The sequence below is a fragment of the Hemitrygon akajei genome, chromosome 21, assembly GCF_048418815.1.
Source record: "Hemitrygon akajei chromosome 21, sHemAka1.3, whole genome shotgun sequence".
Lineage (NCBI taxonomy): Eukaryota > Metazoa > Chordata > Chondrichthyes > Myliobatiformes > Dasyatidae > Hemitrygon > Hemitrygon akajei.
This window is the reverse complement of record NC_133144.1, coordinates 31,639,453-31,761,348: the sequence shown is the minus strand read 5'-3', so window position 1 is coordinate 31,761,348 and position 121,896 is coordinate 31,639,453. Positions and strand designations below refer to the sequence as shown.

Here is a 121,896-nt window from a genome sequence, read left to right as displayed (position 1 = left end):
TATTGTTTATATTTCAATATTTCCTTTTTTTTAGAACATAGAAAAGATGGTAAAAATGGCACCAATGAACGATTCCTCAGGTGACATCTTTCAGATAGCCAATCTCTTCAGTTATTTCACTTTTTCTATGCCTTCTGCTTGTTCTTTTTGACTTGACTGTGTTTTGGAGACTGTTGGAGCCTGAGATGTGTAGTTTGGAATTTGATTGAATGATTTGGTGCTCTGCTGTCCCCATTGAGAATGGCAGGCATGGGCTGCCTCGTGCAGAAGACCAGAGATGGGGCGCGAGTCCATGATTGACTCTATTTCGAAGTGTCGAGGAAGATTGAAGCATTGAGGCAAATATGGAGGAGGTCAGTGGTTGCCCTCCGTGGAGGTCGTGGGTTGATGCGGTTCAGAAGGCCGCAGGTCAGTGCACGGTGGTCGTTCTTTGCGGAATGACTAAGATTGAGCGGCCGCTCTTCTTGCTTCTGGTGGGAGGGTGTTTCGAAATTCTGATATTTATGTGATTATTGAACTGCAGTTTATATTGCTCTCGTTCAGTTTTCTGTGTTTTCTTTCTTGTTGCCGATTATCGGGCTGGGTGTTCCGATGTGCAATGTGTTGATTTTTCTACGAGGGAGGGGTTGGGATTTGGGAGTCTGATGTTCTTATTGTTTTATTTCTGTGTGGGTGACCTGTTCATTTTTGTGTGTGGGAGAGGGGGTTAGAGTTTGGTGCTGTCTGTGCTTTTTTTGCTGGGAGGGGTTGGGGGTTTGATGTTGTCACTATTTTTGTGACTGAGCAGGTTGGGGGTTTGGTGGTTTTGATTTTTTGGTTGCCTCTTCCGGATGGGCGATCTGTTGGTTTTTTTGTGTGAGGAGGTGGGAGGTTTGGTGTTAGTGTGTTTTAAGAATGTTGGATTTAAACATGTATCGATGAAAATAAATCAACTGTGTTTTAAACTACTTTGTTAGCTGGAAGTATCTTCTCTGTAGGGAGAGGGGACTCACCCTCTGAATAGTGGATATTGGCAGCTGAACTCATCATGGGGAATAAACAGGGAAGTGAACAAGTCTTAGAAGATTGTGTAATTACAGTATAATCTCTCTTTAGTGAGAGCAGCCATGGCTATTTATATCCAATGGCACTTAAGGTCATCATTTGAGTTTAGAACTTCACAGTCAGCAAACCCAATACCATCACAGATGGAGCTGGCTGAATCTACAAGCTCTGTAGAAGTTAAGAGGCACACCTTTTGTAGGTGATTAAGGGGAACTCATTGTATTTGATAGCAATGTACAGTTTGTTTTTTTTCTTCAGCCAACAAGAAATTGTTAATACCTAGTCATGGTCAAAGAAAATTTGTTGAAAAATTGGCGCCATGTTGTAACTTACTCTAAGACTCATTTCATCAGCCTGCAGTTCAGGAATGCCTCAGTTTCATGGTCTTTCCCTTTTGTTCCTGGTCCACTAAAATATCTAGTTCCTTTAATCCCAGAGACCTGGCACTCAACGTCAGTAAGATGAAAGTGCTGATTGTGGACTTCAGGAAGAGTAAGATGAAGGACCACAAACCAATCCTCATAGAGGGATCAGAAGTGGAGAGAGTGAGGAGCTTCAAGTCCCTGGGTGTCAAGATCTCTGAGGATCTTACCTGGTCCCAACATATTGATGTTGTCATAAAGAAGGCAAGACAGTGGCTATACTTTATTAGGTGTTTGAAGAGATGTCAACAAATACACTCAAAAACTTCTATAGTTGTACTGTGGAGAGCATTCTGACAGGCTGCATCACTGTCTGGTATGGAGGGTCTACTACACAGGACCGAAAGAAGCTGCAGAGGTTGTAAATCTACTCAGCTCCATCTTGGGCACTAGCCTACAAAGTATCCAGGACATCTTTAGGGAGCGGTGTCTCAGAAAAGCAGGTCCTCCAGCACCCAGGGCATGCCCTTTTCTCACTGTCACCATGATACAGAAAGAGATACAGAAGTCTGAAGGGACACACTCAGCGATTCAGGAACAGTTTCTTCCCCTCTGCCATCTGATTCCTAAATGGACGTTGAAGCTTTGAACACTACCTCATTTTTTTAAATATACAGTATTTCCATTTTAGCACATTTTTAAAACTATTCAATATGTGTAACTGATTTAGTTGTTTATTATTATGTTTTATTTTATTTATTATTTTTTTCTCTCTCCACTGGATTATGTATTGCATTGAACTGCTACTGCTAAGTTAACAAATTTCATGTTACATGCCGATGATAATAAACCTGATTCTGATTCTGATATATTGCTGAATTTAATTGCACCTCATCACTAGAGGCTGTGATGGGAAATAAGTAAAACTGCAGATGTTGGAAGAACTCAGCTGGACGAGCAGTGACTTTTGGACGACATTCTAACTTGGATCCATTCAGTCATAATCAGAGCAGGTAATTTCAGGCCATTTGTTCCTTAGCCAAGTACATTGTGAGCCTGCAGCTTTCTAGTACTGAGCAGAAATGTTAACTGTTTTCTCTTTCTGCAAATGCTGTTTGATTGGCTGAGTCCTAGCACTTTCTGTACTTACTATTTGAGGTTGTGACTTCAACCACCAAGACACAGGGGTCTGTTGAAAATGCTTCCCTCAGAAATTACTAACTCGTTAAGAATGTATGTCCATGTATTTAGCTCAGTGTTTAATGCACAGAGTGGTCAAAATTGCCACGAGTCCAGCCTACGGAATTCCCCTCCCTGCACATTTCTTCTCTTCCCAATCTGAAGCCACTCGCTAAAATAATACTAGTTCTTTGCTCAAAGTTTTACTCATCTGATCTGCTTATTTGGCTTAGCAATGGTTACTGCTTTGATAATTTAAAAAAAAAACGAAAATGCTTGGAACAGCCGGTCAGACAGCAGCCGCAGAAAGAGAAATAGTCATCATATTGACCTGCTGAATTTTCCCAGCAGTTTCTGGCTTTGTTTCAGATTTCCAGCATCTGCATCGTTTTATTTTCAGCTTCCTATTTTCGTTTACTGATTTGATTATAGTTTTGCTTTGAAATGACCTTTGCAGTACAGTAGTTGCTACGTTTTGGGCAGATGTACTTTGTCTTCAAACTTAGAAGTTGGAAGTGGGGTAGGTTCGGCTGTAACGGTTATTGTGGGTGACTTGACCAATGACAGTTAGGCACTAAATCTCCTGGGAATAACATCTATTTCACTTTTTGCTTGGCTATGTTATCTTTTAAAATTTTAAGAAATGTCATGTTTTGTTTAAAATTTCCGTAAATAAGTAAACGTGATCCCCCAAAGACCAAAGGCGTTGATAACTCAGCAAGTGATTGATTTTATTTGCCACTAATTTGTCCAATCATGGAAATCCCCCTGATGAAGTCCCGGCCCGAAAAGTCGACTGCTAATTCTGCTCCAGAGATGCTACCTGAATTGCTGAGTTCCTCCAGCACGTTGTGTGTTATGATCAAGATTACCAGCTTCTAGTGTCATGTCCCAGGAAGTTGCCCAAGTTCCTCTTCAGAGGTGCAAGATATTTACCGAGCAATTCTAGTGACTGCATGAGGACATTGCCAAAATATGTATTGTTTTGGGAAATTCCATCTTTCACCGAGATTGTGGGGCGAGTGGATGAGAAAACAGGTGTCTGTCCCTTTAAATTTCTGGCCGTTTGCAGTATGGGGATTGGATAGATTTGCATCCTTGTGCATCATCGACCAATGAAGCGGCGACTTGTCTCCGAGCAACCAATGCGCTTTCGCGCTGACCGTGATGGACGTCATGGGAAATCCCCGGTCTCCAACACGCGCTGCAAATAGCAACTGGGACTTTCCGCCGCGAGAGGCCGTGAGAGAGGGGCGAGGGTTGGCACGGAGAGAGCGCGGAGCGGCGGCGGCAGCGGCAGCGTACCACCGCACCTGGGACGCAGCCGAGCGGGCACTGAGAGCCAACATCCAGGGACCCGAGCGGCGGGTCTGGGGCGAGGGAGAGTTCAAGCGGCGCCCTGGGCGTGGGGCGAGCGGTTGGGTGACATTCGGTAGGGCCCGAGTGCGCGGAGCAGTAGTGGCCGGAGTTTGGAACCGAAGCACCGTTCTGTCAGGTAGGGAGAGCGCCAGCTCGGAGCATCTAACGCCGGGCCAATATCCAGGTACCTGGTCATTGGGGGTGGGGGGGGTGGGGGCGGCAGGTCAGCTGGAGTCGCGGCACTCAGTTAGGTCTCCTCCCATCCACACGGCCCGACTGGTTGCCATCGAACCGAGTCCCCGAATGAACGACGTGGACCAGACCTAGGTTACCGGGAGAACGTCCCGTCCCAGATCACGAACAGAATCGATTCTGCAGATGCTGGAAACCTTAATAGAAGGGGCGGTCGCCTTCAGTTGTCCCGGACAGTTTGACGGGTACAGCTAAGGAAGTGGGTCGGGGAGAGGGTGAGCTCTCGTTGCGCTATGATTCAGTCTTTGTAACGGCGCTGAAATTGTTATCGTGTGTACGCTATGAAGCTGGAAACTCTTTAATCTAATCGGTTGATCCAGGGCGGTGTGAGTGGTGGAAGCAGGAACTGGGTTAGCAGCGGAGGTCCATTCCTTACTATCTTCTCAAGTCTGTTTGGAATGAAAGGTAGCAGCCTTCGAATAAAACGTTGCTGTAATGTTATTACAAGTTAAGGCGTTTCTGCTGCAGTTAATCTACTGGTGGAGTCTCAGGTTCCACCAGGTTCAGGAGCTCTTGAACCAGAGAGGATAACTGCCCTCCACCTCATCACTTGAAATCACTTGTGAATCCACAACCCCTGGATTCACTTTCAAGGACTCTTTATCTCATATTCTCCATATTTATTGCTCACTTATTCCTTATTATTTGTTTTTCTTTATATCTGTTTGCACAGTTTGTTGCCTTTTGCACATTGGTTGTTTGTCTTGTGCTTTTATTTTTCATTGATTCTATTGTGGTTCTTTGTGTTTACTGTGATTGTTTGCAAGAGGTGAATCTCAGAGTGGTGTATGGTGACGGACGTATGTATTTTGACAATAAATTTGCCCTGAACTTTAGATCTTGCTTCAGGATAGGCTTAATCTTAAACACACACATTTCTCCCTGTAGGTCTTGAAGTATTTCCTTTCTACATCCAGGAACAAACTACTGGGGGAGGTCAGTATGTTGAGTAGTGTCAGTGGTGGGAAATGGACAGTTGATGTTTTAGGTGGGGACCTTTCACCTACACTGGAATCTTGACCCAAAATCCATTCTCAACACAACCACCATCACAGATGCTGCCTAACCTGTTGAGTTCCACCAACAGTTTTTTTTTACTCCAGGTTTCAGCATCTGCAGATGCTTGCAGCTTTGCTAATTTTGTCATTATTGTTGTGCTCGCTGACCATATTGTTTCTTGGTTTGAGAATTTTTTTTTGAAAGAAATCTACCACCATGTGATGTTTGGCCTTGTGTCCATGTGAGTTTATGTGACGGCTAATATTTTGTTAATGGATTAAGAAAAAGCCTTTATTGAGTAATGAAAGTTCATCTTGAGAGTGGCAGGGTGACTAAGCTTTTGCTGACTAAGATGTTTTAAGGATGATAAGTGGTGATTTCAGGATCCTGCCTCATGCACATCAAGAGTTGGAGTCAGTGGGGCTGGGGAATAGCCGTGGGAATGTGCACTGCTGAGGCAAACACATGGGGCTTTAATAGTGACAGGAGGTTTACTTTAGCTTCATGGTTATAGTGTTGGCTAAGTCAGAAGATTTGGGGTCAAAGTGAGAATGTGATGAAGCTCGAGCCATTGCCTCCCTTTTGGAATAGTGTGTTCCCATTAGCATACTGTTTTGAAGAACAGGAGCTTGAAAATTTATTGCCCTGTGTGTCATTAAAGGGAATCACTGATTTTATAAATGCCTTGGATTAGGAAAAAATGGGTATGTTTTTCCTTTGAGATGGTAGGGTGCCGTTGAGTGAAGTAAATTCGTGATTGTGTTGTAGTTAGCAGATCTGGTACTCCAGGAGTGAAAACCTCCACATTTGGCCACCAGTGCGAAATGGGAATGTTTCTCTGAACGTGACTGTTATATATCATCACCCAAAACCTAAACAACTTTTACATTAATGTTTGATCGTACAGTGTAGGGAGACCTTTTACTGTTTAACTTGAAGCAAAAAAGAAAATGCTGGACAAACTCAGTCAGACAGTATTTTTGGAAATAATTAATGTACCAAAAATGAGTTTTTAGAGCAGCAGATTTCACTCTTACTACAATTTTTAAAAAGTAGTCTGTTCTATAGTTAATGTAGACAGCCATCCTTGTGCTTACTTGATCACAGCACTTTATTACAGAGCTACCTTCAGCTTTAAGGATGTGATTCATGAAAAATACTGTAACTTCTGATTCGGTGCTGTGTCATTCTCTGGTGGTTAAGCTGAGAAGGAAGTATCTGTGGGAAATTCCTGGGTCATTTTCCCGAGAAAGGAACGATGATGAAGCTGTTACTATGAGAATTAGACTAAAAAAAAAGCTGAAACTGGCCAACAGATACCTGTAGTCAGTCAGTCAGTCAGTAATACAGTACCAGACACCCAAAACATGGGCCTTCCCAGACATGAGATGCACCCACAATCCTGCTCTGCAAGGGAAGCATCCACATGGCCAACTTGGCCCTCCCCAAACAATGGATATTTGTGAAAATGTACTGAACAATACACTTTAGGTTACTAATGCATTGTGTAAGGTAAAGATTATTTGTGCAACCTTATATTTGGTTATTGTTGATATTGCATGGTGAAGGGTTACATTTGTGTCTCATGTTAGTTGTGGCTTTGTTAGTGGCACTGATTTTAAGTTCAAAGTAAGTTTTATTATCCAAGTGTGTGTTTGTTCCCAAATGCTAACCGGAGATACCCTTTCTTGCTGGTATCTAATAGAGTCAATGAAAACTCAAATGAAGACTGACAAACAACCAACGTGCAAAAGAAGACAAACTGTTGAAATAGAATAAATACGTAGCTAATACTGAGAACATCTGGTGTAGAGTTGTTGAGAGTCTGTAAGTTATGGAATCAGTTCAGAGATGAGGTGGGTGAAGTTACCCACATTGGTTCAGGAGCCTGATGGCTGTTTGGGTAATAATTGTTCCTGAATCTGGTGGTGTGGAACCTAAAGCTCCTGTATCTCCTTCCCAGGAGCTTCCCAGCTTCCTACTCCAGAGAATGGAGCTCAGAAATCCGGGCTGACATTGCTGCAGTGTCGACAGGTGCAGAAGTGCTGGAGGTAGCTTTTGGATGAGGTGTTAAACGCTGCACATTCTTGCAGGTGTGTGTGACACGCTGACATTATTTTGAAGGAGGGGGATGATCTTTCTGGTGCCCTGGCCAATGTTTATCACTCAATATCAATAGAACACAGATGATTTGAACATTATCACACTATAGTTAATAGGAGGTTGCTTGACCATTAGATTTCCAGCTTGCCACACAGACAACTTGGAATGTTGAACAGTATACCAGGATACAAACTGAACCGATCTTGGATAGAAAATAGACTTGGTGGAAGGAGACAAAGGGTGGTAATGGCAGATTGTTATTCAGATTGGACTCCTGTGACCAATGATGTGCCACAGGAATCAGTGCAGGGTCCATTGTTGTTTGTCATCTATGTTTATGAATTGCATGGTAATGGTGGTTATTAAATTTGCAGATGGCACCAAAATTGGTGGTGATGTAGACAGTGAAGAAAGTAATCTAAGATTACAACAGGAACTAGATGAACTGGGGAAGCTGGAGAGGAAGTATTGTATTTTGACGTTAAACTAGGGCCTTCTCACACAGAAGGGCCCTGGTGAGTGTGGTACAACAGAGAGACCTACATAGTTCCCTGAAAGTGACCCAGATAGACTGGGTGGTGAGGGTGTTCAGTGTGCTTGCTCCCACCTGTCAGGAGGCTGAGTACAGTACAGCAGTTGGGATGTCATGGTACATTTATACAGGTCATTGGTGAGATGATACTTGGAATATTGTGCTCAGTTATGGTCACCCAGTTATAGGAAGGATATCATTAAACTGAAAAGGGTGCAGAGAAGATTCCAGGGATGTTAGCTGGCTGGAGTTCTTGAGTCCTCAGGAGAGGCTGGGTTGGCTGGGACCTTGGGGTGTTGGATCCTGAAAGATGTCCTTGTGGAGGTGCATAAAATAAAGGGCCTAGATAAGATGGATGAGTTGAGGAATCTAAAATTAGAGGACATAAAGTGTAAATTAAGAAGGGAAATATTTAATAGAGACCTGAGGGGTAACTTTATCCCACAAAAGATGATGAGTGTATGGAATATGGTCCCAGATGAAATGGTAGAAGTGGGTGCAGTCACAACATTTTTTTAAAAAAAAACCATTTGGACAACTACATGGAGAGAAAGGCTTTGCAGAGATGTGCACTAAACACAGGTGAGTGGGATTAGCTCAGGTAGCTTGGTCTGCATGGATGATTTGGGCTGAAGGGCCAGTTTCTGTGCTGTATAACACTAATTCTACAACATGGAAGCAGGCTTTGTGGCCTAGTATGTCTGTGCTGGTCACGATGGCAGACTAAACTAATCTCTTCTGCCTGCTTGAGGACTGTGTGAGTTTCTCCTGAATTATTTTGAACATCTGCCAGTTCCTGGTAACGGGCAACTACGCACCACTTGGCAATCTTCAAACCTGCTGAGATCCCAGCTGGTTGACTCCTGGCATCTTTGTGACTGGTAAGGCAAGCCAACATTGACTGCTTCCCTTCCTTTGGCATCACACCCTCCCCCCCCCCCCCCCCCCCCCCACTTCCCATTGGTTTATGGGTTTTTATCCTGGGAGCTCTGGGTGACAGAATTTCTCTTTGTCCTTTATTGGCATGAGGGGTTGTCTGATGTCTGTCTCACTAACCTGGCTTCAACTCCCTCCCCACCGTCAACCCTGAGGAGGCCCTGGCTGATCTGGATATTCTGTATATGGCCAGGTCTCACTTGGTTGGAGATCTCCTGCCACTGGAGGGTCCAGCTGCCCTTGAACATCTTTAAAGCTTAATTCCTAAATGGCGTCAGGATGGACTAATCCTCTTTGAAAGCAGGAGTTCAGAAAGTGGCCAACTTGGCGATCAGCCAGGCTTGCTGTCCATCTGGCCACCAGTTGCCAAATTTGTTGGAATCAAGTCGATCATTTTGATTGCTTTGTAGCTTAATTGAGCAATACCATCAGAAACAGACGATAATTTGCATGCTGACTCCCCAGTACCCATCTATCCCAGTCCAATTTACCATTTCACTGTGCTTCTTCTTGCACCCCGATGATTAAAGTGTTCATCTAGGTAATTAAATGTTGTGAGTGTACCTGCCTTCACCAGTTTATCAAGTGCTAGGTTTCAGATTGGAACCAGCCATCGATGAAAAGGCTTTCTCAGATCCACTCAAACTCTTGTACTTCCCACCTTAAGCCCACACCCTGCGGTTTCAGATATCTCCATTATGCAGAAAGCTTTCTCACTATCCATCCTATCCAGGCCCCTCAAAGCTCTGTTTTTAAAGTCTCTTATCAGGATCCCCATCGCTCCACTCCAAGGGAAACAAGCCCAGCCTATCCAGTTTCTCCTCCATCCCAGACATCAACCTCCTAAGTCGTCTGCAGTGCAAATGGCATACAAGACAATTTTTCACTATCTCATACATGTGACAATGATGAGCCAGTGTTCTATGCACCAGCTGTAGCATTTTATGAAGTTGTACAATGACCTCATTCTTGTAGTTCTTCTTGAAGTTCTTGTAGTCTGTGCCCCAGCTAATAAGGCCACTAGCTTGTCTATCTGTTCTGCCAGCTTTGGGGATTTATGGACTTGTCTAACATGGGCCCTCCATTCCTCTTGCTCTTTCAGGCCCTGCCATTCTTGGTGTATGTCCTATATATGTACAGAATCCATATGTTCAATTTAATTTCCCAAAGTGTACCACCTCAGTTTATAAAGATTAAATTCAACTTGCCTTGGATCCCATGGGCTCCAACTTTTCGGGCCAGTCTCGCACGTATGAAATAGACTGAAGCCTTCTTGGAGTCCATATCAATTGTAGTGCTCTTATCAATATATTTAGTTACTTCAAGCAACAACTTGGTCCAATTGATCTGAGAGTATCTCCCAATGTAGATAAATGCTTATGAATAATTTTCATTTGAAAATTAGAAAAAAAACTTGGAACATGTGTAATTAAAAAAAAACAAACAACTGATAACAAAGCTCTACACACAAAATGCTGGAGGAACTTAGCAGGCCTGGCAGCATCTATGGAAAAGAATAAACAGTCAATGTTATGGCCAAGACCTTTCTTCAGACCTGCAGAGTTCCTCCAGCATTTTGCATGTTATTGCTTTGGATTTCCAGTATCTGCAGATTTGTGTTTATTATCATAAAGCTCTCTCTGAGTAGGAGTTACTAATGTTGCCTTCGTACATGTGAGAATTATGTGGTTAATTACTGGAATCAGTATCTTGAATTTAAGCAAATTGGGGAGCAATTTATCTGTGAGGTGTCTGAGGTGTAACTTAGGTTAGAAGTGATGGAAGATAAACACAGAAAATGTTTACAGTTTATGATTCTTGCAATTAGTCCTTGAAGTTCTAATGGAAGAAGTTTAACAATAGCTAATTGAAGGTGTTGATATCAAAATATTTTTTAAAGCCTAGAAGGTGTCAAAAATAGTAAACCTCAGGAGTTCATAAGTTAATAAAAAAAACAAGCAAGTAGATGAACAAAATGTTGGAAAAAGTACTAAACTGGCCAAGAAATGAAAATGTAAGAGTTGATTTTTCACAGTAGCAAAGGCGGCAATGATTGCAATATGAAATAAGGAAATAATGATCAAATCTTTATTATCTTTGTTTTCACTTGCTGCCAGTAAAACCTACACCAGGCATAATGGAAACTGAAGTGCAAAGGAGTGAAGAACGTTCAAATTAATATTGGTTGAGAAAATTTTAGAAATTGCTCTAACGAAATAATCCCAGGGCTTTAAAACAGGAACCAGTGGATATGATAGAAGTAATAGTTTTGACTTTCTAATGTTGCGCTAGGTTCTTAAAAATCATCGGTTGTATGATTGCCAATTTAGCCTTGCTACTTGAGAAAGGAAGGAGTAAGGGAATGTGAAAATTGTATGCTGTGATATCAGTAATGAGGGAAACTCCTTGTTAAAGATATAACAGCTTTGAAAATCACACCTGTCAATTGTAATTGCAGTTTAGGGAAAGGGAATCTTGAAGATCTACATTTTGAGGATGTAAGTGGCAGGTCTAGGTGAGAGCATGTGTTTGAGTTTATAGAAATGATTTGAACTAATGTGCAAGATTAGGACTCATGGGTCTGTAGTTAATATTAGCATGAATTCATTATCAAGTAGAAAATGCAGAAGGAACAAATGGGTATTTTCTTTAGTGTGGATTGCCGCAGGGACCAGTGTTGTGACCTCAGCTGTTGATGGCTTTGATGAGTACATTGACCTTTCTACAACAGCATGCTAAATGGAGAAATAAACTCTGAGGAGGACGCATGGAATTTTCTTGGACGCAGATGGAGTATGAAGTGGGCAAGTGTTCTTTCTGCTGGTGTTTCTCTTGTGTGGAGGGCGCAGGCTAAAATCACCAGTGGAGTACTCAGAGGGGATTTCAGGGAGATGAGTACTGGGGTCAATGACTTGCTGTACTGGGGAGGTATGGTGATTATATTTAAAACTTAAATCAATTTAAACTTTTGATGCCATGGGAATTGTGTAATGAGAGTTGATTGTGAACATAGGTTTGCTACAGATGTTTGACAATGGTCTTAGTGAATGGTGTGCGTTAATCAGAGAAATCTTGCCAGGGTAGATGTTGCATTGTTTAGAGGCAGGATGGGGATTCCTCTTGATGTTGGAAGCTTCAACTTCTAGTCAACAATGTATATGAAGATCACAGGTCATTTATATTCACAAGGAAATAACTTTGGGAAGCACTGAGAGTCTGGCCGCTCCCCACATACACTGAAACAACAACAGGTTGGAGAGGATGGGAACAGCAAACCAGAGAGTGCTTTCCTCACACTGCTGGACCTCCATGTTCCAGAGAGGAAATGATAAAAAGAGAGGTTTGTCTGTGTGTGTCTCTGAGTCTCTGTGTGTGTGTGTGTGTGTGTGTGTGTGTCTGTGTGTCTGTCTGTCTCTCTCTGTGACTCTCCCTCGGTCTCCACCCCCTGCCCTCTCCGTCTCTCGCCCCCTCTCTGTCTCCTCCCCCTCTCTCTCTACCTCTCCCTCTCTCTCTCTCTCTGCATCTCCCTCTGTATCTGTGTGTGTCTTGCTCTCTCTCTCTGACCCTCTCTGTCCCTCTCTGACAGGGCCTAGAAGGTCGGCCCTCCCACTATTGCCTTTTCATCCCAGAGTTGTGCTGAGAGCAAGCTGCCAGTGAGATCATTTGGGCCAGTTGGGTAATGTAGCCAGAGGTGAGGAGAGAAGGGAAGTACAGAGATTGGAGCCTTGGCGTATGAAGCTAGTTTTGGTATCTCACAAACTTCATTGTGCCTCTAAGCTCATTTGTCCAAGTTATTAGCATGTATCAGAGAAGGCGAGCTTTGTGGCAGTGAGTTCACACAAACTGCACTGCACACAGCCCCCAGCGCTAAAACTCTCTCCGACTGACAGCTGGCGTTCTCTCGCTAAGTGACCTTGCAATTTGTCACTTTGTTTTGAATCCCGTGATCAATCCACTTTTTGGGTCTTTAAAATCTATGTCCATTACATAAACCTAAAATGCAAATGATGAATCTGGAAACATCCAGCACATCTGGAGAGGGGGAGATGGGGTAAGGGGTTCAGGTGACCTCTGTTTAAATTCAACTGCTTGTGAAGGTGGTTCATTTCCCTGAAGTGTTAACTCTTTCCATCTTCACAGATGCTGTCTGATTGGTTGATGTTTTCGGCATTTTCTATTTTTATTTCTAATTTCCAACACCTATATGTTTTTGTTTTTCATCCCATATCAGACATCACTGTCACCTCCTCAAAAAAAAAACAATTTTGCTTTTAGTCAGAGATGAATCTATAATGTCTGCCCTAATTGGTGCCTTTTTAAAGGCTATTTTATCCTGTCCCTAAAAATGTTACAATCATTTGGCTGGGGAATGTTGTACCACTTAAATAACAACAGCACATCAAGAGGCAGTCAGAGCTGAAAGAACGTGGGTTCTCTGTGATGATGGGCTGAGTGAATTTCGAAATGGAGTATGGCACTGTGGGCATTTAAAAACGAAGAAAGTACTTGTAAGCTTGGGCCACAGATCAATTTCAGTGAACGGTTGGATAAAGTGAACAGTGTGAATTATTACAAGCAGCAGAGCTTTGTATGACCTTGTGTACGAGGTACCACTCGGAGTTGAGTGAGATGAAAAGGAATCGGGGAGGGTTTCAACTGCAGGTGAGCTTTGGGGGTGTAGCAGTCTGCTACTCAGGTGGGACGAAGCAATTAAGTTGACTGTGATTTGAAGCACGCGGATTGTGTGTAAGACATTGCAGCTTGTCAGAGCTGGAGCTGATGGCATTTGTGGCAGGAAGGGAACTGTCTACTGAGTGGCAATGTCTTCAACACGGATCCTGTGTTAGGTGAGAAATGCAACATGAGAAATGATGGCTGGATTGAGTGAGGAGGAGCTGAGTTTTATTGGTTTATGCGGATGAAACTTCTTCCATATTTTTGGATAATGTCTCCAAGGGCACCACATGAATGTGAAATGAATTGGGACAAATCCTCAGAGAACAAGAGAGCTAAAAGCACAGGGAAAGGAGTGATGGATTGAATTATGTGATCCAGAATCAGATTTCACGTCACTGGTATATGTCCTGAAATTTGTTGATAATGTGGCAGTAGTACATTGCAATACAGAATAAAAACTAAATTGCAGTAAGTATATATTAAAAAATAAGTAGTGCTAAAAGATCTATTGTGAGGACTGGAAAAGAGGAAGAGGAGAGGGAGGGAAAGAAGACATCTTTCTTGAGAAGGATGGGATGAGATGTCAGTGTTGTCCCAATCAAGCTGGATGACCCCCATGACTTTATCAGTGTGGAAGCGGGGGCCTGATTCGAGTAAGGAATCTGAGTAGCTGGGGGGGGTGGTGAGGGATGAATTTAGGGATGGTGTTATATTCAAGAATCTGAAATAAAGAGAGGAAATGATTTTGGGTGGATGGATTAGGCTGCTCTTCGGAGGAGTGATGACGAGGGCTTCAGAAGCCGGGGCAGTGCAGAGCTGCTGCCTCCCAGCCCTGGCCTCCAGTGCTGTCTGTGTGGAATTTGGACATTCTTACTGATTGGTGTCCTCCCATTTCACAAAGACGTGCGGGTTGGCAAGTTAAGTGGCAACTGTGTTTTCACCTGGAGGTAGGTGAGTGGTAGAATCTGTAGGTTGAGAACATGGGGAAAATAGTTTTTTTTTAAAAAAAAGGATTAATTGTAGGGATTAATGAAAATAGGTCAGTATAGATACAGTGGGCTGAATGGCTGTATCTCTGACTGTGAGAATTGTTAACAATGCTAGTTACCGTGGGAACCAGGGTTGGGTTTTTATCTCTCACTTTTGTATTCTGATGAAATCTCCCGACTGAGCCTCTCTCCACTCCTCAGCCAGACCTGCTGAGCTTTTCTAATTTTGATTTCTTCATTTGTACATTTGACTGTTTCAGACCTGCTGTCAGGTGATCACACACATCCCAAAATTAATTCCTTTTTCTTTATTCTTTCTCCCCCACCTGCAAGCCTCTGATCGTATTTTCTATGATAATTAAAGAGGGATTGTCCTTAATCAAAAGCCACTCCTTCCTGTGTATAGTCTTCACTACGGACAAACCCCTGTGTTCATTTACCCTCTGTTCTCTTTCCCACTGGTTTCATCTTTTACTTCGGTCTTTCTGTCCTTTGCCCACCTCGCTAACTGTAAGCTGGCCTTATCCCCCCCCAACATTAAATAACAGCTTCGCCCACTGCCAGCAATGACTGTCTGTTCTTCCCTACCCCTCAACCTCACCCCCCCCCCCCGCTCTCTGTCCTTGCCCCCAGCACTGGGTCCCCCCACCCACCCCAGGCTGATCTGCCCACATCAGCATCGGTGACGAAAACAGCTGTGTGTTTGAAGCCAAGAATCTGATTAATCCACCGCCCACGCAAGTGAAAACAGTTCTGAAATGGGAAATTTCTGAAGTTCTGTTATTCTGAACCCCAAGTTGTTCCAGGAAAAGTGCTGACGCCAAATATCCCATCTGACGGCAGCATTAGATAATTTTTGCAGCCTGCCTGTGCGTGGATTGAAAGTGCTGTTATGATGGAAGGAGTTCTGGGTTTAGTAACCTCAGTGTTAATGGGAAAGGGGAAAACATTTTTTTTTTGTGGTAAGTGTAGTTTATCACTGACTCTTCCTGTGGGAGTGAACTGGCTGTGCACTGAAAACGGCTCCTGAGTGAAGTTCCTAGGTCAAGCCCAGACCTGTATCTTTGGTCCTGTGTCTTTTCTCCTGTTCCCTCAGACACTGTTAGAAGGGCTATCTCAGATATGAATGCTGGTTAAAACTATGCCTGTTCTCCAAGAATGTAGGCTCTTACATCCCTCAGTAAGCACGGTCTCTCTTAAAGTTTTGTTCTACACTTTTTCCACTCAGTCCTATCGACATCCCTGCATTGTCCTCCATCTTCCACACAGCCCCTGGACTTCCAGGTCTGACAACCCAACTTCTGAGCTTGATGATTACCTTGTTCCCACTTATTTCTTTTTATTTTTCTCTTGTCTCTCAATGTGTCTCCTTCCTCACGCCTTCTGAAAGTCACAGTCAGAACGTTGGGGTTGCATGAGGCGTTGTGTAGCTTCAGTTTGTGATGAGGGTAGAAATTTTCTGCCTATTAAGAGTGGAGGTCAAGGTGTCTTGTTGCTGACATTGGGGAATGTGGTTTCACAGATTGGGTCATCTGGAAGGGTTTGGAAGGATTCTCACTGTGGAACTAGAATCTCATTGCTGGAGTACTGAAAATAAGTACAAGTCCTTCAAAATGGGCTGATCCAGAAGATTAAGGTGCATGGGACTTGGTGGGCTGTGTTCAAAATCGGTTTGCCCATAGTGTTCAGGGTGTGGTGGTAGGGTGTTACTCTCACTGGAGGTTTGTGACCAATGATCCATTGGGGCTACTTATGATTATATGTTAATGATTTGTACAAAGTTAGATCTGGGCTGGTTTGTAAATTTGCAGATGACAAAAATTATTGGAGCTGCAGTGAAGAAGGGTTGTCAAAGGATACAACAATATGTCAGTTGCAGATATAGACATAGAAAGAGCAGATGGGGCTTAATCCCAGCAAGTGTGAGGTGGAAAGTCAGAGGCATGGTGGGCTGAAGGGCCTTTTCCTTTTCCAGGTGAGGCGACACTTCACCTGTGAGTCGGCTGGTGTGGTATACTGCGTCCAGTGCTCCCGGTGTGGCCTTTTACATATTGGTGAGACCCGACGCAGACTGGGAGACCATTTTCGCTGAACACCTACGCTCTGTCTGCCAGAGAAAGCAGGATCTCCCAGTGGCCACACATTTTAGTTTCATGTCCCATTCCCATTCTGATATGTCTATCCATGGCCTCCTCTACTGTCAAGATGAAGCCACACTCAGGTTGGAGGAACAACACCTTATATACCGGCTGGGTAGCCTCCAACCTGATGGCATGAACATTGACTTCTCTAACTTCCATTAATGCCTCTCCTCCCCTTCTTACCCCATCCCTGACATATTTAGTTGTTTGTTTTTTTTCTCTCTCTGCCCATCACTCTGCCTGTTCTCCATCTCCCTCTGGTGCTCCCCTTCCCCTTTCTTTCTCCCTAGGCCTCCCGTCCCATGATCCTTTCCCTTCTCCAGCTCTGTATCCCTTTTGCCAATCACCTTTCCAGCTCTTAGCTTCATCCCACCCACGGTCTTCAATCATTTTGCATTTCCCCCTCCCCCTCCTATTTTCAAATCTCTTAGTATCTTCCCTTTCAGTTAGTCCTGACGAAGGGTCTCGGCCCAAAATGTCGACAGCGCTTCTCCCTATAGATGCTGCCTGGCCTGCTGCGTTCCACCAGCATTTTGTGTGTGTTGTTCGAATTTCCAGCATCTGCAGATTTCCTTGTGTTTTCCTGAGATGTAGTGTTCTGTGTTCCAATTGCCTAGCCCTAACCCTAATGCATGGGCATAGACAAGGGGAAGAAATTTATTCCTGGAGTACGTTCAGCAGTTTGGAATTTTACACTGGGAATAAAGGAAAGGGAAGATTCGTGTACAGACCAGTTCTTGATCATTTTCAGAGATCAAGGCTTCAGCAAGGAGGTGCATAGGCCGTAGGTAGTTTTTTTTTGTTACTTATTTTTTCTTTATTGCACATTGAGAGCAGTGGTGATGCCAGGCAGGTTAGTTGAATGTTCCTCTTGCGGGATGTGGGAAGGCAGGGAGACCTCCGTTGTCCCTGATGACTACATCTGTGAGAAGCACATCGACCTCTAGCTTCTAACAGACCCTGTTAAGGAATTGGAGCTGGATCCAGATGAACTCCGCGTCATTTGGAAGGCTGAGGGATTGATGGACAGGACGCACAGGGATGTAGTTACACAAAAGGTGCAGGACACGGGCAACTTGGAGACCATCAGGAGGGAGAAAGGGACTATGCGACCTGTGCAGAGTACCCCTGTGGCTGTTCCCCTCAACAACAGGTATACTGCTTTGGATACCGTTGAGGGATATAACCTTGCAGAGGAACACCAGGGGTGTCAGGTCTCTGGCACTGAGTCTGGTTCTGTGGCTCAGAACAGAAGGAAGGAGAAGAAGTGATCTGTAGTGATGGGGGATTTGTTTAGGGGAACAGAAAGGAGATACTGAAGATAAGATTGAGATTCCTGGTTTTCTCTTTAGTGCCAGGATCAAGGACATCTTGGATAGAGTCCACAGCATTCTTAAGTGTAGGGGGGGAGGGGGGGAGCAGCCATAGGTCTTGGTCCATGTCCGTACCAATGACATGGATAGGATGGGTGACAATGTCCTGCAAAGTGACTTCAAGGAGTTAGCTGCTAAGTTAAAGGACAGGACCTGCTGTGTATTGAGCTCAGGATTACAAGGAACATAGGTGTGATAGATGATTTTAACATTCCACGTATTGACTGGGACTCCCATACTGTAAAAGGATTGGATGGGAAAGAGTTTGTCAAATGTGTTCAGGAAGGCTTCCTTAATCAGTGCATAGAACTAGAGGGAGTACGATACTAGATCTATTAAGAAATGAGACTGGGCAGGTGACAGAAGTTTGTGTAGGGGAGCACTTTGCCCATCTGGTGATCATAATACCATTAGTTTCAAAGTAAGTATGCAAAAAAGATAGGCCTGGTCCACTGGTTGAGATTCTAAGTTGGAGGAAGGCCAATTTTCTCAGAAAGGATCTAGCAAGTGTGGACTGGGACAGGTTGTTTTTCTGGTAAAGGTGTACTTAGTACGTGGGAGGCCTTGAAAAGTAAGTATCTTGTATGTTCCTGTCAGAATAAAAAGCAAGGTTAACAGGTTTAGAGAACCTTGGTTCTCAAGAGATATTGAGGCCCTGATTAAGAAAAAGGAGGTGCATAGCAGGTAAGGGTAGGTGGGAACAAATGAGGTACTTGAGTATAAGAAATGCAAGGGAGTACATAAGAGGGGAATCAGGAGGGCTAAAAGAAGGCACGACGCTGCTCTCGCAGAAGTAATACTCTGTACCTTGTAAAAGTATTCAGCTCCCACCCTTTGTTCAGAACAGGGGATTTTGATTAACTTAACTACGAATTTTTATGTGTGAATCTTGTGCATCCTCTTTTTACAGTGGAGCCCCCAAAAAACAGGGAAAATTGTAAAGCATGAAAAACTTTCAAAGTCACTAATTGAAATGTCAGCAGTTCAAAAGTATTCACCCCCACCCCCACCTTTTTGCTCAGTACTTAGTTGAACCACCTTTTGCCGCCAGTACCTCCAGTCGTCTTTTTGGATAAGTCTCTAATAGCTTTTCACAACACGCTGGAGCAAGATTTGCCCATTCCTTTTTGGAAAATTGCTCAAGCTGTGCCAGGTGAGTTAGGGAGAGGCAGTGGACAGCAATCTTGAGGTCTTGCCAGAAATATTCAGTTGGAATAAAGCCATGATTCAGCTTGGGCTGCTCAAGGGCATCAATTTTCTTCTTTTGAAGCTATTTCAGTGTTACGTTAGGGTTGCTTTGGGTCATTGTCCTGCTGCAAGATGAACTTCTTCCCCAGTTTAGGCTTTCTGGCAGAGACTTGCATATTTTTATTCAAGATCTCTCTGTATTTAGCAGCATTCATCTTCCCATCAATTCTGACCAGTTTTCCAGTCTTTGCTGCTGAAAAGTATCTGCGTAGCATGATGCTACCTCCACCATACTTTACAGTAAGAATGTTGTTACCTGGCTGATGTGCAGTATTAGATTTACGCCACACTTGCTGCTAATTGTTGAGGCCAAAAAGTTCCACCTAAGTCTTATCCGACCACAAAACCTTATTCATCATCTTCTAAGTGATGCTTTGCATTGTTTTTACAAGCAAGGATATGTTTTTTTCAAGCCAGGGCTCCTTCCTTGCCACTCTTCCATTAAAAACCCTTTATGTGCAAGACTTTGGAGATTCTGGACCTAGGCAATATGGCAGTAGTTTCATATTTTTCCACTTTTTTGTGATGGATTGCACTGAGCTCTGAGGCATGTTCAGTGTCTTTGAGATGGTCTAGTACCCTTCCCCAGATTTGTGCTTCTCTATTATTTCCCTGGCTTGCCTTGAATGCACTTTTGTCTTCATTTTGATTTGATTGAAAATCTACCATGCTGTTGGAATTTAGAGCGAGGTTGGGGGGGGGGGGGGGTTGCTATTTGGGCAGTCCTCCATTTTCCTACATCAACAATTTGGGTGAGTTGGTAAGATAATATACAGTATTGCACCTGAGGAAAGGTTGTGTAGTAATTACAAATGAGATAAATACATTTTCAGCCTCACAATTTTGGTTTTTAATTTTTAGTTAATTGTTGACATATTTTTGAATTTTTTTATTTGACACGTACAATGTTTTGTAGCTTAGCTCAAAATATCCTTATTTAAATTTAGCAAATGAGACAGTAAAATATGAAGATACTTAAGGGGGTTGAATAATTTTTCAAGGCACTGTCATAAGAGCAAAAGGGTAGCAAGGGTGAAAATTGGTCCTCTGGAAGTGATGTACCATCAATAACTCTCGGAGACGGGAGGCGAACGATGGCCTTTTATTAGCGGCAGAAGTGACCACAACATCTTGGAGACTGAGGCAGGAGCAGTGCCTCCAATCGCCTTTATACAGGGGTCTGTGGGAGGAGCCACAGGAGCAGTCAACAGAGGGGCATGTCCAGACAGGTATACACATAGTTTACCACATTCACCACCCCCTTTGTTTTAAAAGAGAGTCCCCACGGGGCGAAGTTTCTTACAAGTATATTTACAGGTTAAGTCTATCAGGTGGTCGAATCTGTTGCTGTGATCTACGTAACACCGGTGACGGTGGTTGTGCTGGCTCCGGCCTGACTTGAAGTGCCAGCCCGTTAGGCATCAGTAACCCCTCATGCGTGTGCGTGGCGCCCGGTATGGGAGTGTCGTGAGGAGTCTGTGTAGGGCTTGGTGTGCGCGATGTCTCGGTATATACATTGGTGGGTACGGGGTTCATAGTCACCGTGGAGTGTTAGGAGTAGGGGTCTGATGCTCCTGTAGGTGCCAGGTCGCGGATGGAGACCGTGTCCTCCCGCCCATCAGGTAAGACCATGTAGGCATATGGGAACGTGGCCTTCAGTTGGCACTGGTCAACCATCTGGTCCATTTCCCTCTGAAAGGCAGAGACACCATTCGAGACACCGAAGGAGACGCACAGGAAGTGATAGAGCCTGCGGCCTGCCTCAAAGATGGTGTAGGGGCGGTCCTCCGGGCGGATGGGGAGCTGATGGTAAGCGGATTTCAGGTCTATGATCGAGTACACCTTGTACTGAGCAATCTGATTGACCATATCCGCGATGTGGGGTAGGGGGTACGTGTCAAGCTGCGTGAACCTATTGATGGTCTGGCTATAGTCCACGACCATCCTATTTTTCTGCCCGGTCTGAACAACGACCACCTGGGCCCTCCAGGGACTTTTGCTTGGCTCAATGATTCCCTCCCTGAGCAGCCGCTGCACCTCCGACTTAATGAAGACCCTGTCCCCTGCGCTGTACCTCCTGCTTTTAGTTGCCACAGGTTTACAGTCGGGGGTCAGGTTGGCGAACAGCGGTGGGGGAGGGATCTTGAGGGTGGAGAGGCTGCAAGTGGTGTCTGTAGCGCGGCTGTTGGCATGGTGCTGGGTGGGATGTGCGGGTCGGTGTGTGTGTGTGGTCAGTAGCAGGGTATATGATGAAGTCCCACAAAACTGAGGATTTCTGAAAGTGATTGATGGGAGGGGCCCGTCATACTCCATTGTCACACTTTTCAGGTGGCTCTGGAAGTCGAGCCCCAATAGCACAGGGGCACACAGTTGAGGCATGACCAGTAACACAAAGTTCCGATATTCTGTGCCCTGCACCACCAATGTTGCTACACAACCCCCCCCCGGATGTCTGTGGAATGCGATCCAGAAGCCATGGTGACCTTCTGGCTTACCGGCTGTGTCACGTGTCCGCAGCGTTGCAATGTGTCCAGGTGAATAGAACTCTCAGTGCTGCCCGTGTCAAACAGGCAGCTAGTCCTGTGCCCCTCTACCAGGATGTCCATCATTGACCTTGCGAGCTGGTGTGGAGCGCTTTGGTTGAGGGTCACGGAGGCTAGAGTTGCATCGCCGTCTAGGTGCCCGGTAAGCACCCGTGGGTCGGAGGCGGGGCGAGGTGGCGCCAACAAAGATGGCCGCCCCCATGCCTCGCACATGGCGGGCAGGCAAGATGACGGTGACCAAGATGGCCGCCCCCATGCCTCGCATGCAGCGCTGCTCAACCCCGCTCGTGGTTTGGACTTACAGGCCTTGGCAAAGTGGCCCTTCTTTCCGCAGCTGGAGCAGGTCGCTTCTCGGGCTGGGCAGCGTTTTCGGGGGTGCTTTTCGAGTCCACAGAAGTAACACTGCGTGGACTCGCAACTGGCAGCAGCTGAGGTCGATTCGCTGGCGGGTTGCGGGGTCTGCAGCGTTCACAGGGCCGGCGGGAGATCGCACACCTGGAGAGCGTCAGCGTTGTGCAGAGCGGCCTCCAGTGTGTCGGCCAGCTCAATTGCCGAATGTAAGGTAAGATCGGCGTGTTCCAGCAGCCACTGGCGCACGTACACTGACCTGATCCCCGTAATGAAGGCGTCTCTTACCAGCAGCTCTGCATGCTGTTCTGCTGTCAGTCCCCTGCAGTCGCAGGTCCGCACGAGTGTCTGTAGGGCTCGGACAAACTCAGCGCTCGACTCTCCGGCCCGCTACTGTCGTGTTGCTAAGCGATGTCTTGCGTAGACTGTGTTCACCGGCCGCTGGTACTGTCTTTTGAGGGCATCCAGTGCCCCTTGGTAGGTTAGCAGGTTCCTCATCAGGGAGTAGACCCGTGGACTGACCCTGGAGAGGAGAATTTTGTGCATCGTTGCAGGCTCGGTCACACGAATCTCCTCCAGGTACGATTGGAAGCATGCAAGCCAGAGTTCAAAAGCGATGCTGGCTTCCGGAGATTGAGGGTCAGTATCCAATCTGTCCGGTCGTAAAATGCTCTCCATGTTTCAAAATTGCTGCTAATAAAATTGATGCACCATCAGTAACTCTCAGAGACGGGAGGCGAATGATAGGCTTTTATTAGCAGCAAGTGACCACAACATCTTGAAGACTGAGGCAGGAGCAGTGCCTCCAATCACCTTTATACAGGGGTCTGTGGGAGGAGCCACAGGAGCAGTCAGCAGGGGGGCATGGCCAGACAGGTATACACATAGTTTACCACAGAAAGATCAGAGTGCAAATCTATACGTGCAGCTGAAGGAGATGGGGGAGATCTTAAATTAATTTTTTGCATCTATTTACTCAGGAAACTGACAGAGTCGATAGAAATGAGGCAGTGCAGCGGCAAGGTCATGAACCCTATACAGATTACAGAGAGGAGTGAGTGGTTTGCTGTTTTGAGGAAAATCCCCAGGGCCTGACAAGATGTACTTTTGAACCCTGGAGGTTAATGCAGTAATTACAGGGGCCCTAGTAGAGATCCTTAGCCATGGGTGAGGATTGAAGACTGGCTGATGTTGTTGCTTTATTTAAGATAAGAATAAGGCAGGAAATTATAGCCCCATGAGCCTGACATCAGAAGTGGGAAAGTTATTGAAAGGTATTTGAAGGTCTGGACTCTAGCTTCACGGGAGAAGCCAGAGAGTGGTAGCTTGACTCCCTGACTGGAGGCCTGTGACTAGTGGTGTGTTGCAGGGAATTGGTGCTGGGTCCATCGTTGTTTATCATTCAGGTCGTTGATGTAGATGATAATGTGGTAAACTGGATCTGCAGATTTGCAGATGACACTGAGATTGGGCGTGTAATGGACAGTGAGAAAGACTTTCAAAGCTTGCAGCACAATGTTGACCCAGCTGGAAGAATGAACTGAAAAATGGGAGATCGAATTTAATGCAGGTAAATGTGAGGTGTTGCACTTTGGGAGAACAAATCACGATGAGTGGTTGGCACTAAGAAGTGCAGTGGAACAGAGGGATCTGGGAATACAGATCCATAATTCCTTGAAAGTGGTATCACAGGTAGATAGGGTCATAAAGAAAGCTTTTGGCACATTGGCCTTCATAAATCAAAGTATTGAGTACAGGAGTTGGGTTGTTAAGTTAAAATTGTGTTGAGTTGTTGTTGAGGTTTAATTTGGAGTATTGTGTCCAGTTTGGGTCACCTACCTATAGGAAAGATGTATATAAGATTGGAAGAGTGCAGAAAAGATTGACAACGATGTTGCTGGGACCTGAGGACCTGAGTTATAGGGAAAGGATGAATAGGTTAGAACTTTATACCCAAGAACTTAGAAGATTGAGGGGAGATTTGGTAAGGTGTACAGAATTATTAGGGATATAGAAAGGGTAAATACAAGCTGGCTTTTTCTACTGAGATTGGGTGAGATTACAACGAGAGGTCATGGGTTAAGGGTGAAAGGTGAAATGCTTAAGGGGAGCATAAGGGGGAACTTCTTCACTCAAAAGGTGGTGAAATTGTGGAATGAGCTGCTAGCACAAGTGGTGGATGCAGATTCGATTTCAATGTTTAAGATAAATTTAGATAGGAGCATGGATGGGAGGGATATGGAGGGCTGTGGTCCGGGTGTAGGTCAATGGAGTAGGCAGTTTAAATGGTTCAGCATTGACGAGATGGGCCGAAGGACTTGCTTCTGTGCTGTAGTTTTCTATGACGTTATCTGAACTTTACCGCTGATTTCCTTCCTTATTGTCCATCTATAACTACATTGGAGAAGGAGGTGGGCTCTGCTTCCTTGGACCACTGCGGTACCAGTGGAGGGACAGTGCAGACGGAGTGATACATTCCCAGTATGGGGTGTGTGCTGTGCCTCTCCTTGTTGGGGGAGAAGTTGTAGGTTTGCGAGGTACTGTTGATGGCTGAAAAGCTGTAGGATTGGGGATTTGGTGTTTTTAAAAAAAAAATGAAGCCAGGTTTGATGGTAGAAAGTTACGCAGACGTAGTTTCTTGCGTACATGCTGTTGGGCTGAGCTGTACAGCAAGGAGAAGCAGACTGTGGGTTGATATGAACACATCCTGTTGCAGTGCTGGTATTGTTGGGGCTTTTCCTTCCTGTCTCAGCATTATTCTGTCTCAGTTTCAAAGTAGCTTGTGGAATCAATTCCTCTTCCTGTTATGGGTTCCTTTCTCTCCATCACACCTTCTGTTATTGGAATTGGTTTATTATTGCAAGGCAAGAGTTCTGCTCCTATACCGTCCAGGCTGATCATGTCGAGCACAAGTATGTAGAAGTTGCAAGGACAATATTGAATAAAGTGCATCATCAACAATTCAGTCCAGGTGTGCAGCCTTTCGTTGATTCTATTATGGTTATTATTTTATTAAGAATGTCCGTTAAGGAAATGAATGTCAGGGTTGTATATGGTGACATGTATGTACTTGGATAATAAATTTACTTTGAAGAGGTCCATTTGAGAGTGTGGTGAATGCAGGATAGATCTGTCATTGCACTTAGTGTTATGTGCTTTCAGCTTCAGTGTCTCACCTGGCTCCTCCTTCCCTTTCTCCTACAGTCCACTCTCCTCTCCTGTCAAGTTCCTTCCTCTCCAGCCTTTTACCTTTCCTCTACCTGCCTGGCTTCACCTAGCTAGTCCTCCTTCACCTCCCACCTCCCCCACCTTCTTAACCTGATGTCTTCTCCATTCCTAAAGAAGGTTCTCTGCCCAAAGCGTCGACTGTTTATTCTTTTCCATACATGCTGACTGACCTGCTGAGTTCCTCCAGCATTTTGTGTGTTGCTTAGTATTTAATGCCTAACTTGGAGGCCTGTCAGCTGAAGGCACCACTGGTAGGGCCTGTTCTTGTGCTGTGCTGTTCTACATCAGAATCAGGTTTATTGTCACTGACTTGTGTCGTGAAATATGTTGCTTTCCAGTAGCAGTACTGTGCAAGATGTATGGTAAAAGTCCATACATTACAAAAATAAATAGAGCTAAAAAGGAGATAAGATAATGTTAATGGGTTGATGAACCATTCAGAACTTGATGGGGATGTGAGGAATGAGGGGAGAGTGGGGCATGGTTGTCACAACTGGCAAGGCGAAAGCTCCACAAGTTTCTGTGTAACCAAGTCCTGTGGTCAGGAGTGAGTGGCTCTCCTCTTCTGAAACTAATATATTAGTATGTACATGGTTGGTCTAAAGTGATAACTTTTGATTTCTTCTAGGATGGAGGATGCCTATAACCTTGGGACACGAGATGTGAGTATGATGTGGTGTTGGGGGATTATTCGATCTGGCCCTGCCTCTGCTCAGCCTGTTGACTGCTGTGTCCTTCCCCCAGGCTGACAGTGACTTTGGGCAGCTGGACCTGAATGTGTTAACTGGCTCGGAGGCTTCCCTTGTCCCCAGTAAGTGCAATGACGGGCTGCGGGTGGAGTAGGGAGCTGACATAAGTGATCTGTGTACTGAGGGAGAGTGTGGGAGTGGCTGAGGGATGTCTGGAGCTGTGTGTCCCCTTGAACAGGGATGCAGGCGAGTATGGCTTTGAGCAAGGTAGTCTGAAGGCCTGGGTTGGTTGTTAGGGTGTGGGATGAGTATGGGAGGTACAGAGATTCCTGATGGGGAAGCAGAGTTTGGGTGAAGGGGTGCCAATCTGAGATGTAGGGCTGTGTAGGTCTGGCTGAGTCTTGGGAGGGATTTGGGTCATGGGCTGGGCTTTGCCTCTGGTAGAGTGGTGGGCTGTGGTGGGCCTAGGACAGGGGTTTCCAACCTTTTGTATGCTATTGGCTAATGCCATTAAGTAAGGTATCTGTGAACCCCAGTTTGGGAACCCCTGACCTAGGAGAAGCTATGATGCCCTCTTGGTGCAACTCTGACCAATTCTTGTCTTCCTATCGCAGCTGGTGGTCCGTATATTGACATCTGTGAACAGCCAAAGCAGGTAAATCCTACTCCATGAGGGAATAAAGGGATAATTTGTGACGGTAATTGGTTCCAGATGAATTAGCAGACTGTAGAACAGCAGTAGAGTGTGCTGAGTGGCAAGAAACAATGGAGGGATGGATGTCTTGGAAACTGGCGGGGGAGGTGTTCATGGAATTCCCCAGCATTAGTAAATTAATAACTTGGGTGTTGTATATTCTATATGACGCAACACTTGGCAGTGTGTTAGATGTAGTCAGGGTGAAGAAATGGTTGTAGCTTGATGCTACAAAATGCAGCAAGTTAATATTTAACTAGAAGGACAGGGTGAGGCAATGGTTCTGGAAAAGAGAACAGTGGGTGTATGTGGTGGGGTATGTCACTGAAAGTGGCAGGGCAGGTTAAGGAAATGGTGAACTGAAGAGTGAAGGATCTGAGCTTTGTAAATGGAGGCGGAGAGCAAAAGAGCCAAGTGGATGCAAGAAGATTTATGAGCATGTTCCTGGGACCAGAGAGCTTGGGTCATAAGGAGAGACTGGATAGGCAAGGGTTTAATCCCGAGAGTGTCAGAGACTGAGAGGTGACCTAATAACGGGCCATAGGTAAAGTGAATGGTCAGTCTTTGTCCCAGGGCAAGGTAGTCCAGAACTAGAGGGCATAGATTTAGTGAGGGTAAAAATTTATAAGAAACCTGAGGGGTAACATTTTCAGAGGATGACAAGTATATGGAACGAGCTAGTAGAGGAAGTGATATAGGTGGATAGAATTATAATATTTAAACTGCATTTGTACAGATACATGGCTAAGATGGCTAGAGGGATATAGGCCAAGTGTGGGGAAGTAGGACCAGCTGAGATGGGCATCCCAATCGGTATGGACCTGGGTCAGAGGGCTTGTTTGTGTGCTGTAGTGCTCTGACTCCCATGATGACCTTTATAAAACAATGGTTTGGCAGCAACTTGAAGACAGTCCTGCTCGAGGAAATGCACATCAGAAAATTTGTGAAGGCTTTGAAGAGTGTGCAGAATGATTTGCCAAAATCATTCCAGAGTGAGAGGACCATAGTTGCATGTGTGGACTGGAGGTTAGGTCGTTTTTCCTGGAACATGTTGAATTGACTTTCTTACCTCCTTCACGTACATGAGAAGTAAAAATCTTTGTTACGTCTGTATGTGCAATGTGCAAATTATAGTAACTTGTAATAAGTAGTATGTACAATAAGATAAAACAGAACAGTTAGAATGAGCTAAATTGATATTATTTGTACTAAAACACTGGAAGCATTTGTCTTACCATTAATACAGTTCAATTCATTACAACAGGGAATTGAAGGCATACAAGAGCAGCAATAAGAGAATGCAGTGTAACAGCTACAAGTAAAGTGTAGTGCAAGTAGGTAGAGTACAAGGGAACCTGATGGGGTTGTTTAAACAGTAGACTGAGAACTGTTCCCATGGATGGAGCAGTTGACAGCCACAGGAAGAAGATTTGAGGGAGAAATTTTAATGCAGTGAGTGGCGGGGTATGAAATGTCTGGCCAAAGGGGGGAGTATTGGAGGTAAATTTAATAATATAATGGTTGGAGCAAGTGGAAATAATTGAATGATTGTTTGTGGAGCTGAGAGTGTGCTGGGCATAGAGTTACAATAGTCCTCTAAGCTACAACATTTTTGGGTGGCTGTGATTTTTTAAGAAAAGTATAGTTTTGCTCGGAACACGATGTACTGTGTGGAGTACGTTGCTCTAGATCTCTGGGAATGGCTCTGAGAAATCCCACATGCAGGTAACAGTGGGAGGCTGAAAGTCATTGGGATGAGAGGGTGTTGAGCACTGAACTGATGGTCCTAGGAAGCTGGGTACCAGAGATGGAACCTCTCCTAATGACCACACTGTTATCAATCTGCTGCAGACTGCAGTCAGCTGGAAGCTGAAAGGTGAAAAGCCACAGTGGGGATTTTAGTGATGGCTCACTGGATGCTTTTGGAATGGTCTGTGAGTTCACATTTCTACTGTGGCAGAGTGGAAGTTGTCTCACCCTGACTGTTTCCTGTGGGAGCAGGATCCCTTCACCACCATTACACCACTCCATAGTCTGTATCCATGCTGGGGACAGTTACCTCTGGAGAAAGATGATGGAATAGATGGCCTTGTTGCCAAGCTTGTAGAGAATACGAAGATTGGTGGAGGGGCAGGTAGTGTTGAGGAAACGGGTAGGCTCCAGAAGGATTTGGGCAGATTAGGAGAATAGGCAAGAGAGTGGCAAATGAAATACAATGTTGGAAAATGCATGGTCATGCACTTAAGTAGAATAAATAAATGTGCAGACTATTTCATAAATGGGAAGGAAGTCCAAAAATCTGAGATGCAGAGGGACTTGAGTCCTTGTGCAGAACACCCTAAAAGTTAACTCGTAGGTCGAGTTGCTAGTGAGGAAGGCAAATGCAATGTTGGCATTCATTTCAAGAGGACTAGAATACAAGAGCAGGGATGTGATGCTGAGGATTTATAAGGCACTGGTGAGGCCTCACCTTGAGTGTTGTGTACATTTTTGTACTCCTAAGAAAAGATGTGCCGGCATTGGAGAGGGTTCAGGGGAGGTTCACAAGGATGATTCTGGGTATGAAAGGGTTATTGTATGAGGAATGTTTGAAGGCTCTGGGTCTATACTCGCTGAAATTTAGAATGATGGGGGGGGGGGGGGGAAATCTCATTAAAATCTTTCAAATGTTGAAAGGCCTAGACTGTAGATGTGGAAAGGATGTTTCCCATGGTGGGAGAGTCTAGGACAAAGGGGCACAGCCTCAGGATAGAGGGGTGTCCATTTAAACAGATGTGGAGAAATTTCTTTAGCTGGAGGGTGGTGAATTTGTTATCACAGGCAGCTATGGAGACCAGGTCATTTGGTGTATTTAAGGCAGAGCTTGATAGGTTCTCGATTGGCCACAGCATCAAAGGAAATGGGGAGAAGGCCGTGGAGCGGGTTGAGGCGGCGAGAAAACGATCAGCAATGATTGAATGGCAAAGTAGACTCGATGGGCCAAATGGCCTAGTTCTGCTTCTATGTCTTGTGGTCTATTGTCTAAAAGCTGGCTCAAGAGCAAGGTGAAGACAGCACCTTCTGGGGGTATAGACTGGAAGAGCGGCGCAGTCTTCACGGAACAAGAATCACCATTGACAGCTGTCTGTGCTGGCATTTTACTCACTAGTCCTGCAGAGATGCTCAATATTTCCTGATCTCCACTCATCAGCAAGACTGAATCAGATTGTTGTAACCCCAATAACTCGGAATGGGAGTTCAGTGTACCCTCCCTCCTACCAACTACTGCCAGCAACCATCTGAGTGACAGATTGCCCACCAAGACTTGCGCAGATGATCACCATATCTGCTGGAGAAATTTAGCATGTCAAGCAGCATCTTTTAGAGTAAAGGAATCATCAATGGTTCATGTCAAAGTCCTGTAAGAGTCAAAAATTCCTTTCCTCCCTCAGATGCTTCTCAACCCACTGATTTCCTCCAGTAGAGGAAATCAGTTGCTTCAGATTCCAGCTTCTGCAGTTTCCAGTGTTTCCACTGCACTGGTGACTGCTGGTCTGGCTGCTACATAATCTGGTGCATTACCTGCATCAAGAGCATTGGACCGATGCTGAAGCTCTCGAGCATTTTGGACAAAGGCAGCAGCTTGCATACAGAGTGTCTACAGCCGGCAGCTGTGATGTGTCCTCAGCTTCTGGGCATTCCCAAAGTCTGACATAATTGGGCCATGCAGAAGGACTGTTGGGTTCTCTACTGAAAAGAATGAGGGTAGCCAAGAGTTTGGATTGGAAGCTCCATCAAAGGAAGGGTGGAAAAACTGCTCCACCAGCACGTGAAGGTCAAGGACCTGTAGAAAACCCCTGGGCTGTTGAACGGATTGTGGATAGGAAGAGTAGATGAGGTCCAAATCCTGTAGAATGGAGGCCACGTAATCAATTGCAGAGAAGCTGTCTTGCAACTTGGCCTCTGAACAAATACAAGTGCATGCATCATCCACAACTCCTGAGATTCTGGAACCCTTGGATCTGGACAGTGCTTCTTCTATGATAAACCATTTCACATAAGTTCTCAAGGCCACGCCCATAGCTGGGTTTGTTTTAGATACAGTTGGCTGCGTTGGCAGGTCGCGTTGATCATCTGGCTGATCACAGTCTTCTGGATTCAACTCCTTTCCAAACTCTGTTGCTGGAGAAGATTACCAAGCAGACAGGAACAAAACTGCAAAGATGTGAAAGGCATAGATAAAGTAGACAGCTAGCATCTTTTTCCTAGAATTGAAAAATCTAATACAAAAGGGCATACATTTAAAGTGAGTGGGGTAAGTTCAAAGGAGATGTTCAGTGGTGCCTGAAATGCACTGTCGGGTGGTGATGGAGTTAGATACAACAGAGGTGTTTTAGATGATTTTGTGCACGTGAATATGCAGAGATGAATGGATATGGACAAAAGGAATGAACTTAGATAAGCATTTAATTGTTACTTCCATTAGTTCAGCACAACATCATGTTTCTGCTCGATGCCACGGGTGCAGAAAAGTGAAACGTGTCCTCTCACTCCTGGGATTTCCTAGCTCATTATAGCTCAAAATGGGGAAGTGTTTGGGGGTGGTATTGAAAGTCTCATCCACATGTTGGGAGTACAATGAAGCCCCCTGTGTGGTAGAAGCAGAGCATCTTGCATATAAAACTACCCACTGCCCTCCTGACAACTTCCTACCACTCCAACCTGAGGCTGATTGGAATCAAGTTGCCCACTAAAGAAGATTTTAAGTCCTAGAACTGAACCATACTTGGGCTTGGCCCTAACTGACAGCTTAAAGCAGATTACTGTAACCCAGGAGTTCCCAACCTTGAGTCTACTGACCCATTGCTTAATGGTAGTGATCCATGGCATGGAAAAGGTTGGGAGCCCCTGCAGTATTCTATTTGTGTACTTTTATTTAAGTGATTTAAAGATTTGTCCTACTGTCCTGTGTATCTGGACTCTCTGTCTCTCTTTTGTTCCCTTGCACAGCACTACCTCAGATCTCCCATTGCATTATATTACTTCGCGCCCCTTTGTTAAGATTAATCTGCTCCATGCCTGTCAACTGTTTGTATCTCTGCCCTGTCTATCATAGTCCATTATAACGTTAGTGTGTCCTTGCAGAGAGGATTCCGGTTCCGCTATGGGTGTGAGGGCCCTTCACACGGGGGCCTACCTGGAGCTTCCAGTGAAAAAAACCGCAAGACGTACCCAAGTGTCAAGGTGAGTGAACGCGAGAGCAAAGTTTGGCAGAGAGCAAATGTCACAGAGCGAGTACTAATTGACTTGTTTGAATTTTTCTCCAGATCTGCAATTACACGGGTAACGCAAAGGTTGTAGTGCAGCTGGTGACGGCCAAAGACCCACCCAGACTGCATGCACACAGCCTGGTTGGGAAACAATGCACCGATGACGGTGTTTGCATTGTGCAAGTTGGACCAAAGGACATGACAGCACAGTGAGTTCACAATTCTTGCATTTTGCCTTGATTCATGGCATAATTCCCATGCAGAGACCCCATGTTGTAGGAACTCTCCTGCACCCACCAATCCAGCACGATGGAGAAAGGAATTTGCATTTGCATCGTTCCAAGTTCAAAGTGACCCAGAGCACACCAGTCCTGGGGTCAAGAGTAGTCTCTGCTGTGGGAAACGTGACAGCCAAAAAGCACAGAGCAAATTTCCATAAGACGCAATTTTGCAATCACCCGCAAATCTCTTGAGTGCTGTTGCTGAGGGATCAGTGTTGGGAACACGAGTAAGCAAATCATTTGAGCCTGTTTCCCTGGTAGAAACTGGTCAGAGAAAAATGCCAAACTAATATAACTGTGTTTCTGGTCACCAGGTTTACTAACCTGGGCATTCTACATGTCACAAAGAAGAACGTTCCAGAGGTGCTGCTGGACAGGATATTTAATGAGAGATACCACAAGAATCCCTTGAATCCAAATTTTATTAGCAAGTCTTTGCTATCAGGTGAGATCTTTGGGTGTCTGTATACGTATTTCAGTTTGCTCTGTCTCTCCTGTCTGGAGAAATGTCTTGTTTGGCAGTTTGCATGTATGTAGTTACAGAGTTGCTAAATGTTTGTGAACCCCAAGTTCTAAAACTAAATAAAGAGAACCCAATTACAAATAAAAAATACAAAAAGCATTTACTTTTTGAGAAAAATGGTCCAATATTACATGTATTTGTTGGAAATGTATGTAAACCTTGGTTTTCAGTAATTGGTGTGATCCTCTTGATCAGCAATAACTTCAACCAAACATTTCTGATAACTGTTGATCAGTCCTGGCACATTGGTTTGGAGGAATTTTAGGCCATTCCTCCTTACAAAACTGCTTCAACTCTGGGATGTTGGTCAGCTTCCTTGCATGAATTGCTTGCTTCAGGTCTTTCCACAACATTTCTATAGGATTAAGGTCAGTATTTTGACTTGGCCATTCCAAAACACAAAGTTTATTTTTTTTTAAACCGTTCTGTTGTTGATTATTATTGTCTTGTTGCATTATCCAGCTTTTATTAAGCTTCAGGTGACAGGCTGCTACCCTGGCATTCTCCTGTAATCATTTTGAAATCATTGTTCTTGCAACAATTGTAAGCTGTCCAGGTCCTGAGGCAGCAAAGCAGCCCCAAGCCATGATGCTTCTTCCACCATGCTTCACAGTTGGGATGAGGTTTTGGTGTTGGTGTGCAGTGCCCTTTTTCCTCCAAACATAGCAATGTGCATTTCTGCCGAAAAGTTCCACTTTTGTCTCATCTGTCCACAGAACATTGACCCAGAACTGTTGTAGAACATCCAGGTGGTCTTGAAAACTTGAGACGTGCAGCAATTTCTTTTTTTTGGGGGGAGAGCAGTGGTTTCCTCTGTGATGTCCTTCCATGAACAACATTCTTGTTCGGAGTTTTTCTTAGAGTGGACATGTGAACAGAGACCTTAGCAAGTTCTAGAGATTTCTGCAGGTCTTTTGCTGTTACTCTTGAGTTCTTTTACACCTCCTTCAGCACTGCATGTTGTGCTCTTGGTATGATCTTTGCAGAATGCCCACTCCTGAGGACTGATGAGCGCTCAGGTCTTTAGAAATGCTTTTATAGCCTTTCCAGCCTCATGCACCTCTACATTTCTTCTGAAGTCCTCTGAAAGTTGTTTTGATTGAGGTGTGGTGCACATAAACAGATTTCTCTTGAGAAGAACAGGCTGTCAGTAACCTAACTTAGTGTGTCTTTTTTATAGGGCAGGGCACCTCTACAACCCACACCTCCAATCTCATCTCATTGATTCCCTATCTCCCTATAGCTTTTGTAGAAGGCATTATCCCAGAGGTTCACATATTTTTTCCAACAAATACGTGTAATATTTTCTCAATAAATAAATGAAGTATAATGTTTTTGTTAATTATTTAATTACATTCTCTTTATCTAATTTTAGGACTTGTGTGAAGATCAGATCACATTTTGGGTCATATTTATGCAGAAATAGAGCAAATTCTACAGGGTTCACAAACTTTTTAGCACTTAACAATAAACCTGACTTTATTGAGGGTTTACTTTTATTTAAGAATTTTTTTTAGGGTAAGAAGGAGTTAGTGCCAGCAGTGGGGGTTGCATCCAGTCGCAGTGTTCTACAAACCAGGACCAACAGTCCTGTGGGCATTGAGATGTGAGGAAATAGGTTAGAATAGTGCAAAGTTATAAATACTCTGAATTCTTCTGAATTTGGACACAGGATTATTATTGGGGCAGGGTGAGCTTACTTGAGGATCTGAGACAAGAATGGCTTCCAAATCAGTTGCAACGCAGTCCCCATGTGTTCTACAGACACTGTCCATGATGGCATTTATTCTGGAATGGAGCAAATTGTTTATCAAATGTGTCCATCCTGATCAATCAACCCTTCATCCATTCTGTTCGTTCACTGGCCAGTCCAGTACTGGTTCCTGTAAAACCCTAGTAATTAGCATGAAGTTTAGAAGTTGTGAGTGTGAGAATACATGATTTTTTTTATTGTGGATTAAGCCCTTTGAGCAACGTCGCCCAGTAATCCCTCAATTAAATCCTAGCCTAATCGGGGAACAACTTTCAATGAGCAATTAACCTACTACGTCTTTGGACTGTGGGAGGAAACCAGAGTACCCGGAGCAAGCCCATGCGGTCACAGGGAGAATGTGCAGACTCCTTACGGGCACTGGTGGGAGTTGAATCCATGTCCCTGGTATGATTTAGCATTGTGCTAACCGCACTCTACCATTTATTTATTTATTTGGTCCTTGGTCAAGTTCTACAGGAAAGATCTGTAAAGTTGAGGGTCCTTTGCAACAAAAATCTGAATTTGTCAATCAAGAAGTCAAATGGGTAGAAAACTAGGCCAAGATCAGCCCAGCTGAATTATAAATACATGGGACACTTGGGGTACATGCGACAAATAGCAATGTGGGCGTTGGTAGCTCCTGTCCATTTATTAGCTGACCTGTATTTATTGCCTTGCAAAGACCATTGGAATTATCTGTTTGGCCATTCAGAAATGAAGCCCATGGTTTCCCAGTCTTATGCAGAGCTACCCAGATGTAGTATTTCATTTTGTGTGGGAGCACTGTGAAGTTTACTTCCTGGATGGGTGGTTAGTGCATGGTATTTTTTTTATTCCTGGCTTACTGAAGGTTCACCGAGCACACTGTGAGAATTGATCTGTGTACATCAGTAATCAATATTGACTCTCTCTCAACCAACGTTCACAGCACAAGAGCTCCAGCACCTCAGACAAGAGTCCGAACAATTGGCCAAGGAAATGGACCTGAGTGTTGTGAGGCTGCAGTTCACAGCGTATCTCCCTGATGGCGAGGGCATGTACACATTGCCTCTCGAACCGGTTATCTCCAATCCCATCTTTGACAGCAGTAAGTATTAGAACGTGAAGCAGTAAAAGTGTGGATGGGACCAGAGGTGCAGCAACAGATGCTTGCAGGTTGCTCTGACTGTATTTAAGAAATATCTGTGCAACTACTTAATCACCAGTAAGGCCTCAGACCAGGTGCTGGTAGGTGAAATTAGTCTGGTTGAGTATTTGACTGTTGGTGTGGACATGATGTATTGAAGAGTCTATTCCTGTGCTTTGTCCCTGTTGAAATAGAACAAATTGGCAAACAAATAACACAGGGATGAAACAAAAAAGTGCATTCATTTATCATCTTTGAGGTAATAAAAAACATCCCAAAGTTACTTTGTGTTCATCCTTCGATTGTGAGGTACAGGATCAAGGACTTTGTTCTCAATCCCTTGCCGTAGTTCAGTCAGAAATTTGCATCACAGTTAATGTCAAAGCTAAAGACATGACAGTGGGCCACGGTAGTGCTGTAAATGTGGAGGTGCTGAACTGGTCCAGGCAAGGTCACACAGCACTTGCAGGTGTGAATTCACTGGTGGGCCAGTTAGAACTGACGTGTAGGTGAAGCTTCAATGAAATAGCCCATTCAAAAGAGTGAGACACAAGGGGTTGCTGGTTCTGGGATCTGCAGCAACAAGCAATCTGCTGGAAGAACATAGTCAAGCAGCCTCTGTTGGGGTGGGGGGGGGGGGTAAGGAATTGTTAATGTTTTGTGTGTCTAAACTGAGTAGAGAGGAGAGATTGTCATTATAAAGAGAAGAGGGGGAAGGGTGAATTAGCAGCCTGAGGTGATTGGTCGACTGAGAAGGAGTGAAGAGTGATGGGCAGATGGAGCTCAGTGGGGGAAGGGGGAGGTGGAGTTGGGAGACATGCAGGTCCCCCACTGGAGAATTGCCATCAATGGAGGAAGGAGAGCTGCTGAAGGGTGATTGGCAAGGACACAAAAGCTACCAGTGCTGAAGGCTGATGTGTAAAAGTGGTGAGAATAGGAACCATCAGGAGAGGAGGGTTGAGGGGCAGATGGAACCAAAATTAGATGGGCACAGGTGGGAGAGAGAGTTTGAGGTTTGAAGTAGGCAGCCCATCTAGGTGAGGCAGAGATTTTCATACACCTCCTGCAACCCTCACCTGGTGCTCTCGGCGTGGCCTCCACATCAGAGAGACCAAGCGCAGACTGTGTGACCGTTTTGCAGATGACCTTGTGCTCTGTCTGCCATTTCAATTCCTCTTCCCACACCAATTTGTCCATCCTCCACGACCAAGCTGAGAGAGGAACAGAGCCTCGTATTTGTTCTGGGTGGTCTACAAGCCAATGGCACGAGCATTGTCTTCCAATATTGGGTCTCTTTCATGCTCCTTCCAATCCCCCATTTATGCCTCTCTCACCTGTCTTTGTAATCCAACACTAACTACACATTCCACCTTGCAGTCCATCCCTATCAGCTGCAGTTTCCATCTGTCACTCGGCTCCTACCCCACAGTGTTTGTTGAGTTTTCTATCCGGGTTGGAGAATATTAATTCCTTTTATAATAAAGCTGGGTAAGGAATGTAAGAACATAAGAAATAGGAGCAGGAGTAGGCCATCTGGCCCGTCGAACCTGCTCCGCCATTCAGTAAGATCATGGCTGATCTGGCCATAGACCCATTTCCTTGCCTTTTTCCCCATAACCCTTAATTCCCCTACTATGCAAAAATTGATCCAACCTTGTCTTAAATATATCTACTGAGGTAGCCTCCACTGCTTCATTGGGCAGAGAATTACACAGATTCACCACTCTCTGGGAAAAGCAGTTCCTCTTCTCCTAAATCAACTTCCCTGAGCCATGAGGTTCTGTCCCCTAGTTTCCTGCCTCTATCTTGTGTATCCCTTTCATCATTTTTTATGTAGCAGATGAGCAGACACCCAATCTCATGCTTTGCTGCTGAAGAGAAGGACACTATTTTGGTTAAGAGTTTGAACACGAGTCAACAGAGTTTCATGTGTTTGAGCTCTGTCCTGGGCAAGGATCTGAGTTGGTGTGGGATGGCTGTGACTGACTGATACTAGGATTAACAAACTGAGGTAAAATTTGTCATTTGTCTGTTCAGAAGGCAACGGTCATGACTCACTGAAAATTCCCACTGCAGTTCTTGGGTTTTTCAATTGACGTTTGTACCTAGTATTGGAATTGGTCAGACTTAGTCAATGGGAGAAACCAAGGCCAGTGAGATGGTGGCTGAGCTAGAAAATAATTTGTCTACTACCACTGTCCTACGACCTCATTCAACCGATGTTTGGTAAAGAATGGGATTGGAATGATTATTGTTGCAATGTTACCAATCTGAGCAAGTTCCTTATTGTGGAAATGTTGTGGATTTATTTAGAACTCCCTGGGATCCTAACATGCTGATGTTGGGTTAACTGAACAGTGAGGGTAGCAGACAGGGATGGTGATTGTTTGCTGAAGCTGCAAGGTGTCAGCAGGATTCCTAAAACTTAATTCAACAAGGTAGGAAATCGGTTGCAGATGCTGGTCCACATCACAGCTTTGCTGTTGGTGCAAGTCAGAACACAACACCAGACCCTCAGACTGCCCCACCATTCAAGATGACCATGGTTGATCTATGCTGGCCTCAACTCCTCTTCTCTGCACATTTTATTCAGCTCCCAACACCAGGATCTGATGCTGAAGCGCTCAGTTTTACTCTCGAGTCACTGTGGGACATGGGTATATATTTGGATATCTGCCTGCTTGATCTCTGTGGTGTTAGAGTTCCTGGGCATGATGTAGTATGTTCTTCAGACAGGCTGTGAGACTGAGGAACAAGACAGGGTGGCTTCACTGAGGCAGAATGAAGTGGGGTTTGTGGTGGTACGTTAGACAGGGAATGACTGACTGCAGAGCCAACCTACTGTTGAGTATCTTCGAGGCCATTTCAAGCTATGATGGACACTTCTCTGCCAGAGGACTGTAACTGGTTGAAATAAGTAAACGTATTCAGACTGTTAGAAAAAGAAGTGTAAGTAGCACATTGGGACAGTTCTTCCATTGATCTGGATCACTACTGAACTTTTACTTCACCTCCGTTTTCCAGCATCACCATACCCCTACATTCACTCAATAATGGGAAATCTATTGATGTTTTCTTTGAAAGGACACAGTGGCTGAGTGTTTCCAACCATGAGATCAAGTTATAAAATATTCACCACCTTTATCTCATCTCAGTCCAAAACTATCTACTCCTTATGCAGAAGTTGTGCCCTTAGGCTCCAGACCCCTCAGCTGGGTAGACGTCCTACCTGAGTCCAGCCTGTTGAGCCGAGCGATTTAAAAAAAAAAAAAAATAAAAAAAAAAAAAAAACCCCACAAAATCTAAGTTTCACTGAGACCTCCTTTCATTATGGAGAATAGTTTGATCAATATCGAAACCCAATTTCCCTCGGGATCAATAAAGTCTGTCTGTCTGTCAATATTTCCAATGGCAAACCACATCCCCATTTCCAATGTAACTAATCTTCACCGTGCTCCTTATAGAATGTACACCACCTTCGGGTAAAGAGACCAGCAGTACTCTTACAGAATTGTACAGCACTGAAACAGGCCCTTCAGCCCACCATGTCCATGCTATCCTTTGTACCCACCTACACTAATCCCATTTACCTTCATTAGGTTCATAGTCTTTGATGCTTTGGTAATTCAAGTCCTTGACTAGAAGCTTGGATGTTATGAAAAAGTCTCTGCCTCTACCACCTCTCCAGAAAGAGAGAGAGAGAGCTTCAGTGTTTCATTTGATGAATATCCTTAAACTGTGCATTTGTAAGTTGTATTTTAGCTAATAAGATAATTTATAATTTCAGAAACATGCTTTTTGAAGTGATGAGGTGTTCTTAGCCAAAATCCTTCAGCTCTGATCACAACTATAAACGTCAGTGAGGAAAATCTGTCATGTAACCTGCTGCTGGAAGATGTTTCTGGGAGAATAGACTGGGAACAAATGGATCCATTAAAGGGTCTGAACTTACTTTGAGTGGTTGGCGGAAGGGCTTTAGTTGTCGCTGATCCCCTTTCCAGCTGGTTAACAATTGTGTGTGTTTGTCTTGGATCCCATGCACCTTGTGAATTTTTTTTGTTAGCTTCTACCTTTTGCTGTCCAGCAGAAGCCTCTTGTGAGCCAGCAACCACCTAATAAGTATCAGAATGAGGGAAGGTAACTGGGGCATCTTTCAAGGCATTGACAAAGATGACTGAAAGTTGAGCAACAAGACAGTGCCACCATAGAAACTACAGATCTTCCTTTGGACCCCTAACCATTTGCGACCTGATTTCTCTATTTGATTTTAGACTTTTTTTTGTCATAGTCGGGGGTGGTAGTGGGGATAAGCTCCCACTAACTATAAAGTGCTCCAAATGGCATGTGTCTCTGACAACCAAATCCAACTCTAGGCCTTCACTGTAGCCACTAGGCCCAGTGAAACTGTTTATACTGACAAGAGAACAGGCAAAGGCAGACCACTGGCACCTCAAAACCAGTTGCTTCGGACAGGTGGGGCTCAACAGCAATGGACAGCAGCCCGCCTGGGAGAAGGAAAACCCTGATAATTTTTTCTTAAACCTCTGCTGCCTTGCGGCCATATCCACCCACGGGAAAGGCTTCGGGAGCAAACTCTGAGGAAGAAGTTCAGAGCACCGGTGTCCCTAAGGCAGTTTGATGTTGTTTACAACTTCACTCTGGCAATCTCTCCGACACTGGTGCCAGGCTGTATCGGTGCTTGCTCTTCCCTTGGACTACGTCAGTTACATGGAGGGGGAGAACCCGCTGCTTGGGCAACAGACAGTTCTTCAAATCCTCCCACCCAGGCTTGCACCCAGGAGAAGACAGTCTACCAGAGGTGCAAACCCATGATGCCCTGGGATCGATGGCTACCTACGACTTATTTTTTTTCCAATGAAGTATAGAACAGCACATGATCTGTCTTAACTTGATGAGAGACTTGGGTAATGTTAATTGAAAGAAGAATCTTGAGTAAAACCATTGGCTGGTGTGATTGAACCTCTTGAGAACTAAGTCTTTGAATTATACATGGGCCTGAAGGTAGCGAAGACAGGAAAATAATGAAATGGTGTGAGAGCACCATAGCTTACAAGGTAGCAATGTGTATTAACTTCTGTAGGGGCACATGGTTTGATTTAAATTGCTGGAGTTTGGTAAGGTTAGAAACAGTGACTGCAGGAAGTACTACTGGAGAGGAGTGAGACACAAGGTACCTGTATACTTTATCCATTTTTTTAAAATTGCTATTAATCACAGGTTCTGCCTGTGGACTTTCTGAGGTATTTCCAACCAATTCATCTTAAGACATCAAGGATGTAGAACGGGAAATTCCCTGCAGTTGTTTTTACGATTACTTTTGAAATTATACGTGTATAACTCTTTCCCATTGGTCATTTTCTCAAGTAGAAACTGGCAGACATTTCAGGGAATGGAAGGATGAAATTTGGGTTTCTTTGCTCAAGAGCTGCTTTAGGGACCTGGTTAGGATCTTCATTGTTTACATGTGAGACATTTTATGCACTTCACTGCATTCCTAGTTTAAATTTTGCTGTTAATATTTTAATGTTTCTGACCTTCTGTTTGGCAGAGGCTCCAAATGCTTCCAACTTGAAGATTGTAAGGATGGATAAAACATCTGGCTGTGTGCTCGGTGGAGATGAGATTTACCTCCTGTGTGACAAGGTTCAAAAAGGTGAGTTGGGGAGGTCAGAGAAAGAAAAGTCTGGTGCAGGTCACTGTTCATTTTAGGCTCTAGCTCGTGCTTCAGGTGGGATGCAGATCCACGGTGTTCGTGTCTCCTTGCAACCAGGTCTTCGCTGTGAATCCACTGTTTCTGTCGGTGTTGTGAAAGGACTAGATACAGTGGATGTGGAGAGTATGTTTCCTATGGTGGGGGTTTTCAGAACTAGAGGGCACAGCCTCAAAATTGAGGGGAGACCCTTTAGAACAGGGGTAGGAGGAATATTTTTAGCCAGAGAGGAGTAAATCTGTGGAATGCTCTGCTGCTGCCTGCAGTGGAAGCTAAGTCCGTGCGTATATTTAAGGCAGAATTTGATCATTTCCTGATTAGTCAGGGCATCAAAGGATATGGCAAGAAGGCAGGTTTATGGGGTTGAGTGGGATCTGGGATCAACCATGAAGGAATGGCAGAGCAGACTCGATGGACTGAATGGCTTAATTCAGCTTCTGTGTCTTATGGGAAGCTATGAGAGTGGAAGTGTACTGTAGCTGGTACATTTGGCTGGCTTCATCTTCCAGCGGGCAAATTCACCTTGACAGTAACTGGGAGGTGGAATTGGCTGGAAGTGAAGATCAGTTGTTGAGATAATTCTGCAATTCTTTGTTAAAGAGGGGATTACAGACACATGATTACGAAAGGTTAACATGGTTAGGCACACCCTGCAGTGGCCATATCTGCTCAGTGTTCCTCAGATCAACAACTTCATGCCAGGATTAAATGTAGTGAGTCCAATGAAAGTACATCCTGCTTGAAAGAACAGTGCCACCGCTCCCTTAGGAAGCTGTACTTTAGCCCAGCATTCCCTTTGCAGTAAAGACTGCATAAATGTCACTGTCTGTGATTTGTGAGCGAGATGGACACTAAAGTGCAATCAACATATGATCTAAATAGACGAGTGTGTGATGACCAACACCTTCTCAGGTGGCTAAAGGACTTATTTCTGTGATCTTGTGAGCGGTTGGTGTTTGATATTTTAATCCCCTGTTCAAGTGGTTGGTCACAGATAGGATACACAGGATATGGATAAACAGGACATTTCATTAATCAGGCTTGGAGCCAGAGTACTGGGTGCTGGGGCCTGGCTATTTATATCTACAGGAATGGTGTGGGTGAAAGAACTGGGTATTTTCATTCCAGTTGACAGCAGGTGGGGAAGGTCAGAGAGGCGACCAAAAAAGTCATGGAAGACTAAGTGAATGGAGGAAAACCGTGTGGTATGGAGAAACATGAAGTTATATACCTTGATGGAAAGGTTACTGAAGCATAATATTTACACGGTGCAGAAAATGTTCATGTTTGGAGAGCAAATGCTTGTTACAAGAGGAGTGATATAAAAGCAAGTCAGTCCTGCTGGAGATGTACCAGGCTTTGATGGGACAACACATGGTGAGCTTGGTAGAATTTTGGTCTCCGTATTTAAGGAAAGATGTATTTGGAGGAAACAAAAGAGATGAGAAACTGTAGATACTGGAATCTGGAGTAATAAAGCAAACCGCTGCAAGAATTCGGCAGGCTGAGCAGCATCTGTGACGGTAAAGGGACAGATGGGGTTGTCACCCTACTAGGTAGCGAAAGTTGGCTCTTTTGTGAGGGTCCTTCAAGGAGGTCCCATTCTGATCACACTCTACAGTGTTTAGAAGATTGAAATGAGTGTGCATGATTCCATTCAGGGGAGGAAGTTGGGGGGACCTGAAACTTTACTGTTCTTGTTTAGAACATGTGGGCATAGTTTCAGAGAAAGGGGCTGCCTGCATTAGTCAAGGCTGGGAAGAATCTGGATTTCTCAAACTCCAGAAAACTGGAGGCCAAGCTATTGCAAAAGATGATGAACAGCTATTTGGAGGGTAGGTAAGCTGGTTATGGTAAAGAACAGTAAAGTGGAAGTGAGACAAAGGACAGATCAGCTGTAATTTCAGTGAGTGATGGCTGGCATGAGGCTGAGCAGCTGCCAAGTGTTCAATAACACAAGGTGGATGCTATGAGTGTTTCACCTAATCAGGAGAGTATGAACCTAGAGGATATTCTCAAAGGAGTGAGCCACTTGATACAATTACAGAGCAGCTCAAGTACAGGCCCTTTGGCCCATAATGTTTGTGCTGTCTGTATTGCCAAGTGAAACGAAATGTAATGAATAAACTCTCCTCAGGCTTCCAGCCGGGTACAGGTATCAATTATAAATGACATTTCGATTACAAACTCTGCCATCCCCAATGAAGATGTCAGAGTTTGTCATCGAAGTGTCAGATATAATCAAAATGTGTACCCGGCTGGAAGCCCGGGAAGAGTTTATTTGTCATATATGCCGGGAAAGCACTAGATCCTTTTTTTAAATAAAAAAGCACTAACTATATCTGCCTGCCATGATCCGTATCCCTCTATTCCCTGCATCAGGATTGATGAAGGGTCCTGGTCCGAAAAGTCAACTGTTTATTCATTTCCATAAATGCAGTCTCACTTGCTGAGTTCCCTTGGCATTTTATGTTTTTTGCTTTGGATTTACGGCATGCACAGGATCTTTTGTGCCCTCTCACCTTCAAGCTCTTTCCTCTAATATTTGATATTTCTTTCTGACTATCTACCCCACCTTTCCGATCTTGTATTTTGTATTATTGGAGCTACCCTGTCAGGTCTCCCCTCAGCCTCAGATGACCCAGGGAAAGCAATCCAAGTTTGTCCAACCTCTCCTTGTAGCTAATGCTCTCAAATCCAGGCAGCATCCTGGTGAGCCTCTTGCGCACCTTCTCCAAAGAACTTCACGCGCTTCCTGTAATGCAACAACCAGAGCTGCACACAACACTCCAAATGTGGCTGAACCAAAGTTTTATACAGTTGCAGCATGACATCCCAACTGCTATACTCAACTGATGAAGAACAAGTATTCCTTCTTTACTTGTGATGCCACTTCTAAAAGCTATTGACTTGGACACCAGAGGTATCAAGACGGTTAAGGGTGCTGCCATTAACTGTAAACTTTCCACTTGCTCTTGACCTCTCTCTTGCCCTGATTATACTCTGCCGTTTCTCTGCCCATAAACGTAACGTTGAACCGTGACAATAGAGCAGCCCAACCCAGGATCAGGCCCTTCTGCCCACTGTTGTGCTGAACAAATTAAACTAGTAATTAAACATCTAACTAAACTAATGCTTTCTGCCTACAAATTGTCCACATCCCTCCGTTCTCTCCGAACTTCCTTCACTTTCAACAACTCTGCTTGCTTCGGTGTCACCTGCAAACTTATTAAGCAGCTGTCTACATTTTCATGCAAGTCATTTTTATAAACAAGTTCCCAGCACTGTTCCATACAGAACATCACTGTTCTGTCAGAATAATACCCCTTTTCCGCTATCATCTTTAGTCTTCAAAGTTCAGAGTGTATTTCTTAATCGGAGTATGTCTGCTAAATACAACCAAGAGATTTGCAGCAACCTTAAAGCTAAGAAAGAATAGAATCCATTCAAAATAAAATCCCACACAACAGATTGTCAAACACCCAGTGTGCGGGAGGGGGGCGGGGGGGAGAACAAATCGTGCAAACATTAAAAATGTAAACAATTAATACATGGAGCATGAACTACAGAGTCCCCAAAAGTGAGATTCAGTGCTGCGGCAAGTAAACCTCACAGAGCAGTGAACAGCAGTTTGTCTTTCACCCTCAGCCTTGACGCCTTATTATTTTTAATGTGGTTCAGTGCTTAAATCGGACAAAGATTGATTCGTTTTTCACCCTCGGCCCTAGGTCCCACCATTTCAATCAGCCCCAAGTCTTTTCCATAAATGGCTGCTGTAACCGTACCTGCGTTAATGAGAGTCCAGTTTGCTGAATCCTTCAGGATACCACAAAAATGTCAAGTCATACAGATGGTTCAAAAACATGACTCTTAAAGGGAAATTACAGACTGTGGATTACAGTGATTGTAATCCAGAAAAAGTTTATTAATAGAATAGTTAGTTTTGCTTGCTGCCTGTAAAACATTGCCATGTCTTGCCAGTGCCATCTTTACCAGAAGGCCAAAGGTCATATAATGACTAAACAAAGTTTGAGTCCAATTTACCAACTCTCCATGTTCCTTAATCTCTGGATCAGCCTACAATTAAGGACCTTGTTAAATGTCAGATATTTTGTTTGATTGCTGTGAATCTTCAGCATTGTCCGACAGTGCGGTGTATGCTGAGCCATCATGCTTCATCAAGACTTAGAATTTTAGTTAATGAGAGACTCAAGCTTTATGGAGCTGAGGTCAGAAATAACTGGCTATCCTTCAGCACTTAAAAATTTGCTGTTATTCAGCTTATGTCAATTTGTATACAGTTTAAGATAGCACTAAAGATGGGTGACAGCTTACTGATGGTTCATAAAGCAAAAAGTGTATGTATACTTTGATAATAAGTATACTTTGAACTTTGATATCCAAATGAAAGCCATTCTGCTGCATGTTCATCTAATCTCTATTTAAGTGTTCTGCTACTTGTTTACAGAGTCAATCACTTCTATTGGAATCATAAATTTTTCTCATCTTTACCATCTACACATTTCTGATTATAGCCTCACTCATTGTTGAAGTTTTCACCTGTTACTCCCCCTCTGTCATTTATCCATTTTTCTCCAATGCTCATAACCTCCAATATTAAGTTTACAATCGTAGCCCAGTGCTTGACACGTTATGCCCTGCAAGTTGAATTTGTACCTGAGATGTGTTGTTTTATTCTCCATGCAGTGAATTTTTATAAATGGGGCCATATTCTAACATCTTGCTCTAATGTTTTATTCAAACATTTGATTATTTTGTGTCTTCTAGCTTTTCCTGAAGTTTGAATGCTGAGTACTATTGCTGACTACTTTTCTACCTTCCTGACTAGTTTAAAGGTCTTATGGCCCTATTCTTATCTCTGTCCATGTGGCTCATTCTGTTTCTGTGCAAGATGTGGCTCAATACTAAGAGAAAGAATGCTACATTTTCCCCACCCTCATTACTGATTTTACTCTACTTGTCCTCATTCTCTACCTTACTCCACCCTCAGTCTGCATAGTTTCCATTAAAGCTGGTCCTTCATAAGAAACAGGTAGTTTATACCTGCTGAACTACATTTTTCCTGGTTTTTGTATTCACTCTTGAGTGTTACCCTCACAGTAACACTAGTCACACAGTCTATTCTCTGTATGCCCCCTACCAGCAGTGACTGGGGACTGGTGTAAATTGCCCAGATGTCAAGGCAACACTAGCCTCTACCCCCTTGTTAACTTGCAGCAGGAGGGATCTAAGCATAGATCCTGTAAGTAGATCATTTACAGGTGTCCCCCACTTTACGAATGTTTGCTTTATGCCACTTCGCTTTTACAAAAGACCTACGTTAGTAAACACGAGGAAATCTGCAGATGCTGGAAATTCAAGCAACACACACTTTTGCTTTTACGAAAATTTTCCACATATAAATTAATGGTTCTTTGCTTTTCACCATTTCGGCTTAAGAAAGGTTTCATAGGAACGCTCTACCTTTGTGGGGGGGGGGGGGGGGGGGAACGGACTCCTGTACTGTCAACACTCAGCCTGCCACACCTGAGACTTCGTTCATTCACTTTTGCCACTGTTTAATTCTCAATAACTTTCAACAAGTGCCGGTCACAATTTTGATTTGTCATTGCACAGATTACGTCAAATACTGGGCAAAAAGCAGTTGGTGACAAATTCTATAAAGATAGATTAGTTTTATTTGTCACATGTACGTGCAGGAAATGCGTTGTTTGCATCAAATCAAATCAGCGAGGTCTGTGCTGGGGGCAGCCTGTAAGTGTCATCACACTTCCAGTGCAAACAAAGCGTGCCCATTATTCACTAAACTAATCATGTGTCTTTGGAATGTGGGAGGAAACTGGAGCACTCAGAGGAAACCCACATGGTCACGGGGAGAACATGGAAACTCCTTACAGACAGCGGTAGGAATCAAACCCCGATCTTACAGCTGACGCTGCGAAGTGCTTGCACTAATCCCTATGCTATTGTGCCACCTCCTTACACCAGTTGTACTCTGGTTCTGCCCAACTGAGTGAGTTCTCCAATCCAAGCTGCAGTCCACACACAGTTACCAGAGAATTCAATCTGTGGGTTGTGGATCTGAGTAGAAATCACATTAGAATAGGACCAATAATTGCACTGAAACAGGGCACTGAAGTGCAATGAGAAACTTGTCTTGCATACTGTTCATACAGATCCATTCATTACAACAGTGCATTGAGGTAGTACAAAGTCCAACAACAGCAAATGCAGAATAGTGTTACAACACAGAGTGCACTGCAGGGAGCCGGTAAGGTGCAAGGTCACATCAAGGTAGATGGTGAAGTCAACAGTCCATCTTATCATACTAGGGAAGCATACGGTAGTTTTATAACAGTGGGGTAGAAGTTCACCTGAGCCTGGTGGTACTTGCTCTCAGGCTTTTGTATCTTTTGCTGAGTGGGAGGTGTGCAATGAGCGAATATCCGGGGTGGGTGCGGCTTTTGATGATGCTGACTGCGCAAGAAGTCCATGGAGGGGAGGCTGGTTTCTGAGATTATGCAGAGCTGTATCCATCATCCTCTGTGGTTTCTTGCAGTTAGAACATGAGGCATAGGAGTAGAATTTGGCTGTTCAGCCTATCGAGTCTGCTCTGCCATTTCATCATGGCCGATCCATTTCCCTTTTAACTCCGTTCTCCTGCCTTCTCATAACCTTGCATACCCTGACTTACCAAGAATCTATCAATCACTGCATTTAATACACCTGATGACTTGACCTCCATGGCCACGGGTGGCAACTAGTTCCACAGATTCACCGTCCTCTGGCTGAAGAAATTCCCTCTCATCTACAGTCTAAATGGACGTCCCTCTATTCTGAGGCTGTGTCTAGTCCTAGACTCCCCCACTATAGTATATATCCTCTCCACATCCACTTTATCTAGGCCTTTCATAGTTCCATAGGTTTCAATGAGATTCCCCCCCACCCCATATTCTTCTCAATTTCAGTGAGTACGGGCCCAGAGCCATCAAAAGCTTCACGTACCCGGAATTTCAGCCCAAAATTTACGACCTTTTATTCCCAGAATCATTTTCATGAACATCTTTGAACCATCTCCAATGTCAGCACATCCTTTCTTAGATAAGGGGCCTAAAACTGTTCAGGATACTCCAAGTGAGGCCTCACCTGTGCTTTTAAAAGCCTCAGCATCACATCCTTATTTTTATATCGTAGTCCTCTCGAAATGAATGCTGACATTGCATTTCCTTCCTCACCACTGATTCAATCTTGCATGAGCTCTCCCAAGTCCCCTTGCACCTCAGGTTTTTTGAATTTTCTCCCTATCTAGAAAATAGTTTATGCTTTTGTTCCTTCTACCAAAGTGCATGATCATACACTTCCTGACTGTATATTCCATTTCTTTGCCCATTCTCCTAATCTGTCCTTTTACAAACTCCCCTCATCCTCAACAGTTCTGCCATTCCACCTATCTTCATATTGTCCACAAAGCTATCAATTCTGTCATCCAAATCATTGACATAGAATGTAAAAGGAATCTGTCCCAACACCAATCCCTGTGGAACACTGCTAGTCATTGGTAGCCAATCAGAAAAGGCTCCTTTTATTCCCCACTTTGCCTTTTGCCAATCTGCTAATGTTCTAGCCATGCTAGTTATCTTTCCTGGGTTCTTATCTTGCTAAGCAGCCTCGTGTGGCAGTGTTAAAGGCCTTCTGAAAATTCAAGTACACAACATCCACCAACTCTTTGTCTATCCTGCTTGTTATTTCTTCAAAGAATTCCAACAGATCTATCAGTTTTTTGAGCAAAAGGAATAAAAGTTTGGCATGGACTAGATGGACTGAAGGGCCTGTTTCTATGCTGTAGGACTCCATGACTATATTATTCCCTTGTGATAGCTGATAATTCCTCCCCATAGTCCTGTTTTCCTTCACTTTCTCCCATGACGAGAGAAGTGAAGCCAAATTCCATGCCATCCAAGTGACAAGAAGGATGGCAGTGCATCGGCTGCTCTGAGAATGGAAAAGTGGGCAGAGAATTCTGCCCTTGGTTGTTCATGGTAGGGGTTGGGATGATTTGAAGTGCAGCAGGTGTGCGTCAATCTCCAATGGAGGAAGTAGCAGCTCTTGTTGCTTTGCAGATGACATCCAGATCCGTTTCTATGAGGATGACGAAAACGGCTGGGAAGCGTATGGAGATTTTGGTCCCACGGATGTTCATAGACAGGTAAACAATTGTTATTTAACTCCATCTACACTGCACATTGGGTATGTGTGTGGTTCTGCCCTGTCATACCCACAAATGTAAATGTAAACAACAAACATCGCTGAGTCAAGAGCTGGAAGGAAGCCATTGGTTGTGCTGTGATGTCGCTTTGAAAGGTTTTAGATCCCCATTCTGGAGCTCCCTCTCTACAACTCAAATCTCTACATTATTGATTTGAATTCCTCTAGTTCCACCATTCCTTGTGCAATCCAGATCACCATTAGTATAAAAATATATTCACCAATTCCATCTGATACACTTGCCAAGGTTCTTAATTTCTTTGATTAACTTTTTGGACTGTGGGTGTCCTATAGTTTCTAGCTCCTGAGACTGGAGCTGTTCAGTACGATCACCTTTCATTTAATTAAACTTGAGAGTAAATGGTCAGTGTGATCATTTTTAATTGAATGATAAGCTTACCTTCCCAATATTCACTCTGGTGAAACAACAATGTAAAATGCTCGGAATTCAGCCAGCCGTGCAGCAGCTGTGGAGAGAGAAGCTGTTCAAAGTTGAAGGTCAGTGGCCCTCCCTCAGTTTTGGTAATGCCTGGCTAAATTGAGACATCAGTGGCTGCTGTGGAAAGTCACTGAGATCCCCCTGGACATCAAGACCTTTCGAAGTCTCTACATTTAACAACATGAGGAACGTACTGCCTGGTTTCTTGAGCTCACCCCACTAGTCAATAAGATCACAACTGATCTGATTACAACCTCAACTCTATATTCACATCCACCCCAATAATCCATGCTAATAAATTAAACACAGTGCATCTCTGCTTTCAAAATATTCATAGTCTCTACTTCCGACCTTTTTTTTTGAGAAAGGTCTTTTCTCAAAGGTCTTTTTTCAAAGAGTGTCTCATTACAGCCTTGAGTCTTCCCACCAAGGATCTGATGTATCCACTTGTCAAAACCCTCAAGTCGAGTTTCCTCTCACCTCTCCAGACTCTAGCAGATACACGCCTGTCCTATTTAATCATATTGCAACACCAGCTACTCTATGTGTTGGTCACGTGGAGTAACACACACAAAATGCTGTTAAGCAGCCTCTGTGGAGAGGAGTTTTGACGTTTCAGGCTGAGACTCTTCAGGAAGGGGACTTGCTGAGTTCCTGCAGTGGTGGATGGAGCTGAACCATAACCATGAGATCCTGCAGGTGCTGGAAGTTTTGAGCGGCGCACACAAAATGTGGGAGATACTCGGCAGGTCAGGCAGTATCATTGAGAGGAATAACCAGTCGACATTTTGGGCAAAGGCTCATCATCAGTCCTGATAAACATCGACTGCTTATTCCTCTCCATAGATGGTGGCCTGTTGAGTTCTTCAGCATTTTTTGTGTGTTACTCTGGATTTCCAGCATCTGCAGAATCTCATGTTATTGGTCTTGTAAACTTTCCCTGGTAGCACTAACGCCCAGACAGTACTATGCATTGTTGCTATCACCAGTCCTTTGGAACTGATTGACATTCATTGAAATTGGTGGGTCTTCAATTCAGTGTAGCCCCATTATGGACGTTGAAGAAAAGGGTTGCTTGGTTACAGAGGTGACTGCCAAAAGACCCTGCTGTCCCTATAAGAATACCTGATAACCATCGCGTGCCTGTGACCTGTATGCAGATTTTTGGTGCATCCCCTGAATCCCGTCTGCATTTTCTTTGCAGCTCACGTTGTGTCATCAGTAAACAATTCTACAGATGCTGCCTGGCTTACTGAATGTTTCCAACTATCTTTGTTTTTTAGTTTAGATTTGTAGTTCTGTAGCTCTCTGATTTTCCTGTGCCCCTAGTCCCCTCAATTGATGCATGTCCCTGAATCTCAGCTTTGATCCCTGTGGAGTCCTACTGGTGACAGTCATCTTAAATTTGACCCATTCATTCCCACTGTTTTCTGCTTATTAATCAGTCCATAATCCACATTAGCATAAAATGCCCAATACTGTGCATATCTTGTCCCATGTAAACCACCTTGAACTGCCTTGTGTTAAATTTTCTTGCTTGCTTGTTACTGTGCACTCTTAAGTAACACACACAAACTGCTGGAGGATCTCGGCAGATCAGGCAACATCTATGGAGGGAAGTGAACAGTAAGTATTTATGGAGGAAAATGAACAGTCAATATTTAAGGCTGAGATCACTCATCTAAACTACCTTCCACTCTAATTTTGTTTTGATTTCCTGTGATGCCTTAATGAAGACCTTTAGAAAGTCCAAACACGCAGCAACCAGTTCACCTTTGTTTATACTGCTAGTTATAACCTGAAGTAATTTCAACAGAATTGTGAAATATGATTAACAATTTGACTCTACCAACTCCTATCCTTGTTTTTGTAAGTTCTCTGATAGGCAGCACTGTGCAAAAGTCTTGGGCACTCTAGATAGATATATATATATATACCTAAGACTTTGCACAGTACTGTATTTCCTTATTAATGAAAGTCCAGCATCATCCCTGCTGAAGATGTCAGATAATCTAATCTGTTTTCTCTCCCTTATTTGCTATGTTTCAGTCTATGGGTCCACTCTGGGGCAAATGGAAAAAGACAACCATAGATACTATCTTCAGTTTTGTAGGAGTCAATGGAGGAATAGAGGAATGGAGATTCATTCCTCTAGCAATCTCCTAATTTATTTCTGCAGTATTTTTAAATTCGTGCTGATTCCTTTGTGCTCCTCCTCCATTCTGAATCCATGGTTCTCCATTATTTGTGGGAGATTTTCTTTGTCCTCTGAATTTCTGCATCTTTTCCTTTTTCCCCAGCATAACTTCTCCTGTACGCCTGTAAGGAAATAATCATCTTTTTGAATCAGGATGCGAGGGAAAATAAAGTCATTTATTTATTTTTAACCAAGCAAAGACTTAATCAGCTGAAAATACGAGCAACTCATCCACCCCCACGACTTGCTTTAAAGATCAAGTCAAGCCCCATTATTTGATTTGCTGGTCTAGAGACACGGGTGCCAGGTCTTTCTTCCTTCCAAACCACTAGTGCCAGTGTCCAATGAATTGAAACCCATTTGCCCACACATCAGTCCCTGAACCACATATTTAATTGACTCCTCCTATTGCCAGTCCTTGTATGGCTCAGGTAGGAATCCGGGCATTTACCTTTGTGGCTCTGAGGCTGCTCACACTCCCTCAGCAGAGTGTTCCTCTGTCTTGTATGTGTTCCACCTTCCGAGGTGCAGTCCCTACTCTCTGGTCCAAGGCAGCCCTGGAACCTCTCACTTGTGGCTGCAGATAATCCCTACGATTCTGTCCACTGAGTTACAGAGCAATAGCATGGATACACTCCCTCCAGCCCAAATGGTTCATGTCAACCATGCTGCCCACCCACCTAGTCCCAATTTCCTGTGTTTTTACTTTTGGCCCATATCCCTCAATCCTGTATATATCTGTCCAAGCATTCTCACCAATACATTTCTTTTCACTGCCCTTGCTTGAATACTCCCTCAGTCTCCACGTGAACTGGTCTTTTGGATCGTGCAAGGTCTAAGGTTCCTTGGACCCTCCCTTCTGAATCCCATACCTGGCTCTATCAGTCAGCCCCTCCTGAGCCTCTTGAGCAGTCCTGCAGTGTGTGAGTCCAGCATCAACTTTGAACTGAAGATCCTCTCGAACTACGGATGTCAGCTGTAGATGTGGTCACAGTGAATTCGGGTGGAGGTCGAATCCCACAGACCCCAGCTGTCATCCCACCTGAAAACATTTATTTTAGATACCTTCATTAACTTATTTAATTCTGACACAATTGCCCTTATAGTCTACACTTGGAGAAAGGTAACACATGATAGGAGAGTAGAAATGGGTGAGCCCAACAGAGAGATTCCCAGCTAACAGTGCTGGAGTCACCTGCCTTCAATTGAACAGTGATGGTTGGTTAACAACAAAATGAGAGCCTAAATCTCCTCTACATTGCTCCATTTTAAAATGACAAAATGAAGGGAAATTAGTGGTTAAAGATTTCAAAATTAAAATAAATTCACCAATTGGTCAGGGAAGTTCACACTTTGTGAGCAGTTGAGGTATAATTAGTCATTTTAGAAAGGTTTAACTTCCTTATTGCCTCCCTCAGTTAATGAGGGAAAGGATAACATATGTTCTTTAAGTCTTCCCAGCTGCTATAACCTCAGATTGCCTGCTCCCTGATCTCACATCTCCTTTCCAAATGTCCCATGAGTCCCTGTTGCATCGCCTTGCTTCCCCTCCAGAACTGCAGCTGCCAGTGGATCTGGCCATCTCACCAGAGGTTGAGTCCATAGTGAGGAAGGCAAATGTAATGTTAACATTCATTTTGAGAAGACTAGAATATAAAAGCAGGGATGTAGTGCTGAGTTTTTGTAGGCCATTGGTCAAACCACACTTGAAGTATTGTGTTTAGTTTTGGACTCTTCATCTCAGAAAGGGTCCAGAGCAGGTTCACAAAAATTATCCCAGGAATAAAAGGATTAATGTATAAGGAGTGTTTGATGGCTTTGAGCCTGTGCTTGTTGGAGTTCAGAAGAACGTGGATGGGGATCTCATTTAAACCTTTTGAATCTTGAAAGTTCTAGTTAGAGTGGATGTGGAGAGGATGTTGCCTGTAGTGGGAGAGTCTAGGTCCTGTAAGATGGTGGCTTGCTTGGTTGCATCAGCCTCTTTGGGTCCAACCAGTGGTGTAGTTGTTCATCCTTTGTCTTTCTTACAATTGCAAGGCACTGCCCGTACTAAACACCAGGTCCTGCAGGTCTCCCCCGGTAGAGAGCTGCTGGAAAGCAGTGGAGCTAGGCTTGTGTACTGTGTTATCGCCTGCTGCAGCCACCCAGGGAAGTAGGCATTGCATGCAGTCATGGTCTTACAAAAGGTGCAGATAGTTGTGTCGGAAGTTTTTCTTGTGATTGAAAGACCCTGTTGGACGTTGGTAACGTAGGATACTGCAAGTCATTTTCGTTGTCGAGACCGACGGCTGCGAGGCCTCGGCTGTTGCACAGACCAGGCCCTCATGCCGTGGCCTCACTTGCTGCAGCTGCCCAGGGGAGGAGGTGCCAGAGGCGAAGTGGGAGAGGGCAGTGATGCAGCCAGCGGGCTGGAACCCATGCTAGGTTAGGGGCTGGCCCCTCCCGTCGCTGCTGTGCTCTAGTATTCACCCTGCGAAGGCTCGCTGGAGTGCATTCTCCTGCGGCTCCACCAGTGCATAATGCTGCATGCCTGTTCTCGTAGAATCGTGGCTTCAGGACAGCATCCCATGCACCATCAGTCTCCAGGCCATGACACTCAGGGATCTGGGCTAATATTATTTAATTTGTGACTGTGTTTTTCTGCTGTTGTAACCATGCGTGAGCATTAGGTGATGTATGCTGTGAGTGTCTTGGTACTGTTTTGCTCCTTGCCCCCGGAGGAACACTGCTTTGTTTAACGGTATACACGTGTATGGTTGAATGACAATCGATCTTGCACAGTCTTAGAATAGAACATCCCTTTAGAACAGAGATGAGACATTTCTTTAGCTAGAGAGTGGCGAATCTGTGAAATTCATTGCCATAGACAGCGGCAGAGGCTGTCATTGTGATGGGCTCTTGATTAGTAAGGATGTCAAAGGTTATAGAGAGAAGGCAGGAGAATATTTAATGGGGTGCAGAGGATTGATAAGGTGGAGCAGACTTAATGGGCCAAATGGCCTAATTCTGCTTATTTCTAGTTTTGTCCATTCAGCATGAGCTCTGTCCTACAGTTTTAGATGCAAAATGTATGATCCCACATTTGCCATTCATTCTGTGATCTATTATTTTCTGTGCAATTTCTCCTTCTCCCTCTCTCTCTGCCCCTCTCAACCCCTCCCTCTCCTCCTCTTTCCCCTCCCCTGTGTATTACTTCTGTTTGCACTGTTCACTGTGAAGGCTGTGTCCATGTCTTCAGCAGGTATGCTGCCTTCTGCCCATCATCCATTTATAAGCAGAGTTTCCTTTGCGTAATACTTCTGGCTGTCCCTATAATTTCAACTCCCTCGAATCCTGGCAATATCCTTAAATATTCTCTGCACTCTCTCCAATTTGATGTCACTTTTCCAGTTTAATGTAGCAGTGTACCCAGAACTCCAAAGTATAGCCTCATTGGCATCCTGTAAAAACGTTCCATGACGTTCCAGCCTCTATGCTCCGTGCGCTGCCTGATGAAGGCCAACATGCCTGAAGCCTTCCTCACTACCCTGTTTACCTGTGACTCCACTTTAAGGGAACTGTTTTACTGAACTCCAAGTTCCCTCTGCTCCACAACATTCTCCAGAGCCCTCACTGTGAAAGTACTACATTAACGTAACACCTCATGAGAAGGGGCCATGAGAAGGCCTTGGCGGGCAGGATTAAGGAAAACGCCAAGGTATTCTACAAGTACGTGAAGAGCAAGAGGATGAGCAGTATGAGAATAGGACCGATCAGGTGCGATAGGGGAAACGTGCATGGAGTCGGAGGAGGTAGCAGAAGTACTTGATGAATACTTTGCTTCAGTATTCACCAGGGAAGAAGACCCTGGCAATTGTAGGGGTGACTTGCAGCAGACTAAAACACTTGAGAATATAGACATTAAGAAAGGATGTGCTGGAGCTTTTGATTTTTTTTTGCAAACTTTAAATAAAGGCACAGCATTTGTTACTCTCCAGTCTACACTACAAATATCTCAGTCAAGACTCCCACAATTTCTTATCTAGTCTCCCACTGTGTCCTTGGATGTACCTAGTCAGACCTTTGAGATTTGCATTTAAGGGATGAAGGTAGACATCCAGTACCACCTCTGCTATAATGTCAGCTTTTCCCCAAGACCTCCCATGAACTATCTCAAGTCCCAAAGTCTTTCTGTCTGTATCAATAGTAAAATCAGACAAACACTCACGGAGGACCTCTCCCATCTCCTGCAGCTGTACACAATGATGTCCTCTGTACCGTGGGTGGTAACAAGGAGGTTTTGGGATAAGTTAATTACTGTTATTGAACCAGCTGCAGTCTCTTCAGCAGTGCAGCTAGACTGAATCTGTGAGGCCACGTGCCAGCCCTGGTACCATGAGATGTGCCAGAGTGGGATTTAAACCTGCCGCCTGACAGATAAGAGGGCTACCCCTGATCATGGTTAGGTTGGTAGATGCCTCTACCTCTGTAGTGCACTCCCAGCTGTAGTCCATTCAATGTAGGTGTAATTTCTTGCGTTTTCTCAGTTTGCTATAGTGTTCCGGACTCCCCGCTACTGGAACATTTCTATCGAAAGACCAATCACAGTCTTTGTCCAACTGAAGAGGAGGAAAGATGGGGAGACAAGTGAAGCCAAAGCCTTCACGTATTGCCCCAGAGTGGAAGGTAAGCCTCTGGAGCTGGCATGAAGCAATGGTGAGTGGGTGGTGCTGAGCTCCTTGATGGGTTCAATGGTTAAAGTCGGAACCGAGCAGCTGAAAGAAATGGAGAGCTTGCACTCAAAGCAGCCTCTGGCAACGAGAAACATTTTGAGAAGTGTAACCAATGGTTGGCTCACTCGGTTCTTGGGGTAGTGCAGTGTGTTGTTTGTGGGGCTGGTGTACAGTGCCGAGCTGACCCTAACCTTGCCTGCTGGACCGAGGTCAGGGTGGGATGATTTCACGCGGTGCCAGAGGATGCACTTGTAGGAGATGCTGTAGTGGTGAGGAGCCATGTGGCTGGCTCTCCCCACACATATGCTGTTAGATTAGAAAATGGCTAATCGTTCTGACATCTGTCTTCGTGTCAGCACTCCCAGTCTAATCCCACCCTCTCTTCCCTGTACCCAACCTTCCCCCTAAATCAGTGTTTGTTTCCTTAATAGTTAGAGGGGTGTGTTGTGGCTTAATTTACTTCCCTGCACTGAGTTCCTAGCTTTCCCAAATCACAATTCATGTCACTCATTCTCCCTCTGCAGACAGGGAAGAAGTGAACCGGAAAAGGATGAAGAGGCTTCCACACTTCTCCGATCACTTTGGAGGTCCATCAGGAGGGTCTCCAGGAATCGGGGGAGGAGGAGGAGCAGGTGGTGGAGGTGGTGGTAAGGCCTGGATTTTATTCTTCGTCCTTAAAGAATGTGGTGTTTACTGTAGGGTTTGGAGAGAGGCCAGTGTTTGACTCCCATGATATGGGGGAGGGAAGGGATAGGGCAAGCCTTGTTGTTTGGGCATGGGTCGCAGCACAGTTGGTCTTGGGGGTGTGGTGAGCCACAGGAGGGACATTTATGAAGCTGGTCCTGACAGGTATGGGGGGTGGTGGGAAGAATTTTGGCAGTGCTTTCCCAAGAAGGTGGGTGTTTGGTGTGGTGGTGACTTAGGGGAGGGAGGCATTCCTGGGCATGTTGGCATGTGATCTTGGTGGAGATCTCCACCTTTTGGATGTTGGAATACCCAAACTCTCTGACAGACCAGGAGTAAAGATTCTCAGGGCCATTGTTGTTTCCTTTCAGGTTTCAACTTTTTAAACTACTCGAATACTTTTGGAGGCTCACTCTGGGTAAACCAGCAGGGGATGCAGCACACGGGGGGAGCACAGGGAGGAATGGAGCTCGCTGTGGAACAGGATCCTTCATCCCAGTCAGTGGAGGTTTCCGACAGAGGCCCGCAGGAAGTCCAGCAGCTCAGTGACCAGCAGGCCCCTCTCTCTCACTCCGGTAGGTGACCAGAGTTCAGGAGAGCCACCGCAGTGTGGTGAGTGTTAGCAGTGTGGTAACCGTGGATAAGATGTCAGGTGTGAGAAAGGTGGTTCCAAATCTCAGATATTCCAGTGTGCTAATCAGCGAGCCACAGAGCTTTGTTGATAACGGCTTCAGGGATGTGCATAGTGAAGTTGTGGAATGAATGAAGATTCCACCTCCGTCAGCATGAAGGTAATTTTTGCAAAGTAAGGAATTAATATGAAAATACCTCAATGTGAATGAGGTGGGATTTGGTATTCCATTGATTTAACATAGAACTCCAAAGCTGAATGGTACATCGGATAAAACCTGTGACCGCCATTAACATACGGACCCCTGTGGCCTCAAACGAGTCTCCTCAGTGGGCACTGGGGAAACCCTGCCTTGGCTGGGAGTCACACCAAACTCAAAGCAAGACTGTGGTTGGAAATCAATCATCTCAGGCTCGTGCAATGCCCTGAAACCGACCATCTACAGCTGCTTCATACGGCCCTTCCCTAGACCTAAGGTGGAAGGGACGGTGGTTCCTGACGATTACAGAGTGTAATCTGCAAACTGTAAACTGCAACTGAAACTCTAGATCCCTCTCTTGTTAGCCCAGTGTCCGACAGCTTTGCTCACTCACTCTTCCCTCGCCTTGCAGAGCAGTTGTTTGGTCTGAAGGCTCTGCAGATCACCGAGAGGACGGCTCGTGCTTTACTAGACTACGCCATCACGGCAGATGTGCGCATGCTGCTGGCCGTGCAGAGACATCTGACTGCTATTCAGGATGAAAATGGAGACACGTAAGCATTGCTTTGTAGAGAATTGGTGTTCCTTAACCGTGGTAATGCCTTTCCAGTAATCTGGCTGCAAAACAACTCCACTAATCTGGACTTTGGCATAGCACCGTATCATTGGATTTTCTGAGCTATGGGATATTATTTCTGGTAATATCTCAATATATTTTCTTTTCACCTTTTCCCTGCATGTTACACATTGATGTAATAAATGTTCCAGTCATCCCGGTAAGTTTAAAAGCAGTGGGACATACACAAACACTCCAGATCCAGTTCCAATTGCAGATCAACCTATGTCATACAGTGGAGCAGGTCCATTGTGAGCATCATTGTACAGAGGGGTCCTGGGGTCCATTGCTCCCATAAAATGGCACCACAAGTGGATAGATGGGTAAAGAAAATGTATGACATGCTGGCCTTTATTGGTCGAGGTCCTGAGTATAAAAGGTGTTGCATCATGTTGCAGCTGTATAGAAACATTTTGGTTGTCCCACTTTTGGAGTGTTGTGTTCAGCTCACTAAGAAGAATGTCAAGGCTCCAGAGAGAGTGCAGACGAGGTTCACCGGGATGTGGAGGCTCTGGAGAGAGTGCAGACGAGGTTCACCGGGATGTGGAGGCTCTGGAGAGAGTGCAGACGAGGTTCACCGGGATGTGGAGGCTCTGGAGAGAGTGCAGACGAGGTTCACCGGGATGTGGAGGCTCTGGAGAGAGTGCAGACGAGGTTCACCGGGATGTGGAGGCTCTGGAGAGAGTGCAGACGAGGTTCACCGGGATGTGGAGGCTCTGGAGAGAGTGCAGACGAGGTTCACCGGGATGTGGAGGCTCTGGAGAGAGTGCAGACGAGGTTCACCGGGATGTGGAGGCTCTGGAGAGAGTGCAGACGAGGTTCACCGGGATGTGGAGGCTCTGGAGAGAGTGCAGACGAGGTTCACCGGGATGTGGAGGCTCTGGAGAGAGTGCAGACGAGGTTCACTGGGATGTGGAGGCTCTGGAGAGAGTGCAGACGAGGTTCATCAGGATGTTGTCTGGATTAGAGAGTGTTAACAATAGAGGTTGGACAAAATTGGCTTCTCTGGAGCTGAGCAGCAAACTAATAGAAGAGTATAAAATTGCGAGAAGTAGGTTTAGGATAAATCCTTTTGGTGAAGAGTCAAATATAAGAGGGCATAGCTTCAAGGTCAGGGGGCAGTTTAAAGGAGATGTGTGAGAATTTTATTTGCACAGAGAGGAAGCAGACATGATGGCAGTGTTTCAGAGGAACATAAACAGGCAGGGAATGAAGGGATGTGGACCGTGTGCAGACTGTTGGGATTTAATTTGGCATCCTAGTTGGAACAGACATTGTGTGCTGAAAGGCCTTCTGTGTAGTACGGTTCCATGTGTCCACCTCCTGCTGTTACGGATCCTGATCCCAGCTGCAGCCACTCAATCCACTCACTCTGAATCCACTGCCCACTCTTCAGACTAACGAGTGAGCTACTGCCGAACCGGCGGGATTACCAAACGAACGGAACTGGGCTGAATCTGGAGACTTGGATACTGTTCTGATCACCGCCCTGCAGCAAGAAGGGAGTGCAGAGGAGATTCACCCGGATGCTGCCTGGATTGAAGGACATAAAGTGACAAGAGGCATAGAAAGGGTAGATAGTCCGTCTCTTCCCATTGGCAGGGCTATCAAAAACTAGAGGATCTTGCCCTTAGGATGGAGGAAGGAGTTTTAAAAGGGACTGGAGGGTAAGTTTTACACCGAGTGTATTTGGACCGCAATACCAGGGAAGACTGTAGAATCAGATAGAATAGTGTTTAAGAGGCATTTAGACAGATGTTTCAGTTGGCAAGTCAGAGAGGGATAGGGCCCTATGCAGATAAATGGGACTAGTGTAGATGAACAGAAAAGTTGACATGGACGTGCTGGGTTGAGAGATATGTTACTATGCTGAACGATTCTGTGACTGCGACCTGGACTTTGAGAAGTTAAATCACGTCTGCAGAGAGTCAACAGGGCTTCCCAACCTTTTTTATGCCATGGACCCCTTCCATTGACCAAGGGGTCCGTGAACCCCAGGTTGGGACTACTGGTACCCAGGGGGGTAGGAGAAAGTGTGTCTCTGTGATATTCCAATCTGTTCTGAGTTAGCTGATTGTTGGCACGGTATCTGGCCTCCATTTTCTGAGGGGGGAATTGTTTGGTGTTGCAAGGTTTCCTCTCCCCAGTGCTCAGCCCCAGGTGGAGTGTGTCTCTAGCATGTTGGGAAGCTGGAATAATTCAGAATGCACTCTGTGAGGCTGCCGCCAGCAGCTCACACAGAAAAAGGTGGGTCTGGGTATGGTTGAGGACACGTTGATGGAGGAGCCTCAGTTGCTGGTTGGGGAAGGGGTTGTGCGAGAACTCTCCTGTCCTGTGGGTGGGGAGCTGGCGGTGTGGGGGTAGGGGCTGCTGTTGCGCAGCACCTTAAGATGGTTCTTGTAAAGGGCGCTCTATTCACAGATCCCTGCACCTGGCCGTCATCCATCAGCAGCCATTGGTGGTTCAACAGCTACTGCAGGTCATCGTCAGCATCCCGTGGCAGAACATCATCAACGTCCCTAACCATCTGCGGCAGGTCAGTCTCCCTCGGTGCTGCATCGTCTAACTGTGTGCCATGCTGCGAGGACGCCTCTCCCTGAAATGGCAATTACTGTCCAGTTCTGCCTCTTCCTGCCCTTCCTGCTTCACATTACCTGTCTCCTGCTTTCATTGAACCGTGCACATTCCCGGGCCTTGGCAGTCTGGATGTCTGCACCCAAGGCTCACAGTCTCAGCCCTCCAAGACAGAGTGAGAGGTTATTTCTTTACCTGGAGCTGGAGAATCTTTGGAATTCTCCTATGTTCGGTTTTGGAGGCTTCAACCCCAAGTGTATTCAGAATGGAGACAAAGGGAGTTGTGGGGAGAAAAGGATGTGATTCCACCTGTTTTCACTATCTGCTCTTCCCTCGGCTCACCAGCTGCTAAAACCTTCCTGCAAACTTGCATTACTATGGCATTCTAACGTCTCACAGCCCCCCTCCTCCCATCTGCTTGCTGACAATATAGGACCATTGTTGCTCTGTGCTGAGATTCCCATACCCTCCCCCAGGGCTTCTGGCCTAGGCTGGCTCTTGGGGAGAACACCGCAGAAATCTCAGTCTTGATTTCAGATCACACGTATGCTCACCTCTCCAATCTCTGTGATCAGCCAGCCCCTGCTCACTGAATGCTGCCTCCTTTCTTTTCAAAAGTTGCCCCTTGTAAGCATGGGCTGCAGAGTTGCTTATCTGTCCTTGCATGGTGTGTGGTTTGCTGGTCCATTTCCTTAGGTGCTCTTGTTCTTTGGCAGGGGAGGTGAACATCTCTCAGAGTTTGTGTCCAAATTGGTAATAATTTTCTAAAATATATTCTCTGGCTTGCCGTGGTAATTTTGAATGGAAATTATCATTGGTTAATGAATTAGTAACAATTATAGATTTTATGGGTAAGGGGTGCGTCCTGTTGCAGGTTTATGTACTTTCATTGCTTTACTATTAGTAAAAGTGTAACAGACTCTGATTGAAATAAATGAAGCCCTTCAAAAACCTGTTCAAAAATTAGTCATATTAATCTTTAAATAGACAATTGAAAAGTAAGGTCATTTCTAAGTATTACCGATATTGTAATTGTGTACTGTCCAAAATGCTGATGTCTACACCAGGTCTGTGAGTTTTTCAGAAGTATCATGCAGTGTCCTGTGCTCTGTCAACCACCCAGCTGGCACCAAGCTGACGTGAGACACTTCCAGTGAAAACATCTCAATGCTCTATATAATCATTATAGGCATATATTGTTTTATTATTATGGGTGGTATTGAAAGAAACGGGGTGTCACTGCATTCCATGTGCCACCAAACGTGTGCCACCCTGGACATGTGTGCCATAAGTTTGCCACCCCTGTGTTGGCATCATTTTGCCCAGCAATGACAAGTGCCGCATGAATAGCAGGTGGTGTTGCCTGCTCCTTGATTTCATTCAGATTCTCAAATCCAAAGAGCACATGGCCTCCTCACTCTTTCCACACAGAGGCACCAAACGCGCTTTCTATTTTAATTTCACTATTTGTCTGTTTTGCGGAAGTATGAAAGCCCGGTTGGGTAGGTTTTGCCACTTACACCTCTGCTTCCTGGAGGCAGGTTTGTTAGATTTTATGCTCAGACCTATGGAGACCATTATTGGGACCAATGATGTCTGAGACAGCTCAGGATAACCGGGTTTTAGAGTAACCGTATGCAGAGTAATGCGAGTTGTTATGTGACTGCTTTTCCTGTGTCTCAGACTCCGCTCCACCTCGGAGTGATCACCCAGCAGTACAAGATGGTCGAGCTGCTGCTGACTGCCGGGGCCGATGCTGCGATTTTGGATCGCCATGGGAACTCCATTCTCCACCTTGCTCTGCATAGGAAGGATAAACAGATGGTGCAGTTATTGGTGCAACAACTCAAACCTCAAGTGCTGAACAAGCTCATTAAGCTGCCGGACTGTGACGGTAGGTAATGGACTTGCACCACAGAAACAGGCCATTCGGCCCAACTAGGCCATGCCAACCATGTTGCTCAGCAAGCCATCCCATCTGTTCACGTTTGGTTTAATATACTGTAGTGTTATTCCCACCAATCTACCTGCTATGATGTTAACCCCCATTGTTAAGAAGTGATTGAACCATAGCCCATCCTGGGCAAGGCCAGAAGGCAGCCTGCTCCACCACAGCTCCCCTGATCTTCACTTCCCCTCTCATTCCCTATAATCTGGGACTCCTTGTAGATCAGAAATCATCTTCATTAAATGACACCCCCTCCACAAGTTATTAGAAGGAAATGTGGATAATTAATGGGCCAAGTGGTTTTCTGGTCTCTGCCTGTTCTGAGCACTCCCCTGTTTCCCTGAAACCTGTTTGCTCTGACATTTCCGTTAGCACCAAGCCTTGTTCCTTCCTCCTACCACCCATCTGCACAGGGACCAGTTAACCCAAAACTAACCTGCACATCCTGGCAATGTGGGTGGGACCTGAGCACCCAGTGCAAGCCCACGGGGAGAACGTTCAACCTCCACACAGACGGCGCCCAAGGTGAGGATTGAACCTTGGCTGCCAGAGCTGTGGGGTACTACCCGCTGCACCGCTACGCCACCCGCAAAGTTACAAAAACTGATCATTTCTGCGGAGAAGCAACTGCCTGTTACAAATGGGTGAGCCCGTGTTCTCAATCGGCCTTTCCCGCGGCTCTTCAGCAGGTGAAGCAGGCCACGCTGACAAACCACCTCTCCCCCGCCCGCCCCCACCCATTGTGGGCAGAAGGGCTTGTTACTCTGTTCCTGTGTTTGTTTGCGTTCACCCACAGCCTATTTTCTCCAGTCATTCCCCAGTCTCTTGGACCCCACTTTGATCAGTCTGCCTGTTCACAGGTGTCAGCGGTTTTGCTCAACTCCTTTATCAACCGTCCTTATTACCTCCAAAGAGCTGAGTTGTTGGGAGGCACTTTACCCTGCAATCACAGGAGCTGGAACCCCTTTCTCGATGTACCCCCACCCCGGTCCATCTATACACTTCCTTCCCTCATCACCATCTGGGGGTCTAAATGGCCCTCCAGGTGAGGCAGAGATCCATGCTTACCTTCTCCAACTTCACCTACTGCATTTGGTGCTCCAAATGTGACCACCTCTACGTCAGTGAAACCAGGCTCAGACTGGGCAACTCTTTTGCATACCACTCTGTGTCTATAGTGACCATTTCCAAGCTCCCAGTTGCATGCCATTTGACCTCCCATAACCAAACAGACCTGTCCATCCCCAGCCTTTACTGCCACGATGAAGCCCAACACAAACTGACACCTTATATTCATCCTGTAGAATCTACAATGCAATGGTACAGTGAGTTTTCTAATTTCAGATATTCTCTCTCGCTCTCCTTCCGATCTATTTCCAGTCTTCCTATTTGTGTTCCATCTTCCATCAAATTTTCCCCTGACACACCCTACTCCTGGTTTTATCCACCTACCAGCAACTTACTTTACCCCTGTTCCATATACCTTCTTCGTCAGGTTCCAACGGCCTTCACCTCTCTCTGAATGGATCCCATTATCAGCTTCCTTATCAATCAGACTCCACTCACTGTGTTTGCCCTCAACATGCACAGCAGCTACCTCCCCCTCTGCCCCTCCTTCATCTGCCCATCACCTACTGGCCCCTGTCTTGCCCTTCACTGCATCTCTTCTCTGCTCAGTCCTGGTATAGGGTTTTAACTACAAATACCAGCGTTCCCTCCTCCCCATCCTCCACACCCCTCACACAGATGCTTTTCGACCTGCTGAGCTCCTCCAGCACGTTACTTGAGCCTCAATTGTTGGTCAGCTGGACAACTTCACACTATCTCCAAACTGCTTTCTAATCTATGTATTCCTTTTTGAAGGCACTGACTCTGTGTGTACAGCATTTGAGTATCACGTCATCACTCCTGAGCAAAAAATATGTCACATCTTTGTTCCCTGCTTGTGCTGCTCCTCAGAATGTTCTCCAGTAACTGACCACCACCAGCATCAGGCCTGTATTTGTTCTGTCCTCCTTAGAGAGGATGGGAAACTGGCGGCCTGTGCCTTTGCTTTGAAAGGGATCTGAGGTGAAAATTGTAAGTTGATGCACATGTGGGTTGACAGCCTCACTCTGAATCTCCTCGTGTGCCTTTTCCCTCAGGATTGTACCCTGTACACCTGGCAGTGAAAGCGCTGGATGAGAATATGGTGGATCTTCTGCTGAGCAACGGCGCAGAGCTAAACGTGGCCGAGCAAAAAAGTGGGCGATCTCCGCTGCACCTGGCCGTGGAGATTCGGAGCCTCAAGATGGTTGGACACCTTGTACATGTAAGGTCACTTTGTGAGGGTCTCCTGGGTTGCTAATGGGTCCTGGCTCTCCCAACCTACCTACCCTCCCACCCACTTGCACCGAAGCTTGGTGTGTTTCATATTCCCTGACTCACCACATCAAGACTGGCATTGGTGGGAAAGGCACTGGTAATAATGTCTCCCAGATGCACCCCATATCCGTCAGCACAGCAACTGGCCACATCGGAGTGTCTGGCTCCATCTGTACTTGTGCTGTAAGAGGAAACTTTCTGGAGTATGGCTTATTTACTGGGGAACAAATCCTTCATGTGCAGCTATGTTGTTATGAGTGGAAGTGTACAGTGCAGGAGAGGAGCCCGATCTAAACAAGAATTAGTATAATCATTAATTCTTCTGGCATAGGCAGAGGCTATTTGGCCCATTGAATGCATGCCCATTCCTTGTGAAGAAATGCCATCGGTACCATTTTCCCCTGTTTCCCTGCTTTTCAGTCTGTCCAATTCTTTTTTGAAGGCGCTGGCTAAGGGATATGGTCTCTGTTTGTGGGATCGAGGGATGTGGGCAAGTGGGAGTGGCTGGGATGGGAATCTGGGTCAGCCCTGCTCCTGCAGGTAATCTCTGGAGACTGGGCAGCTGAACACTCTGTAAATGAGCTCAGTTGTTTGCAGGGCACTGTCCCTTCAGCCCACCAAGCCTGTTCTGAGTATCAACCACCCGCTTCCACTGATCCTGCTGTATCCTCCCCGCGTTCAATTCAACTCTCCGCAGATTCAACTTCTGACCCGTGCACTATGTGAGCAGCCGACAGTGGCCATTTAACTGCTCAACTCCATGGAAATGTGCACTCTGTCAGCAGGTCCTTGGCCTGTTTCATCCATGCTGACCAAGATTCCCATCTAAGCTGCTTGCATTTGGCCCGCATCCCATAAAACCTTCTTATCCATGACCCTGTCCAAATGATGGGAATGTGGCAGAGGAAAATGGCCATCTTCAATGCTGTAACCTTTCTGGGACTGTGAATCTTATCTGCAATGTATCTACGTGCTCTGCCATCTGTTGCTTCTCTAAAGGAAGTATAGCTGTATGTTTACTGCTTTCTTGTGTGCTGTGTGTGACTGTTGGTGCTGTTTTGCACCTTGACCCCGGAGGAACATTGTTTTCTCTGGCGGTATTCATGGGTATTCAAGTATGGTTGAGTGACAATTGAACTCGAACTTGGACTTCATCTCTAGCAGGTGTGTTTCCTGAACCTTGCTATTTCTGACCTGGGTGTTGAAGTCAATGCTCAAAGCTAACTATGGGGACTGTGTTAACACATTATGTAGTCAGATGTGTTGTTTCATCGACACCCCCTGTCGGACTTTTAAAGTTTCAAATTCCATAATTGTTCTCCTGAACTTTGAACTCCATGATTTGATTTGTTGGCCCTGGACAACAAATCTGAGCGGCTTCCCTGCTGCGGTACCCTGTGTGTCTCACTTATGCGCGGCGTTACTGGTGATTGGCTAGGTTTAAGGCTATGAGCTCAATCTGGCCTGCTTGTAGAGTGACCTAAGATCTGGGGTGATTGCACTCAGCTCCCAGTGTAGATGTGTGCTCCTGATGTGCCATTGTTGCTGTTCGCAGGCTGGCGTGGAAGTGGACCGGCCAACGTTTCAGGGGAACACTGCGCTGCACCTGGCAGCTGGCTACAGTTTCCCGGAGTTGACGGCGATGCTCCTCGGCGCAGGTTTGTTGGTCGTTTCTGTTCCTGTGGCTGTAGCTTTGTGGGTTGTATTGAATCACAAGTTTGTCACCACCTGACGTTCAGTATCTTTCTGTCTTGATGGAAACTGCATTGAGACTTTCGTTGGTCAAGGTTTCCTGTTGTTGGCTGCGCTTTCTGCCCTCTGCTGGATCACTATAATGTTAATCTCACAGGCCTTGTCCTTTTCTGTGAATAATTATTGGCTCTTACAATAAAATGTGGGGAGACACGTTGCCTAAAGGTTCTGAGCTAAAAGCCCTCAGTGAGATTTCTCCTGCCCTATTGATGATAATTCCTCTGTCCCAGTCCCTAACTGAAAGACATCTCCCTGTTCAAAATCAAGACTATTTAACATGAAATATTAAGCTCTTTCTTTGCCACCCGAGAGTGGAAATGGTTTCTCTTCATTCTCAAATGGTGGTGATAGGCTTCAGGTCTGGTGTTTTCACCACTCACACAGGGCTCTGGTTATTTCCTTAACTGTATCACCCGGTTGTCCAGTGCAGAAATGAGTTCTTCAGCCCATCATCGCCATACTGACCATTCTGCACATCTGATCCCACTTGCTCTATTACATTCTGTGCCCCGCTTGTCTAAATGCAGCAAGTTCCAGATATCAGAGTCTTCCAAGCCCTTTAAAACTCCTTCCTCTCACCTTCAATGTAAAATCTATTGTTTTCATCCCTACCAATGGAGAGAAAAGATTCTGACTCTACCCTATCTACGGCTCATGATGTGAGAAACCCCTATTAGTCTCCTTCATGCCAGAGAATATCAGCCCAGCCGATCCGTCTTCTCCCCATAACGGAAGTCCTCCAATCCAGGGGAATATCCTGATGAGCCTCCTGCAGAATCTGTGCCACACACTCTCCTTCGTATTGTGAGTGACCAAACCACATACAACACTCGGTGAGCTGTGCACTTGAACCCCAGGGCTCCCTCCTCAATACCATTCCTTAGTGCCCCACCATTTATTGTATATATTCAATCCCTAGTCAACTTCCCAAAATGTATCAATTCATCAGGATTAAGTTCCATCTGACAACACTCTGCCCAACTTTCCACCTGATCCATGTCCTTTCACAACCTTCCTTAAAATCAACACCACTAACTTTGTGTCATCCATGTGCTTCCTGATCAAGCCTTCGGTGTCCACCTCCAAGTCATTAAAATAGATCATGGACAACAAGGGTCCTAGCTCTGATCCGTGTAGTACACCACAGGTCACACACTTTAAATCAGTAAAGCATCTTTCTATCACAATCCTCTGCCTCTGTCACCAAGCCAGTTTGGGATGCAATTAATCAGACGGCCTTGGATCCCAACCGTGCTGTACCTTCTAAACCAGCCTACCATGGGGGTCCTTGTCGAATGTCTCGGTAAGCTGATGACTCAACAAGTGAGGCAGCATCTGTGGAGAGAGTAAATAGTTGATGTTTCGTGTCATGACTTTTTATCAGGGCTGGAAAGGAAGGGGGCAAAAGCCAAAATAAGGGTGGGGGAAGGAGAAGGACTATAAGCCCTCTTCTACTGTCATGATGAGGCTAAACTTCACTTTGAAGAGCAGCACATCTTATCTGTCTGGGTAGCCTCCAACCTGATGGCGTGAACATTAATTTCTCCAACATCCAGTTTGTGTTCTCCCTCCCTCTCCCCTCCCCCCTCCTTCCTCCTCCCTCTTCCCTCCCCCTCTCTCTATCTCTCTCCCCTCTTCCCCCCACTCCCTCTCCCCATTCTTTTCATTCCCCATTCTGATTCTTTCTCAGCCATTCTCTTCACCTGCCCATACCACCCCCTCGTTGCCTTCCCTCTATGGTCCTGTCCTCTCCTGTCAGATTCCTCCTTCTGCCCTTCACCTTTTCCACCCATCATCTCCCAGGTTCTCACTTCATCCCCCTACCCATCTCTCTCCCTAATACCTATCACCTGCCAGCTTGTACTCCCCCTCCACCCATCTTATTCTGGTGTCTACCCCATCCATTCCTATTCTGATTAAGCCCAAAGTGTTGACTGTTTATTCCGCTCCATGGTTCCTCCAGCATTATCTGTGTGTGAATCTGCATTTCCAACATCTGCAGAATCTTGTGTTTAGTCATTAATGTCTGTCCTGAGGCATCTGCCCCATCGATTGGAATGAAGTTCAGAAATGTGTACCCTACTCCCAGTCGAAGCTATCCATGCACTTGGAGGTTAAGAACAGTTCTTTCACTCAACACTGGGATCTCACTTCTAGCCACCAGCTCTCCCACTGCTATGGTCATTCCAATACTTGGTTCCTGAGATTCTATCCTTGTTGCCAAATTAATTCTGCACCCTATGTCTGTATGTTTGTTTTACACCTGTCACCAACTCCTGACAGTCTGCTGCATCCTCTCATGGAGAAGTGCAGGAGGAGGCCAGTGGGCCTCTCAGGGCTGTGCCAGTACTGGGACCACGATCTCCCCTCTTCGTTTCCCTGTTCCTGCACTTATTCCTTTGCAGCCATTCCTTTTCCCGTTTGACTTTCTTAGCCATTAATCCACAGTAGTGGGCCAGTTATCTACCAGCACCATTGGGATATGGGAGGAAACTGCAGCACCCACAGGGTCGCTGAGTGAACGTACAGACCAGGCAGTGCCTGAGGTCAGGATTGAACCTGGATCACTGGTATTGCCTAACCAGAACGATCTCACTGCACGCAGCGCCAGGCAGGAGCCCAAGCTCCTCTGAGTCTGTCAGTGTCCATCTGACTGGATCCAGTGACAGAGCCTTTGGAGCTGGTGCTCGTGGACGCGGAAGGATTTGTAGTCTGAAGTCGTGCTTCTGTGGGAAGGTTGGTTTCTAGAAATGTGCTAGGAAATGGACCTTGTGTCTGTTCCTCATCAGCAACAGTGATTCGTGGAGTAAACTGGGCATCACTTGAATGGTGCCGTGCCTCTGACACTGTCTGCCTACTGGTATCCTCTGCTGTTTTCCTGGAACCCATCCCCTCTCTCATCCAGCTGCTTCACAGCACCAAGTGCAATATCTCTTCCCACACCAATATCTCCCTGACCTAATCCACATTCCCTTCCAACGACAGGTAGATCTCATGGTATTTCTCCCTTCTGGCTAACTCTTGGGTTATGAAGGATACGTCAGTGACTGAGCCATATATTTGACTAGTGATCTTTTGTTTTGCCCCTTGCTGCCCTCACCCCCCTCTGGTCCCACTTGGCTGGCACCAACACCAGGAGCTGATCTAAGTGCTGAAAACTATGAACCCATAATGGAATCTGATGAAGAGGATGATCAGGATCTGGGGATCTGCTGTGGACACACGCCTCTCGATATCACCAGTGACCAGAAGGTATGTGAGGGAATGTGGTCAAGTGAGAGATGGGGAAATGTTTTGGAGAGAGACAACCTGATCTTTAATGGATGGTGGAGAAGTTCTGAAGGGTTGGCTGGCTGGCTACTCCATTCCTATTTCTTACGTTGTGGGCTTTTTTCCCCCTGTTCTTTTAACAGGTAGGTAGCCTTTATGTTGAATTGTTTTGGCCACTAGTTTTTAGTGATTATACCCGCTCTGAAATCTCACTGAGCGTCCAGTTTCTTAACTTCTCGCCATTGAGAAAATGTTTTGTTTGGCCTACCTTGGATAAGGAAGAGAAGCACTGATGTTCGGACTCCAGATGCTGTGCCCTTCCGCTCTTAGAGTCATTTTGCAATTTCCTTTGTTCAGCACTTCCTCATTTCTGGCTGGCTTCATTTGAAGCCCTGATTTGAGCCTCATTAAGGTTATATTGGTCTTGGAGGAGCTGAAATCTGATTTTAACAGAATGAAGATCTGGCCTTTGTGCCTCAATTGCCAGGCAGTTGACCATCTCCAAGAGGAGAGAGAGCCAAACCTCTTGCCCTTGGTACAGAATGACATTAACATTGCCAATCATACATCAACAATCTGACATTGAAACTCAATTGAACCAGCCACAAAAAAAAACACAGCACCAAAAACAGCTGAAAGGCTGGCGACACCTTGTGGAGGGACTTGTTGGCCTTTCCTCCATCTACAAAGCACAGTCAAGACACAGTGAAACATCCTCCGCTTGCTGGAATAAGCGCAGCTTCAACTGTCTCAAGAAGCTTGACGCCATCCAGAGGAATCAGCCTGGTTGGCACCCCACCCAAGCATTGCTGAACATTTCCCAGATCAAAGGAGAGCAATGTTTATGGTAGACCGGTGCCGAGATCTGGAAAACCACCAGTGGACCTTGGAATGCATGCTGACAGATCTCTGAAGGCAGCAGAGTTGAGAAGAAAGATGCTTGGTATATCAGCTGAGGCGCAGAATTCAGGAGTAGAGTCACAGCTAAACTACACAACCCAGCACAACTTGAGGAGCCCACAAGGGTACAGAGGAGGAGCTGGATAGTGCAAGTAATGTACATATCCACAGATGATTATCGTGGGGATCGTAGATGGATCCTCTTTTGCTAATTAATAATTATCAATCAGATTCAAAGGTGACTATGGGAAACTGAAAAGTTTACACATTTTGTACAAAGGAACGGTGAAACCATAAGAAACAAGCAAATTTTAAATATTGTTGGTATTTTAAGTGATGCCTTGTATAGAAACTAATCAGTTATATTTTACACAGGTTCGTGACATTTTACTAGGACAATCTTGGAGATGGAAGGAACAAAATGAAAACTCATCCGAGATTGAGCAAGGTATTTATTGCCTCTGATTGCCTGTGTGGGCCATGAGGGTTGGTGGGCGCTGGCACCTTGGTCGTTCACTGTGCCCGGCAAGACAGAAACATGCCAGTGTCGTTGCCCACTATTTGTTTTCAGTGCCTCACTGCCCTCTGGATTCTGACCTGGGAAATCAGTCTGAGAACTTTGCTCACCAGACTCATTTGGGTTTGTACATTGATGTACAGACCCAGCACAGCATTCTGTAACTCAAAGAGCTCCTGCTTAGCTGCTCCCAGCACCTCGTGTACACAAACGAATCTGAACCTGTCTCCGGCAGTGGCTCATTAGATCCAAGGTGTTTGCACCTCTCCATTTCCACCTGTACCTGGTCACCTTCCACACCCCTTGTTTATCAGGCATTTTTTTTCCGACCTCGGCCTTAAAAACTATTCAAACATTCCCAACTCCTCTCCATCTAAACTGGGTGACCCTCTTTTAAAGAATGACCTCCAGCTTTAGATTCTCACGCACAAAAATGTGATTAAGCCAGAGAGGGTGCAGAAAAAATTCACAAGGGTGTGGCATGTGAAACCCCCTGGTTTCCTTGGCTGCGTAAGTCTAGGGAAAACACTCTCTGGTTTCACTAAATCCATGAGATTGAGACGGCTCTCCCACCCCAAACCCTGGTTTTTGTGGATGCTGTGTAATTTACTACCCTGTTACAATTTAGTGCCATGAAATAACAGACAGTATGCTGCATACAATTAAAGGAATTATATTTATGTATTTTAACTAAAGGGTTAGTAAAGAATAACAGAATAAAAAGGACCCATTCTAATTAAACAGTCAAAATGTGCACAAGTTGGAGCTCATCTTGAACTTCTCTGTCACTCATGCGCTGGGCCCTCAGTCAACATGAAAGGAAACACCACCTTCCGAACGTTGCTCGCAATCCATCTGGAACAAACGGGTCTCCCACCGGGTCGTATCCTGCGACCGGTTCTCCCCAGCGTCTTCTCTCTCCATCTCCCACCGAACCAAAAAAAACCTCAAGACCAACCTCAGTGTCCCACACCACGAAAACGTCCCCCTAATTGGATGGCACACATTCCACATCATCCCTTATCTTCAACAATAACCAGAACAAGCTGAAAGCAGGACAGACTGCACTTTCAGAGCTGCTAAATAAAATAGCTACAGCATAACAGTAAAGATGTGAACCAGGCCATTACACATGATTGGAGGGCTTGAGTTTTTGGGGAGATTAGATGGGCTTGGGCTGTTCTCCCTGGGAGGTGACATGATGGAAGTTAATAATATTGAGAGGTATAGATGGAGAACACATTTTCCTTTGGGAAGGGTGTCTAAAACTAGAGGGAAGAAGTATATGGTGAAAGGGAGGAGTTTTAAAGACCTGAGGGGCAAATGTTTCACACAGAAAATAGTTTGAATCTGGATTGAGCAGCCAGGAGAGGTGGTATCAGCAATGACATTGAGGAGGTACCTGGACAGATACATAGAGGGTTATAGAATATGGCTGCTGCATAAATGTCGATATTTCAGTGCAGGCAGCACAGTGGTGTCATTATCACATTTAGCTCATGGACCCAGTGGCACGGTTCAATCCCTACCTCAGATGCTGACTTTGTGGATTTTGCATGTTATATTTGATTTAATTTTAACAGCAGGATCTACAGCTGGGTTGGGTACTTGGGTAAGTGTCATGTGTGGCACTCGTATGATGTGGCCCGTGCTTGAATGCTATCCAGGCCTCCCTGTATTGAGGCGCAAGCTGCTTCAGGAATCAGCATTCATTGGGAAACTCCACCAATGTGATAAGGAAACAGGAGCCTTCCTGTCGCATGTCTCCATGCAACTGACAAAGTCTAGCTCTCACTGACCATCAAGTGATTAGTTTGCCCTGCTGCTTGTGTTGAAGTCTTGATGCAGGGACTCAAAATGTCAACAGGTGCTACAGATTCCAGCATCAGTCGTGCCACGTCTGCAGTCCCTGGTTATCGGTGTGGAAACTAAACATTGTCTGTTGATCTTTCAGGCAGCATCACATTTCTAGGCTCTGAAGCCTTGGGAGAACTGAACAAAGTTCTGAACCAGGAGGTTTCAGGGGCTGACTGGATGAAGCTGGCAGACAAGCTGGGCCTGGGCTCTCTCAGCGAGCTGCTCAAAAGTGCCAAGTCTCCAAGCAAGTCGCTACTGGATAATTTTGATGTACGTTAACCTTTTTCTGTTCTTGAATCATTGGTCATTTTTAATGCTGGCCCTGCAAGTGTATGGTATACAAACCACAAAATATAAACAATTTTGTTCTTATTTTAATATGTCATTCTCTCCTCTATTCACCCCAGATCTTCTCAGTGTCCTCCATACACTAACATGGCTAATGGAAGTATCTCAGCTGTTCAGTGTGCCCTGAACCTTGCACGAGAGAGGTCTAGGGCTGGCTGCAGTTCATCTCTAGTCCACTAACTCTACCACAAAACCCATCCCTGTCATCAGCAACCCTCAACCTCTCACGGGAGAGACCAGATTGATAATCCACACTGCTCTGGAGAGCTGCGTTCCCAAGCACAGAGCCCTCAGTGCCCCCAGTGCCCTGCTTGGGTCCTTGCTGCTGTTGCCTCTGAGGTGTCTGGTGAAGCCTGTTGGCAGAGCGGCACTCCCTGCAGCTGTTGAGGAAGTTCTCCCACTGAACCCAGATCAAGTGCAGGAGCTCCCTGTAATTTGGTAGAGAAATGCAGCCTCAGGAGAGAAAGAGGAAAGGTCCTTTTTAATTAAATGAACATTGAATTTTTTGTATGAATGTTAATGGTGTTTGGTTAGTTTTGACTGTCTGCATTCACAACATTTTTTGAAAGTTTGACCACACTGAGACTGGCTGCTAGAGTGTTTCCAGGGGCAGACCTGTCCTCTTTTGACAGGGAGATCTTGGGGTCTCACGGCCTGGAGCAGTTTGTTACTGCTGGTCAGTACAGGGTCATTGTGGGTGGGTTGTGGGGTGACCTGCCTCTCACCAAACTATGTTAGAAATGTTAAACAGAGCTCAGCAGGTCCCATCAGGGTTACTGCACGCTACACTTGCTGGAAAGTTGCAGTGCTAATTCGTTAGAATAACAAGGGACAGATCATAAGGACAGCTTTTCAGCGAGGAGATTTTCAGACTCCTACAACAGGCTTGCCCTCTCCTGGTAACTCTTGGTGTCAGATTGAGGGCATGGTGGTGGTGCTGTAACTATGTTATTGACGCCGACCCACTGTTGGAAAGTGAATTAATGAATCTCTCTCTCTCTTCAGATTTCAGGTGGAACGATTGAGCAGTTAATTAATGCACTACATCAGCTGGGCTTGGAGAAAGCCGCAAATATTATCCAGAAAACAGAAAGCTACAAAGTGCTTCAGTCCTCAGGTGAGGTGATGGGTTGAAAGAGCATAGTCTAAGTTGTTAATCCATGAACCGGATTTGGATGAGATCTCGCAGAATCAGAGAGCAAGGCTGCGACAGAGGAGGAGAGAGCTGAGGCATCAACTTTTCAGTTCGATCTGCACTGCTGCTGGGATGGAGAGTTTTAAGAAGAGTGTCTCTGACCAGAAGATAATTTGGTCCATCCTGCCTGCCCATCTTTCATTGAGGTCATGAATATTTGACCTCAGTACCTTTCCTCCTGCACAGACCCCCATAATCACTTGTTACCCTCTGTATTCCCTACTCTATTAATCCCATTTCTTTGAGCAGTCTCAATGACTGAGCCTCAGAATCCCAAAGATGCACAGAGTGAAGAAATGTCTCCTCTTTTCAACCCCAAGCGGCTGACCCCATTTCAGGAGACTGTGATCTCCTGGTTAGGCTGAGTACCCTTCCTGCTTGCACCCTGACAAGCTCTCTAAGAATGTTGTACATTTTGAATGAGGTCACCGCTCACTCTAATAAGCTGTGGAGAATGGAATGCTCGGCTATTCAGTCTCCCTTCACTGATGGAGAGGCGTGCCAGTCGTAGAACTAGTCAGGTGAATCTTTGTTGCAGTCCCTCTTTGCCCACAGTGCTGCAGCTGTGGTCTCGCTGATTGCCTTCCTCGAGACCCGCCACTGTTCCTGCTGTTAACCTTTAGCTGCACGCGTCCCTTCAAACAGCAATATTTCCCACCCCCTCGCATTTTGAAATCCTCAGAATATTTTTGATTTTTTTTCTACTTCTGATTGTTCCCTATTGGGCATGTTGCCTCTCCGTTGTCTATATCCCTTTAAACTTCACTGTATCTTAAGGGCCTGTTTCTGTGCTGTCTATCCTCATCACTGCTCCATTTCCTGAGATCAGTGAATTCAATCCTCTGTGCCGACTGTGAATGGCTGAGGTCCAGGCACCAGTCCCTGTCGTATCACATCCCTCACAGCTTGTCAACCCAGGGAACGCACAAAGTAATTTTCTATTTGCTGACATGCTTGATAACTCCTGTGAGGCTTTGGGTTGAGGTGTTGGTGATTATAGCAGTGCTGTCTTTGTCCTTGTATGAGGGGTTGTTGGGCTCTGATCAACAAATCACCCATGCTCATGACTGTATCCGAGTAGGAAGGTCTGTTACTCATGGAAGTTTGTTTCTTTCAGATGGGAAGCAGTCAGTGGACAGTGCCTATGAAAGCGAATCACAGAACATTATCAGTACCAACAGAGGGCCGATTAGTGACCAACAGGTTTAACCACGAACAAGCTCTGGCATCTATAAACAAAGACAATGAATGGACTTTATCGTTCCCATCAACTCTAGCTTGTAGGGAGCCATTCGACGTAATTCTATTTACCTCTTGCCTGCAATAAGAAAAGTGATTTTGTCTGTTCAGATCCTGCCAGCTCCCTACTGATCAATTGACTTACAGCTGCTCGTGTACATGAAGAAGTGTTGGGGACTTGGTGACTATTTCAGCCTCTACGTCAAGGGTCTGCCAAGTGAACGCCAACAACTTCCAGAGTGCAAAAGGTGGAATGAACAGACGTTGGTGTACGAGTCAATGGGCTGATGTTTACGTGCTTATGCAGAAGAGGGCAGATGTAATCTGAACTTGCCTTAGCATGATGTGTAAGGGAAAGGACTGAGGAGAGCAGTGCAGCATAGCAACAGGCTTTTCGGGCCATCAAGTCTATCCCAGCCAACGTACCTATCTATACTAATCCCACCCACCTACATTAACCCCATTACAGGATGTGGAGAAAGTGTTTAGCTCTTCATTCCTTGAATTGCCTTACACTCTTGCATCTCTTCTGCCATCTTTCGTTCAGTGTCAGCTCTTTGCCTTGTGAATCTATGCCTTCTGCTATTGCAACAGCCAGGCGAAGCTGAGTTTTTGCTGATATCGGCATTTGGTGGTGTTATAAATGGGAAAACCTGGCAGGTTCCAGAGAGGATGGGAGCTGAGCAACGGGTGTGACCACTATTCACTCATTGCTACATTCAAAGTATACTGCTGGCGCCTTTGGCTTGTCACGAGCGTTATTTTTTCAAAGGGCAGAAGGATTGAATTTCTCACTTGAATTGTAACTTTGCAAATGAATGTGCCAAGCCAATTCATCCTTGAGCAGACTTTGGTTCCAAATATGAGGTTTTCAATAACCTGCAGCAGTCTCAGCTCCCCTCTGGAATCCTGAGCTGTTGTATTTATGCAGCACTTGTGTAAAATAGATATAATTATTACAAGAAAATTATATAATTAACAGGATATATAACAGCTGTTGATAAAACGTGTGGAGGGGGTACTGAGTACTTTTAGTACAACGGGATCCGGACATTTGGTTTCAAGCTGGCATTTTGCTCATTCGTTGAAATGATTGGAAGAAAAACATCAAGTACTTACAGGTGATGATCAGATCATTTATCCCTTCAAACCTGCTTCACCAGTTAATACAATCAGAGATGACACTCTGCTCTCACTCCTGATATCTGTGTCTAGATACCTATTTCTTTAAATATGTTCACTGTTCATGGTTGTGGCTGCACGATTTCACCACCTTCAGAATGAAGAAGTTTCTTTACATGGACCTAAGTAAATTATCCTGTTATTTTTAAACAAGATTTGCACCCAAGGGTGCAGTCCTCTTTGCATCCAGCCTGTCAAACCTTATCAATGTTCTGTACGCATCAGTTAGATTTATTTTATTTTCTTCTAAAACTCATGCATACAGGACAAGTTGTCCCTTTCTCTGCATGTACAGGAGCCCTGCCATTCCAAGTATTAGTCTAGTTAACTTGCATTACACTCCTTATATTCCTGTATTTTATATGGAGAACAAAACTGCACAGTGTTCCAGGTGTGGACTCACCAAGGCCCTGCATGGTTGGAGTAAATGTCCTTGTTCTTGTATTCTAATACTTTTGCAATGAAGACCAAAGCACAGCTTGCTTGCCGTACCTGCATATTTGCTTTTCGTGACTGGTGTACGAGGACAGCTGTCAATACGTTATCTTTTCCCCAGTGTTGCACCATTTAATATCAACATCTGTCCTCCCAAAGTTGATAACTTCACTTTGTGCTGCACCTGCCTTGTATTTGCCCACTCGAGGAGCTTGGCTATATTACCTTGCATCCTCACACCCCAAACAAACATTTATTTAACCCATTTTTTTTGTTGTATGTCATTATTTTGCTGTATGCAGTTTCCCAGTCAATAGATTGCACTGACTTAACCTGTATCCAACAACGCTCTACAATTTGTAGAGCACATGAAGTGGAAGTTCTGTGATGAGATGATTTCTGATGGTATTTAAACTTGATTATAAAATAAAAACACCAAAGTCAGTGGAGTTTTGTTCCTTTTTTAATGTACTTTGAATATTGGAAACAACTTACCTAGCATCAAATCAAATTCATATTAATGTGCATAGAGTATAGAAAAGTACAGCAAGGAACACATCAGTCCATTTCTGTGCTGAACACGATGTAAAATTAACCTAAATTTCTTCATTCCTTGTATAATCTGCATGTGCAAGGATAGGGCAAACTCAAGTGTGCACAGTAGAATGCCAACTACACAAGTCAAAAATTTGTGTTTAGCATTATCATTTTAGAGTTGTATGGCAAAAATGGCCCTTCAGCCCATCAGATCTGTGCTAATCAGCAAAGACCAGCACTCAATCCTTGCCTGCTTGGTTGATCTGCTTATCTGCCTACTTGGCCCTCTGCTGATGCGTGACTGCATTGCTAGATCCAGTTCAAACGGAATCATCAAGCTCGTTGATGAGACAGCAGTGGCTGGCCTCATCAACAATCACAACGAGATGGTGTACGTAGAGGAGGTAGAGTGGCTGGTAGAACGACGTGAGCAAAACTTGAGTCTGAAAATTGACGAGACTGAAGAGATGATTGTCGACTTTAGGAAGGTGCAGGCTGACCATTCCTCACTTGCACTTATGCAACTCCATCATGGAGAGAGTTAGTAACACCAAGTGCACGTAGAGTAATGGACAATCTTACCTGGTCCCTCAACACCATCTCTTTGGTCAATAAATACAGCAGCATCTCCACTTCCTGACCCCCAACCCCCACCATTTTAACCAAGTTTTACAAGAGTACCATCAACAGTGACCTGATCAGCTGCATCACCATCTGGTACAGGAATTACATGGCATCTGACTGCAAGTCCTTACAAAAGATTGAGAGGATCATCATGATCTCTCATCCATTAGAGATATTTATCAAGACATAGAGCCCTCAACATTATCAATGATCCCTCTCATCTGTCCCACAATATTTGATCCCCTACCATCGAGTAGGAGGTACATTAACATTACTACAAATATTAGGATGGGAAACAGTTTCTTCCTTCGGGCTGTAAGACAACTGACCTCCCTGCCACCATCTAAGTCTTATCGCACATAATGCAACAGAAGTGTTATATTGTTTACTTTTTAATTTGTATCATATATGCATTTTTTGTGATAATGTTACTTTGTGTTAGTTCTGAGTTAAATTTATTGAGTTGTGCACCCTGGTCCGGAGGAACATTTTTGTTCGACGGTGTTCATGTGTATGGTTGAATGACAATAAACTTTGAACTTGATAACTGATTAATGTTGAGAAAATCCTATCTTCCACCATCCTCCGATGATGAAATTCTCAGATCCCTTCTAAGGTCATACTGTTTACCTTAGAACTATGTCCTCTATTTTCAGACACCTCTCCTGTGCGTAAACGTTTCCCACTAACAGCCCTTGTAACTTTACACCCGTCAGGTTCCTCCTCCACTCCTACGAAAACAAACCCAACTCCATCCCAGGCAATGTCCTGGTGAAGCTCTCTACTTCCTCTCCGGTGTAACCACATACTTCCAAACAGAACTGCACACCATACCTGTCTCTGCAGGTGTATTCTGCGCTGTGGCTGAAAAAAGCAAGCATCCTGTGCGCTGCCCTCACCATCTGCCATCTTACCTGTGCTGCACTTCCAGATCCCACCTCTTCATAAACACTCCCCGAATCCAGACCATCTGTGTCCCACCTTCTCCACTGCCCATTGACCACCTCCATCCTCCTCCACACGCCTACTCCGTCCGCCCGCTCCTCATCCACAACCTCCCTCTCACGTTAAGACTGACGGGACTTCATCATTCAGAGGGAGGTGAGAGTGTGGAACGAGCTGCTGGATGCGAGTTCGATTTCAGCACTTAAGAGACATTTCGATAGGTATATCGAAATCTACCTAGAAGTGGTAGGAGGGCTAGGGTCCGGGTGCAGGTCGATAGGACTGGGCAGATTAATGGTTCGGCACGGACTAGAGGGGCCGAAGGGTCTCTCTCAGTGCTGTCGTGTTCTGTGCCTCGTCCCGGTTCGCCCTCACTGCGCACCCGTAGAGTCGCGGAACCGCGGAGCAGTACTTCCGGTGCGCGCCGAAGTCCTTCCGTGCGGGAAAATTTGGAGTGGCGCGAAGCTGGTGGTGAGGGAGGAACTGGGTCCGGTGGCGTTCTTCGGGGTTTGACCGGGTGGCGGGGGGAATGGCTGCGGGTTGAGGGCCGAGGACGGCCCCTGTGCCGATACGACGTGATGTGTTGAAGGTGGGAAGTTGACGGCCGACTATGGCCGGGCCTGACCTCCCCGGGTGAGGGTGTCTGTATGTAGCGGCCGCCCTGTCACTCGGTGACCGGGACCTGGCCGTTCAGCCCGTCCTCCCCATCCAGTGTCAGCTGTGTTCCCTCAACACCCCTGTCCTGGCGCTTAAATCCCTTCATCGTTTGGTGAGTCCGTCCGGTGACCGAGCTCCAAAGATCCCCTCGTCCATCGGTTACAGATATCCACAGGTTGCCCGCCTTCTGCTTGAACGCTGCCTTCTCTTGGTGTTGAATGACCAACCCGTTATTCTGAGGTTCTGGAAGCTTCCGTCAGGGGAAGCATCAGTCAAACTATTTGTGAATTCTCTCTGTCTATTGTTTCATTGAGGACCCCCCCCCCCCCCCCACATTTTTAAAGCCTAGAGTAGCCCAAACTCGTTATATTTCCAAACTCACCATCCTAGGAACTGTATTCCCATATTAACAGGTACATTCTACCTTCAGTCGGGAAATCAGGTTCGTGGATAATATCACACACAAAATGCTGGTAGAACACAGCAGGCTAGGCAGCATCTATAGGGAGAAGCGATGTCGACGTTTCGGGCCGAGACCCTGACGAAGGGTCGTCATCGCTTCTCCCTATAAATGCTGCCTAGCCTGCTGTGTTCTACCAGCATTTTGTGTGTGTTGTTTGAATTTCCAGCATCTGCAGATTTCCTCGTGTTTGCTGGTGGATAATATTCTAGCTGTAGTCTCACCAGCGCTGTGTATAATTAGAGCTAGTTGACTTAACCCTCTTGTAGTAAAAGCGGAGCTGTCTCATTGTGTTTTGCTGTGTGACAGGTGGCTGAACCTAGCTTGGTTATGGGGCTTCTAGAACAGTGTGAGGAGGTGTTTGGTACCTCAGACCTGTACCAAGTGTTGGGCGTTAAGACAGGGGCCTCGGAAGGAGAGATCCGGAGGGGATATCGGAAAATTTCTCTGCAGGTTCACCCTGATCGAGTTACAGAGGCGGAGAAGGAAGCAGCCACTCAGAAGTTCCAGGTATCTCCTGCTACGGTTAATGTATTGTTGTCCAGAGCGATACAGGTTACATGAACATTTCAGTTTTGTTTGGAAATAAATCAGATCTGTGAGACCTTCTTTAAGAGTTTGGTCTCCATCATGGTACTATGTTATGGAAGCTAATTAATACCTGGATCAGTCACAGCCTGCATTTTGGTTATGGAATACAAATCAGATTATTTTAGAATTATGTGAAACAAGTTGGAGAACAGAACAGGACCAGACCAATTGGTCCATAATGTCTGTGCTGGCCATGGTTTCATATTTAACAATACAACTCTGCACATGATCCCTCTCCCTCCATTCCCAGCATGTCATGGTGGCTGTTGAAACACCATTGTCATGTCTGCCTCCAGCAGCCTGTTCTAGGCACCAGCTCCTCTCTGTAAAAAATAAACTTGCCCTGCTCATCTCCTTTAGAATCTCCCTCTCATCTTAAACTATGCCCTCTAGTTTTTGACGTTTCTAACTTAGTGGGGAGAAAGACTACCCTGTCTATTGTAATTTTATAAAACCTCTACCGTGTCTCCCCTCAGTTTCTGAATATCCAGAGAAAAAAAAATACAATTTTGTCCAATATCTCCTTGTGGCTAACTCTGTATAATCCAGACAGCATCCTGGTGAGCTTTTTCTACACCCGCCCAAGGCCTCCACATGCTTCCCATAGTGGAACAACCAGAACTGCACACAGTGCCCAAATGTAGCCTAATCGAAGTTTTATGCAGCGTCAATATTGAACTTGGATTAAGTGTCCCAACAAATGAAGACAAGCATGAAAATGCTGCCTTTACATCCCTACCTACCTGTGCTTGGGCCCCTAAGATTCCTCTGTCCATCAATGCTTCCAAGGTTCCTGCCATTAACTATTTACATTTGACCTAGTAAAATTGACAGCTCACACTTAACCAGATTAAAGGCCACCTGCCATTTCTCCACCCACACCTTTAACTGATCTGTTTCCTTTGACAACCTTCTTCACTATTCCCACTAATTTTTGTGTTATTGCAAACTTATTAACCCAACCATCTATATTTTTGTCTAACATTTTATATTTAAGATATCACAAATAAAAGATGTCTCAACACAGTTACTTATGGACTAGCCACTGGTCACAGACTTATGCCAGAAGCACACTTCTCAACCACTAATGACTGTCTTTTATGGCCAAGCCAATTTTGAGTCTAATCTACTAGATCACCATGGATCCTTTATGCTTAAAATTTCCTGTTTAGTCTACCAGGAGAGACCTTGGTAAATACTTTACTAAAGTCCTCGTAGACAACATCCGCTGCCCTACCCCTATCAGTCTTTTTTACCTCCTCAAGCTCAACCAAGTTTGTAAGATGTGACTTGCCCTACAAAAAGCAAACTGACTGTCCCTAATAAGCAAATACTTTTACAAATGTAAGTTCAATCTATCGGAAAACTTCCCTATCACTGGACTATAGTTTCTAGGATTATCCCCATAACCCTTCCCAAAGGAATGACGTTGTTTAATCTCTAGAGAGGATGCAGTGACCTTTGTCAAGACCCCAGCAACAACCTCTGCTGCCTTGCTCAAGAACCAGGTATAGATCACGTCAGACCCATGGACTTGCCCTCCTTAATGTTCTTCAGTGGACCAAATACCATAAGTACTTCGATCTCAACGTACCCTAGATTGTTAGCATACTCCGTAATGATTTCAATGTCCTTTTCCTTGGTGAATACCAGTGCGAAATACTTGTTTCATGCTTCGCCCTCATCCTCTGCCTCCAGGTACAACTTTTCTCTGTTATTCTTGAGTGATCCTACCTTCTCCGTAGCTGCCCTCTTGTTTCTAATGTATGTGTAATGTGCCTTTGGATTTTCCATAGTCCTATTCAACAAGGGCATTTCATGACCCCTTTTGACCCTCCTAATTCCCTGCTTGAGATATTTCATGCTTTCTTTATATTCCTTGAGGGCCATGTCTGATTTTAGTTTCCTAGACTATGCATTTTTTTTGTTTTTAACTAATTATCTAAATTTTCATCATTCAAGGTTCCTGAATATTACCATCATTGTCTTGCCTACTTACTGGACATGCCTCTCCTGAATTCTGATCAGCTGGTCTTTGAACAACTCCCAGATATCAGATGTGGCCTTGCAGAATAACAACTTCTCCCAATCTTCTATTCCCCAGCTCCTGCTTAATAATGTTTTAATTTTCCTTCTCCAAGTTTCACACTTTTTGCTCAAAGTCCAGACTTATCGTCATTCATGACCATCTTAAAACTTAAGGAGTTGTGATCACTCTTCCCAAAATGCTTCCTCATGGAAATCATAATCACCTGGCCAGCTTTCCTTCCTAATGCAAAGTCTAGTCTGGCCTCTCCTCCAGATTAATTGTACATAATTTTGAAATTATTGGAAATCCTAATTCATACACACATTCTCATTCCACACACAGGCCTGCCAGTATCACAACCAAAATCACTTGAAACATATTTCTCCCAACATCTAACCAGAGGATGAAATCTCCCCATAGTAGCATTCCCAGTAATTGTAATGCTCAATCCTGGACTAAACGCTCATTGTAGTTCTGTGTTTTCTTAGGATCATGTCTGGAATTGATTCTCCTCAAAGTTACCCAGCACTCCCATCTATTGAAAAGAGATCTCAATCTTTCACCTCTCCCAATATCTGAGGCTCTCCAGTGATAAATTCTTCCCAATTCCTAAGTTTAAACTGAAATCTTCTTTATGGTCCCAAAGCAACCAGAATGTATCTTCTCTCTCCCGAGTCCTGGTTATTATTTGCAAGTTAATTATTGCTTGTCCTTCTAACAGATCCTGGGTAAAGCATACACCGTTCTGAGCGACAAGGAGCAGCGTGCAGTGTATGATGAGCAAGGTGTAGTGGATGATGAAGCAGATGCCTTAACACAGGATCGTGACTGGGAAGCTTATTGGAGACTTCTGTTTAAAAAGGTACTGGCACAGATGACTTTAATAGAAATCTTGGCAGACTTGAAATTAAGAGGCTCGGGAACTCATGTGAAGCATCAGGGATCTTTGAGGAAATGTTTGACAAAGCCTATTGAGATTCATTCGCACAGCACTCTTACCAGATTGCTCCTTCAGCACGACACATAATTCTGGCCAGAGCTCCTAGGATCTCACGGCACTGAGGGGAATATCAGGCTTATCCCTTTTAAGGGAAAAGGGTGTGCTGAGATTTGTTGTCATAGTTTATGAAGACCTATCTGTTATAGCTTCTGTGCATTAGTTGCTCGGGATTACAGCATATATAGTGAAGGTAGTGTTGGTTGTAATCCTCCACATACACTTTATAGTGAAATCATAAACGAAGCAAAACCATGTTGCCTGTGAATGTTCTCTACCAATCTACCCATGCCCCTCTAAACCTCCTAGTCCTCACCTTAAATCATGCCCCCTGGTCTTGGACATGTCAGAATGTTCTTTCTAAGCTTGTTATAATTTTGTGTATATCTGTCTGATCCACCCATAAATTCGTGCTGATTATCCTTGATCAATCTCTTCCTTTCCAATTGTAGGTTAATGCTGTGCCTCAGGACAATTATTAGAAAACAAAACCTTACAATGAAGAGTCTCAGCTTGATGTCAGCCATTTGTTCTCCTCCAGAGATGTTGCCTTACTTGCTGAGTTCCTCCAGCATTTTGTGTGTGCTTCTCATAATTTCCAGCATTTGTAGAATCTTAAAGATTAACTTTAGATGTCACATTTACATCAAAACATGGTGAAATGTGTTGTTTGCGTCGTCAAATCAAATCAGTGAGGATTGTACTGGGCAGTCATACTTCTGGCAAATTACATGCCCACAACTCACTAAACATAACTGTACATCTTTGGAATGTGAGCATCTGGAGGAACCCACACAGTCACAGGGAGAACGTACACACTACTTACAGGCAGTGGCTAGAATTGAACCCCAATCTTACAGGCACTGCTGTGAAGTGTTGCATTAACTGCTGTGCAATTGTGCCACCCATCCCTTGTGTTTAGGAACTTTATTTAGACAGACTGGCCGGTAACTCCCTAACTTGTGTCTGATGCCCTTAAATAAAGGTAACAGAGAATGCTGGAAATGCTCAGCTGGTCAGACATTTGAGGAGTAAGAATCAAAATCAGCCTCTGAGATCATTGACATCCCATTTCATCAGAAGGGTCATCAAACTGAAATATTGATTCTGCTCCTCTGAAAACAGGTACTGTCTGACCCACTAAGTGTTTCCAGCATTTCTGTACTCTACTCATTTACAGGGATGCCTAAGCAGTAAAACCCCTGTAATCCAGTACATTGATCGCTGGGGAATCCGATTGATTTTGGTATCAGGCTCACCCTTTGATGAGTGTGAGCAGAGCACAAGGCCAGAGCCAGGGTCCAGGGTGCTTGCTTCTTTCAATTTACTTTGATATCTTGAAATTTACAAGTAACAACTGGCCAATTTCTGCTGTCTATTCCCTTTAAACTCACTGCTGAATATGTTGCACCACTGTGTAACAAATGTAAAACAAAATTACCGTAGATTTCGCACTACAGAGCGCACCTGATTAAAAGCCGCTGGCTCTAATTTTAGAAATAAAATCAATTTTGTACTTGTACAAGCCGCACCGGATTTTAGGCCGCACCGGATTTTCGGCCGCAGGTGTCCCACGTTGTAATATGAGATATTTACACAGAAAGATATTACACGTGAGGATTTTTTAACTTTTAATTAAATCCATATGGTAACATAAACAAATACATATTGCAAATGCTTTTTTTCGAACCGTGCCTGTAATGCGGCTACTTTTAAATATACGTTGCGTATACTTTTTTACTGAACAACATTCCAATATCTCCTAACGACTGGTAAAACATATATATACTGCAGCCTACCAGGAAAAGTTATTGATCGCCTTTAACTTAAAAGCAGCGTTTTGGCTCCGCCACTCGCCCCCCGCCTTCCCGTTTATCGCAAACCGATATTTCCCACAAGACGCGGCGAAACCGGGTGTGATGTCATAGCATCCCGGGATGTAGTACAGAAAACAAATATAGTTAAAACACTTCTAACTTTAACTAACAAATGAATTACTAAGCGAAAATATTATAAACTAAATAACTGCCATAAAGGCAGCACAATGCTTTTCTTCGAGTGTTTTCCATGTTGATGAGGGTGAGTACAAATGACTGATTTACAATAATTTAATTGTGAAAGTGCGCTTGATTTATCGTACAATTTCATTGGACCTCTGTGAACTACTCATCAATTTTATTGGTCTACTGTTACGAGGCAAAATGTTTTTGGCGGCATGAAAAAAAATCATGCATTAGCCGCACCATAGTAAAGGCCGCAGTGTTCAAAGCTGTTCAAAATGTGGGAAAAAAGTAGCGGCTTATAATCCGACATCTACGGTAATTAGAAGTATTTGAGGGTATCAACAGGAGTAACATTCAATAATCCTGAAACACAGAACCTGGCACCACAGAAGTCACCAGGATGCAAGATTACTCTAACTGAATGCCTTATCACTGCTCTTGGTACCTGTACATGCATGTGCACGTCGTCCTGCAGGTTTAGTTTGATGTGGTTTTTTTTTGCATTGTACTGGGCTTCGGTTTCCTGAGTGACCTTATCACATGTGATTTATTGTGCCCAGATTACATTTGATGATATTAAGAACTTTGAAGACAAGTACAAAGGATCTGAAGAGGAGATGACGGATATAAAACAGGCATATATGGAATTTAAAGGGGACATGGACTGCATTATGGAGTCGGTGTTATGTGCAACAGTTGGGGATGAACCACGGATACGAGAAGTCCTAGAGAGCGCCATCAAAGCACAAGAGCTTCCAGCATACACTGCGTTTACCAAAGAGAGCAAAAATAAACAGAAAGCACGCAAGAGGCAGGTAAGGAAGCAAGTACTTCAATTTGGGGTTAATCTAATTTTTCCAAGATATTCAGGCATAGAAACTAGAAAAAATATAATAAATGTATATTTCATGTTTCTATATTTATTCCATTTCTCACTCTCTCAACTTGCACTAATGTCATTATGTTAATTTATGTTTATCATGCACACCTTCATGTCAGGGTGACAGAGAAGCTAAAGAGGCAGAAGCAGCGAGACTGGAATTGGGGCTGGAGGATGGCGATGACTCACTCAAAGCACTGATCCAGGTGAGACAGCAGGCTTGGTGACACACTCAGACCTGGATATCCTCCGTTGGAGTTTGTCTCCTGTCATTGTAATCTTTAATATATGGGCTATTTTCTCACTTAAGTTTTGAAAAGTATTTAAATGAACTCATACTCCTAAAGTTCATGGGCTCTCGATCTAATCTGGCAATAGGAGAGAAAAAAAAGTGGGTGTGAAATATCACAATGAGAAGATTAAGAACAGAATTGTTCTGTGAGTTTATAAAGGACAGTAAGTTAATTGGGAAGAATAAAGTCCATAATGGTCCAAGTGGTAATTTGTGCATGGGAAATGGAGGTGATATTACATAGTTTACAGTGGATAACTTCCCAAGGCCTGATGAAATGTATCATAGGCAACTGTGGGAGGTGAGGAACAAGGTTGCTGGGTCATGAACGAGGTGCAAATGCACAGCAAGTGTGGTGGCCTCATTCAAGAAGGTCAGAAGGGATAAGACGGGAAATTACAGGTTATTGAGTCTAACCGGTTATTAGACTCATTTCTAAGGGACAGGATAAATCAGTGCTTAGAACAGAAAAATATTCAACATAGGTTTGTTGGGGAGTGACCTGCCTGGCACATTTGAGCTTACCAAAGAGAAAACAAAATGTGCTGATAAGAACCGTGTGGGTAATGTAGCCTACATGGACTTCAGTAAAGCCTCTAGCAAGCTCCCACGTGGGAGACAGGTTCAAAAGGTAAAACCCATGGGAGATAGGGCTAGTAGAAAAACTGGGTCCAACGCTGTTTTTGTAATACGAAGGTGGCTTCTATCAGCTGGAGGACATGATGGAGCGAGGATAAGTTTTATAAAACAAGTACTTGAAATAAGCAGCACATCAGTCAACCAGAATTGACACAGGATCTTTGTTAATTTTGTTGCTACTTCCTAAGACGCTGCCTGACTTGAATATGCAGAGAATGGTGTGATGTTGACCACGTACAGCAGTAGGGATGAGGTATCCTTTGTTTAACAAGTTCAGCGCAGCATCAGGAGTGAAATGGCTGGATAAGCCAGCAAAGTGGGATCCTCACTTTGGGCTAAGAAAGAACAGAAAAGCACTTATAAGCATTAAAATCTTGAATCCATGGAAGTCCAAAGAGGTCTGTGCATGCAGATCATGGAAAATAGTTAAGTTGCTAAAAGAATACAAGATGTTGTCTGGAGGGCTGCAAATTAAGGCAGGTAAAATCATATCAAATCATAGAATTGTTACTGTACAGAATGTTCCACATACAACTCCTTAAGTAAAGCAGCCCATGCTGGACTGCAACAAGAACTAGTAGTGGCCTGGTAAGTGTCAAGTAACACTTGCACAGCTGGATAACAGGCAAATTATATTTCCAGCAAGAATTTCACCATCTATCACCACCATCACCTCAAGGCAGACATTAAAAAACTGGCTTTTCTAGTGTTACCTACCTCTTAAAACAATGAATAAGTCATTTAGTTTACCATCTTCAGCCTGGAATTATTTGCCTGACATGTGTCTCACCCATTTTTTGCCTCTTATTATGAATTTGAGGGATGATTTGATTGAAGTTTTTCAATTAGCTATGTGAATTTATGTAGAAAAACTTAGCTTTGGAACCAAGGATTAGGTTTTTAGTCTGAAAGTTAGAGCAGTCTTATCAGAAGCACTCCTACATAATAAAGAGTAAGTTATGGTATGTGGGATAGAAGCAGGTGGAATTAGGTTTCAGATCAACCATTGGGCACTTTGGCAGAATAGTGTCTAAATGGTATCTCTGGTTCCTGTGTTCTCACCTCAGTTGATGTGGGAGAAGATTGTGTTTGAAGGAGATATTTTAAGCTTTAGTTGAAGTTACTAATGTTATCTTTATATCCTCAGAAGAAGCAGAAGGACCGAGAGAAGGAAATGAACAGTTTCTTGGCTGCAATGGAGGCCAAATACTGCGGAAAGTCTGCAAAAGGTGGGAAAAAAACTGCCAAAAAAGGGAAGAAATAAAAAATCTTTTGTGACGATGCCCTACCTTCAGATGGAACGACAGTAGTGCAGTAGTCTCAGAGTTCTGGAATGAGAAGAGCTGGTATTGCTATGGTGACTTTAGTTGTTTGCCTTGAACAACTCATGTACTCTTGACTTTTTTCCTGAGAATTACTGTTCCCACTAACCTTGTTATATAGTCCACGCTGAGCTGTTCTCCCTCCACAATGCATCTGTTGAGATGTAAAGGGAGAGGAATCCTAACCAGATGGTTGTGTTTTGTACTAATATGTTTCCAGGAAATAGTCATTTTTGGATGCAGCCATTATTTAAATGACAATTCTGTGTTGATGACATTATAATGAAATACAAAATACTTAAATATTTGCAGAATGTTTCACTGAACCCTATATTGACACACACCCCAATCCTGATTTTATAACTGACACATCTCTCCAGTGACATTAAGTGAAAGCCTGTGTTGCTTCCCCTCCTCCATCTCCCCCATAAGTGTAAAAGTTTTTGCTGTAGTAAGTTACACCAGTTATTTTCTGCACTGATTAGCACATGCAGGAATGGAACCCCTTTTGAATTCAGACTTTATCAGTTCTTAAGTGCTTCTTACATACCTGTAATGTAAGTATTTCTAAGTAACACACATAAAGTGCTGGAAGAACTCAGTGGGTCAGACAGTATCTGTGAAGCTAAATAAATCGGCGATATTTCGGTCCAAGACCTTTCTTCAGGCCTGGAAAGGAAGGGGTAAGACTCCAGAATTCAAAGGTAGGAGGCAGGGGAAGGACAGCAGCTAGAAGTTGAAACCAGGTAGGTGGGACAGGTAAAGGGCTGGAGAGGAAGGAAACTGATTGAAGAGAGTGGACCATGGGTGAAAGGGAAAAAGGAGGTGATAAGCAGGTGAGGAGAAGACAAGAGGCCAGAGTGGGGAATAGAGGAAGGGGGAGGGGTAAAATATTAGAAGGCAAAATCAATATTCGTGCCATCAGTTTGGAGGCTACCTGGACAGACTATCCTGTGTTGCTCCTCCACCCTGAGAGTGGCTTCATTGTGGCAAAAAAGGAGGCCATGGACCGACATGTCAGAATGGGAATGAGGATAAGAACTGAAATGGTTGGCCACTAGCAAATTGTTTTTTGTAGAGGTGCTCGACAAAGCAGTCCCCCAATTTTTGTTGGGTTTCACCAATACGAAGGCTGCACTGAGAGCACCTAATACAATAGATGATCCCAACAAACCCATAGGTGAAGTGTTGCCTCACCTTGAAGAACTGCCTGGGGTGCTGAATGGGCAAGAGTAGCACTCCTGTTGCTTGCAGGGATATGTGCCAGGAAGGAGATTTGTGGGGAGGGACAAATGGGCAAGAGAGTCATGGAGAGAATGATCCCTGCAGAGGGTGGACAGGGGTGGTAAGATCCCATTGAAGATAGCAGATCGCAGAAAATGATGTGTTGGATGCAGAGGCTCATGGGGTGGTAGGAGAGGACAAGAGGAACTTATTCTGTTGAGGCGGGAAGATGGGGTGAACGCGGATGTCTGGGAAATGGAGGAGATGCGGGTGAGGGCAGCATCAGTAGAGGAAAGGAAACCCCATTCTTTGACGAAGGAGGAGGTTTCTGATGCCCTGGAAAGGAAAACTTCAGCCTGGAAGCATGGCAGAGATTAACTGAATAAAGGGAATAGCATTTTTACAGGAGGTGGTGGGAAGAAGCGCAATCAAGATTGCCATGGAATTTTTCCCATTCTTTGAAGATATTTCTGGGTGCTGGGCAAAATTATAAAAAATGTTCAGTGATTAGATTGTTAGTTTGATTCTTGAATGAACATTTAATTTTGTTAAGTAAATGGTTCATAATTTGATACTTTCTCACACAAATTGTTCTTCCAGAATGTAGCACTCTATGTTTACTGTGCCCATTCCATCATCCAGTCTGTATCTTCTTAACATCTGCCAATATCTTCTTTATGCCATGGACTCCTACCATTAACCGAGAGGTCTGTGGACCCCTGGTTGAGGACCCCTGATGTAGTAGACCAGCAGATTAAAGTTACATTGTTGACAAGTTTATTTTCCCAAAGAGTGGGGTTCTGAAGTCACTGAAAAAATATGAAGGCTGACACTCTACAAATGGTATCCGGCAAGGCGTTTGAGCTGTTATTTGAAGTACTGCAGAGCGTTAAAGTGAGAGTAATCTAAATCGCTCTACTTTTAGCTGGTATGGACATGATAGGCCAAATGACTCCTGTTCTCAGCTAATGATAAAGACAGGTAATTCTAGGTACCAGCTCTGCTACCTTCAGGAATCAGGATGTGCATGCCAATGTCATACTCTGCTTTCTGGTATCCAATCAAGTTTCTTTGTTCTACATTTTGTTTTGCATCTGTGGAATAAATTCCATTTGTCTGCCACATTTTTGTCCACAATATTACTTCATTGAAATCTTCCCCCAGTGGAACTGCCAATCTTAGTATCATCCACAACTTTGTAGACACCATCAGAAGCAGCATTGATACATACTGAAGAAACAAGTCCAGCCTCCCAGTTCCTGAAACTCACACCTACCCTTACCTTTCACATTCTACTATTTAATCAATTTTTTGATTTAGTGTTGCTCTCCCATGAGCTTTTTTGATCAGTCTGCCATATGAAATTTTATAGAGCATTACAGCACAGTACAGGCTCTTCAGCCCACAATGCGCACCTTTTAACCAACTCTTAAGATCAATCTAACCCTTTCCTCTTACACAACCCTCCGTTTTGCTATCACCATGTGCCTGTCTTAAGAATTTCTTAAGTGCCCCGAATGTATCTGTCTCTACCACCATCCCTGGCAGAGTGTTCCACGCACACACCACCTTCTGTTCTTACTATGAAGAGCTTCTAGCATCTGCCTGACACCTTCTTACAATTACTTTAAAATTATGCTCCTCGTATTAGTCATTTCTGGCCTCGGAAAAAGTCTCTGAATATCCACTCAATCTATGCTGCTCACCTATATCAAGTTACCTCTCATCATCCTTCACTCCAAAGGCTAAAAACTTAGCCCGCTCAACTTATCCTTGTAAGACGTGCTCTGTAAACCAGGCAGCATCCTGGTAAATCTCTGCACCCTCTAAAGCTTTCACATCTTTTCTATAATGAAACGACCAGAACTGAACAGAATATTCCAAATGAGATCCAACCAGGTTTTTATAGAGCTGTAACATTTCCTCACAGTTCTTGAATTTGATCACCTGACTCATGAAGGTCAACACACTAAGGTCAGAGTTTACATCAGTGGGGTTCAGTTATTTTTGGGGAGAGTTAAACTGATAACCCAGATCTTTTCAGAGGGCCCTAGCATGCACACAGAACCCATCTCCCTCAAAGATTTCCCCACAGTCATTAACACTGCCCTATAGTCCTGTATCATCGTGGAGTTGGGTGGAGGAGTGCCAGCTTCCTGGAGTTGGGTTACAGAACTGATCTGCCCACTGACCCCATTCTGGATACGACCCGGAGCAGTTACAATGACCTCAGACACATTTCAGTGGTGGGGCTATCTCAAGGAGTTGGGGGGAGTCTGCAGATATCATTCACCAATTAGTGGGATAAATTAATAGTTGCCATGGCGATGTAGCAGTTAGTGTGTTGCTATTACAGCTCAGGGCATCGGAGTTCAGAGTTCAATTCCAGTGCCATCTGTAAGGAGTTTCTGCCTGTCCTCCCCATGGAGTGCATGGGTTTTCCCCAGTTCTCCGGTTTCCTCCCACTATCCAAAGACGTACCAGGTGGATTCATTGGTCATTGTAAATTGTCCCATGATTAGGTTAGGACTAATCGGGGTTGTTGAGGATTGCTGAGGTGGTGTGACTGAAGGGCTGGAAATCCCTACTCCACGCTTTATTGCCACATAGATAAATAAATAAAAGGATTTAACATTCAGTTCAAATGTCGAGAAACAGGATAATCCTGGAAACGACAGTGTGAAACGAACTGCTTGAGCAAGTGGTGGATGCCCTTTTGATTTCAACATTTAAAAGAAGTTTGGATTGGTACATGACTGGGAGAGATGGACAGCTGAGGTCCGGGTGCAGGTTGATGGGACAAGGCAGTTTAAATGGTTCGGCACAGAATGGATGGGCTGAAGAGACTACTGTGTCTGTGCGGCAACTTTGAAGGCTCTATGGACGTGGACCCGAAAATCCCTCTGTTCCTCCACACTGTTAATGCTGCGATTAACTCCATTCTGCCTTCATATTTGACCTTCCAAAGTGACTCACTTCACACATTACTGGGTTGAACTCCGTCTGCCTCTTCTCAGCCCAGTTCTGCATCTTGTCATGTTGTAACCTATGGCAGCCTTCTACACTATCCACAGCTCCACCCTTCCACTTCTTCCTCCAGTTCATTTATAAAAATCTCATAGAGTAGGGGTCCCAGAAAAGAACCCTGTGGAATACCAAACATAGATGCTGTGGTCAAATCAAGATTCGTACGCCCTGTGGAATACCATTAGTCACTGACCTCCAGACAGAATACAATCCTTCTACAACCATCCTATGCCTTCTGATTTTCTGAATGAGCCTAGCATGAAGCATTGTGTCAAATGCCTTTTACTAAAACCAATATACGCCACACATCTATTGCTCTCATGCACTTATGTGGTTTGTCACATCCTCATAAAATTCAATGACCTGACCTTCACAAACACGAGGAAATCTGCAGATGCTGGAAATTCAAACAACAACACAAGCTAGCTACCCCTAATCAGACTAAGTTTGTAAATCCTGTCTCTAAGATTCTTCTCTAATAGTTTGCCCACCATTGAAGTAAGACTGGTCTATAATTCCCAAGGTTATCCCAACTCTCTTTCTTGAATAAATAACATTTACCATGCTCCTATCATCTCATGGCTGGTGCAAAGATCATTGCCAAAGGTGCAGCAACCTCTTCGCTCGTTTCCCATAGTAGACTGGGGTATGTATACTGTATCCCATCAATCCTAATGGTTTTCAAAAGTTTCAGCACATCCTCTTTCTTAAAATCGATGTGTTATAGCATATAGTATCAGCCTATTTTTCACAAACGTGAAGGTCCTTCTCATTCCGAGATTCCCAAATGTTTTTTATGCTGTGGACCCCAGACTGGAAACCTCTGCTTTCAATGGTGAATTCCAAAGCAAAGTATTTTAAGTCTCTCTTCTCTCCTCTGACACCATTTTGTCAGTCTTTATGTTAACAATTCTGCATATACTTTAATAAAACAACTTTTTTGACCCTGGTGACATAGTAGGACAGAGGAACAGCACTTCAGCCCACAGTGTCTGTGCCAAACTCAATGCAAATTTAAACTAATCCTTTCTACCTGTACGTGGTCCATATCTCTCCGTTCCTTTCATATTTGTGTGCCTATTGAAAAGCCTTGTATACACCTCCATTATAACTGCTCCCACTCCCAGTCATAGCAGTGCATCCCACAAATATCTGTGGAGAATAGATCAGATGAATGTTAGTGAATACAGTGATGTAGCAGGATGGGCTTTAAATCTCTGCCACACTGGAACGGTTCCTGGGAAACTGCAAAAGCTGCACCTGAACTGGAAGGAGTCCAACAACCTTGCAGAGGGAAAGGGCTTTTGGAATGGTTGAAATTAATTTGACAGGAATGAACCGTGGAGTAGATGTACTGTTGAGATTGGGGCAGGAAGTAAACTGATGGGTGTCTGCTATGAAGGAGACAAACTCCTGTACGTAGAGCAGACAGGCATGTTAAAGCACATAAAGGGCATGTAGGGCTTGGCAGCATCAGTAGCATCTCTTTTAATGCCAGGAGTCTGATGTATAGGGCAGATCAACAAAGTGAGGATGAGATTATGGAATTATGATATTTTTACATCCTAGGCAGAGCAGAACTGGTGTCTCAGCATCGGGCATTGATGGATGACAGGGGATGTAAAAGAGTAGATGGTGTTGCAAGATGAATTAGTTTCTACAGCAATATGGGAAGCTGTTGTCAGAGGTTCTTCAAAATGTGGGAGGATGTTCTCAAAGGTTCTTCAAAAATGCCATATTGATAGACCATAAGAATGAAAAGGGAGCAGTCGATTTGCCGGGGTTGTATTAAAGGCCTCCTTTGAACAGGAGATGGAGGAACAGTTATAGTGATACATCACAGAGAGGTGTAGGAGCAGTGGGGTGATAGTATCAACTGGCATTGCCTTAATGTGAAAGTCTTGGAAGGTTGGAATTTTTAGAACATGTCTAGGAGAGCTTTATAAGCTTGTATAGAGCTTTATCAATCTTTTTATTAATTTAAAAAAGTACATATATATAAACAAGAGGAGAATTATCTCAAATATCTATATCGATGACAATTCATATAAAAAGTAAAATAAACATTATCAAGATCATACATAGTATTAATCTAATAGTATATAATAAAAAATAAGATAATCAATTCTCCTTTTACCATTCCATGAAAAGAAAAAAGATAAACTTTTATAATTTTTATATACTCAAAAAAAAACACTAAACAAAAAAACAAACAAAAAAAGAGAATAAAAAAGGGACTGGGCAGCCCATACTGAGAGTAAAAGCAAGAAAAAAGAGAAACTTTCTGATCAAATCCAAAATTTTGAGAAAGTAACTGGAAGAGCAATAAATCAAACCATATGAAAATATTGAATAAAATATATTGAATAAACCTCGACTATACCTCTTCCCACCCTGCCAAATGCAAAAATGCTATTCCCTATTCCTCCATCTCCTCCACATCTGCTCCCAGGATGAGGCTTTCTGTTCCAGGACATCTCAAATGTCCTCTTTCTTTAAGGATTGTGGTTCCCCTTCTGCCATCATCAATGATGCCCTTACCCACAGCTCCTCCATTTCCTGCACTTCAACCCTCACCCCATCCTCCCGTCACCACAACAGGGACCATGTTCCCCTTGTCTTCACCTATCACCCCACCAGCCTCTGGATCCAGCACATTATCCTCCACAACTTCTGCCATCTTCAACAGGACCCCACCACTAAGCACATCTTTCCCTCTCTAACCCTCTCTGCTTTCCACAGGGATCGTTCCCTCCGTGACTCCCTGGTCTACACGTCCCTCCCCACAGATCTCCCACCTGGCACTTATCCCTGCAGGAGTAAGTGCTACACCTGTCCCTCTCTTACCGCCATTCAGGGCCTCAAACAGTCCTTCCAGGTGAGGCAACACTTCACTTGTGTGTCTGTTGAGATCATCTATTGCATTCGGTGATCCTGGTACAGCCTCCTCTACATCGGTGAGACCCGACGCGAATTGGGGGACTGCTTCGTCGAGCACCTGCGCTCCATCTGCCACAACAGACAGGATCTCCTGGTTGCCACCCACTTCAACTTTCCTTCACATTCCCATTCGGGTATACATGGCCTCCTCTACTACCATGATGAGGCCAAACTCAGGCTGGAGGAGCAACACCTCAGGAGCAACGTCTGGGTAGTCTCCAGCCCCTTGGCATGAACATTGAATTCTCCAACTTCTAGTAATTCCCTTCCAATCCCTTCCTCCATCCCAGTTTCAATCTGCCTCTTCTTCCAGTTCCCTTTCACCTCTCTCATGATTCTGCCTCCTTCTACTACCCATAGTGTTTTCCCCTTACATTCATTCTTCACCTTTCCTGCCTATCCCCTCCCCCACCCCTTGATCTTTCCTCTGATTGGTTTTGCACCTGGCACCTACCAGCCTTCTCCTTCCCATCCTCCCCCCCCCCCCCACCTTCTTTTTAGGGCCCCTGCCCCCTCCTTTTTCAGTCCTGACGAAGGGTCTCTGCCCGAAACGTTGACTGCTTGTTTCCACAGATGCTGCCCGACTTGCTGAGGTCCTGCAGCGTGTTGTGCATATTGCTTTGACCCCAGCATCTGCAGTGTACTTTCTGTTTTTGAATAAAAGGTCGCCAGGTTTCTTCAAATTTAAAGGATGTATCAAATGTCCGACTTCTTATTTTCTCTAAACTTAAACAGGACATAATGGAGGTAAGCCAATAAAAAACAGTAGGTGGATTAGTATCCTTCCATTTAAGCAAAATGGCTCTCCTAACCAATAAGGTAAAAGCTATCATCTGTTGAGCGGAAACAGGAATACTGTATCCTGCTTCCAGTGGAGTGATCCCAAAAATTGGTTGTAGGTCCAAATTCAAGACTTTTGATAAAGTTTTAAAGACATCTTTCCAAAAATTATCTATCTTGATACAAGACCAAAACATATGAATTAAAGTAGCCACCTCAATATTACATCCGTCGCAAATAGGATTAATATTGGGAAAGATACGGGCTAATTTATCCTTTGACATATGTGCCTGATGTACTACCTTGAACTCTATCAAGGAATGATGGGCACAAATAGATGAAGTATTTACAAAATGAAAAATTTTATCTGAAATTGACTCTCGAAATTCCAATTCCCACACACCTTTAATTTTATCATTAGAAACCTTTTGCAAATTCAATAACCATTTATAAATTATAGCTATCAGTCCTTTTTGAGATGGTTTAACCTGAAAAAGAGTATCTATCATATTGGACGAAGAAGCAGAGGGAAAATTTGGAAGTAAACTACGTGAGAAAATCCTAATTTGTAAATATCTAAAAAAGTGTGCATTAGATAAGTCATATTTGTCCACTAACTGAGTAAAAGACATTAAACAATCCCCCATAAACAAGTCTAAAAAAGTTATTATTCCTTTGGTTTTCCAAATTAAAAAGGTCCAGTCAGAAATTGATGGTTTAAAAAAATAATTAAGATGAATCTTTTTAGAAAGAACAAAGTTATTAAATTCAAAAAATCTACAAAACTGAAACTAAATTCTTAATGTATGTTTAATAATGGGATTGAGGTCTCGACTACCAATCTTAGAAAGCAAAAAAGGAAGAGGAGCTCCCAGTAAAGAGGCCAAAGGATACCCCTTCACTGTTTTTCTCCAAATCCACCCATAAAGGACAGTCATGTCTGTCTGAATAATGAATCCAAAATGAAATATATCGAATATTAATTGCCCAGTAATACCTACTAAAATTTGGGAAAGCCATACCACCATGGTTTTTTTAATTTCTGCAACAGAGATCAATCTAAGATTTTTATTATTCCAAATATAAGATAAAATTTTAGAGTCTATTCTATCAAAATACAGTTTAAGAACAAAGGAAGGGATTGCTTGGAATACATTTAAGAACTTTGGTAACACTATCATTTTAATAGCATTAATTTGACCAATTAATGATAATGTCATAGGAGACCATTTAGAAAGTATTTGTTGCATGTATTCAATTAATGGAAGAAAGTTATATTTATACAGGTCCTTTAAATTTTTGGTAATTTTAATACCAAATAAGCAAAGTTATTTTTAGCAATTCTAAAAAGAATTTGATCATATTTATCCAAGTAGTTATTAATAGGAAAAACTCACTTTTGTGCAAATTTAATTTATATCCAGAAAAACTACTAAATTCCCAAAATATAGATAACATAGAAGGAATAGATTTCTTTAGGATCCGAAATATAAACTAACAAGTCATCTGCATACAACGAAACCTTATGCACTTTATCTCCTTTCTTAATACCTTGAACATTATTGGAGTCCTGAAAAGCAATAGCAAGGGGTTCTAAAGCCAGGTTGAATAACAGCGGACTAAGAGGACAAACCTGCCGGGTACCTCTGTGTAGCCTAAAATAAGGAGATTTTTGATTGTTAGTTATAGCTGCTGCCATAGGAGCTTGATAGATCAGCTTAATCCAGGAAATAAAACCTGGACCAAAATTAAATCTTTCTAAAACCTCAAATAAATAAGACCATTCTACCCTATCAAAGGCTTTCTCTGCATCAAGGGAAACAACACATTCGGATTCTTTAGATGAAGAGGAATGAATAATGTTCAATAATCTCTGAATATTAAAATATGAATATCTATTCTTAATAAATCCATTTTGATCCTTAGAAATAACCTTAGATAAAATATTCTCGAGCCTGTTAGCCAAAATCTTAGAAAGAATTTTAGAATCCACATTTAATAAAGAAATTGGTCTGTAAGAGGCACATTCAGATAAATCTTTTTCTTTTTTGGGTATTAATGAAATTGATGCCTCATAGAAAATTTTCGAGAGGGTCCCAGAGGATATAGAATCAGTGAAAATTTGACATAAGTGAGGTGTAAGTATTTCAGTAAACACCTTAAAAAAATTCTACTGTAAATCCATCCGGTCCCGATTGAAAAGAGGATATAGCCCTTGCTATTTCCTCTCGTTTAATAGGTACATCTAATGTATTCATATCTTGAATAGAAAGTTTGGGTATATTCAATCTTTGCAAGAATCTATTCATAAAAGTAGTGTTGTCTGGAAAATCAGATTTATAAAGGTTAGAGTAAAAATCCAAAAATATGTTATTAATTTCCTGACAATCTGACATTTCAGTTCTATCAGTTCTTCGTATTTTCAAAATCTGCCTTCTAGCCATAGTTGCTTTAAGTTGACCGGCCAACAATTTACCTGACTTATCCCCATGTATATAAAATTGACTTTTAGATTTCAAAAGTTGCTGCTCAATGGGAAAAGTCAAAAGCAGATCATGCTGTGTTTCAAGTTCCAGCCTTTCCTTTTATAGATCTTCACTAGGTGTTACTGAATAAACTTTTGTCTGTTTCTTTAATCCTGTTAGTAACATTTGACATACCCTCAGTTGTATTTAATTCAAAAAATAGAGAAACTTGCTCTTTAATATAACTTACAAATGCTGAATCATGCAGCAGTGTAGCATTAAATCTCCACTGAGATGCATTTCGTATATTATCCGGGAACTTCAGTATTAGTTTCGTGGGCGCATGATCCAACAGCGCAATAACGTCATATGCACAGTCAGCAACAAAAGGCACCAATCGTGCATCCAACAAAAATAAACAATTCTTGAATATTTATGTTGTACATGTGGAAAAAAAGAAAAATCCTTATCTTTAGGATGGAGAAATCTCCAAATATCAACCAAACCATATTCTAGTAAAAGAGAATTAATACAGGTCACAGCCTTATTAGAAAGCCACAGCTTGGTTGATGACTTATCAATCGAAGGATTGAGACAACAGTTAAAGTCACCGCCCATGATCAACTTATATTCATTTAAATTCAACAACATAGAAAATAACCTCAAAAAATTCAGAGCTATCTACATAGGTGCATACACACACCAAAGCCACCTTTTGACCACATAACAAACCAGTAACAATTAAGTATCTTCCAATTGAATCAGTGACAGTATTAAAATGTACAAAAGGGATTTTAAAATTAATAAAAATAGATACTCCTCTAACTTTAGTTGCTGTTGAAGAGTGAAGCTGAGAGCCCTTCCAAAATTTAAAAAAACGGTTTTCATCCTCTCTACGGATATGGTCTCTTGCACAAAAATTATATCAGCTTGGAGTGTTTTTAATTTCTTAAAGATCTTTCTACACTTAATAAGTTGGTTCAAGCCATTCAGGTTCCAAGAGATTATATTAATTTTATTAACATCCATAATAAGGCTTTAATTTAAGATTTTATAAAATAAGTTAGTGCGCTGGCACAGACCAAACCCGCAGGGAAGAACAAATTATGGATTCGATCAGAAGGAAAAAAACCAACATGATTGACAGGAAAACCTCTCAGAACTGCCCAGTCGAAAAAGCCTAAACCAATAGCCCCACCCCTCTCCCCCCAAAGCCCGAAAACCATCCAATAGGCAGACAGCATGCTAAACTAAAATTCCTAAACCCCTGTCTCCAACAGACCGACTCTTTTTAAAACGTTATATGCTAACACCGCTGACTAAAGACACAACAACAACATACATAAAGAAATAAACAAATTCCAAATATTTTGATATTATGTCTAACAGAGGTTAGAACATGGTTAACAGTGGCCATCTTAAATTAATTTAATAAAAATTGATCATATATTCAAAAAAGATAAATCCAACCAAATAATAAGTTACAACTAGTGTTAAACTCTTACAATTCCTAAAGGAAAAAATAAAACAGCCAAAACGATGTCTGGGCAGACATAAAACGTAGATTGAACTTTTCAATGATCTAGCTACAAATGACTCCCAGCTAAGGATTAAGTGTTTAAGTTGTTTGCAAGACAGGCTTAAACTCCTTTATAAATTTCCAAGCCTCTTCTGGGGAGTCAAACCGTTTTGGGCATGCGTTAGGCGGGGAGATTCTCAAACAAGCTGGGTAATGCAAAGAGGGACTACAGTTCTTCTTATAAAGTTCAATCGTCACTTCCTGATATTCAATTTTTTCTGCATAAACCTCCGGGGTAAAATCTTCAACTATACATATCTCTACTCCATTATAAATTAACTTAACCCGCTTCCTAGCATCTTGAAGAATTGCTTCTTAAGTAGCAAAGTAATGCAGACATAAAATCACCGGACGAGGTTTCATCTTCACCGAAGGCTTCGGGAGGAGAATTCGGTGAGCTCTATCTATCATCGGAGGAGCTTCGAGTATCTCACTAAAATATGAGTATAGCATATTCATAAAAAGCTTTAGTGGCTCACCGGTTTCCATGTTTTCAGACAAACCCAGCATGTGTAAATTCATCCTGTGACTTCTGCTTTCCAGATCAATTGTTTTCTTCTTAATTCTTGATCATTTTGAAGAAACCTCAACAATTTTCTTTTCCATAGTAGATATCTTTAACTCTTGTTCTTTAATCACTTGATTCACTGTCTCCTGTTCTCTTCCGATTCTATTAGTGTCCTTTTTAAGCGTCTGATATTGAAATTCCAGATTCCTCAAAGATTCCTGGACAGCAGAGACGGTTTTTTCAAGCTTTTCATTAGCATTCATCAGTTTATCAATCTTAGTGTCCACCATTCTGATCTTGGTGTTAATATCTTGCATCAAAGAAAACATTCGTTCTGAAGTAGAGACTTCCTCTGCCTCCTTTGTTTGTTCAGTTTCAGAAACAATTTTGCCACCTCTTAATTCGATTCCAGTTTGGGTTCCAGCCATCGTAATTAAATTGTAAATCCTTCACTAAAAGTAATAAATCTTCAAAGTTTAAACAAAATTAGCAATGGAAAGTAAGTTGTAAAAGGAAGGAGTAGCGCCAACACGTGTCTTACTCCATGGGCTGCCGAGAGGAGACAAAGCTTTTATAGAGCTAGTCCTACCAGAGAATGGACAGTACTGGACAAGTCATCTCTGGGATTATAACCAGGCAAGTAGTTGGGTGGGTAAGGGGAAGGTGTGGGACTTTTTGGAAATAGCTTAGAAGATATAACTAATCTTCAAGGTATTTATGGAAAGGGATTGGAATAATCCAGAAACCTTGGTTATAATTTTGGGGAAGGCAGATTTCCATATCATCACACAGGACCTGACAACACTAGACTGGGAGCAGCTAGATGCAGTCAATCTATTTTTGGCCAGTAAGAGTCCTTCAAAATGAAATAGTGCAAGTTCAGGGGAAACACATTCCTGTAAGGGTGAAGGGTAAATCTGGCAACTCCACTTCAAGAGTGAATTGGCAGCATGGTAGTGTAGCGGTCGGCATAATGCTTTATACTGCGCCAGTGGTGGGTTCAATTTCCACTGCTGTCCATAAGGCACAATGCTGTAAGTTGTCTGGTCTTCCCGTGAAGGTGTGGATTTTCCTCCCACATTCCAAAGACATATGGGTAAGTTGTAGGTGTTCTATGTTGGTGCCGGAAGAATAGCTCGAAACGGCAAATGTTTATTCATTTCCATAGATGCTGCCTGACTTGCTGAGTTCCTCCAGTGATTTATGTGTGTTGCTATGGTATGGAAACTGCACTGCAGCTGACAGGCTGTACAAAAGCACCAGCTCCAGCCTATCTACCGTCAAGCACATATATACAGAAAAGTAGCAGAAAAGGCATGAGAGAAATCAGCCATGATCAATGGCAGAGCAGAATTGAGGGGCTCAATAGCCTAATTCTGTGCCTATGTCTTATGGATTGTATGGCCAAAAAGGGGCAGTAACATCATCTCAAGCTTATCAGATCCTTCCTCTAGCAAAACCAGACTGCAGATAGTATTCTGAATATGGTCTCATAAGTGTCTCAAGCCTCTGCAACATGACACCTTGTCATGTACTCAGTGGATGGACTGATTGACTTACTCACCTTGAACTCAAGTAGTCAAATCTTCCAAAACTCCTCTCACTGGATCTCCAATTAACAAGCACTCCAACCTGGTGGTGACCGAGCGCAATCGCAGTCCCTGGGGAACACTCTCATCTGGTGGTCTCCATCCGCAACAGCAAGTCTGCTGTGGACAACACTCGGGAAATGGACACAGTCTGTAGAAGTGAGGTGATACAGCAGGAATGGACTGTGTACAGATTACAGAGGGGGAGGTGTTTACTGGTTTGAGGCAAATTATGGTGTATAAATCCCTAGGGCCTGACAAGGTGTTCATTTGGACTTTGTGGGAGGCCAGTGTAGTAATTACAGGAGGCCTAGCAGAGATACTTAAAACATCCTTAGCAACTGCAGAGGTGTCAGATGTTTGGAGCATAACTAACATCATTCCATTGTTTAAGAAAGGCTTTAAGAATACACTAGGAAGTTATAGGCCAGTGAGTGTGACATCAGTAGTGGGGAAATTATTGGAATAGATTGTGGACTTCAGAAACGGAAACTCAAGGAAACACACACCAGTCCACATCCAGGTATCAGAAATAGAAGGAGAGAGCAGTTTCAAGTTCCTGATTGTTAACGTCAGGTCGACATTTATGTATGTATGTAAATAAATAAATAGATAGATAGATAAGTGTGTGTGTGTGTGTGTGTGTGTGTGTGTGTGTGTGTGTGTGTGTGTGTGTGTGTGTGTGTGTGTGTGTGTGTGTGTGTGTGTGTGTGTGCACAAATACTTCTTGTCATTTATAGTTTTTTATTACTATGTATTACATTGTACCGCAGCTGCAAAGCAACAGAGTTCACAACATATGCCAGTGATATTAAACCTGATTCCGATTCAGAAGGTCCGAAGGTGTTCTCAGGGACCAGATACATCAATATTGGGATAGACCAGGACTGATTAGGGATAGTCAACATTATTTTGAGGTAAGTTGTAATCTTATCGAGGAAATTACCAGGACATTTGATGAAGTTAAGGCAGTGGATGTTGTCTACATGGACTTCAGCAAGGCCTTTGACAAGATCCCAGAAGGGAGATTGATCAAGAAGGTTCAGGATGAGGTAGTAAATTGGATTAGATACTAACTTTGCGGGAGAAGCCAGAGAGTGGTAGTAGATGTTCAATCACAAACAAGAGATGCTGGAAATCCAAGCAACACACACCAAATGCTGGAGGAACTCAGAAGGCCAGGCAGCATCTATGGAAATGATTTAGTAGATGGTTGACTCTCTGACTGGTGGTCTGTGACTTGTGATGTGCCACAGGGATTGGTGCTGGCTCCACTGTTGTTTTGCCATCTATAATAATCTAGATGATAATGTAATAAACTGGATCTGCAAATTTTCGGATGACACCAACATTGGGGATATTGTGGACAATGAGGAAGACTATCAGGGCTTGCAGCAAGATCTAGACAAACTGGAAAAATGGACTGGACAATGACAGATGAAATTTAATGCAGACGTGTGTGAGGTGTTGCACTTTGGGAGGACAAACCAATGTATTGTATGTCTTAAGACGGTAAATGTTATTGCACTGAGGAGTGTAGAATACAGAAGGATCAGGAATTGCAGATCCATAATTCCTTGAAAAGGTAGTCAAAGGTAGTAGATAGGATGGTAAAAAGAGCTTTTAGCCCATTAGTCTTCATAAATCAAAATATTAAGTACAGGAGTCAAGATTTATGTTGAAGTTGTATAAGATGTTGCAAGTCCTAATTTAGAGTATTATGTACAGTTCTGCTCACCTACCTACAAGAAAGATGTCCATAAGATTGAAAGGGTGCAGAGAAATTTTACAAGGATGTCGCAGGTCTTAAGGGCCTGAGTTAGCTGGAAAGGTTGGGTAGGTTAGTGCTTTATTCCCTAGAATGTAGAAGATTGAAAGGAGATTTGATAGAGGTATTGAAAATTATAAGGGGTATAGATAGGATAGATACAAGCAGGCTTTTTCCACTGAGGTTGGGTGAGACTAGAACTAGAGGTCATAGATTAAAGATGAAAGGTAACATGTTAGAGGGAAACTTCTTCTTTCAAAGGGAGGTGAGAGTGTAGAATGAGATGCTAGTGGAAGTGATGGACTCAGGTTCAATTTAACCATTTAAAGAGAAATTTGTGTATGTACATGGATGTGAGTGGTATAGTCTAGGTGCAGGATGATGTAACTAGGCAGATTAATAATTTGGCATCAACTAGATGGGCCAAAGAGCTAGCTTCTATACCGTAGTGTTCTATGATTCTGACTCTCCCACCTTGTGGTGTTCAGTCAGAATGACAGATCCTCCCTTTTGACAACACTACCACCTGATGGTGTTTGTCTGGAATGACAGATCACTTGTGGACAACACTCCCTCCTAGTGGCATCTTGCTGCAATGACAGATCCCCTGTGGACAACTCTCCAACTTGGTGTTACTCCCCAACATTGCTGCTTGAAGAGGTCCTTCAAGCAGCAATTGACAAGTATGTCCCCTCTAAAATGAGCTCTTCCAGTTTCAACTTACCATGGGTAAACCAGTCCACCCAGTGTGCGATATGTAGAAAACAAAGACTCTAAAATAAAGCTAGGAAATCCGGTCATAGTGGGATTTGTACAAATGGGATCCCACCACTAAGTGCATCTTCCCCCCCCCCCGCCCCCACCATCCTTCTGCTTTCAACAGGGATTGCTCCCTTGTCCATTTATCCTTCCTCACTGTTCTCCCTCCTGACACTTATCCTTGCAAGCAGAAGAAGTGCTACACCTGCCCTACCACGCTCACTACCATTCAGGGCCCCAAATTGTCCTTCCATGTGAGGTGGCACTTCACCTGTGAGGCTGTTGGGGCCAGAAACTCTGTCTGGTGCTCCCAGTGTGGCCCCCTGTATATCGATAAGACCCAACATAGATTGGAAGACTGCTTCGCCAAGCACCTATGCTCCATCCACCAGAAAAAAGTGGAATCTCCCAGTGGCCACTCATTTTAATTCCACTTCCCATTCCTATTCCAAGTCAGTCCATGGCATTCTCTATTGCCATGATAAGGCCACACTCAGGTTGGAGGAACATCACCTTATATTCTGCCAACCTGATAGCGTGAACATTGATTTCTCGAACTTCCAGTAATACAACCCCCCCTTCACAATTCCCCATTCCTCTCTCATTTTATGCCCCCAAGAATCCCATCACCTCTCTTTGGTGCACCTCCCCCTTCCCTTTCCTCCATGGTCTTCTGACCTCTCCTATCAGATGCCACCTTTTCCAGTCCTTTATATCTTTCACCAATTGACTTCCCAGATATTTACTTCATCCCCTCCCCCTCCCAGTTTCACCTATCACCCACTACCTTGTATTTATTCCTCTCCTCCCCTCACCTTCTTACTCTGACTTCTCATCTTTTTTTCTCCAGTCATGATGAAGGGCCCAAAATGTTGACTGTGTACTCTTTCTAATAGATGCTGCCTGGCCTGCTGAGTTCCTCCAGCACCTTGTGTGTGTGTTCTCTGACCTGGTGGTGTCCTGCTGTAATAGCAGACCCAGGGACTCCATGAAAACCATTATTCCATTCACCCTCATCACAGCGTTGTAACCCAGCCAATGACCTGGGCTTTGGGCTTTTACTAAGTACAGAGATGTTGATGAGTGACCCCTCAGGGAGAGGTCAAATCCTGACATCACAAGGCCACTCTGACACATCACAATGAGCTGCAGTGCCACGACAAGTTTTAAACTCTGGTCACCTGCGGAACAGAGGCAGAACACCCACTCTGAGCATGGCCGGATGATGTTTCTGATCTGGAGGTTGGTGTAGACACAATGTGTTAAAATTCCCCAATATTGGCTGCAGATTTCATGATCCTTGGACAATAACATTGAGACATACTCAGTCCTCAAGTGACAACTCTGATCCTCCTGTTCATCAGCATTCAGGAACAGCTTCTTCCCCTCTGCCATCTGATTCCTAAATGGACATTGAAGCTTTGGACACTACTTCACTTTTTTAATATACAGTATTTCTGTTTTAGCACTTTAAAAAAAATCTATTCAATATATGTAATTGATTTACTTGTTTATTTATTATTATGTTTTATTTTATTTATTATTATTTTTTCTCTCTCTGCTAAGTTATGTTGAACTGCTGCTGCTAAGTTAACAAATTTCACGTCACTTGCCCATGATAATAAACTGATTCTGATTCTGAAGTCAGGACCTGGTAAATTTGAACCTAGAACCTAACAGCACTGCAGTGGGCTGGAAGGTCTCATCTTGGACACTAGAATTCATCCCTTCAGTCAAATTTCATCGTGCTCCCGAATATCTTAAACGGGATTTTCTGTACTGGAATTCTAACAGTGGAATGGATGCACCCAGCAGACTGTGGAAGAGAACACATTCTGTCAAGGGGATGAAGCGCTTGAGAGCGGAGGAGATGGAGATGGGGAGGAAGAGGACAGAGAAGGGTGTGGATGATCTGTAAAGCATTCATTGTAGCACCAGCACAATGGGATGAAAGCCCTCCTTCTGAGTTTCAGGATCCTGAGGAATTCATCCCAGATCTGACTGACTTTCCGGAATTAAACTTTGCAAATCAAAACTCAGAAGAGAAGAGAGACAAACATGGAGAGTAGGTTGTTACTAACCTGCAGGTTTCGTTTCCTGTGGATTGTCACTTTAAAAGAGCGCTTCAGTGAGGCAGGACTATGTTGTTGTTCACTGACTGACTCACAGCTTGCTTACCTTTAAAATAAGGACACAGACAGCAACAGTCAGAAGTCAGAAGAAGAGAGCGAGAGGAGCGAACCTGGAAAAGGTTCCAAATTCTATATAACTCTTTATACCTTAGATTACAAATATCTCTCTCCCATCATTTATTCCTTGGATTACTGAACTTTCCAACTTTACCATCTCAAGACTCTAAGCCTTGCTCCCCCAGGCTCGATAGTTTGGGAGTTATATTTACACACATTTATGCACATAACACTGTTAACTTTTGTTTATCTTGTTTAAGCTACAATATTATAAGTAGATACTAATAAAGATAATGGTTTTAACATCAAAACCAGACTCCAAGTGTAAACTCTATTGCTGCTGGTTCGTCTCTAAATTGTTACAGTTCATAACAAAATTGGGGGCTCATCCGGGATGTGAACAAATTTTGAAGCTTATTGAGCGATTGATTATCAATCTGACTGGCTACTTTTTTTGATTTTGATTTACTTGTGTGTGAACATCGGTAGCAATGGACATTGATAAATTTCTGGAAGAGCCAACCTCTGAGGCATTAGAGGACGCCAGAAAGATTGAGTTGTTGAGTATTGCTAAAAAGTTAAAACTTACTAAGTTGAAATCAACAATGAGGAGGGCACAGATTCAAAGGATAATAGCTGAGCATTATGTATCTACGGATGTGTTTAAAGTGGAGGAGTTGGAGGTGTTTCCTGAAAGTAAACCAGTTAACCCTGAGCAGCAGTTACAGCTGGAACAAATAAAGTTAGAACAACTTAAGTTAGAGGCAGAGGAAAGACAAAGGCAGTATGGGGATAGACGAAAGCAGTTTGAGGCTGAGGAAGCAGAGAAACAGAGGCCGGAAGCAGAAAGACAGAGGTTGTTTGAGTTGGAGAAGATAGAGAAAATGCAGCAGAGGATTTTAGCGATTGACCCTGGTGAAAAGCTTGTTGCTAGTCAGGAAGTTAAACTGGTCCCTCCATTTAATTAAGATGAAGTTGATAAATACTTCCAACATTTTGAGAAGGTGGCTCAGAATCAAAAGTGGCTGGAAGGAAGCTGGTCTCTCTTGTTACAGAGTGTATTTAGTGGTAAGGCTCAACAAGCTTACTCTGCTTTGTCAATTAGAGATGCAGCCAATTATGAGACAGTGAAATGGGCCATACTCAAAGCCTATGAATTGGTTCCAGAAGCCTATAGACAAAGGTTTAGAAGTTTGAGGAAAACTGAGTCAGACTTATGTGGAATTTGCTTGTGAGAAGTTTGTGTGTTTTGAAAGATGGTGCACATCTAAAAATGTAAATAATGATTTTAACAGCTTGAAAGAGTTGGTTTTAATTGAAGAATTTAAAAGGTGCTTCCCTGATGACATAAAGACCTATTTAGATTAAAAGGATGCTGCCACTTTGCAGGAGTCTGCTAGATTAGCAGATAAGTTTGCTTTAACTCACAAGGTTAAGTTTACCCCGAGTAAGAGTACTTCCAAAAGAGTAGCAGGGATAACCAGGGTAAACCAGAAATTAAATCTGGGTCTAGTGACAAAAGTAAGGATGAAGAGAAGCAAGTGAAGTAGAAATATTCTGGTCTTACTTGTTACTATTGTAAGGAAGCTGGTCATGTTATGGCTAATTATTCCATCCTGAAGAAGAAAAAGGAAAAGAAGGTAGTCTCAAATGTTTGTATTCAGCAGGTTGAAAGACCTATAAACCCACAGGGGTCTGCACGTTCTGATGAAGCTCAGTCAATAACTGAGAAGTCAGACAAAGTTAAGAAAGGATTTGATCATTTTATGTCAGATGGGTTTGTACCAGCAAAGGAAGGGAGGGTCAACCCCAGTACCAGTGAAATTTCTTTGAGATACTGGGGCTTCTCAGTCACTTATATCAGATAGTGTTCTAAAGTTTAATGATGAGACTGACACTGGCGAGATAAAACTTATTAAAGGCATTGGGAGTGACGTTGTTCCTGTACCTCTGCATAAAGTAATTTTGCAGTCGGAGTTAGTGACAGGACCTGTTAAACTAGGACTCTGGCCCAGTTTACCAGTTGATGGTGTTTCTCTGTTGTTAGGAAATGACCTAGCAGATGGTAACATTGTTCCAGCAGTGCAGCTGACAGCTAAGCCAATCACTGATGATTCCAAACTGGATTCTAACATTTATCCTTCCTGTGCAGTAACTGAAAGCATGGCTTAGAAGTCAGTCAATGCAGATAGTTCTGTGCAGCATGATTCTGCTACCCATGATAGCCAAAATCAGGATTCAGAGTGTGATGACTTGTCAGGAACTTTTCTGCCTTCATTATTTCAACAGGATTCAGGTAGTAAATTTGATGAGAAAGATTTATCTTTGTCTAGGAAGGAGTTTATAGTAAAACAGTGGATTGATGGGGACGTACATGTTAACTTGTTAGACTATGTTTTAAAGTTCAGAAATAAGCTACACCAACCCTGTAGTCTAGTGAGACAAAATTTGAAGGCCTCTCAAGACAAAATGAAATGTTATTTTGATAAACAAGCTCGTGAAAGGAATTTCCAAGTAGGAGATAAGTTGCTTGTTTTATTTCCGATAATGACAATCCCACTTGCAGCGAAATACCATGGACCATCCCAGAAAATCTCTAAAATTAATTATTTAAAATATGTTGTCAAAACATTCGATCATCGCAAATCAACACAGGTGGTGCATATAAATATGTTAAAGCCTTATTTTGACAAGCACGCACCATCTGACAACCCTGGGAGTGAAACAATTGACTCGTCTGAGACTTTCCACAAGCCAAACGTGGTCCCAGTTAGGCTAATGAACTCGGTTGTTCTAAAAAACATTGATAACAAGTTGGCTCATCTGCAGCAAAAGCAATAACAACAGCTGGAGGAGTTAATTCTGAAGTTTAAAGATTTATTTCCTGATGTTCCCAGGCAAACCATAGTCACAGTACATGACGAAGATTTTGGTCAAGCCAAACTGATTAAACAACACCCACATTGCATGAACGTAGAAAAGTGTAAATTGGCTGAACAAGAAATTGAATATATGCTGAAAAATGATATCATCAGGCCTTCAACATCAAATTGGAGCTCACTTTGTGTTGTAGTACCTAAACCCGATGGTAGTATTAGGTTTTGCACTGATTATAGGAAGGTAAATGCAGTACCAAAAACAGATGCTTATCCTACCCTAGAGTGGATGTTTGCATAGCTAAGGTTGGAAAAGCTAAGTTTCTTACAAAGATTGATCTGTTAAAAGGGTGTTGGTGTGTTCCATTGACAGATAGAGGTAAAGAAATTTCTGCATTTGTTACACCTTCTGGATTGTATGAGTACAATGTTTTGCCATTTGGAATGAAAAATGCTCCAGGAACATTCCAGAGAATGATTAATTCTGTAATTCAAAGTTTACAACATATAGATGCCTATATTGATGATTTAGTCGCAGTAAGTGACACTTGGAAAGCGCATATCTCTGCAGTAGAAAGTTGTTTGAAAGACTTTCGAAGGCCAACCTTACAGTTAACTTAGCTAAGAGTGAATTTGGCCATGCCACTGTGACCTATCTTGGTTGTGTGTTGGGTCAAGGTGAATTAGCTCCTGTTCAGGCAAAAGTTCAGGCAATTTCTGAGGTTCCCATTCCAATGGCTAAAAAGGCTCTTAGAAGGTTTTTGGGAATGGTTGGATATTGTTGTAAGTTTTGTAAGAACTTTGCTGATATTGCTCTTCCTTTAACTAATCTCCTGAAGAAGGGTGAAAAGTTTGTTTGGACAGAACCTTGTCGGGAGGCATTTGATCAATTGAAAGCCATTTTATGTCATCAACCTGTGGGCAGAGCACCTGATTTTACAAAGCCCTTCGCTGTAGCTGTGGATGCCAGTGATGAAGCTGCAGGAGCAGTGTTACTAAAAAAGGATGATTGTGATGAGGTTAAACATCCTGTAGCCTACTTTTCAAAGAAATTCAATGAGCATCAAAGAAATTATTCTACCATAGAGAAAGAATTATTATCACTTATCTTATTTTTGCAGCATTTTGATGTTTATGTTTGCGCAGCTCAGAAACCACTTGTGGTTTATACAGATCATAATCCATTGGTGTTTTTGAATAAAATGAAGGATAAAAACAGAAGATTGTTAAACTGGTGTCTGATTTTGCAAGAATATGATATTATAATAATTCACATTAAAGGCAAGGACAATATAATTGCAGATTGTCTTTCCAGATGTTAAGCTTGCAATGTATGGAGTAGAATCTGTTTCTTTTAATATATGTGTTTGCAATATGTTATGTAGTAGTTGCACCTGTATTGGTTTATATATTGTAGTTTGCAGTTAAAATTTTGTTCTTCTAGATCAAAATTTCTTTATGGTGGGGGGGGGGGGAAGTGTTACGAACCCGCAGGTTTTCTTTCCTGTGGACTGTCACTTTAAGAGAGCACTGCAGTGAGGCAGGACTATGATGTTGTTCACTGACTGACTCACAGCTTGTTTGCCTTTAAGACAAGGACACAGACAGTCACAGTCACAGTCAGAAGAGGAGAGGGAGAGAAGCAAACCCGGAAAAGGGCAGCAGCTCCAGCTTGTCGAAGCTGGGAATCTGGAACTCTGCCACACCCACAAGGGTGGGTCGATTATCCATCCAGTCCACATCAAATGTGTGGTTGTCACTTCGTATAATCCATAGGAGTGGATTTAGGAATGTCCTGTGGGACCACTCGAAGTTAACCCTTGCCTGGGTATGTTGTGTGGTAACCCCTTGAAGACAACATCCCTGTGACAGATCACTTGGTGGTAATTTGTATGTGATTTGGAATGGCTCGACGGAGGATCTTCGACAACTGATATTTAATTACAATCATGGAATGTGTGGAATTCAACGTAATTGCCTTCTCTCTACATTTTACCTTGGATTACAAATATTTCTCTCCCATCATTTATTCCTTGGATTACTGAACTTTCCTACTTTACCATCTCAAGACTCTAAGCCCTGTTCCCCCAGGCTCGGTAGTTTGGGAGTTATATTTGTAACCCCTGGGTCACCTCAGGCATCGCTCAAACTCGTTCTCGTCTAGGGGGAGCAGCCTTCGGCCCCGCCAAACTGGGTAATCAGCTGGTGTGGATGCTGTGTGATGTCCCCGCCTCGCCCAAAAACAGACAGTACACCTTATGCGATTAAATGAGTACAATTTATAAAGATTACTATAACTAAGCGATTACTAACGATACAGTATATATGAATAAGAGAAAAAAAAGAAAAGGCGCCAAACTTATCAAAGTCCAAACCACTTCGTGCACAATCGTTGGAGCTCAATTACTGAAGTATTTTGGCATTCGATCCCCTCGACTCCTCGACCCGCCTCCTGGGACCCCCACGGTGGTCGACCAGACGCTCCACACTCCTCTGTCTCCGTCTCCTCTCATCACCGAAACCTTGGGCCGGGGACCGTCGCCCAGCTTCCAGCATCCCGTCCTCTCTCTCTCACTCCATCGCCCCGACTCCCCAAAATCCCGCCAACAATCAGTTTACAGTCCCAAACAAGCTTCCAGCACTTATCATAACAAAGACGCTAGCATTCCTACTATTAACACAGGCGCCAGCATTCCTACTTTTAACAAAACAAAGATGCCATTTTGATTACATACATAGTAACAAAGAAAAAGAAAAAAAACCCCCGTTACACTCTCCCCCCACCAAATAAAAGTCATGTCCTCATGACTATTAGATAACTCGTCACCTTTCCTGCCAACACACCGTAACCCAAGCACAAGCAGTGACATCTCCTCCCCACACAGTAAACCTCACGCCCTGTTCCTTAGGCGCTATATAGGCCAACTATCTGGGCATTCCCTAACCCTTCTGAGACCTCCGCACCCCCCTCACCTAAACCCTTAGGCTAGGACACAGCTGGGGATACCTTGGGTCCACTACCAACTCCTCTGTCAACCTCTCACTCATGCCCCACACTGCACACAGCTAACCCTCCCCACTACAGCTGACTCAGTGGAAGAAGGGCCAAAGGTCTCTTCCTCAATCGAGGGAAAGTCAGCAAAAGGCAGCATGTACCACACATCCAGCACATCAGCCTTTGAATCCATATTCTTCCTCATTTCTTTGATCGGTAGCTGCTGTTTGATCTTCTCCAAACGGAAACACGTGACCTGCACTGCTCCTGCAGTCTCTTCAGCCTCCTGCAATTGAGATTATCATCTTCTCTGGCCCCTGGCTCAGCAGTTCTGACTCCTAACCAAAAGGGATACCCTAAAAACTTCCCACCAATCTCCTGCCACGGATATGATAAGCCCCCCAGCTGCGGTATTTGACTTCCAGTCGAATCACACTCATCTTCCCACACTTTCCCAGAACTGGCAGCTGTCACTTCGAGGTAATTGCGCCCGACAGTTCTAACAACGCTACCAGCCCGCCTACTCAAACTTTCAACCAATCCCTGTCGCTTTCCCTCAGCCAAGCACTGCCAGTCACCCAACAACTGAGAGGTCTGCTCCGCCCCTTTAGGGCTGGACATTATTCCAACAACCGGGCAGAGCCCACCATAGCTGAAACATCCCAACCTGTCACTCCTCACTCTCCAAACAGTACGGACAACCCATGGTACCACCACCATTTCGTCAGCGCTAGTCGGAACTCGAACAACGACCTCCGGGCTACCAACAGCAGCCACCCCACCCAACACACATGCAGAGATAACCGGCAATCGCACACCCACAAAGGCACACCAGCTCTTCGCCGCAGACATAATTTAAAGAGGGCGATCACACAGCTTCCACAGAAATCAATCCCGGACGAGCATCCCACAATGTAACCCCTGGGTCGCCTCAGGCATCGCTCAAACTCGTTCTAGTCTAGGGGGAGCAGCCTTCGGCCCCGCCAAACTGGGTAATCAGCTGGTGTGGATGCTGTGTGATGTCCCCGCCTCGCCCAAAAAACAGACAGTACACCTTATGCGATTAAATGAGTACAATTTATAAAGATTACTATAACTAAGCGATTACTAACGATACAGTATATATGAATAAGAGAAAAAAAAGAAAAGGCGCCAAACTTATCAAAGTCCAAACCACTTCGTGCACAATCGTTGGAGCTCAATTACTGAAGTATTTTGGCATTCGATCCCCTCGACTCCTCGACCCGCCTCCTGGGACCCCCACGGTGGTCGACCAGACGCTCCACACTCCTCTGTCTCCGTCTCCTCTCATCACTGAAAACCTTGGGCCGGGGACCGTCGCCCAGCTTCCAGCATCCCGTCCTCTCTCTCTCTCTCCATCGCCCCGACTCCCCAAAATCCCCCCCAACAATCAGTTTACAGTCCCAAACAAGCTTCCAGCACTTATCATAACAAAGACGCTAGCATTCCTACTATTAACACAGGCGCCAGCATTCCTACTTTTAACAAAACAAAGATGCCATTTTGATTACATACACAGTAACAAAGAAAAAGAAAAAAAAACCCCGTTACATATTTACACACATTTCTACACATAACACTGTTAACTTTCGTTTATCTTGATTAAGTTACAATATTATAAGTAGATACTAATAAAGATAATGGTTTTAACATCAAGTCAAATCAACTTTTATTGTCATTTCGACCATAACTCCTGGTACAGTGCATAGTAAAAATGATACAAAGTATTTCAGAACCATGGTGTTACATGACACAGTACAAAAAGCTAGACTGAACTACATAATAAAAAAAAACAACACAGAGAAAGCTACACTAGATCACAGACCTACACTGGACTGCAAAAAGTGCACAAAAACAGTTCAGGCATTACAATAAATAATAAACAGGACAGTAGGGCAAGGTGTCAGTCCAGGCTTCCGGTATTGAGGAGTCTGATAGCTTGAGGGAAGAAACTGTTACATAGTCTGGTCGTGAGAGCCCGAATGCTTCGGAGCCGTTTCCCAGATTGCAGGAGGGAGAAGAGATTGTATGAGGGGTGCATGGGGTCCTTCATAATGCTGTTTCTTTTGCAGATGCAGCGTGTAGTGTAAATGTCTGTGATGGCAGGAAGAGAGACCCTGATGATCTTCTCAGCTGACCTCACTATCTGCTGCAGTGTCTTGTGATCCGAGGTGGTGCAATTTCCGAACCAGGCAGTGATGTAACTGCTCAGGATGCTCTCAATACAACCCCTGTAGAATGTGATGAGGATGGGGGGTGGGAGATGGACTTTCCTCAGCCTTCGCAGAAAGTAGAAACACTGCTGGGCTTTCTTTGCTATGGAGCTGGTGTTGAGGGACCAGGTGAGATTCTCCACCAGGTGAACACCAAGAAATTTGGTGCTCTTAACGATCTCTACCAAGGAGCCATCGATGTTCAGCGGGGAGTGGTCGCTCTGTGCCCTCCTGAAGTCAACAGCCATCTCTTTTGTTTTGTTCACATTCAGAGACAGGTTGTTGGCTCTGCACCAGTCTGTTAGCCGCTGCACTTCCTCTCTGTAAGCTGACTCGTCGTTCTTGCTGATGAGACCCACTACAGTCGTGTCATCGGCGAACTTGATATGGTTCGAGCTGTGTGTTGCAGCACAGTCGTGGGTCAGCAGAGTGAACAGCAGTGGACTGAGCACTCAACCCTGGGGGTCCCCGTGCTCAGTGTGATGGTGTTGGAGATGCTGCTCCTAATCCGGACTGACTGAGATCTCCCAGTCAGAAAGTCTAGGCTCCAGTTGCAGAGGGAGGTGTTCAGGCCCAATAGGCTCAGCTTTCCAATCAATTTCTGAGGGATGATTGTGTTGAATGCTGAACTGAAGTCTATGAACAGCATCCGAACGTATGTGTCTTTTTTGTCCAGGTGGGTTAGGGCCAGGTGGAGGGTGATGGCAATGGCATCATCTGTTGAGCGGTTGGGACGGTACGCAAACTGCAGGGGGTCCAGTGAGGGGGGCAGCAGGGTCTTGATATGCCTCATGACAAGCCTCTCGAAGCACTTCATGATGATGGATGTGAGTGCAACGGGACGGTAGTCATTTAGGCAGGACACTGAAGACTTCTTCGGCACGGGGACGATGGTGGCGGCCTTGAAGCACGTTGGAATGGTGGCTCTGCTCAGGGAGATGTTGAAAATGTCAGTGAGAACATCTGCTAGCTGGTCTGCACATCCTCTGAGCACTCTACCAGGGATGTTGTCTGGTCCAGCAGCCTTCCGTGGGTTGACCCTGCACAGACTCCAAGTGTGAACGCTATTGTTGCTGGTTCGTTTCTAAATTGTTACACTTCGTAACAAGGTGGAGATGTCTGAAGGAGAAGGAAGAAACCTGCTCAAGATGGAGAGGCTCCCTAAGAGAGAGAACTCCAGCAACAGTGAGGCAATGTATCAATTCCTTCCGTTCCTTCAGGAGGCAATATATAGAAAGATTATCTTTGGGAGGGATGAATCAGAATCAGGTTTATTATCACCCGTATGTGTTGTGCAATTTGTTAACTTAGCAGCAGCAGCTCAATGCAATACATAATATAGAAGAAGAGGAAAAAATAAAATAATAATAATATAATAAAAAAGTAAATCAATTACAGTACACATATATTGAATAGATTGAAAATTGTGCAAAAACAGAAATAATATATATTAAAAAAGTGAGGTGGTGTTCACATGTTCAATGTCCATTTAGGAATCAGATGGCAGAGGGGAAGAAGCTGTTCCTGAATCGCTGAGTGTGTGTCTTCAGGTTTCTGTACCTCCTACCAGATGATAACAGTGAGAAAAGGGCATGCCCTGGGTACTAGAGGTCCTTAATACTGGACGCTGCCTTTCTGAGACATCACTCCTTGAAGATGTCCTGGGTACCTTGTAGGCTAATACCCAAGATGGAGGCGACTACATCTACAACCCTCTGCAGCTTCTTTTGGTCCTGTGCAGTTGCTCCCCTCCCCCATACCAGACAGTGATGCAGCCTGTCAGAATGCTCTCCACAGTACATCTATAGAAGTTTTTGAGTGTATTTGTTGACGTACCAAATCTCTTCAAACTCCTAATGAAGTATAGTTGCTGCCTTGCCATCTTTCATTGTTGGGATTTGGGGGTCATTCTGGGTAAATATGAGTAATTACTGCTTGGGGCCCACTGTCTTTATTGATTTAGGAGTTGCTAAGGAACTGTTCCCAGCTCATCAAGCCAGAATGATATCAACAAAGGCCCTTCAGTGATGTCAGACACACCTCTTGGGCCAGTCTGAATACGGGGGCCCAACTGCAGACAGGAAACCTGACACCTTTAATGCTCAGCCTCCATCAGAATCTCCAAGTGTAAATGGTCTTGTAGTCATCTTGTAACAATCTGTTGTTTGTCACATGTGTTAATGATTAGGAGGAGAATGTAGTTCGAACAGTTAGTGAGGTTGTAGATGACACCTAATTTGTGTGTGGTGAAAGTGAGGGCTTTCAATGGGATGGAGACCAGCTGGGAAAGTGGGCCAAGGGATGGCAGGGGGAACTTAAATGGAAAAGTGCAACATGATAGATTTTGGAACTTTAACCCAGAGCAGGACATAACAGAGTGAATGACAGGGCCCAGGGGATACAAGTACAGAGTTGTATCTGAAAGTGGTGATACAGGTAGACAGGGTAGTGAGGGTGGTGTGGATAGGATCTCATGCTGTTTAAATCTGTGATTCTAAGTGTAAATAGTGCTGCCATTCTCTAGTTGTAAGCCAGTGAATTTACTTTCTCTTTCTTCTTCCAGAGGGACAAGACTGCCGGAAACCATGGCATCTGAGTGAGCAGAGGGAAAAGGAGGCTTTCACTGCATGAACCAATGATGAAGCCATGAGTCGCTAGTCTACAATACAAGCCCAAGGCAGCAGATCCCAACTGCAATCGAACTGGCGCTCCCAAGTTCGGTCCCTCTGCGTCCCATCCATCTCCCAACGCTAACTCAACAACCTCTACCATTCCCCTCCATGAGTTGACTGAGTCATGGAGATGATGTGCAATGACCTCTCTCACCTCAGGACCATTTCCATCCCGTCCATCCCGGGATCTGAGGGTTCACCCTTCCACATCAGAATCTGGTCTTACATTGTTTTATTTCTAATTTTAAATTGCCGTTTCTGTGTAAAATGGATTTTGTCATCCAGACCACTGCTGCCTGACGTTGTTTGATCTGATTGTTTCTCGGTGAATTTTAACAACAGGCTCTCCCCTGCCCCCGGTTTGGACCTTCACGTTCAGTTTCCGTGTCCCTGCATCAGCATAAGGAACCAACACAGCTACAACTCCAGACTCAGCTCAGGTTACCACACTGGCACTGGAGGGGGGCCCAGTCCATGCAGTCAATTCTGGCCAATGGCGGCTGGGTGGCTCCACCCAGGCACTGAGGCAAACAGAGCCTCAGAGAATCTCCCAGTTGTTCCGCCCATTGGACAGAGTTGGACTGGCAGGTTAAGGCTGCTCACCATCTGAGGCCACACCATAAGAGGTAGGAGCAGAATCTCAGGGCATTGAGTCCGCTCTGCCATTTCATCGTGGCTGATCCATTTTCCTTCTCAACCCCATTCTCCTGCCTTCTCCACACAACCTTTCACACCCTGACTAATCAAGTACCTATCAACCTCCACCTTAAATACACACAGTGACCTGGCCTCCACAGCCACCTGTGGCAACGAATTCCATAAGCTTACCATCCTTTGGCTAAAGAAATTCCTCATTATCTCCATTCTAAATGGATGTCCCTCTATTCTGAGGCAGTGCCCTCTGATCCTAGACTCCCCTACTCCGCGGACCATCCTCTCCACATCAATTCTATCTTGGCCTTTCAACATTCAATAGATTTCAATGAGAGCCCCACACATTCTTCTAAATTCCAGCCATCAAATGCTTCTTATGTGATAGCCCTGTCATTATTCTGAACCTCCTTTGAACCCACCCCCCCCATTTCAGCACATCCTTTCTTTGATAAGGGACCCCATTCTGTTCACGATACTCCAAATGAGGCCTCACCAATGCCTTATAAAGCCTCAGCATTACATCCTTGGTTTTATGTTCTAAACCTCTTGATATGAATGCTAATATTGCATTTGCCTTCCTTTCCACCGACTCAACCTGCAAGTTAACCTTTAGGGAATCCTACACATGGACTCCCAAGTCCCTTTGCACCTCTGATTTTTCAATTTTCTCCCAGTTAGAAAATAGTCCACACCTTTATTCCTTCTACCAAAGTGCATGGCCATACATTTCACCACACTATATTCCATCTGCCACTTCTTTGCCCATCCTCCCAATTTATCTAAGCCCTTCTGCTTCCTCAACACTACCTGCCCCTCCACATATCTTTGCATCATCTGCAAACTTGGCCACAAAGCCATCAAATCATTGACATATTACATGAAAGAAGTGGTCCAAACACCGACTTCTGCAGAACACCATTAGTCACTGACAACCGACCAGAAAAGGCTCCCTTTATT

At 44.1% G+C, this 121,896-nt stretch overlaps 2 protein-coding genes across 6 annotated transcripts; both read left to right on the top strand.

The window, feature by feature from the left end:
• Positions 1–3,811: 3,811 nt before the first annotated feature.
• nfkb2 (nuclear factor of kappa light polypeptide gene enhancer in B-cells 2 (p49/p100)) lies at positions 3,812–79,148 on the top strand. 2 transcript variants are annotated; one of them, XM_073025088.1, is made up of 24 exons: positions 3,812–4,080; positions 7,159–7,288; positions 25,942–25,975; positions 26,058–26,124; positions 26,617–26,657; positions 31,821–31,919; positions 32,003–32,154; positions 32,541–32,671; positions 35,431–35,589; positions 41,198–41,302; positions 49,501–49,586; positions 56,808–56,946; positions 57,518–57,640; positions 58,049–58,252; positions 58,920–59,061; positions 61,545–61,659; positions 63,381–63,591; positions 65,790–65,956; positions 67,565–67,667; positions 70,898–71,013; positions 72,307–72,379; positions 74,403–74,575; positions 75,659–75,770; positions 76,966–79,148. In XM_073025088.1, the coding sequence occupies exons 3-24, from the start codon at positions 25,943–25,945 to the stop codon at positions 77,055–77,057; spliced, it is 2,643 nt and encodes an 880-aa protein (XP_072881189.1). In that variant the 5' UTR covers positions 3,812–4,080; positions 7,159–7,288; position 25,942; the 3' UTR covers positions 77,058–79,148. The 2 variants fall into 2 exon arrangements, with proteins under 2 accessions (XP_072881189.1, XP_072881187.1); XM_073025086.1 differs by lacking the exon at positions 7,159–7,288.
• A 1,863-nt stretch (positions 79,149–81,011) lies between these two features.
• Positions 81,012–93,026, top strand: dnajc9 (DnaJ (Hsp40) homolog, subfamily C, member 9). 4 transcript variants are annotated; one of them, XM_073025092.1, is made up of 6 exons: positions 81,012–81,031; positions 82,237–82,437; positions 85,269–85,409; positions 88,108–88,362; positions 88,547–88,633; positions 90,506–93,026. In XM_073025092.1, exons 2-6 carry the CDS (start codon positions 82,258–82,260, stop codon positions 90,620–90,622), a joined length of 780 nt encoding a protein of 259 aa, XP_072881193.1. In that variant the 5' UTR covers positions 81,012–81,031; positions 82,237–82,257; the 3' UTR covers positions 90,623–93,026. The 4 variants fall into 4 exon arrangements, with proteins under 4 accessions (XP_072881193.1, XP_072881190.1, XP_072881191.1 ...); XM_073025089.1 differs by lacking the exon at positions 81,012–81,031 and adding an exon at positions 81,231–81,281; XM_073025090.1 differs by lacking the exon at positions 81,012–81,031 and adding an exon at positions 81,233–81,297.
• The last annotated feature ends 28,870 nt before the right edge of the window (positions 93,027–121,896 follow it).

Coding starts and splice junctions, on each gene's coding strand:
- nfkb2 (XM_073025086.1), top strand. CDS start 25,943: ATGGAGGATGCCTATAACCTTGGGACACGAGAT. Junction 58,253..58,919: donor GGCCCCTCTCTCTCACTCCG/GTAGGTGACCAG, acceptor CTCGCCTTGCAG/AGCAGTTGTTTGGTCTGAAG. Junction 74,576..75,658: donor CGCTACTGGATAATTTTGAT/GTACGTTAACCT, acceptor CTCTCTCTTCAG/ATTTCAGGTGGAACGATTGA.
- dnajc9 (XM_073025092.1), top strand. CDS start 82,258: ATGGGGCTTCTAGAACAGTGTGAGGAGGTGTTTGGTACCTCAGACCTG. Junction 85,410..88,107: donor GGAGACTTCTGTTTAAAAAG/GTACTGGCACAG, acceptor TATTGTGCCCAG/ATTACATTTGATGATATTAA. Junction 88,363..88,546: donor AGAAAGCACGCAAGAGGCAG/GTAAGGAAGCAA, acceptor CCTTCATGTCAG/GGTGACAGAGAAGCTAAAGA.